Source organism: Natator depressus, chromosome 10, assembly GCF_965152275.1.
Source record: "Natator depressus isolate rNatDep1 chromosome 10, rNatDep2.hap1, whole genome shotgun sequence".
NCBI classification, from domain to species: domain Eukaryota; kingdom Metazoa; phylum Chordata; order Testudines; family Cheloniidae; genus Natator; species Natator depressus.
The window spans coordinates 58,521,397-58,665,575 of record NC_134243.1 but is presented as its reverse complement, the minus strand read 5'-3'; the positions used below and the strand labels follow the sequence as shown (position 1 = coordinate 58,665,575).

The 144,179-nt window shown below is 41.7% G+C and overlaps 1 protein-coding gene across 8 annotated transcripts; it reads right to left on the bottom strand.

Moving 5' to 3' along the window:
- Positions 1 to 59,591: 59,591 nt before the first annotated feature.
- On the bottom strand, positions 59,592 to 141,464 carry ZNF280D (zinc finger protein 280D). Of its 8 annotated transcripts, XR_012641280.1 has the most exons (21): positions 141,305 to 141,464; positions 132,492 to 132,640; positions 108,032 to 108,097; positions 107,559 to 107,929; positions 101,618 to 101,735; positions 96,403 to 96,570; positions 94,640 to 94,749; positions 92,823 to 93,052; positions 88,822 to 88,979; positions 88,151 to 88,251; positions 87,895 to 88,041; positions 87,068 to 87,202; positions 84,733 to 84,980; positions 83,282 to 83,422; positions 81,228 to 81,290; positions 80,457 to 80,575; positions 77,707 to 77,743; positions 72,735 to 72,780; positions 70,851 to 71,847; positions 69,679 to 69,734; positions 61,110 to 61,191 (listed from the first exon to the last, which is right to left on the bottom strand). XR_012641280.1 is itself a non-coding variant. In XM_074966285.1 (20 exons), exons 2-20 carry the CDS (start codon positions 132,631 to 132,633, stop codon positions 60,552 to 60,554), a joined length of 3,096 nt encoding a protein of 1,031 aa, XP_074822386.1. In that variant the 5' UTR covers positions 132,634 to 132,640; positions 141,305 to 141,464; the 3' UTR covers positions 59,592 to 60,551. The 8 variants fall into 8 exon arrangements, 7 of the variants coding, with proteins under 7 accessions (XP_074822386.1, XP_074822387.1, XP_074822388.1 ...); XM_074966285.1 differs by lacking the exon at positions 70,851 to 71,847 and having other exon boundaries at positions 59,592 to 61,191; XM_074966286.1 differs by lacking the exons at positions 70,851 to 71,847; positions 108,032 to 108,097 and having other exon boundaries at positions 59,592 to 61,191.
- Positions 141,465 to 144,179: the final 2,715 nt, after the last annotated feature.

Sequence of the window (144,179 nt, the reverse complement as noted above, 5' to 3'; positions counted from 1 at the left end):
ATTTTGCATCTTCTTTTGCACTATTTTTTTTTTTTTTTTTTTACCTGAGTGGTTCTTATTCTGGCTGTTCCCAAAGTCTTCTGTGGTATTCTCTAGCCTCTGTCCCCTAGGGACAGCAGCAGCCAGCACAGCTCTACGATAGTGGTAAAGGGCTACTGACTGCCCTGACCCACAGATCATCCTAGATGAGGAAGCCATGACCCTGCTTGCTGGCCTGCCTCTAGGTACTGGAGTGAGGAGTGAGCCTGCATAAACCAAAGATATTGGATGGGAACATTAGGCACCTAGTCCTTCCTTTCTGCCAAGTATACAGCACTAGGTGATAAGTGATGCCACCAGGGTAGTTTTTTTTATAGAGTGGTGGCTTGAATAGCTTTTTCTAGATTAGCATTAAAACACTTTCCCCCACCCTTAAGTACTATGAGGGGAAATAAATAAAAATAAGGCAATACCTTGCTCTGCACTAGACTTTAACTTGACCAGCACAGTATATTTTCAAAGCACATGCATAAGGCTGTCACCTGTCTGGGTTTTACCCATACAATACAGTTTTTGGCTTCTGTGTCCGGGTGCCATTGAGGGTTGCCAGGTACCCAGTTTTTGACTGGAAAGGCTGGTCAAAAAGGAGACATGGCAAACCTGAATGGCACTCGAATCAAAAGTCTGATTACCGTGGAGTGGGGGGAGGCAGTGTGTCATTGTGTCCTCTGCTTAGCTGGGGCCACCTTCTACCTGCATCACTGAAACTATCCAGTGAGTGATGGGGGTGAGGGACGCAGTGGAACAAGTGATGGGGCGGAGCCTCAAGGGAAGAGGCCGAGAAGGGGGTGAGGCCTTGAGGGGAAGGGGTGGAGGAGGGGCCAGAGCCTTGGGGAAAGAGGCGGGGTAGGGCTTCAGGACATCGGGTTATCAGCAGTTAGAAAGATGGCAACCCTACACATGTACCTTGCCTAGATTAGACTTTTAGTTAGCATGTGTTAGCTAACCTCACATGTTAAATCCTAGTCTGCACAAGGCCTATGATGGCAGGATCATTTTGCCTGGTTAGGACCTACAGGTAAGCATAAAAAAATTAATAGTTTCCCCCAGTCCCCAGATTTACATGTTATTTTGCGGGGGACAGGGTGATGGTTTATCGGGAGCTCTTCAATGTAGTCTTGTTATAGAGTGGCTGGTTCGCTTTATTCTCTCACGTGTGTTTTGGCTACGTTAATCCATTGGTCTGCCTGATTTTTATTTAATTCCCTTCAAAGTACTAAAAGGCAGGGACAGAATTACTCAAAGGAACAAGATATATTATTATTTTTTGCTCATAACCTACAATTTGGTTTGACAATGGGGCCCTTGTCCAGCCCCTGGTGTGTCCCCAAGGTCAGTTTACAGTAATGGGACTCTTCTTCAAATCTCCAGATTTGTTAGTTATCAGGCAGACAAGTTCACGGAGCTCATGGACAGCAGTGATCGCAGGAGATGCCACTACCCAAGTCCTTTGAAGAAATGGTAACCAAAAAGAGAAGTCATGGCTTGATTCTTCGAATATAAAAAAACAAGTAAGGGAAAAGAAACCTTAAAATGGCTAAGGCCTTCTTCTTTTCCATAAAGGAACATCATACATGGCAGAAGAGACAATATGTTATAAGTTTGCAGTTATAACGAACATAACGTTTTCTTAACCTTTTTAGGAAACTGTTCACAGGATTCACTAGACAATGCCAAGGAATGAGTCCAACTTATCTTTTGATGCAATGTTTTAAATTTTCCACTCATGCTCAAATTCCTGTGGAATAACAGATTGCCACTTTGATTAGAGGTAGGGGTTGGGTGAGCTTCCTCACTATTCAGACATATTTTTCATTCATCTAGAGGCAGGGAATCTGAAGGACAAAGGAGAGGCCTTAAGGGTCTGCACACAAACATAGGCAGTCATGTTTTTTAAAGGAACAGTATTATTATAATGTAACTGTGTTAGATCACTATAAAACCAATGGTTTCATATTGCAGTGCTACATATGCCATTTTTCTAGCCACATATTTAAAGGTGGAATCTAGTGCTCTGCTCTTTTGGGTGTGTGTGTGTGTGTGTGTGTAGGAGAGGATATAAAGTTAAACTAGTGGTGTGGTGAGAAACGTACATTACATTTAAGTGAGCACAGGGAATAACAGAGAAAACAGACGAATCACATTACAGGTGTCTGTGAGGAAAGGAATATGGATGCAAAGCTCCAGTCTGAGAATTTCAACATCTGTCAACATTAAAATACCCAAGTGGGAATTAGAAGACTAAAGCCTTTAACAAATCTTGCAGGTTACTGATGTTCGGCCTGTGATTCCACAGAGAGTTGAAATTAATGGAGCGAGGCTTAAATTCATCTAACATGTTTAGGCTAATTTTGTCTTCTGGCAATTGTCTTCCTAATCTGACAGTTTTTGTTTCTTACTTTTAACAATACCTGTACAAATCTCTCTCTCTTTTCTTAGAGGCAGGGTGAGACATGCTGTTTTAAACTCTCAGAGCTGTTTTTCAAGAATATTCCAAACAGCATATGTGAATGCAAGGATAAAAGTACAGCTTCACACTGTTCAATGTAGCATAAATGGGATTAACATTCAAAGCTTTTTGAATAATTTATATAAATTGGCATTTTCTTTACTTGTCATTAGATAGAGTATCTGAATAGGAGCCAGGTTCATTAATAAAGTACTCAACACTGTGGGGTTTATTTACTTTACAAACATGCCCCCCCACCCAAACGTGAAGAAAAAAACCCTCCCCAAAAGAGTAAATCAGACCACTGACTTATCCACAGAAACCCTCTTTGCTGTTGTGAAGATGGCAGACTTTCCTCTGGACAATGGCAGTTACAGCACAGTCAGCTCAAAGAGTGGCCTTTTTCTGCTTTAACACACCGCAAACCACCACAAGCCACCCTGGCAGCCAGAAAAGTAGAAAGACTGCTCTGGAAGCGATGGGTGGTAGCCATGACTGAGTCTCATGCATGCTGCACAGCAAGCAGGAATTTAGAAGTGTGGAGTAAGATAAAAAGTTAACTACTATAATGACCCTCCTTCAGGATTTTGCCTCCAAACCCCCTGCTTTCGAGTTCCTCTCCAATGGTGACTCTCATAGCTGCAGCAAGTCAGTAAAGTTGAACAACTAAAAATAAATACTAATAATATGGGGATGCTATAAAAACAAGTCACCTGACCTTAATGTGTGTAAGCATCTGCTCTCCTCAGCCTATCCCACTGTATGTTGTTATCTTTCCCTAGGTCTGTCGAAGGGCCTGATCGCATACATTTTTACTCATTTAAGTGGTCTTTACTCATGCAAGTTGTCCCAGGGTCTGGGAGTCTTTAAAGGCCCCAGGTGAGCAGGGACCTCTCTTTTACTTCCCCCCAGAAGAGTCTGACAATAGGAAGCCTAAACCCTACAAAGATCACAGCCTAGCATCACTGCTTGGCTAAAGACCCATGAGCAGTAAAAAAAAAAAAAAAAAAAAAAAAAAAAAAAATCAAATCAATGCCCTCAGCAGTCTGCCTTTAAATTGTTCCAAGCTCATTTGCATCCGCTCCTCTATCCCCTACTACTACTCAGTCCATACGGCCAAGAAGTTCTGCTGCTCCCTCTGTATTCATTGCATCCCCTACAACCTCCACCCTCACCGCAGGACACCATCACACCTCCTCCACAAACCAGTTTGCAGTGGAAAGAGCAAGCCCTGGAAACAGTAACGAACAAATAAACCAAGCAAAACCAGATATTTAATACTAATCCGGTGTACTCCTTCGATACCCACCTGCACAAACCATGATGGGAACACAGCTGCAGACCCAGTCCTCAAAATGATGCTGATCACCGATACATCAGAGGTCAAGAAGCCATTCATTCACTATTAACAACCTCATAAGTGATGAGACATTCCTCCTTTACCTGCATCACATGGACCTAGTTAGATGACACTCTGGGCACTGTGCTGACCCACATGGTCTCCCTCAAGTCAATCAGGGCTGGAAACATCCCTTGGCCTTTCCCTGTCTTCAGCCCATTCACACAACAAAAGCCACTTAAAGCACTACAAGGAATCCAAGCTACCAGATGCCCTTCAAGGTTGGTAAGAGCTGCCTACGATCATCTGCATCTTCTTCTGATGGTGATTATTAATGACATTTTTGAAGAGGGGACCCTTAAAGCATGCACTGAAATAGTTTAGCCATTCCTCACAATGACAAATCAACATCTTTTAGCTCCCCTTCTTGAGAAAGTTACCTTAGAAGAATCAGGCACACTGTATGTAGTAACAAGTAAAGAACAAGGTGCTGATTTATACAAAATAATTCAAATAGCTTTGAATGTAAACTCCATTTGACATATATTGATGTAATTGGAACTACTCATATGACTAAAGCCACTTGCTGAAGAAATGATCTACAGACCCAGGTCCTTTGATTTTATACTTCTTGAGCTAGGGACTGTGGTGTTTGTCCATATAGTTCAATGTACTTACTGTATAAGTAATAAATAAAAATGTTGTCCCAAGATATCTGTAGAGTTGTCTGGCTTTATATTGCTTAGTTACCAATTTTAGCAACAATCTTTTTTAGCTAAGTAACTGCAGAGGTACCATGTATCTCTCAAAGGAGACCAATGCCTTGATTATTGGATGTAAGACCTGAAGAAAACCAATGTAGCCTGTTTAATTTAGTAAACTGGGGCCACAGAACATTAGTTCTTGATCTGCATAAGTGATTACTCTGAAGGGAAAAATACTTAACACCTTTCATACCAGGATTCTTTTCAAGTACAGAGCTATGGCTCATTTTCATTTAAGAGCTGCAAAAGAAACAGTGGGGCATACAAGTGTCATCTATGTGCCTCTCTGTAGGGTGCACTGTGTTGCATTGTACAATTTTGGGGAATAAAAGGATGGCAGGACCTGAACTGCTACATTGAGATCTGAATGTTCAAACTTCTAAAGTTCAGGGGTATTTAGATTAGAAGTCTTGTTCAGTCTGTGGTAGATGAGCCACCTGCAACATTAGAATCCAGATCTGGATTTGAATTTCAATCTCCCACAAAGGTTGCGGATGTTCAGATCTGGGAGTTTGATTCAGGCTCATCTCTAATTATAGGGGTTAAGACAGCATTAAAGGCAACCTTGTCCTGTACAATCACACAAGAGCACTTTACTTTCAGACTTTGCCCTCCCCACACACAGAGATCTATGCAGGGACGTTCTAGTCTATAAAAGAGAATGGATATAGGTCCTCACTGGGAAGAAGTATCTCTTATTTACAATTTTACTGACCTTTGGAGTATTAGCTTTGAAATCTAAAGGAGAATATTTCATATTAATTTGCCCTTAAATGAAAATGGATAGAAATAAAAAAAAATTTGAATGAATACTTTGTTAAGTTCTCTCTTAGAAAGATCGATTAAAATAAGTTCTAATTATTCACCTAAGATACAAGGCTCATTTGTCAACTAGTCACACCATAATGGGATGTTCAAATCCCATATTTGGAAACTACTTAGGTTAATAAAACAGGCACCTAAATACTAACTTGAACACCCAGTTTGGGCATGATCAGAAATCACTTCATAGTGAAATCTCACTTGGTCTTTGGCAGTGAAGAAGCACCACCAAACTCTGAATAGTTGTTGCTTAGCTCTCATTGCATTTTCCAACTCCTCACAAACCAGACCTCCACCAACAGTACATATGCCTAGCATCTAATCAAGGATCCTACTGAAGCCATGAAATACACGCCGACCATGGAGAATCATACACATAACCTCGGTACCCTCTCGGATGAAGCACAGATCACCTGGAGTGGTATACATTAATACTATAACACATGCTACTGCTGGAACAATTGGCTTCAGATGGTTGGGCAAGAAACCTTGGCTTTCTGAAGAGACCTTTGATACATTAGTGAAAAAAGTAGAAGCACATAAGCATGGAAATGTCCAAGAAATGGCTGAAAAGCATTTTGGCTGAACATAAATGGCTGAAAGGCATTTTCCATGCCATAGCAAAATGTGACCATAAGTTCTATGTCAACTCCCTGGCTGACAAAGCAGAAGATGGCCTAAAGGACAGTAATCTGCATCCTGCCTACAGAGTTATCATGTGTCTGGCTGGTAACTATAAACAGACTTCTAACATCCTCATTATGAAACCAAAAGGTTCTCCCTGCTCATTGACGTATGAAGTCTTGGACAGATGGAAAACACATTGTGAAAGTGTACTGAATCATAGACCTGCAGATGAACCATAGAGCCACATGACCTAGCAAACCACACAGCTGCAGATCCAGAGATGAACACTGATCCTCCATCACGCGAGGAAGCACGAAAAGCCATCCCGAAGTTATGGAATGGATGTGCTGATGGTATTGCACCTGTGCTACTCAAAGTGCCTTAGAACCAGTGACTGTTTTTAAAAATGTGGACATCAGGCAAAGTATCAGCAAAAGGGAAAGATGGCATCATAGTGTCACTGTTCAAGGGCAAAGGCTCTCACACCAAATGTGACAACTACAGGCCAATCTCATTGTTACCAGTCCCCAAAAAGGTCTTTGCTCACATTCTGCTTGATAGTATGCAGCTTCTTCTTTACAGACATCATCATCCACAGACCAAGATTACACCAACAGCGCTGCCTTGTTTGTGGAGAAGTCATAATATTTCAGCCCTGCTCTTCTAAGTCTCCAAGATGCTGCCTGCACTATGGGGTTTGTGATATGGCATCTTCCCCACACTGGCAGAGAAGGGGTTAATAGAGCACCAGGGAGGCTGCGTGGGGAGCAGCCAATAGGAGAGGGGCTGCAAGTAGCAGCCAGTCAGGGCACAGCAGCTCCACATAAAAGGGAGCTGCGGGGCAGTGTAGGTCAGTTGCTGATGGGAGCCCAAGGAGTAAAGACTGCATTCCAGGAGGGCTGAAAGAACTGTAAGCACCTTGGAAGAACAGTGGCTGGCTCCTGGGACTGAGCAGCTGAGACCCTGAGATAAGGGTGAAGAAAGTGCTGGGGCTATGGGGAAGTGGCCCAGGGAAGTAGAGCAGCATGACTGAGGTTACAGAGAAGCAGCAGGAGGTTGCTATTTACAGGGTCCCTGGGTTGGGGCCTGGAGTAGTGGGAGGGCCTGGGTCCCACCCCTCACCCTGGGGAAGTGGCAGGACTGTTGGACAGAGATTTCCCAGCTCTGCCCTGGAAGGGGAAAACACAGATAATGACCTAGCCAGAGGGCTGAGTTGAGAAAAGAATTCTGCGGTTCTGGGAGCTGAGAGAGGAGCCATAAGTGGGAACAGAGACAGAGTGCCAGTGTGCAGACCATGAACGTGGCCTTGAACTAATCCCCAGGATGACCAGAAGGAGGCAGCAGCCTGGCAATGAGGGCCGCACCCCATTACAAGGTTGACCATCTCATGGCAGAATACCAAAGCCTAGGACTCAGACACACCAACAATGCTGCCTTGTTGATGGAGAAATCATAGAACCCTTCATAAGCCTCCAAGATGCTGCCTACACTAAGGGGTTGAACATCTCATGGCAGAACAACTCATTCTAGAACTCGGAAATGAGCCACCAGAACTCCCAGTGCAGGTGGGATAGAGTACCGTGGCAAGCACTGAGGAGTTCATCTGTGTAGGCTGCCAGCAGAATTCAAACAGTTGAAGAATTCAAACATTCTTCGATGAATAGGTCTTGTCACCTCCTGCATGAGGTCCATGTCTTGCTTATGTCTTAGTGCAAAAATATTTTTGCATCCAAAGTTCAGGATCTATCAAATCTGTGTACTATCTGTACAGCTACATGGGTCAGAAACCTGAACCCTCTTACAGATAGACTTGGAGAGGCTAGACACTTTCCATATGTACTGTCAGCACCAAATCCTGAACATGAAGTGTTTGGCCTTGCTTTGGTTGCTCATTTTATTCAAAACCAGTGTTGCACGCTCTTCGGCCATGTTGCCAGAATGGACAAAAACACCCCAGCATGCCATGTTCTCAAACTCTCCGACAACCCATGAAAGGGTGTATGCCCTGACCCTACCTGGCACTGCTTGCAGGGCTGGCCAAGAGATTTGTGGATTTGCAGGATTCAGCCAGATCTGGGCACTTCACTGCACAACATTTGGTGTGACCTGTGGTCACCCTGTGTGGTGTAACGACCATTAGTAGACTAGGCATGTTGATGATATAGTATTTCAGTATCCCTATGAAGATATCATGTTTGAAAACTGGTATCCTGGAATCTCATAACCACAAAATTGTATTAAAATATAAATATTTAAAATAAATGCAACTTTCATAAACTAGTGAGTGTTGCAAGTTAACAGTCAACCTGGATGAGGAAAAGAGAAGCTTATTAGCCAAGACAAAAAGAAGGAGGCTGATCAGATTATGAAGATCTAATGTGAATGGAATCTTGTTTTGTATCTTAAGCAGATAGACTGTTTTGTGGGTAGAGCTTGGAAGTGTGCCCATACTCCTCCCGTCACAACTCTGGTCTACAAAGGTTTTCTAAAGTCTGGCTAAATCCTGCAGCCTTAACTAAGGGAAGACTCCCACTAAAGGCTGCAGGAGATTTGCCTATGTCTGCAGACTCTGGTTCATAGTATACATTTTAGAAGGCTGCTGTTGGAATGAGGATACTTGTAATCATACTTAAAAGGGAAAGGACGTGGCTCTAATTAGGAAACGAGTGTGCAGTGGAAGTAATTTAGATACCAAAGTACAAAGCAGATAAACCAAGCAAACATCTAAATTCTTTCCTTAAAACAGCTCTCCTGCTGACCAAGACACCGACTAAACCTCTGTAGAACATGATGCAGTATTCAATCCTTATACTGCAGCATCCCCCAGAGAACCCAACCAGGAATAGGACACCCATTGTGCTTGGTATTGTACCAACATGCACAATGACCCATTCCTTGCCCCAAAGTGTTTACAATATATAAATTATAATCTGTAATTATAGTTAAGAGTGGAATTTTTTTTAACTCTATTACGAGTGGCAAAATTCTGAAAATCAAGATAATTATAGCACTAGCTCATCCTGATTTGTGGGGCTATTTTTAGAAGAGAAGTGCCTGATGTGCTCTGAATTTTTTTATATTTGCATTAAGTCCTCTGTGATTCCTCCACTGAAATGTGTGCATATGCTGAGTCCATGCGCTTGTCATAAGAATTAAATCCCTCTCAAGCTTGTTTACAGCTCAGTGCTTGTCATACTGCTCCCTTGAGCTTCATGGCTGGTTGGGTTCCCCCCCACACCTCTGGCTCTGTGAAAGATTTAATTTCTTTTTTGTTTGTGTGTACTTACACTTGCAGGTGCAGGAAAGAAAAAAATTGCTGTGCCCAGATGTTTTGAAGCTGCAGTAGCATCCATACAGCTCAGATTAAGGAGAAAAATTGCATCAGATAAAACCGACACTTCTAGTACAGTATTCTACAGAGTATTTAATAAACCTATCATGTTTCACTGACAATAAGACTCTTGAATTTAATTTTAGAGAGAGACCTGAATATTTTAAACAGTCACTGGTTTAACTCATTTATTGCTGATTTTGCAGAGAGCTTTATGAAGTCTGAAGATGGCCCAGTTACATCTATCCCATTTTCAATGTTGCAAAATATTTTGCTGGAATAGTTACAGTCTCAGACATCAGTATAGCTACTGCGTACCAAGCTGTCTTAGCTTATTACTGAATTAGTTGGACCTTAGGAAGCCTGATCCAGATTTCATCTAACACTTTGAAAATTACACCGTTTTCATAAAAAACTCTCTTGCTGGTCATATACCTCTATACTAATAATTTGGAATCATTGCCAATACTGCAACTAATTGCACTACTGGTGTCTTGAATCCCATTTTGTTAAAAGTATCTCTTCATCTGATAACTGCAGCAATACATGCTGCAATACATTCACCCCACCACACACTCAAGCAGACCATAAAACGTGCCAGGATTAGCCAATCAAGCTTTCATAGGTGTCTTCTGTATTCATCTTGCTATATAGTAATGGTTTGTCTGTTTCACCTCCACAGCATGCTGTAGAGAAAGGAGTTTATTGCAATCACTAGCAGGGCAGCTCAATACTTCGCTCAAGTTTAGTGTGCGGATTTGGAATGCTGCTTTAAAGAATATTAATAAATATACATATATATTTCTAATTACTAGCCAGGTAAATCTATCAGCACAATTGTGTTCAGAACAATGTTTAGTTTAATCTTTTTTGACTATCTTTACCCTTTGCCTTCTTTCAATGACCTATAAACTAGAGGGTCTCACAACTTTGTTGCCTAGGTGGACTGGGCTGGCAGGAGGGTCAGGAACACACCCTCTATCCCTGAACCTATAGACATTTTACAGAATATTGCCATTAAACCTTTATTTGATTGGTAAGTTGTCTAAGCCACTTCTCTTTTTCTCTTAGTTGTTTTATCAGTTTCATATAAACAAAAATGATGCTGGAGGCAAAGGGGTCTGAGCAGCAGCATTGTAACATCAGAGGTAACTCACTAACCTTAAACCCTAACTCTGCTGCTTGCCTTGATCATCTCTCCCCTTGGCAGTGCCCATTTGGTGCTGCAGGTACAAGAAGATCTCTCCCTACAGCCCCAGTTGGGCTCTGTTTAGAGAACTAACACTGTTTCGACTGGGCGAAGATTAATGAAGAGCTGCTCAGAGCTAATCTGCAGCAATGGGTAAAGGTCATTCTTAAAATATAGTTGGCAAATCCTACTCTGCCCAAATTCAGGACACTCTGCTGTCCCTCATGCCAAATTTATTTTTTATTACTGCCACCCCCAGGTCTGGGAGGGTGAAATGTCTGAATGGGGAGTACACTATAGGCCTCATCCATATTGTCCACTGCTTCTCTGCCTTCCAACTGATTTGTGTGCACAAAGTGAGGATCTGCATCCTTCCCGCAGAGTGTGCAGGCTTTTCAGCGTGGGAACTGTGCCTTCTTTTGTTTGTACAGCACTTAGAGAGTGTTGTAGGTGCTGTAAAGTGTGTGTCTTATATTCTCTCCACCAGCCTACCGAAAGGAGGTCTTGATTTCTCTCATCTTCTGAACAGAAGCTTTTACATTACTGGCATGCCCTCAGTGTAGTAGGTTCTAATTTTGCATGGTAAAGTGAGTGAAGCTGGAAGAGAAAAGTCAGCAGGTTTAAGAAAACACGTCTGTATTTACTTAGGTATAAGTAGCCAGAATAGAACTTGATGTAACTGGCTCAGCAAAATGAGGCCTAAAACTCAGCTCTACAGCATTTCTCTGTCTGCAAAAAAAGGTCCCGTCTTTGCCCTGAAAAACCTACACATGCTATGGTAAGGATGCAAGTTCTTGCTGCAGGCACACCCTCTGCTAACAGATTAACTGAAAGGAAGACACACCAGTGGAGCATAGGGGAGAGGCATACAGTGCACTCCACACCCAGGCATCTCATCCTCCCTGGCCTGCGGGTGGCAGTAATCGCATGAGGGACTGCAGAGTCTCCTCCATCTAGGCAGAATAGGCTTTGCGAACTAGATTTTAAGAGTGATCTTTTCCCGCTGCTATAGATTAGCTCTGAGCAGGTCTTGGCTACACTCTCTCAGGTCAAATATCACCTGCAGCTTTCACTGCTGAAAACAGTCAGGATGCGTAGATATTGTGTAGGACCTAATGCTTTTAGTAGGAAAATTCCAGTCCCAGACAGCAAAAATATACTAAAAAGCAACAGTATTTTCACTGTACTGGTTCTGTATTCCACTCACGGTAAAACCCGTTTGCTGTTGCTGGGTATTGATCTTTTATTGCAATGAGGCAGCTTGACAATCCAATGGCACTTTTACAGTTTTCTTTGTCTCTCTGTACTTTCCCCTGAGGCAGAAGTCCAACCAATCCCAGCACCATCTTAGAGAAATAGTGTTGGATTGTTAGTGTGTGTGATTAGAATGTTTAGTGAATATGCGGTGTCTCTATTTTTTTTTAGCAGTGATAAGCATGAGTTACAATTTTGTTGAAGAGGTTTGTCATAGCTGTTCCATTTTCTAAATTAATTTTTGGAGGGTCATTCAAATGTACAAAAATAAAAAATGAAAGGAAATGTGTGATCAAGAAAATCTCATAAAGGTGTGATTGGACTGCAAGCTCTTTGGAGCAGGGGTCATGCCTTTTATTTGTCTGTAAAGTGTAATGCATGTATGTGATGCTGAATAAATAAAAGTAAAAAATATGCTAAAATATACAATTCTATTATGCTGAAGACAATGTTTATATTCGTATTGAGCTACTATATCATTTTTAATACAAATAGCAATAAAAAAGCCATACCTTACTGAATGCTTCCAGGGTAACATTATTGAATAGTGATTTTCTGCAGCTAAATAACTCATCAGCTTTGGTCACCTGCAGTCAGAAACAAGAGGAGACTCCCATTTTCATATAGCCTATTTTGTTTTCATTATAGCAAAGAATAACCTTTCCCATACAAGGAATTGAGTCTATATACTGTATGGGATCAGCTGTACCATAAAGGCCCAGCTCAGCATCGGGGGAACTGCACTGCCCCAACTGGAGGTTTGTGATGCATTGTGTTTCAGGCAGGTAAAGTGTCTCCCGGGGAGCACAGATTCTTTGCCACAAACACAGGTTGCAGCACATGCTCTCTGAGCCTGCAGGCTATAGAGATGGGGCCCTGCCACCTCCTTGTTCCTCCCTACCCTCTTTGGGGAAGATAGTGCTGCTAGCCAGCAGTGGCCTTTGATTAGCAAAATGCTTGGATATCATGGTGTCACACCCCTCCCGCAAGGGGTCCCCTGGAGAAGGCAGATCAGAATTGTATATTGCTAACACTGTTGCAAGCATTGCAAGGTATTTTGGGAAGGGTCAAAGGTGTGAGTGAGTGTGAAATGGAGGATTCCTTTGCAGATTGCGAGAGGCCAGAGGGGGAAGACAGAAGAGCGCAGAGAACGGGTTAACGCCACGTTCCTGCTAGGCCTGAAGATAAGACTTTGACTCCAGCCAGCTCAAGGCCACAGCACACATCTGACTCTGGGCTGCCTGCCAAGTAAGAGTGGGGCCCGGAATCCACCGACCAGCCGTGAGAAAGGAAGTTTCAACTGAACAACAGACCTGCAGATCCAGCCTGTAACCAGCGAGGCAAGTGAAGGCCAGCACGGAGGAAAACAAAGAGGACAACAGAGTCTAGCTGGTGTGTTTTGGGAAAGTCGAGGAGACCACAGAGAGCCGGTTTTGACTGGTACAAAGAGGTCCCCTGAATGGAACACACCCAGAGGAGCCCAGGACTCAAAACCCTCCTGAGAGCTGGAGCAATCCGGAGATCACAGCGGACCCTGGACAACCTGTACGCACAGGACAGAACTCCCATCCACCCCTCCCCCTCTTCTTCTTACGTTACACCCAGGCCTGGCCAGCCTCGGCTACTGAGTATGTGAATATGAAAGTGGGTTAGGGCTTGGGGCACTAACGCTTTCTTCCTTCCTCTGAGTGACATGGGAAGCACTCATCACTCTCCGCTGTTATTTTATTATTTTATCAATAGAGCTTTCAAACTTAGACACTTGGTGTGTTCAGTCATCTCCTCCCTTAGCGATCCTGTGGCCTCAGCCTGATCACCTGATGCCTCAGGCAGACTTGTAACAAATGTGTCACAATGGTGATTTCTTGGCAACCTTATAAAAATCTAGATATAGAACCTCTACTCTCAGGGGAGCACAAGGATTGCTGCTGAACCTTCCTCTTTTTCCACAGGAGGAAAAGTGGGCAACAGCCTCCTTGCTCTCTACTTTTTTTTTTTTCCAAGCGGGGAGGCAAAGTACCATCTATCATGTTTTACATTTTTATTATATTAACTCACACTATATACAATTAATTATATTAACACACACTATACGACTATACTATAAACAAATGCAAAATAGTGGTCACCCAAAAGCAGCCATTGTGGTTAAGTTTACACTTGGATTCTCAGCTCAATTTTCTAAGATTTTTCAATTCAAGCTCAATTTTCTAAGATTTTTTTCCTTTTCACGTTGAAGTTTTCTTGCTTGCTCACGGTCTTGTGGTGATTCATTCTTACATTCTGTGGCAGATTATTTGTCTGGAAGATTCCGAGCACTGAAAGAATTGGTGAAAAACTTCCTCCTGGCACCAGGCTTTTTATCTTTTTGCATTTGCCCAAATCCTATGCAATAATGTTTGATTTTGCAGAATTAATGTATGAAATGCCTCCTTTGTAACAGCAAATCATTCAGTCCCTACTGTGAACAGTGGCACTTGCATGCTTGCATCACAGGTGCAGTTGCACTGTGGTCTTCACTGTATAATATATATTTATTTTAAACGTGTCTCTTTTTAAATTGAAGAATGTATAGATTCTGTTCAAAGGAGTTTTTTTTGTTTTGTTTTATTCTTTTAACTTTAAGAGAAGCAGCTGATTAAAGTTTGTGTGTGAGATACTATAATATCAGATTCAACCACAGTTGGTGGAAGGGCTCACAAGGAATTAACCCAATATAATTTCATTCTTTGCTGCCCTTGGAAACTGAAAATTCACTGAGCACGCTCCCTTTATACAACCACTTTCCCCACATAAAGGGTGGAACTTCCTACAGATCATTCTGGGAGTTGTAGTTTCTAAACCTTGATGACCAGAAATGTTTGCAAGAAAATTAATAAAAAGAAAAAAGAAAAGGAGTACTTGTGGCACCTTAGAGACTAACCAGTTTATTTGAGCATGAGCTTTCGTGAGCTACAGCTCACCGATGAAGTGAGCTGTAGCTCACGAAAGCTCATGCTCAAATAAACTGGTTAGTCTCTAAGGTGCCACAAGTACTCCTTTTCTTTTTTCTTTTTACGAATACAGACTAACACGGCTGTTACTCTGAAAGAAAATTAATGTTCAACACACTTGTAAAATTAAATTATCCTCACCTGCAAAGTAAGGCTGTGGTACTGAGTGGCTGAGTATGAATTACTACTATCACAGGCAACAAAGAAGCACCACTGGGGCTGGTATTTTCACAGTACTCTCTACTTGCGAACATTTGAACGCTACGAAGTGGAACACTTGGAGAGGAAAAAAAGGGATTCATCATTTAAATCCACTGAAATACATTGGACTGGGAGAGCTTTTTGGACAAAGAATACTGTACATTCCTACTTTTAAGAAAATGCATTTTTCTTGTTTAAGAGCAGATTACACCTACATTGTATTTTACACTACTTTTATTGTTCATACTTGTTTATACTGTAAATGTATATACCAAGGCAACACATCAGTTTACTGGAAAGGCACTGATGATCACTATGGGTCACATCGACCAACCTCATGTTGATTTCAGCGAGGCTATTTGAAGAGTAAGGTACTACTCAGCACAAGTAAAGGTACTAAGTCATTATACCTAAGTGAATATTATTTCTATATCATCCTTGATGATCACCACACTCTAAAAAACCCCCCAACATATAAAAAGGCAGCGACCCTGGGCTGAGGAGCCTATGAACCCAGCTAAATATTGCATGAGAGAAATATAATTATATGGGGATGCAGGGAAAAAGATGGGGAAGTGTAATGAAAGCTGCTTTCTAGGGGCTGGATTTTTTCCTTCTGCAGAAGGAAAATGACACCTAATTAAAGACCATGAGATTGTCAATAATATTCATTTCCCAATATCCTTTCAAAGATGCAAAACCTGCAAACTTCTAGGGACTTTTGCATATGGGGACTCCTGAGAAACACACTCACCTCCCCCCTGGATCACTGCCTAGAGACATGGAACAGATGTCCTTCCATGTGCCCTGTGGCCATCCCCATCCTCATCCTCCTGCCTGCACAATGTCAGGTGAGTTGTCATTGGCTCCTCCTCCTCAGCTGCATGTTCCAATTTTCTCTGCAGGAAGTTAGTGACTTTGAGGGGGAGTCAACAATGGACAGACAGTTTGCGTTGGTATTTTAATTTGTCCACTGGGAACATGCTGCCTATGTTGGCTCCACCCAGGTTCAGTCTCCTGCCCACCCTAACACCTCACCACAATCTCCAGAGTCCCAACTTTTCATCAGTCCCAAGGAGCAGATTCCAAGGGTAGGGAGGGCATGGAAGAACTGCTGCTGACCCCTCCACGTGCACTGCCCAATTCTGGGCTAATTTTTCTCCCTTCAGCCTGTGTCGGTGGAGACCATCTAAGTCAAGCAGACTAAAGGATATTTTGTGTTTAGGCACAGAAGTTACAAATTCAACCATACTACTGCAGTTTAATGGTGCAGGCAGAAATGGAAAATTTGCTGGCAAATTTGCTGGCTGATGACTTCCTTTCTGGGACTGACCTCCCACCCAAACAAACCCACCCTGGATAGATATTTCTAGGATTTCAGTGCTTTGGCTAGTGCAAGGAGCCTGGACAACATCAGGAACCTTGAGATTCACTGAGAGTTTCTAGTAGAATTTTAGTATCTCTGCAGCTTTGGAAGTACTCATCTGAGCAGCAGTAGAAAGGATTAATAAAGCCCTGAAGCCTGAGTCATGGGTCTAGACTGCCTCTGATAACTGCCGGAAGGTTCTGGCCACAGCAGGGGAAAGAAGCCAGGATCCAGAAAAGTTTCACCTTTTGTCATCTTCTAAAAATATAGCCATAGTTGTCAAAAATTGAGACAAAGTAGAGAGAAGCTCACTGGAGGAGACAAAAAATAAAAGCAACATAACAGGACTGCGTTTCTTCTGAACAAGTTTCCCTGTCAGAAGGTAAATACCTTCACCCCTGCCAAACCAAAGTACAAGGAATAAGGCGAACATAAGTTTTGGTCAGTATTCTATGGCTAACACACAGGAGTGGCAGATGTCAGTGTTCTATACCTGGCTTTGACCCAGACTTCCTGTGTACTCTTGACCTAAAATCCTCAGTCTGTGTGTGTCTCAGTTCCCCCTTCTGCAAACTACTAATCTACTTCAGGGACATTGTGAGCCTGAGCTCATTAATGGTTATCAAATGCCTTTGGATCAAAGGTGCTGTAGACATACAAATAATGGTATTATTAATAAGCTCATGTGCACAGCATGCCTGAGTCTAAAAAGTGACCTGTGTACAATTTATCTACTTGTACACTGTTTATAATTCACGTCGATTCTTAAGCATGGTTCTATATTCTTTGTTCTATAAAGCTGACAGAATGGATCAAATTCATTCTTGGTTGAACTCCATTTCAAGTCAATGGAGTTACACCAGACATGCATTTGGTCCACTGTATTCAGCCACAGAGAGAGGCTGTGAATCTGCATCTTTATCTGTTTGAACTAGTGTCACATTAAATATATTAATCCTGAGCAAGAAGGAAGGGACTGAGAGTAACAATTACTGAAGTTGCAAAGCTTTAATCATCTTTTTATTTTTGCTGAATTTATTTGTATTGGGAAATTGAGGCTGTGTGCTATTCTGGTCTTTTTTTAGTCTCAATGCGAGCCACAATAGTGGTGATATTTCAGGCTATTTTATTCAGTGCTGTTATAGCCTTATTGATCTCAGGATATTAGAGAGACAAAGTGGGTGAGATAATATTTCTTATGGACCAAGGTCTGTTGGTGAGAGCCACAAGCTTTTGAGAGCCCAGAGTTGAAGAAGAGCTCTGTGTAAGCTTGAAAGCTTGTCTCTCTCACCAACAGAAGTTGGTCCAACAAAAGATATTACCTCACCCATCTTGTCTCTCAGGCTATTTTATGACATTAGTGAAATTAAAGCACATTAGACGAATGGGGTCTACATTATAGACCCCAAATAATGTAGGTATTACAGGTTGTACCAATATAAAGCATATAGGATTCCAAATCCTGTTTTATAATATCTGGGTACATACACAACAGAGTTGAAAACATGGTGAAAGACAAAAACTTTTAAGGCCAAAGGGATTGTTTCTTTTTTTCTCTTCACAACAGTAAAAATCAACATGAAGGTTACTACCTATGTGGGGGTTGTTTTGTGATTAAGTATATCCTGGCTAGCACCAACTGATCTTGCACCTGTTCTTGGGGGTTTGCATTTTGTTGTTGTTTTTTTACAACAGTGCAGAAGAATAAAAACAAGTCTGCCAGTCCTTCAGAAGTCAGCAGAAGGCTAGAATTTTGCTGCTCTGTGCTATGGGATTCCTTGCAGGTTTCTCCTAACATAACCTATGAGATTCACTGCTGTCTTTACAAATGTTACCACAGTCACAGTCAATGAAGTGCAATTGAAGCGGGTTGGTAAGTGGCTCCCCAGACAACTGTTTAGAGGAGTCAAATGAATAAGGCCTTGTCTACACAAAGACTTTGTATCAGTATCACTATGTCAGCTAGAGGTGTGATTTTTTACCAAAATAGTTATGCACACACAACCCCTAGCATGAGTATAGTTATACCAGTATAAAAATGCTCATACTGGTATAGCTTATACCCATATGGGAAGGGAAATAGACGATGCCACTGTGAACACTTTTATACCCTTTTAACTGCACCCACTAGGAGGATTGTACACATAAGACAAGGGTTTAGTATCAGGAGTTCAGGATTCAATCATACAATGGTTGATCTTAATAGCTGGCTTATCACTGGACAAGCTAGCTTTTGCTGTACAAACCACTCTTGAATAGTTTCCTGTAATATCAAAGAAAGGGAGAACCCACGCTGTATACATAGACTGCAAATGAGAGAGAAACTCCCAACAGATTCTTGATTATATCAGTATCCAAGCAAATTCAATTTTCTGATCGGCTAGTGAAAAGCAGATTTAAAATGTTACTATACTGAGTGCTCTTCTCAGCTTTACACTGTATGACTATCCCCCTAAATCTGGATTTAGGGTGTGACAAACCAACTCCTCCACTTGTGCATTGGTCTCAGCATAATGGTACATTAGAAACTTTCCTACAGCTTTGGCAGCATATCAGATGTACCATGACCTCAGGGGCAAATGATGTGCACACTTCAAATGCTATGCTGTCTAGTGTCAGGACTGAGCACCTTCAGCTGAGCCTGAGGACTAGCCAAGCCAGCCTCCAGGCTGATTAATGAACATAGATGGGTTGTGCCGATAGGACTGTTTGATTACCTGACCTGCCCGATTGCCTGAAGAGAGCCAGTAGGCCTGCCTTTGAGCTCAGCAGCAACAGCCAGATGCCGATTGCTCAACAATTCTGCCTGCAGTTGTGACTGCTCTTGCCCCTGCGTTGTGACTGTCCTGCTCCAGCCCCATGTTCCCTTCTTTATTCCTGGCTCCTGGCTTTAACCCCCGTCTCCAGCTCCTGGCATCGAACCTTGGCTCTGGTTTCTGGCTCCTGACTTTGACTCTGACCTTTGGCCCCCGTTTCTGGAAAGCCCTCTCAGACCAATTCTAACCATTGAGCTGGACTGCAGATGCCCACCCCTGACATCTAGGCCCTGGGAAAAAGGAGTACTAACATGTACATCAAATAGGTCGTCTTATATTTGAGAGAATGAGAAATTTCTGACCTAATAATTTTCTATCACTACTAATGGGTTATACCCTCCCACCTGTGGACTTCAGCGGCAGTTAAAGATTGTTGCTGGAGGCTCCAGGACTAAGACCAGCTTTTCTGCTCAGGGTGCTAGAAGAGTTCTTCCAAATCTAAAAAATACTCCACCAACCAATTATTAGCATTAAGACAACAACTTGATAGACTATATAAGTACCCTTTAAGCAATTGTGCATCCAAGTCTTCCCTGAGAGGAACATTTCAATTTGTTAACAAGTTGCATTCCAGTCATTTACCAGTCTAGGTTAAATGATGAAAGAACCTGCTAACAGAAAGAAAATGATCAGGTAAGAAATTTCTTATTCTGCTGCACAGCTTCTTTCCTCATTCATCACTAATGGGAAACAGCAAGCAGGGAATCATAGACGTAGAGAGGAAAAGCATAAGCAGAGTTTTAAGTATTATTAAAGCAGAATGATAGGCAAAATAGAAGTTCCCCTATATAGCACAAGAGCTTTGTAATTTAAGGAATTATTTGGGAACCAACCCAGCAGCACCATCCTACCAATAGCTGCCTCTCCACAGGAATGGAAACTTCCTTTGCAAATCTTCCTCAGATGAGTCCCATACACTTTCCCCCACAATGCAATTAGGAAGACTGCAGAGGGACCTTTGACTCCTCCTTCATAAATAGTTTTCCAGATGCCTACCATGCCAATCGGTGCAGGATTTTGAAATCTTGCCTGCAGCAACTTTGAGGCCCTTAAGTCCCTGGCCTTTTGGATGGATTGAGAGGAATGGGATACAATTGGTGTTTGTACTCCATAGGCTTGAGACATATCTTTAGAACTCTAGGAATGGCCATTTATGCTGCAACCTTCCAACAGGTTGCTAAAGTGTAATACAAAACAATGAGAGAACCATTTCCTAGAAATTGTGGAAAGAAGAACTTAACCTGAGCAGAAAGGTTTCTGGAGCTATAAGAATAACCTTTTCCTCTCTACCTCTATGATTCCCTGCTTGCTGCTTCCCATTTCTCTCTTTACAACATTTCAAACATTCATTTTTTCTTTTCTGTCCTTACTTCCAACATATTAGTCCATTCACTTATTTTCCCCATCTCAACTTCTGCAACCTCAACCTGAAACTTTAATAGCTTTCTCCATCGTTCCCCTCTTCAGTCCATTCAGAAATGCAGCTACTACGCTCATCTTCCTTCCCTGCTGCTCTGACCTCATCTCCCTTATTCGGTCTCCACACTGGCATCCCCTCTTTTTTCCACACACTAAATGCAAGCTCTCCTTCTTCATCTTCTTGTCTTTGTCTACAATATATCTCTGTATCGAATCAATGGCAATGCCAAGTCTCCTACCTGTACTGCATCACTGGCAGATTTGGAAATAGAGCAATCAATGTGCACATTAAGAAGTCCACAACCTCATGTCATATAACATATCCAAGTTGCTCAGAAAATTAAAATTTTGCCTTAACATGGAAGATATTATGAAAAAGTTATTCAGTGTTCTCAGTTGTTCCTTCCATTAACTGGCCAGATGCTGCTGCCATCCTTGTGAAGCCCAAAGAGAAGGCAAAAGATGCAGAATCTTTCCTCTGTATATTTCATTCCCATACGGGAAAACTGTTACCCAGGCTTTTCAGAACCCAACACAGTGGAACTTAGCTGTTTCACTCCGGGCGGTTATTGGAATAAATCAATGGAAATACAGCACGTCCATCTATAAATGATTGATACAAGCAAGTGTCCTCTTTACTAAAACTACTGTTTATTAGATATTAAACACACACACGAGCAATAGGTTTAGGACATCCCAGATATAGTTACCCACAGTCTGAGATAGTTTAAAGTGATCACCAGCCAGGCTTCCAGGGGCCCCCCTTCCCTTCCAGCTAACGTGGAGTTTAGAGGTCAGCTCCTTGCCCAAAAAAAAGCTCCCTCGGACTGCTCCGAGGTATTTACTTTGACCTAATTTTTTATAGCTAACTCTAACAAAGCACATAACCTATAACCACTCCTAGTGGGGCAGCATAATAACCTCTACTGAATCACCAATTTTTCTAATTTCAACAAACTACTCATTATTTTAAAACATTACTAGTATTTTTAGCCATAACAACAGTACGTCGGGGCACCTAAAACTAAGGTCACTATTCACTCACTTTCTTCCATAATGTTCTGTCCCCGTCCTCCCATTCTGATTAACAAACTGCAAGTATGCAGTTGTCTGACCTTGTCTGACAAAGGCCTAAGATTATTCCTAGCTATGTGATGTTTGGTTTTTAGCTGGCAGTGGCTGAACATACAAAATAGCTGACTGCAGTACTGTCAAGTTCTGGGGTACACACAGGAATGTCTAATTCCGGGGTAACAATCCCCTCCTTGTAGATTGTCCCTACCCAGATAGCTAAATACTCATTGCAAAGCATTTGGGTGCAACTGAACTTTAAGTTACTTGCAACCAATGTTCCCTCTAATTTTTTTATCCATGTGTGGAATTAATTTTGTCATGTGCACCAATATCCAGGTAATGGGTGAATGTGCACCACCAGTAGAAACAAAACCTAGATATATTTTTAAAAAGTTAACATGGGGATAATTAATTACTCCAGACAGGACAGGTTAGGCATTTCAGAACTCACTATTCAAAGAATTAAATTTAAGCATAAGAGAGAAATAAAAATTATGAAATGCATAGATCACACAAAAAACTAAAGTAATAGCACTTTGAAAGAATAATATTACAGAGAATATATGTGCATTGCAGGAAGTATCAAGAAGTAACAACAACACAAGTATGTGTAGGGAGGTGCGTGTGAAAGACAGTGTATGTGAGAGAGAGACAGACATACACAGTGTGTGTGAGGGGCAGAGAAGCGCTATTATGTACCTGTTAAGGGGTTTGCGTTTCTTTTTTCTCACTCCCTCCAACTTTCTTGTGGTCCAGGCAGCAACATCCATGCTCTGCTCCATCCAATAAGGAAGGCAAAAGATTGTCCCTTTTGGGACACAAGGTCTTCTCTTCTGCGGGACTTCAGTTGAGGATCTTGACCTACCAGGCACTGCTTGCTAAGTACGATTTCCTGAATTACTCTAAATTTGCTGAGAAACTACCACAGTAAAAAAGGACCTGTTTTCAGGCAATCATAGACAAAGGTAAACTAGTGGTGAGGACAACGCTTTGATCAGCTGTGGCTGCAGCAGATACTTCCTCACAATCCATGGCTATGGGCATAGTCATGTGGAAGGAATCGTGGCTCCACTCCTGTGGTTTCCCCAGGGAGGTACAAAATACCAACGAAGACCTCCCTTTCAATGAATCCCATGTCTTTAACCAGAAAACAGACAATACCCAAGGAATGCAGAGTGGTTCTGGAATCCTTGAGTATGTGGAGGAAATTTACACACCTGCACCGAAGTGTAGATTCCACCACCCAGTACACAACGTTACAGGACCACCCAGTTCTTCCATCAGAGGCCCTACAAACTGCTGTGGAAGAGACAGAGGACTCACAGATCACACACTCCGGGACTGCCTTCCCAGCTTTCCTCCTTCCAGATGCAACCCCCACAGAAAAGATATTTCTGAAGAACTCTAGGGAGCTGTCGACCACATTGCCTTCTGCCATACGACCACCTCCTTTTGGGGGTCATCTAGCACTCAGAGTGCAATAACAATGGACAAATGGGTTCTAAATGTCATCTACTATAGCTGTATGACCGAATTCAGTACAGTACCTCAGCCACAGACTCGCCTGCGATTCCTCTTCAGGGACCACTCTCATGACAGCATCCTCTCCGAAAAGGTGAGCTCCTTGCTGCAAAGAGCAGCTATACAGTGTTTTCCTTCAGAATATCAAGGGACGGGATTCTATTTAACCTATTTCCTGATAGCCAAGGAGAAGGGCGGGGGAGACTGATTCTGGACCTCCATCTTCTCAAATCAGTTCATACACAATGCCAAGTTTTATATGGTCACACTAGCATCGATCATCCCCTCATTAGAAAAAGGCTTGTAGTTTATGTCTCTTCATTTGCAGGATGCCTATTTTCATCCAGCCCACAAATTTCTGAGGTTTATGGTTGGCTCACACCATTTCGAATATAGAGTTCTTTACCATGGTTTTTGCCATTGTGGCAGCCTACATCATGCATTATCGGCTCCTCATTGTCCCATATCTCGATGGCTGTTTCCTGGCAGCATGATCCAGATGCAAGGCCCAAGTTTCAACCTCCATGTTGCTTGTCCTCCTTTCTTCCCTTGGAGTCAGTATCAATGTCAAAAAATCAACCCTAAACCCCACACAATGCCTGAGATTTTATAAGGGCCACCATCAACTCAGTCACAGCATGAGCCTACCTACTACGGGACAGGTTCCAGACTCTGCAAGAACTCATAACTCACATAGTCAACAATCCATTGGTCCTGGCCAGGACTTGCCTATCCCTCCTGGGCCACATGGCTTCATGGCTTCGCTGCCTCCAGATGTGGTTATAGATGGTTTACGCACCGACTCATCACATCACGGACCTCATGCTGACAGTCCCCACCAAGATAATCTCATCTCTCGTCCCCATGTAAGGTCTGCTCCCCAGAAAAGACTATTATCACCAACACCTCCCTCCTAGGTTGGGCAACACATATGGGCAAACATGGCACAAGAAACATGGATTCTTCAAGAGTCCAGAATGCACATAAACATGCTGGAGCTCTGAGCTGTAAGGAAGACATTTCAGGCCTTTCTCCCACTCATCCACACCCATCATATTCTCATTGTTTCAGACAACACCACGACTGTTTGCTACATCAACAAACAGGGGGGCACAAAGTCAACAGCTCTGTGCTCAGAAGCAGTCACTCTTTAGAACTGGTGCATTGCCCACCAAATCATCTTATCTGCAGCCTATCTCCCAGGGACATTGAACATGATTGCAGACTCACTCAGAACGCAGTTTGTGATTGACCACGAGTGGGAACTCCACAGCACTGTAGTACAGGACATCTTTGACAAATGGGGAATTCCGACCAGAGACCTCTTTGTATCTCCAGTGAACAGAAAATGCATCACATATTGGTCCAGAGGAGGTCTAGGGCACCGGTGTCAGGGGAATGCTCTCCTCCTTCCCTGGTCGGAATAACTCAACTATGCCTTTCCTCCTCTACCGCTACTACCACGAGTACTTCACAAGATCAGATGAAACAAAGCGACAGTCATTCTGATCACCCCCTACTGGCCCAGACAGTTCTGATTTCCCTACCTGCTTTGTATTTCTGCCCATTCCCACTCTCCCTGACCTCCTGACACAGCACAATGGCCATCCAAAACCATAGGTGCATCACCTCAGAGTGTGGTATTTGGATGGGCATCTTCTCTAGAACGGGCATGTTCATCACGTTTTGCACATCTTCTCCATCAGCAGGAAGGAATCCACTATGCATTGTTACCAAGCCAAGTAGAAACGCTTCACCTCCTGGGAAGAGAGCAAGGGACCTTCCCCAGAAGCAGCGGGGGATTCCCCTCCTTCTGGATTACTTCCTGTTCTTGAAGTCATCAGGTTTCGCCCTCAGCTCTCTCAAGGTCCACCTATGGTAATTAGCACCTTTCACTTTGTCTTTACCCATCCACTGAAGGGCCTCATCAGAACCTTCCCACCTGTACAACCCATCGCTCCTCAGTGGGACCTCAATGTGGTTCTATCTGTACTTACAAAGCCACCATTCAAACCACTGGCATCATGTTTTATGTCCCTCCTTTCCATGAAGGTTGCCTTCCTTGCTGCTATCACTTCAATGAGATAGTGAACTTTTGGCCATGATGGTTGACCCTCCTTTCATGACTTTCCATAAAGATAAAGTCTCCCTATGCTTGCATCCCAAATTTTTGCCAAAGGCCATCTCCCATTTTAACATTAATCCATTCACTTACCTGCTTTCTTCCCAAAAGCCACCCGCCTCTGAAGAGGAATGGCGACTCCACTCTCTTGATGTCCATCAGGTGTTGGCCTTCTACCTGCAGAGGACACGACTGATCAGGAGATCTCCTAGATGGTTTGTTGCAATAGCTGAAAGAGTTAAGGGACAGATCATTTCTACATAACGGATCTCCAAGTGGATTTTGGGGTGCATTACACTCTGCTATCAATTATCTGGCCTCTTGCCACCCTCTGGGGTACAGGCCCATTCCACAAGAGCCCAAGCTTCAACCATGGCCTCCCTCCATGGATTTACTGCTTTGAGATATCTGTAAAGCGGCCATGTGGAGTTCAGTATACACCTTTGCTATGTATTACGCCTTGGTGCAAGACTTGGTGGTGGATGCCTCCTTTGGAGTGTCTGTCCTTCCATTTCCATCCTCACTCAACCCTTCTATTTTCATCCTCACACCCTCCCACAACTTAGGTCCTGCTTGTTAATCACCCTCAGTGGAAAACAAAAGGGACCCATCACTCAAAGAAGAAGAGGTTACTTACCTATAACTGGAGGTTCTTTGAGATGTGTGGTCCTTATTTGTATTCCATCTCCCAACTTCCTTCACTGTAAATCCAACAGATCTGTAGCAGAGGGGGAGAAGGAACTGGAGAGGTGGTCATTCCACCCTGCCCTTTTTCACCTTGGACAAAACCATGAGGCAAGTCAGGGTGTATGTGTGGACCAACGGACACTACTTTTGAATTCTCCAGGTCTGGACGCTAAGAAAAAATAGCTCACCTTTAAACTCTGCTGTTGTGCCAAATATTAGCCCACTGACCTTAGTGGATTAAAGACCATTGAAAACTTTTGAACTTTTGAACACCAGTTTAAATAGTATTTAAATGTAGCAGTGTTATTCAAGGAAAATGAATAACAGTAATTCATTATCTCTGAGGTGGGTTGGTAGAGTGCCAAATAACCTGGTAGTTGGCAGTTAAACTTCATCTCACTTTATTATCATAAAAGAGCAAAGACGCAGATATCAAAGAGCTTCTCTTTGATTCCACCACCCAAGACTGCCCAGAAAGACTGGCCTTTATCATCTTGAGAGAGTGCACAGTATGTCTCATCTCAGAAAGGAAACAGAGTGAAAGTCACCTGAATGGAAAGGGAATACTTTCCCTCCAGCATAAGCACCTAGGGATTTTCAGAGGATCCTAGGGCAGTTGGAGCCCTTTAGGCACCAACCTCCCTTCAGCTTCTGATATTCCCAAGCCAGATCTATAAAAATGCAAAAATTGCTCTATTCCAGAGGCTACATTAAGTGCATGAACTAGAAGTACAGGATCACTTTACTGCATACTGTACACCAAATGTTACCAAAACCTTCTCCATTCGCATGATTCCATTGCTTCTGTTACAAAATGTGTTAGAAAGCATGAATTTGCTGTTTGTTTCTCTGTTCACTTTACCACTAGCTCCCAAGCCAACAACTTAAATTGATTATACACCCACAGCCAAGGTATGATGTATGCATTTAAATACATTCTGAGATTATAGGCATATGCAGAGGAGAAAAGCCAGCAGAAGAAAGAACATCTAACAAATATATTTACAAACATATTAAAGGCCCAGGGTGAGATTATGTGCTATGCCTCTCAGAGCTGCAGCATATAACTTGCAGCCCAGGGAAGAGAGGTAAGTTAGACAGCCTTCCTTTGCAACCTTCCAATCTTGGGCTGCTCCAGGGGGTTGACATGCACCCCTGCCTCAATGGAGTGTCTAAATTACAGCAGCCTCTCAGAGTTGCCCATAGTAGAGAATCTCTTCAGTGCTGTATGCGGCAGTTCTATCCCCAATACACCCTTCCTGCCCCCAGCCTCACCTCCTATGCCAGGGCTCCCTGACGGCAGCCTTATGGCTGTCTTCATCAGTTTCTATGCCAGAGGAAAATCCTCCTCCAGCTAGAACTAGGGCTGTTAAAGCCCATTTTACCGCATTTAAAGAGGCCGGAGTATACACAAACTGGGCAAAACTTTATTTTCATACTATACAAGAAGCCTAATTTATATAAATTTCAACTCACATTTGTAGTCACAAAATATTACCTGAGTGTTAGCTGTTTTAGATCCAAATATTAACAAGACTCCGACAGATAAGTTCTGCTGTCAGTTACACCAATGCAAATCCAAAGTAACTCTGATGCTTTAATTTTCGAAGTAACAAGCATTGCAGAACAAGTAGATGATAACAAAAGAAACCTAGATCATAGCAATAATTCAAAAAATATCCTGGAGTAATAGAAAAAGTCCCAATTAAATAGTGATCAATGGATACAATCAATACTTTTATGTGCTGATTTTCCAAAAATAATGTGATTAGAACATTCCTGGATGGATTCCGTCATAATTTCTACTGGTGTAAATCCAAAATAATTATTGCAATTATTGTTAAACTCCATACAAAATAAAATAGAACCAAGATCATTTCTACCTGACCTCCACAATGAATATATACATGTATTCACTAGAAGTTGTAGACTATTGATCAAATACACTCGTGATTCATTCTTAAAAATGTCCAAGAGACCAATTAACTGAACAAAGCCAAATATATTGTCTAAAGCCAAAGCAATACAGTATGAAAAAGGAGACAAACATACCCTCCTTCCGTGAAGCAATTTTTATCTCACAGCATGTTCATCTTACAGAGAAGAAGGTGTGCTTCAAAGATACACATTTCAGTTAGTAATATTTATAGTATGATTTTACAAGTTGCAAAATTCTTTAAACATCACTTGAAGTGTAAGTTTAACCCACTTGTATGCGCCAGGTTGTTCGTGGCACCTCCTTCTGCTTTTCCATATCTCATTTTGAATACTACATTCCAAGTGTTGATGAGATATGAAAGTATTCCCTAACTATACTTGGTACAAAATATTCATGCATCTTTGCTTTGAAAAGTTTCCTATTTTCTAATTCCAAAGCTGACTTCAGCTTTTCAGTGTTATGGGATACTTGACATGGGTGAACAGAATTGTGGGGAGAGCATAAATTCCCAACACACAACATTTATATATATCAAAGTAAAATTTATATTATATTAATACCGGGCACCTATACTACGTCTAACAAATATGTATTGGCTAACACATGGACAGTTTAAAGGAATAGGAACAAGAATCACCTGATCTGCTTTAAGTGATCAGCACCATTCAGAGTCCAGTAGTTTAAAATTGAACATTTTGAAAGAAATATACATTGCTGTAGATAAGAAGTGAATGATGGAAAATAACCCAGAAGTCTGCCTCCATTTTTTGAGACACGGAATTGTACTCCTCTTCATTTCCTGAAGACATTTGTACACCTAATCATAATGAAAAAAGTTACATTGTTACTTAATATCTAAAACACACGAGTTACTGAAAATTTAGACAGATCTCAGGAACAGCAGCCAAATTATTATTTTTTGAGAAAATAATATTTCTAATCCACAGGTTTTTGAAAACTTTCTTTTAATAAATACTTAATTTAATTTTAAAATCTTTGAAGTATGCATGAGAGATTAAATAATATCCACAGATTACACCTTTGCATACCCATTCATTCTGTGTCAAGTATTTCTTCCCCAATTTTAAAGCAAGGATTGCATGAAATTTTTTTGAAGGAATTCAGAATTTTGTAAATTCACTAGTGAAGTCAGCATTCTTTTGCTTCTAGGAGACTTAAGTTTAGGACTTTTTAGAGCTGGAGAATGAAAAAAAAGTGAATTTTCTTTGTCTTGTAAAGCTTCCTGTTTTCCCATAAATAAACACAAAATGCTTGGCAGTGGTGGTAGCACATTTAAGGAGAAAGGATATTAATGTCTACCCATATCTAGACAATTGGCTGTTCAGAGGCAGTTCCCAGCAGGAGACTGCAACAGCCCTAGAGTACATCCTCTCCATGTTCTCCCAACTAGGTCTTCTTGTGAACTATGAGAAATCACCTCTGCCAGGAAGCCACCAGGCTATAGACATATCAACACAGGAGCAGCAGCAATCACTACGAATATCTGCAAGGGACAAAACTGAAGTTTATACTAAAGGAACCTATGACATCAAAACCAGTTCAGACCTGAAACTTAGATACCCCTTTTGTACACCTACACTATCTATAGCAGCTTGCATTAGATGAATTTTGTGAATACTCATAGTGCCGTAGAGTGTCCAAATGGAGCATCTTGCATTGGTAATGCTTGGGCCCACCTTGAAGAATCTTCTATTTAACTCATCCACAATAACAAATGTCAGGGAGCAAGAAATAAACCCCCTTCTAACTCTCCTTCAGTTTTCTCCACTGAACTGCAGGTCAGTATGCTTCCTTGAAGTTCCTACTGAAAACCTAAGACAAACATTTATGTAAATTATAGCCACTCTATCTTACATCTTCAGTTCTGCTAGGGGAAAGCCAGGGTAACTTGAAAAATAAAATTATTATTTAAGTTCTCTATTTTTAAAACTCTTTTTTCTGCTTATTTTGTAACCATAGTAAAACAAGGCAGTAATCTAAGTTGCCGCTTTCCTCCTTCCTGCAACTGAAGGAGGAGAAGAGAATATTAATTCTCCATAACTCTATCTGAGTGGAACTTGTTTGCCAAACTGAAAATAACCATTTTCTAAACCATAATACACAATCAGTGTGAGGTTTCAATGTCACATAGCACTTTCTGATTGCTAGGTGCACTCTGTTTTGATTTGCAGCCTCAGAATGTGCCCATAACGTGTACCACACCTATGTAATTTTGCATCAATAATATAGAAACAACCTTGAAGAAGAGTGTTTCTATAATACCTTTTAAATTAAATGCCCAACCCTATGAAAATTAAGTGAATTAAAAAAAATTAAATTCACTCTCATGGGAAATTAACTTTCCATATGTAACTATCAATACTACTAAAAAGTGCTTAAAAGAATGAAGGGTTGGTTCTTATTTGACAAATCCATGTTGACAAGTTTTGCTCATGGAACTGGTCTGATATTAAGTTGTGTGATATAGCTAGCATCTTTGTAAACTACCCAGTAGTTCTCTAAGTGGATATGGAATTAAACTTGACTAAATTGAAAAGCAAACATATTACTTTGCAAGTATCAGGGGGTTATCCATGTGGCGGTCATTTAAAGCTTCGACCTCTAAAATAACCATTAGAATAGTAAATGCACCTCATCAAAACAGTGCACTATTTTATGTAAGTAGATGCATTTAGCTTTATGGTAGCTTGCAGGCACAAACAATTAGATACAACTCCAGAGGATGAAATGTTTCACAATTAATGGTTTTCCACTGTTGCTTTCATCTGGCATATACAGTAAACATCAATTTAATGTGGCTAGTTTTAGCCAATAAAAACTATGAATAATTTTTTTAAAATTTAGAGTTTCAGAATTGGTGTTGGAATCCAACAGGCAAGAACAATACAACATACAACCTCCTGCAATGCATCCATCAACTTAATTTCCTCCAGAGATGAATAAAAGGGAAAAATTTCAGTCACGGTTTTATCTGAAACTCAAATCAGAACAACATATTGGAACTTACCATAAATTTATAATTTTCATCCACTCGGCCTCTACTTTAAGGCCTGGTCTACACTACAAGGTTAGGTCGAATTTAGCCGCATTAGGTCGGTTTTATAAGCAATGAGGCTACACAACCAACCCCGTTCCGCCGACCTAAAGGGCTCTTAAAATCGACTGCTGTATTCCTCCCCGAGGGGAGTAGTGCTAAAATCAACCTTCCTGGGTTGAATTTGGGGTAGTGCAGATGCAGTGCAATTCAATGGTATTAGCTTCTGGGAGCTATCCCAGAGTGCTCCAATGTGACTGCTCTGGACAGTGGTTTGAACTCCGATGCACTAGTCAGGTACACAGGAAAAGCTCCAGGAACTTTTGGATTTCCATGAAGCTCTCCTGGAGGTACTCTGAAAGCCTTTGCAGAAGATTTCTGGGAGGGTTGCCTTATTTCATCCTCCACAGTAGGACACTTTACCACGCCAAGCCAGTAGCAAGTAGTCTGGAATCACTGCAACACAAAGCATGGCAGCAAATGGTCCTGGGTTTTGGTCACATTCATGCAAAATTCGGTCTTTATCTTTCTGTGTTAGCCTCAGGAGAAAGTGATATCATTCATGGTCACCTGGTTGAAATAGGGGAATTTTTGTAAGGGAATAGCAATCCCTTCTGTCAGGGTTCCCTCCCCACTCTAAACTCTGGGGTACAGATGTGGGGACCCACATGAAAGACCCCCTAAGCTTATTTTTACCAGCTTAGGTTAAAACTTCCCCAAGGCACAAATGCCTTGTCCTTGGACAGATGGTATGCTGCCACCACCAAGTGATTGAGACAAAGATTCAGGGAAAGGATCACTTGGAGTTCCTATTCCCCCAAAATATCCCCCCAAGCCCTTACACCCCCTTTCCTGGGGAGGCTTGAGAATAATATCCTCACCAATTGGTACAGGTGAGCACAGACTAAATCCCTGGGTTTTTAGGACACTAAACCCAATATGATTCTTAAAAAACCCAGAACTTTATTATAAAGAAAAAAAAGTAAAAGAAGCACCTCTGTAAAAATCAGGATGGAGGGTAATTTTACAGGGGAATCAGATTCAGAACACAGAGGATTCCCCTCTAGGCAAAACTTTAAAGTTACAAAAAACAGGGATAAACCTCCCTCTAAGCATAGGGAAAATTCACAAGCTAAAACAAAAGTAGCATTTAACAATCTAACGCATTTCCTTGCTATTACTTACTATTCCTGTAATTTAGATGCATCATTCAGTAGGAGCTGGATTACTTGCTTGGTCTCTCTCTTTGTCTTGGAGAGAACACACACAGAGCACAAAAACAAAGCCTTTCCCCCAGCCACCCCCAATTTGAAAGTATCTTCTTTCCCCATTGGTCCTTCTGGTCAGGTGCCAACTAGGTTAATTTAACTGATTAATCCCTTACAGGTAAGGGGACTTTGTACCTCTGGCCAAGAGGAATTTTATATTACTGCATATATAAAGATTGTTACCCTTCCCTTTATATTTATGATACCCTCTGTTTGGTCATCCCCAGCACATTAGACCCCAGTCATGCTGGGCTGTTTGTGCTTGGGGATCATCCTGGAGAATACCCCAAGGGGAGGGGTGTGCTGCACATCCACCCCAAAACCCACAGCCCCTCCTTTTAATCGGCAACTGCAGGCTCTCCTTTTCAATGGCAAAACCAACCAGCATTGGTTGCTATGGGAAAGGAGGGCACTGCAGTTTGAAACCATTCCCACATGTTATGAAAGCGGAAGAAGCCAACCCCGCATACCTTTTGGCTTACCATGGCTACCTGGAAACCAAATTCTGTTGCCCAGTCGTGTGTGGTGTGTCACCATACCGGCAGGCGCTCAATATAAAAGGCAAAATGCAACCTTGTACCTAAAGCACATGTGCTGTCTGCTGTAAATTGCTTGATTCACGGTGAAAGAGTCTCCCATTTGTTCTCAGAAATTTACCTTCTTAAATTCAACTTTCCCTTCCCCCCCTGCAGCTGCAAATATTTCTGTGCTCCCCGTATCAACTCTGTCCCTGAGGTTATCGCAGATTAGAAGGCGAAAAAAACACACTTGTGATGACAAGTTTTCAGAGCTCATGCAGTCCTCCCACACCGATAGGACACAGCTGAATGCATGGAGGCATTCGGTGGCAGAGGCCAGGAAAGCATACAGTGAGTGTTATCAGAACACGCAGAAGGAGATGCTGAGGCTAATGGGGGAGCAAACAAACAGACATGGTGAGGCATCTGGTGGAACTGCAGGAAAGGCAACTAGAGTACAGACACCCGCTGCATCCACTGTGTAACCACCTGCCCTCCTCGCCAAGTTCCATATCCTCCTCACCAAGATGCCCATGAACGCGGGGTGGTGGTGGTGGTGGAGGAGAAGTTCTGGGCACCCTGCCACTCAACTCCAGAGGATGGCCCAAGCAACAGAAGGCTGTCATTCAAACAGTTTTGATTTGTAGTGTGGCTACAATAAGCAAAGTGGCCTTGTCCTTCCCTCCTCCCCCACCCCACCCGGGCAACCTTTTACTAGTCTGCATTGTCAGTGATCTCAATTTTTTTTTTTAATAAATGAAGAATGAATGGATTCAGAACTATACAGACTTTATTTCCTGTGCCACCTGTGGTTGAAGGGGGGAAGGGATTGGCTTACAGGGAAGTATATTCACCAAAGTGGGAGCTTTGCATCCACGACAAGCACACACAACTGTCACACCATAGCCTGGTCAGTCATGAAACTGTTTTTCAAAGTGTGTCTGATGCGCAGCACTCCTCGCTGTGCTCTTCTAATTGCTCTGGTGTCTGGCTGTTCAAAATTGGCCACCAGGTGATTTGCCTCAATCTCCCATCCCACCATAAACGTCTCCCCCTTACTCTCACAGATATTATGGAGCACACAGCAAGCAGCAACAACAATGGGAATATTGGTTTCGCTGAGGTCTAACCTACTCAGCAAACAGCGCCAGCGCCCTTTTAGATGTCCAAAGGCACATTCTACCACCATTCTGCATTTGCTCAACTTATAGTTGAACTGCTCCTTACTGCTGTCCAGGCTGCCTGCGTACGGCTTCATGAGCCATGGGAGCAAGGGGTAGGCTGGGTCCCCAAGGATAACTGTTGGCATTTCAACATCCCCAATGGTAATTTTCTGGTCTGGGAAGAAAGTCCCTTCTTGCAGCTTTTCGAACAGCCAAGAGTTCCAAAAGATGTGAGTGTCATGCATCTGTCCCAACCATCCCACGTTGATGTCAGTGAAATGGCCCTTGTGATCCACCAGTGCTTGCAACACCATTGAGAACGACCCCTTGCGGTTTATGTATTGTTTGGCAAGGTGGTGCGGTGCCAAGATAGGGATATGTGTTCCGTCTACCGCCCCACCACACTTTGGGAACCCCGTTGCTACTTGGATCACAGCAGCGCCCACGGTACATTTGGCCACTCCAAATTGATTCCCGACTGACCATTGCAAGCTTCCACAGGGCTATCACCAATAGCTTCTCAACTGTCAGGGCAGGTCTCATCTTGGTATTCCTGCGCTTCAGGACGGGGGAAAGCAACTCACAAAGTTTCATGAAAGTGGTCTTATACATGTGAAAGTTTCGCAGCCACTGGGAATCATCCCATACCTGCAACACTATGCAGTCCCACCAGTCTGTGCTTGCTTGCCGGGCTCAGAATCAGCGTTCCACTGTATCAACCTGCCCAAATGCCGCCATGATATCCCAATCACCACATCCTGTGCTTTCAGGAATGTCTGTGTCTATGTCCTCCTCACAATCTTCCTTGTGCTGGCAGCTCCTAGCTAGGCTCTGCACATACTGCAGGATAATGCGTGAGGTGTTTACAATGCTCACAAAAGCAGTGCACAGCTGAGTAGGCTCCATGCTTGCCGTGCTATGGTGCCTGCATGGATAACCCTGGAAAAAAGGCGCAAAATGATTGTTTGCATTTGCTTTCAAGGAGGGAGGGAGGGGAGACACACGACATGTACCCAAAACCACCCTGCGACAATGTTTTTGCCCCATCAGGCATTGGGAGCTTAACCCAGAATTCCAATGGGCAGCGGAGACCATGGGATAGCTACCCACAGTGCACCACTCCGTGAGTCGATGCTAGCCACGGTATTGAGGACGCACTCCACCGACCTAATACACTTAGTGGGGACACGCACAATCGACTGTATAAAATCGCTTACTAAAGATCGACTTCTATAAAATTGACTTAATTTTGTAGTGTAGACATGCCCTAACACTTACAACACACTCTCAGGTTACCCAGTGATCATAAAGTACTGACCTATTTTCTCTGGCAGACTATTGAATATCAAGTGTACATCCTGAAGTTAAATAGTGTGTGATGGATACATGTAGAGAAAATCAGCTCAAAAAACCCAACAGTTAAAGACTGTAGGACAAACCCAACCACAAATGTAACCAGGCTTAAGACTGCCAAAGTAAAATTACTATATCCTTTATACTCAGCAACAGAACTCCACTGTGGCAAATAGCTATCTTACAGTCTGACATCACAAGCTTTGCCTTTGAGAGAAAACTAATAAATTCTGTGGCCTGACAGTGGTACTTGAGAGACAGTTAATTTTTACCAGCCAGCAAATAATCAAACAAAAATATTACTTCTTCATCCTGTAGCACTTACCATCCAAGGATCTTAGAGCTCTTTTATAAGCATGAATGCTATTCAGGTTCTTATACCATACCTTTCACTGGCATCTGAAGATATGTCTATCCTGCAAAAAACAAAAACAAAATAAAAATATCCCACAACAGTGAGTCTCAGAGCCCAGGTCTACAGACTTGGGCTCATGCAACAGTGCTAAAAATGGCAGTGTGGACATTCCTGTTTGGGCTGGAGCTCAGGCTCTGAAACCCAGCAAGGAGGGTGACTCTCAAAGTGGGAACATCAAAGTGGGAACATCTCAAAGGGTGACTTCCCTGAGTGGGAACATCTTCACTATTATTTTTAGCACCACAGAGTGAGTCTGAGTCTGTAGGCCTGAGCTCTGAGAGTCACTGCTGTGGGGTGTTTTTATTTTTATTTTTTTTTGCAGTGTAGACATACTGAGCCTGCAGCTTTGGTTTGGGAAGACGTATACATGGCCAAAGGAAAGCTCAGCTCTGGACTGGAAATTGATAGGACCTTCATACTTTGGGGGTGGGGAACAGGGTATCTGCATTTCCTTTGTTGACTACATCCATGAGGTCATGATAGTTGAATAGTATCTTGACAGCAGCAGATAGGACTGTGGTAGGCACCTTTAACTGCTATGGGCTTCTTCCCTTTGGGTGGAGACTACCCAGGTCGTGGCATGAGCTGCAGAGAGCACCTGTTCTCTTACTGGCTTCTGGACATGATTGCCAGCAATACTGGGAGCAGAAACATAATTGTCTCCTTCTGCCAGCGGATGCAGCAGTCATGTGCAGCAAGCCATCGCACACCAAAGACAACCAGAGTAGTGGGCCTGAATTAACCTGAACCGGAGAATTTCCTGATGACCTTAGAGAGAAGAGACCGCATGGGGCAAGGTCCTGGTGGGTTACCGGGCCAGAGGACAGAAGAGAACAATCAATGGTCTCCACTAGATTCGGAGAGTTCTTGCACAGAGTAGGAATCCCTCGGGTCTTAGCAAAGTCCCAGTCCATAAAATTGCTCAATGTCCCCAAGTCAACTAGAGTTTCCAGGTGGATTTTGGGGCACATAGAAAAATCTGCAGTGGCAGTTGGGAGGGGCATCAGATGCTAGCTCGCAGTTGCAATTGTTCGAACAAAGAGATGGGGGGTCAGATAATTTCAAAAGGAGGAAGGAGTCCTGTCCAACACAGCTTCCTGTATTGATATTGAGGTCTGGCATCTTTCCAACACAATGGCCAGTCCAGTCTTTGCCAGACATAATACTGCAAAGCATCTGGGTCTCCCACAATATAAGCAAAGCCCCAACACTTGTTGTCTGTGCTTCTCTGCATCAGGTAGACGTGGGTGGACCTGGCCCAGTGGCCTGGGTTCCAGGTCCTGGAGTAAACTGCACCATTGAGGAATCACAGCCTGAGATTCGGCAGGTTTTAGGGGGCTGAGCCGAGCCACAGTTATGGTGCTATTTGGCCACACTGTTGTCAAGTCAAATGCATAAATCCATTAGGTCACCCAGACTGGATGGAGGTTCAACCTGTACCAGCTCATCTTTAGTGTCTTTGTTCAATCCTAGTCAGAAATGGTGACACTGTACTGCCTTGTTCCAGTCAGTGTCCACAGATAGGAGGTGGAATTCATCTGTGTATTTGGCCATGGTTTGACACCCCTGCCATAGTGCTTGAAGCATGGGCCCTGGCGGTTCAGGCATGGTGAAGGCCATCAAAGATCCTGGATACTGCTTGAATAAACTTCTCCAACTGACCTAGGAGGGCACTGGACTGTTCCAAGAGTGGAGATGCGCAAGCCAAGTCTTCCCCAGTCAATAAATAACAAGCCCAACCCAGGCATAGTCAGTAGGGAATGAGTTGGGGCCATAATAAGAACAGGAGCTGGCACCAGTTCAGGAATGCCATTGAAGTGGCCATGATCACCAAATTATTTTTTGGCAAAGGGGTCTTCGGTTCCCAGGGGACTGGAACCAGGGCAGCCAGCAATGCCACCTACATCTGTAGGGTGGACATCTGCACCTGCAAATTCTGTATGGCCTCTTCCATCCATGCCACAGAGAAATTGGCCTGGGTGAGATCCCATGCTGGAAAAGTGGACCCCAAGCCTGGTTGTTTTTTTATGGGTTGCTCAAACTGTTAGAGACCGGACCATGGGTGGTCAGGCCTAGTGCGCAAAGGCAAGAATCAGGCCTAGTGGGTCAAGCAAAAGCTGGAAAGCAGATTCAAACCAAGGGCCAGGGCTGGAGTTGGGTACCACTCATAGGCACTGACTCCGTGGGTGCTCCGGGGGTAGAGCACCCATGGGCAGCCAGGTCCCCCTCCCCCGGCACCTCCCGTCCACCAGTGGGCCCGCCAATCAACTCCTCCCCCTCACCGTGATCAGCTGTTCCACAGCATGCAGAAGGCGCTGGGAGGGAGGGAGAGGAGCAGGGACAGGGGGTGGAACTCGGCAGGAAGAGGTGGGGCGGGGGCAGAAAGAGGCGGGGCGGGGTGGGGTTGTGGGCTTGGGAGAAGGGTGGGGTGGGGGCGGGGCCTGGTGCGCAGGAGGGGGCTGAGCACCCTCAGGGCCTGCAGGAAGCCAGTGCCTGTGGTACCAGTAGCCATGCCAGGAGTCAAAGCCAGAACCAGGAACTAATCTCCAAGCTAATGATCAGAGCCAGTAGCTACACCCCGGGTCAGAGACAGGATCAGAAAATGGAGATTATTTACCTGTAACTGGAGGTTCTATGAGATGTACTGTCTCTATCTGTATTCCACATGTAGTGGACACATGCACACCATGTACCTGAGTCTGGAATTTTCTTGCAAGCAGCATGTATTGGTCCACACATGTGCTGTAACTCTTGTGCTCTGAACCAAAGGCATAAAGGGAAGTGCAGACTGAGATGCCTCTCTAGTTCCTATTCTTACTGCAAACCCCAATAATCTGCAGCAGAGGAAATGGAGGGCAGGTAGTGGAATACAGATAGGGACCATGCATCTCTAAGAATCTCCAGTTTAGGTAAGTAACCTCCATTTCTTTTTTGAGGGATGGTCCCTATGTTTATTCCACACATGGGGGATTAACAAGCAGTGGTCAAACAGGAGGTGGGTGTGAGGATGCAGAAGTAATAGCTGACTGTAATACTGCTGTGCCCACAGCTGTATCTGCAACAGAAGATTGGAACAAAGCATAATGTCTTGTGAAAGTGTGCAAGAAGCTCCAGGGTAGCTGCCCTACATCTCTCCACTACAGTTGCATCTCTCAGAGATGCAGCAGAGGTTGCTTGTGCACTAGTGGAATGAGCTCTCACCCCTCCATTCATGATTTGTGGAAAAATGACGGCTGAGATTGTCCACTAGGGAGTTCTGCACACCTGCTAAGTGTGCTGCTGAAAAAGTTATATGATGGCTGAAGCACCAATTCCAGAGTTTGACTGACTCTACACAAAGAGGACTGGATCTTGTTCCCTCCTGCTTGCTTACACAGAAGATACTATCATATTGCTTGACATTATTTGGACAGGTCAGGATCAAATGAGTGGGAAGAAGGCACTGCAGCCTCGATGGACCGTCCTGAGTTCTAGTAAATTGATACAGACTCTGGTCTTCCAAGGGGTTCATATACCTTGTGCTGTACAATTGCCCATATGACCTCCACAATTTAACAGAGAGGCATCGGTAATGATGGTTGCCTCAGGAGTCAGTGTGAGGAAAGGGATCCCCACCCAAACCTTTTGACTTTGTCCACCGGAGGAGAGTCCAAAACTTTGGATGGAATTATCACTTGGTTATTGTTGCTGGCCCTCTCTGGTGAGTAAAACAGACAAAAGCCAATCTTCCAGACAACGATGATGGAGCCTGGCAAGTTGCATTACATGTGCCTGAGGTCATGTGGCCAAGGAGGAAAAGGCAAATTCTGACTCAAGTCTGGTGACCTGGTGTATGAGAACACCCATGTTCTGGAACCTCTTGAGAGGTAAATAAGCTCTTGCTGTGGATGAGTCCAACACTGCCCCATGAAATTTATGGAACTTATGGGGATCAACATGGATTACCTGTGGTTGAAATAAATATCTAGAGAAGGCAATAGACTGAGCAGGAATCACACTGCCCTCTGTACTTCTTCATAGGATCTGTCATCAGATGCCAATTGTCAAGGTATGGGAAGACAGCGAATCCCTTTCTTCTCATCTAAGCTGCCACCACTGAAAAAAACCTTTCTAAAGACCCTGGGTGCTGTGGCTAGTCCAAAGGGGATGACTCTGAATTGGTAATAGTCTTGTCTGAAAAGGAATCTGAGGAACCTCCTATGGGATGGATGAATGTCTATGAAAAATATGCATCTTTCATGTTAAGAACTGCAAACCATGCCCCTCCTCTCAGGAGAGAATTATTGATGCCAAAAAGAGATCACATGGAATTTTACCTTTGAAATGAAAATATGCAGTTGATGTAGGTCGAGAATCAAGCATCATCCCCCTTCTTTTGGGGGTTGAAGTAGTGCAGGGAGTAGAACCCCTTCCCTTGTTGTTAAGATGAAAACATTTCTATGGCTCCGCATAGGAGAAAAGAGTCCACTTCCCAGCAGAGAATCTCTTTATGAGAGTGGTCCCTGCAAAAGGAACCAGAAAGAGGGTTTGTGGGTAAGAGTTGCCAGAAATTCTATCAGTTAGCCACTATGAATAACTTCCAGTACCCATTTTTCAGTGGTTAGGTCCCTTCAGCTGAAGGCAAATTGGATATGGCGGTTTCCAAAAACCTGAGGAAGGGAATGATGTGGCATCAATAAAGGGATGCGAGTCTCAACAGTCCCAGGAAAAGAAACTGTTTGAGTGAGGGTTAGTTAGATGTGGTGGCAAATTTTGCAGGGGTTGAATTCCTGGGGCCTATAAAATCGGATGCTGGGAAGACAGCTGAGCACAAAGCACACCTCTTAAATCCCAGCTTTTTCTTTGGTTCCACCATTACATAGTTTAGTATAGATGATGAGATTTGTTTCTATCTATACTACTTATACTAAAAACTAACCTATTCTTAACTTCCTAACATGTAGGTACAAATGGCACAGGAAAGGATAGGAGGTAGGTCCTGGAGGCAAAATTTAGGCTGCTAGGTAAGAGACTGAAATCCAGGACCTCCATGGTAGCATTCTCTGAAATGTTTCCAGTTCCACACGCAAAGCCAGTTAGATAGGGAGAAATACAGGGTCTCAATGCACGGATGAGATGATGGTGTAGGGAGGAGGAGTTTAGATTTACTATGAACTGGGGAACCTTTTGGGAAAGGTGGAGTCTATACAGGAAGGATGGGCTCCACCTAAATCAAAAACAATGAGGAGTCCTTGTGGCACCTTAGAGACTAAGAAATTTATTTGAGCATAAGCTTTCATGGGCTAAAACCCACTTCATCAGATGCATGGAGTGAAAAATACAGTAAGCAGTAGATATATGAAAATATGGGAGTTGCCTTACCAAGTGGGGGGTCAGTGCTAACGAGGCCAATTCAATTAATTGATAAGGCCATTGCAGAGAAACTCATTCAATGAATTAAACTAAGGGCTGGGGGAAAGTCGGTCAGCTGCGGAGGAGCACGTGGTTTGGACTAGGGGAGGATCCTTAGGGGAGGATCTATTGATGGAGATTCTCTATATCTTAGTACAGAGGAGAGAATGGAAGATGATAAAATATGGGTAGGATCTAATGAGAAACAGTCAAATGAAAAAGAGTCTCATTCCATTACATCACATGATGGCAGACAGCTAAAAAAATTTTAAGTGCTTCAATGCTAAAAGTCTAAATAATAAGATGGGTGAACTAGAGTGCCTTGTATTAAATGAGGATATTGATATAATAGGCATCAAAGAAACTTGGTGAAATGAGGATAATCAATGGGACACAATAATACCAGGTAACAAAATATATTGGAAGGACAGAATAGGTCATACTGGTGTGGCACTATTTGTGAAAGAAAATGTCAGATGAAGTAAAAATCTTAAATGAACCAAATTTTACCAAAGAATATGTATGGCTAGTAATTCCATGATTGAATAACAAGAATATAGCAGTAGGGATATAATACCGATGGTGATAGTGACTGTGAAATACCCAGGGAGATTAGAGAAGCTATAAAAATAAAAAAAACTCAATAATGGGGGATTTCAACTATCCCCATATTGACTGAGTACATGTCACCTCAGGACAGGTGACGAAGTTTCTTAACACCTTAAATGAGAGCTTTTTGGAGCAGGTAGTCGTGGAACTCACAAGAGGAAAGGCAATTCTTGATTTAGTCCTAAATGGAGCACAGGATCTGGTCCAAGAGGTGAATATAGTGAACCTCTCGGCAATAGTGACCGCAACATAATAAAATTTAACATCCCTGGGTGGGGCTCGGATGGGACATACACTACAGCAGCCCACCAGGGTAGCACTTAATTTCAGAAAGGGGAACTACACAAAAAAGAAGATGTTAGTTAAACAGAAATTAAAAGATACGGTGCCAAAAGTGAAATCCCTGCAAGCTGCATGAAAATTTTTTAGACACAATAGAGGCTCAAATTAAATGTATACCCCAAATTAAAAAACACAGTTATTTTAAGAGGACCAAAAAAATGCCATCATTGCTAAACAACAAAGTAAAAGAAGCAGTTAGAGGCAAAAAGGCATCCCTTAAAAAGTGAAAGTGAAATCCTATTGAAGAAAATAGAAAGGAGCATAATCTCTGGCAAGTGAAGTGTAAAAAACAATAAGGAAGACCAAAAAAGAATTTGAAGAAGGAGCTAGCCAAAGACTAAAAGTAACAGCAAAAAATTTTTGGAAGTACATCAGATGCAGGGAGCCTGCTAAACAACCAGTGGGGCCACTGGACAATCAAGATGCTAAAGGAGCACTCAAGGATGATAAGGCCATTGCGGAGAAACTAAATCAATTCTTTGCATTGGTTTTCATGGCTGAGGATGTGAAGGAGATTTCCAAACCTAAGCCATTCTTTTTAGGTGACAAATCTGAGGAACTTTCCAAGATTGAGGTGTCATTAGAAGAGGTTTTGGAACAAACTGATAAATTAAACAGTAGTAAGTCACCAGGACCAGATGGTATTCACCCAAGAGTTCTGAAGGAACTCAATTGTGAAACTGCAGAACTACTAACTGTGGTATGTAACCTATTATTTAAATCAGCTTTTGTACCAGATGACTTCGGAATAGCTACTGTGATGCTGATTTTTTTAAAAGGCTCCAGAGGTGATCCCAGCAATTACATGCTGGTAAGCCTAACTTCAGTACTTGGCAAATTGGTTGAAACTATAGTAAAGAACAGAATGATCAGACACATAGATGCATACAGTTTGTTGGGAAAGAGTCAATATGGTTTTCGTAAACGGAAATCATGCCTCACCAATCTACTAGAATTCTTTGAGGGGGGTCAAAAAGCATCTGGACAAGGGTGATCCAGTGAATTTAGTGTACTTAGATTTTCAGAAATCCTTTGACGATGTCCCTCACCAAAGCCTCTTAAGCAAAGTAAGTTGTCATGGGATAAGAGGGAAGGTCCTCTCATAGATCAGTAACTGGTTAAAAGATAGGAAACAAAAGGTCAGTTTTCAGAATAGAGAGAGGTAAATAGTGGTGTCCCCCAGGGGTTTGTACTGGGACCAGTACTGTTCAACATATTCATAAATGATCTGTAAAATGGGGTAAACAGTGAGGGGGCAAAAAGAGGATACAAAACTACTCATGATAGCTGAATCCAAAGCAGACTGTGAAGAGTTAAAAGAAATTTCACAAAACTGGGTGACTGGGGAACAAAATGGCAGAAGAATCAATGTTCATAAATGCAAAGTAATGAACACTGAAAAACATGATACCAACTATACATATAAAATGATGGGGTCTAAATTAGCTGTTACTACACAAGGAAGATCTTGGAGTCATTGTGGATAGTTGTCTGAAAACATCCACTCAATGGGCAGCAGCAGTCATAAAAGCTAACAATGTTGGAAATCATTAGGAAAGGGATAGATAATACAGAAAATATCATATTGCCTCTTATAAATACATGGTATACCCACATCTTGAATATTGCATGCAGATATAGTCACCCCATCTCAAAAAAGTTATATTGGAATTGGAAAAGGTTCAGAAAAGGGCAACAAAAATTATTAGGGGTATGGAATGGCTGCCGTATGAGAAGAGATTAAGAAACTGGGATTCGAAAGAAGGGGAGACATGATAGAGGCCTATAAAATCATGATTGGTGTGGAGAAAGTAAATAAGGAAGTGTTATTACTCCTCCTAACTCAAGAACTAGGAATCATCAAATTAAATTAATGGGCAGCAGGTTTAAAACAAACACAAGGAAGTGTATCTTCACACAGTGCAGTCAACCTGTGAAACTCTTTGCCAGAGGATGCTGTGAAGGCCAAGACTATAACAGGGTTCAAAAAAGAACTAGATAAGTTCATGGTCCATCAATGGCTATTAGCCAAAGATGGTGTCCCCAGTCTCTGTTTGCCAGAAGCTGGGAATGGACGATTGGGGACGGATCACCTGATGATTACCTGTTCTGTTCATTCCCTCTGAGGTACCCGGCATTAGCCACTGTCGGAAGACAGGATACTGGGCTAGATGGACCTTTGGTCTGCCCCAACATGGCTGTTCCTATGTTCTTAACTCAATAAAGGACAAATAAAGCTAAAATCTGACTCTAAAATGGATAAAACCCCAGACTCAGGATGGACCAGAGTGGTTCACTTCTGTCTGCCCAGTGGTTGGGAAGGAACTGAGGTGGCAGGAGGCGCTATGCCTTTTGTAGCCTCATCCTCATAACAGTCATAAACAGTGAGGGGAGGGATAGCCGGGGACATGCATGCTAACTGCCTGGAGAAGGTTCTACAGTTAGGCACCACCAGGTGGCACAATACCCATAAATGGGTATATACAGAGCTGCTTGTGACACTGTCTAAATGGGAATGGTGACCATATACACTAATAGAGTCACCACTTTTACAAGATTGTGATAATCTTCTACAAAGTGTTGTAATCTGCAGATTATTATTATCTGGTAATAATGTGTATATCAACACTGTGGTTTGCTATATGTTTGTAACTCGAACATGTTGTGAGACTGAGAAATGCCCACAGGTTAGCTCTTCAGGAATAACAGGGAACTGTAAACAAGAGCCTCTCCACGTCATTTCTGAAGACACCTCAAACGGGACGTATGCAGGTGCAAGCAAAAATTTGCAATGCATATGAAGGACTGCTTGACCCCAAGACATAGCAAGGATTTTTCCAGTGAAATGGGTCAAGAAAGAAAGGGAGAACCAAGGCCCTGACGACATCTTTCCTACCACATCTCTGGACTGGTGAATTCTGACAGGGGAAATTTTGAACAAAAGGATTGAGGTCCCAACAAATTATTTGCGTAACCCAGAGAGACTTATAGAAAGCTAGCAGACTTAACATCCCTGCTATCATTTGGACTATAAACTCACTTCCAACTGCAATGTATTTTATCTGCTTTAACCTTTTATTAACTCCTTTATTTTTCTTAGTTAATAAAAATCTTTAGTTAGCTTTTCTAAAGGATTGGCTACAGCATTGCCCTTAGTGTAACGTCCTGAGTATCCACTGATCTGGGCAAGTGACTGGCCACCACACATTAGATTCTTCCAGCCCCAGGAGATTTTTGCTATTAATAAACTGTCATCACAGAAGTCCAGTTTGTCTGGGTGGTAATAAAGGCTGAAGTGTCTCAGGGGACTGTCTGTGGCTCCATGTTAAGCTAGTATAGCAACCTAGGCTTTCACATTTGTTGCTGGTTTGGTTAAATCTAATTAGAGAATATACCACCAGTGTGGGCCTGTCTGCCCAGTTTTTTTGATAGTCTGACCCGAGACTGGCCCTCTCAGCTGTGATCCATACCAGCCTCGGTGACACTGCTGAAAGAAGAACCCATACACGGACACCTGAAAAAACCTACCACAGAAGTAAAAAGTTCTTCCAGATGCATGGTCCCTAGCTGTATTCCACACTGTAAGCATGAGTAAGCATGTGCACCGTTCCCAAGTCCAGAATATCTTCAAAGCAGTGTCCGTTGACCACACTTGTGTTCCTGAGCAAGGGTATAAGAGGCAGTGTAGGTTGACACTTCTCTAGTTCCTCCTCTTAGTGCAAATCCAAGAATATTCAAAACAAAGGGGACTGAGGGCTGGTAGTGGAATACAGCTAGGGACCACACATCTCGAAGAACCTTCAGTTACAGCAAGTCGCGTCCACTTCTTTTCTGAGAGATGGACCCTATGTAAATTCCACATGTGATGACTGGCAAGCAGTGTTCAAACTGGAGGAAGGTGCGAGGAAGCTGCCAGCAGAGATGCTTGTAGTACCACCGTTCCTAACGATGCATCTGCAGTCGATGCTTGAACTAGAGAGTAGTGTGTCATGAAAAGGTGGACAGAACTCCAAGTTGCTACCTTGCAAATGTTCAGTAGCTGGACATCAGTAAGGTATGATGCGGAGGCAGCATGTGCTCGCATGGAGTGAGATGTAATATCCCCCGGGGAGGAATTCTCGCTATTTTGTAGCGATCCAAGAGGCATCCTGAAACACACTCAGAAATCCTCTGGAAGAAAATGGCATGTCCTTGCAATTTTTCTGCTACAGCAATAAAAAGTCTTAGAGATTTTCTAATGGATTTCATTCTTTGCAGGTAGAATGCCAGGGTGCACCTGACATCGAGGGAATGAAGTCTCTTATTTTCAGAAGAAATGTAGGCTTTTGGGAAAAAATACAGGTAAGCGTATTGCTTGATTGATGTGGAACTCAGGAACAATCTTGGGGAGAAATCTGGGATGTAACCAATCGGAAATCTTCTCTGAGCCCAGATTAGGGTGCTTGATTTTCCCTTGGTCCTGGGTTAGGAGATCCAGAAATAGCAAGATCCTGATAAGTGGACGGACACACACTGTTAGAAGTTCTATGAACCAGAATTGTCTGGGCCAGTAGGGTGCTAAGAGAATGATGCTGGTTCAGTTGCGACATACATTCCCTATCACTTGCAAGAATAGGGGAATGAGAAGAAAGACGTTCCTGAGGCCATCTGTCCAGGAAAGCAGGAGAGCATCACCTTGGAGTCATGACCCATGGCTCCCCAGGAAGAATACAGGGTATGCTTCCTATTCGTCTGGGATGCAAAGAGGTCCTTTAGTGGAGTACCCCATTGCATAAATATCTTGGTTAGGACTGTGAAATGAATCTCCCATTTGTGATCTGCAGAGAAACTTCTGGTTAGTTTGTCTGCCAGGAAGTTGTGTAAACCTGGGAGGTACACAGCCTGTATCGTGATGTGGTTCCTGGTATACCAATTCCAAAGTATGACAGTTTCCAGGCAGAAGAAATGAGATCTCGCTCCTCTTTGTTTGTTTATATACATCACTGCGGTGATATAGCCTGAGGTTGTCTGTACACAGAGCCAGCGTATGAGAGGAAGGAAAGCCTTGCACACCAGGTAGACCCCCCTCAGTTCCAGTAAGTTTATGTGGATCGTGGCCTATCCTGGGGTCCATGTACCCTAAGTATTGTAGTAGTCCAGGTGAGCTCCCCACCCCATGAGGCACCTGTCACAATGATGGTCCTGCATGTGGGAGGGCTGACAGAAATCCCCATCATGACTTTGTTTGGGTTTGACCACCAAGCAAGGGAGGTGAGAGCTCTGATGGGAAGAGTCACCTTGGAGTTGATACGGTCCCTGTTTGGTTGGTAAATGAAATGGAGCCAACCTTGCAGACACTGCCAGTGGAGTTTGGCAAACACATCATGTAGATCCATACAGCCATGTGGCCTAACAGAGAGAGATACCTGTGCACCATAGTTTGTAGTCTGCATGTGATATGGGAAATCAGGTTGCTCATTGAATAAAATCTGTCAGTGGGGAAGAATGCTCTTGCAAAGACTGAGTTCAACTGGGCTCCTACAACGTTTATTGTCCTTCTGGGTGATAAAATTGACTTTTCTTCATATATGAAAACACCTAAGGTAACAAGAAGTTGCAGAAGAGATCCTGTTGCTGGCATGGACTTCCTGACAAGATTGGCTTACCAAGAGCCAGTTGTCCAAATACTCAAACACCAGTTGTCCTGGCATCTTATCTGGACTGCTATCACAGAGAAAACTTTCATGAATACCCTGAGCGCTGTAGCAAGCCCAAAGGGGAGTACCCAAACCTGGTAATGTTCCTGGCCAACCATGAAATGCAGGGACTTCCTGTGTGATAGGTGAATGTACACGTAGAAATATGCGTAATTCATGTGACGGCCAAGAACCATATCCCCCCCTGCTGAAGGGAGGGGATTATAGATGCTAATGTAACCATCCTGAATTTCAGTTTTCAAATAAAGATACTGAGTTACTGAAGATTCAGGATGGGTCTCCACCCTCCAACTTTTTGGGGAATTAGGAAATATGGGGGCTAAAACCCTACCCCTTGATATTGAGGCAGGACACACTCTATCCCTCTTTGGTGTCAAAAGCATTCTGCCTCCTGTTGAAGAATCAGTTGGTGAGAATGGTCCCCGAAGGGGGTTTGTGAGGAGGGAAGGAGAGAAACTCTATGGAGTATCCCTGATGGATAATCTCCAGAACCCAAGTGTTCATGGTGATCTTGTTCCAGTTGTGGGCATGCATGGAGGCTGTGGCAGTAGAAAGAGATGAGAAATGGGACCTCTGAATCTTCTGGCATTTGTGCAGAGGCTCAGCTGGACTCTGGTAATAGGAAGCGTGCAGAGGTGGCGGCCTTGGTCCACATGGCTGTCTCTTGTGTTTCCTCCTGGGGGCTGGAACGTAAATCTCCAGGGCCCACAGAGTAGATCTCAAGTCCTTTAGTGAATACAGGGACTCGTCTGTCTTCTAATTAAAAAGGTTGGACTCAAAGGGGAGGTCCTGGATGGTTTTGAACCTCTCTAGGAAACCTTGAAGACTGTAGCCACAAGTTCCTCCGCAGGACAAGTCCTGTGGCCATAGTTCTGGATGCTGTATCTGCAGCATCTACCACAGCCTGGAGAGCCACCTTTGCCACTAACTTCCCTTCATCTAAAAAGAAAGAGTGGAACTGGATTCTGACTTCCATGGGAAACATTTCTTTAAAGTCCGCAAGACTGGAGTGGCTGTTAAAATCATATTTCACTAACAAAGTTCGGTAGTTAGCTATCGAAAATTGCACACCCGCAGAGGAGACAACCTTCTTTCCTAAGAGGTTCAGCCTCTTTAATCCCTTATCTGCTGGGGTGGATTACTGGTAGTGTGACCAAGCTCTTTCCATAGCCGCCTGTACCATCACCAACTTGGGGCCAGGACGGGAAAACAAAACAAAACAAAACAAAGTCAGCTCCTTTGACAGGAATAAAATAACATCTCTCAGCCCTTTTAGGCAGCGAGGAACATGGTGCTGGTGTGCACCATACTGCTTTGGCTGGCTCTAGTATAGCCTTGTTAATTGGAAGGGCCAATTTATTCAGTTCCTGCAGTTGCAAGATGTCCCAGAGCTGGTGTTGAGGATCTTGGACCTCCTTTACTGGGATCTGTAGATCGTTTGTGACCCTCTGTAAAAGCTCCTGGTACTGATGGTGGTCACCCGGTGGCAAGGGCAACAAAGAAGCGGCATCATCATCTGGGGACGAAGAAGAAGCGGAACAGGTTCTGGTTCTTTCTCCTCATACACCAATAGAACCAACTGGTGAGAAGAAGAGGAGAGGTACAACTCCTGAAAAGGGCCTGCCAAAGGGATCCCATGGTCCCCAATAAGGTCAGAAAGAGGGATCCACCGGTTGTGGGGAACCTCAAAGGGAATCAGTACCAGCAGACATGAGGTGGGGGGGGGCATACCTGGAGGGATGCACAGCCCTCTCAGTTGGAGCTCCTGTGCCTCCATGGAGATTCTGGTGCAGCTATCTCCTCTGATTCCTAGGACTTTTCCATCAGTAGTGGCAGTACTATTGGTACCACCATGCTCCTTCCTGATGGCTGGAGATGGAACAGCTCCTGGGACATCAGAATAGATTCTTCCTCCAGAGTAAGGACATCCCTCGGGAGGGCAGGGCCAGAAAGGAGCGGAGACTGTGGATAGGGGAAGAATATATCCTCTGGTGTTATGCAAATTTCTGTATGGCCCTGGATCTGGGAGTTCCAGCAAATATTCCTGAAGGACCCAGTTACCTGGTGTAGCAGAACAGTTTTTAAATGAACAAGGGGGTAACTCCAATCTGGGGATCTTGGCAAATCAGATTCCATAGGGGGCATGCGCAACATCTCACCCAGCCAAAGACAGAAAAAACAGTTACCTTTTCCATAACTGGTGTTCTTCGAGATGTGTTGCTCATGTCTATTCCACAATAGGTGTGCATGATCGCCACATGCACCGGTGCCGGAAGTTTTTCCCCCTAACAGTACCCATGGGGGGGAGCGCCCCCCGCAACCCCTGGCACGGTATAACAGGAGCTGCGTGCTCCCCCCACCCTCAGTTTCTTCTTGCCAGACAACTCCGACAGAGGGAAAGGAGGATGAGATGTGAAATAGACATGAGCAACACATCTTGAAGAACACCAGTCATGGAAAAGGAAACTGTCTTTTCTTCTTCGAGTGATTGCTCATGTGTATTCCACAATAGATGATTCCAAGCTATATCTGTTGGAGGTGAGTACGAGTTCACAAGTTCCCAGGATGGAGAACAGCCCTGCCGAATCTGGCGTCATCCCTGGTTTGGGGGACAATCGCATAGTGCAGGGTGAACGTGTGAACCAAAGACCACGTGGCGGCCCTACAAATGTCCTGGATGGGGACGGGGGCCACGAAGACAGTCGAGTGTGCCCTCACAATGGGTGCCAGGGGGACACCCTCCAGCTCATAACAGGAACAGATGCACAAAGTGATCCAACTGGAAAGCCACCAAGTGGAAATCGGCTGGCCCCTCACGTGCTCAGCCAAGGCGATGAACAGTTGCAAGGACTTTCTGAACAGCTTGGTCAACTCGAGGTAGAAAGCCAGAGCCCGCTGCACATCGAGTGTGTGGAGACGGTGCTCCTCACTGGACGCATAAGGCTTAGGGCAGAGGACCGGTAGAAAAATATCCTGACCCATGTGGTAGGCGGGATCCACCTTCGGGACGAACGTGGGGTGTGGAAGGAGCCGGACCTTGTCCTTATGAAAAACCATGTACGGCAGCTTGGAGGTCAAGGCCCTGAGCTCCAAGACTTGCCTGGCCGACGTGATTGCAACCAGGAAGGCCACCTTCCACGAGGGGTGAGACCAAGAGCACGTGGCCAGTGGCTCAAACGGGGGCCTCGTGAGACAAGCCAACGCCAGGTTTAGGTCCCACTGCGGGACCGGGGGATCTAGAATACAGACAAAGACAGTCCAAACCCTTAAGGAACCGGCCAAACATAGCATGTGTGCCCTTGCACCGGCGGATGGAAGGCCGATATGGCCACCAGGTGCATCTTGACTGACGAGGGCGCCAGGCCCAGGGCCCTCAGGTGGAGGAGGTAATTAAGGATAATCTGAATTGGGGTGGTCACTGGGAAGATACCCTGGTCCCCTGCCCACCTAGAAAACCAGGACCACTTCGCCAAATAAGCGCGGCAAGTGGCGGGCCGTCTACTTTCGAGGATGATGCGCTGGACCTGCTCTGAGCACGTCCTTTCCTCTCCACGTAACCACTGAGTATCCATGCCCTGAGGTGAAGAGCCGCCAGGTTGGGGTGGAGGAGGTGGCCTTGGTCCTGAGAGAGCAGGGCCAGGCGCAGCAGCAATGGCCACGGCGGAGCTACCGCCAGACCTGTGAGGGTCCCGTACCAATGCTGCCTGGGCCACTCCGGGGCAATCAGGAGGACCCAGGCCTTGTCCGTCTTTATCTTCTCCAGGACCCTGATGATTAGCGGGAACAGTGGAAAGGCGTAGAGAAGCCGGTCTGACTAGGACAGGAGAAAGGCATCAGAGACAGCGCCCCTCTCCAGGCCCCCCCGGAGCAGAACTGGGGTCATTGCTGGTTCTGCTGAGTCGCGAATAGGTCCACCTGGGGAGTTCCCCACCTTCGGAAGAGCCAGAGGGCCACTTCCAGGTGGAGGGACCACTCGTGTTTCGAGCAAAAACCCCTGCTCAAGCGATCCGCCCTTCGTTCTGGGCGCCCGGTAGGTGGAAGGCCTTCAGGTAGATGTCATGGGCCATACAAATGGCCCATAGCCTGAGGGCTTCATGGCAGAGGGCAGAGGATCAGGCCCCGCCTTGCCTGTTGATATAGAACATAGAGGCTGTGTTGTCCATGAGGACCCTGACTACCTTGCCCTCCAGGTGCGAGCGGAAGGCCATACACGCCAGCCACACCGCCCTGAGCTCCTTGACGTTTATATGTAAGGTCAGGTCTTGAGCCGACCACAGGCCCTGGGTCTGAAAGTTCCCCACATGGGCACCCTAACCCAGGTCCGATGCATCGGACACCAGCTCCAATGACGGGGCCCTGTCGCTCAACGGGACCCCTTGGAGCAGGTTGTTTGGGGCAGGCCTCCACCGTAGGAAGGTGATCAGAGTCCAGCACGGCGAGGACCTTGTCCATCCTGTCTGTGGCCTGGGAGAACTTCAAGCCCAACCAGAACTGGAGGGGCCTCATCCTGAGTCTGGCATGACGGACCACATAGCTGCACTCTGACATGTGACCCAAAAGCTGCAGGCAAACCCTGATGGTTGTCACTGGGAACCTTGTTACTGAGTCAATGAGACCTTTCAGAGTCTTGAATCTGTCTAGCGTGAGAGAGGCCCTGGCTGACACCGCATCCAGACGCGCCCTGATAAACTCTATGCATGGGACCAGGACTATCGTGGACTTGGTATTGTTTACCAACAGGCCCAAGGCGATGCACGTGGACAGGAGGAGCGCCATGTGATCCCTCACCTGCGACTGGGAGGTGCCCTTGACCAGCCAATCGTCCATATAGGGAAATATCTGGACGCCCCCGCCGTCTGAGGTAGGCTGCTACCACCTACATCCATTTTGTAAATACCCTGGGGGCAGTGGACAGACCAAACGGGAGGACCATGAATTGGTAACGATTCTGTCCCACCATGAAGTGAAGGAAGCGCCTGTTCCCCTTGAATATGTGGATGTGGAAGTACGCATCCTGTAGATCGAGGGCAGTGTACCAGTCCCCGGGATCCAGGGAGGGGAAGATGGAGGCCAGGGAGACCATGCGGAACTTGTGCTTCACCATGTACTGGTTCAGCCCTCAGAGGTCCAGGATAGGCCTGAGCCTCCCTTTGGCCTTCAGGATAAGGAAATAATGGGAGTAATACCCCTTGCCCATGAACTTCTCGGGTACCACCTCTATCACTCCTAGTCCTAGGAGCCACCCCACCTCCTGCTCGAACAGAGCTTCGAGCGAGAGGACCCCCAAGAGGGATGAGGGCGGGGAGCGGTTGGGCGAAGAGGAAGTAAACGGGAGGGTGCAACCCCGGGAGATAGTGTTGAGGCCCCATTGGTCCGAGGTTAACCGCGACGATTACGGGAGGAAAGCACACAACCAGTTGGAGAAGGGAAGCTTTATTGGGGGTGGATCCCTGATGAGGACTGGTGGGGTGCCCCCGAGCGTCCCGTCAAAAATGCCTTTTCCACGCCTGCTTGCCCTTGGAGGACCCAGGCTGGTGGGCAGCCCGAGACGGCCTCTGAGGGCGTCTCCTATAGTCCTGCTGCTTCTTATGGGTGGCCTCATACTTCGGGAGGGTGGTCTGGGTGGGACTCTGCTGCGTCTTGAACTTAGGTTTTGCTGGAGCCGGGACACAGAGGCCCAGAATCTGGAGGGTCTTGAGGGAGTCCTTCATACCATGCAGCCTCGTATCTGTTTCCTCCACAAACAGAGCTTTCTTGTCAAACGGGAGATCCTGCATGGAAGACTGCGCCTTACTGGACAGCCCAGAGAGCAGGAGCCATGACACCCGTCTCATGGACACCACGGAGGCCACTGATCATGCGGTCATGTCCGCAGCATCCGAGGCTACCTACAGGGACGCCCTAGCGGCCGCTGCCCCTTCCTCCACTAGCGCCTTGAACTCCTTCCTATTGCGCTTCTGGAGGGAGTCCTCAAACTAGGGCAGGGAGCCCCACAGACTGAATTCGTACCGGCCCAGGAGAGCCTGATGGTTTGCCACTCGTAACTGGAAGCTTTGAAGATGAATAAATCCTCCTTCCAAAAGAGTCCAGTCTCCAAGAGTCTTTGTTTTCTGGGGTCGGGGCTGGCTAACCCTGCTGTTCCCTGTGGTTGACTGACTCAACCATGAGGGAGTTGTATGCCAGGTGGGTATACAAGTACTCATGTCCTTTAGTGGGTACAAAAGTACTTGCGTTCCACCTTTTTAGAGATGGGGGCCAACGAGGCCGGTGTTTGCTACAGGGCATTTGAAATCTTAGCCACCCCTTCATGGAGAGACAAGGCCAACCTACCTGGTGCTGATGGGGACAACATGTTAAACAGGGAGTCTGAGGGTGCCTCCATCTCCTCTGCCTGGAGATGAAGGCTTGCTGCCTTTTAAGAGTTCTTGGTGGGCCCTGAAGTCCTCCTGCGGGACAGAGGGGGGGTGGGGCCACAATTGCCTCCTCTGGGCGGGGTTAAGAGGCTGGTGCAGTGCTCTGGGTGTCGGCCAGCACCAGAGGGTCCACCACCTGATCGGACTACGGGCATGGTGCCAAGGACATATGTCCCACCGACTCCTTTCTCAGGGGTCTGGAGAGGCAGGCCGGATGGTGCTTCTGAAGCTCCGGCCACGACACTCGGTGCCACTGCACTTGCTGTGGCGCCAGCGGGGCTGGCTGTTTCAATGGGCCAGACCAGCCAACCCAAGGACAGCTATAAATAGAGACCAGGCTGGCATAAGATCTGCTACTGTCTATGGACCGGGAGGAGTGGTGATGCCGGGATCTACGATGACCACAGGACTGCACTCTCAACGTGGAGGACCGGTACCGACGGTAACAGCTGCTCCGCGAACGGCCTCAATGGGCGGACCCGAGACGGCGAGATGCCAGCGATAGATGCTCGGGGCTGCGATGTCTTGGCAGAAACTTGGAGCAGGAGTCTGCACGGGAACGAATTTGATGACTGTGCTGTGACCGACTGCGGTACTCTCTCCGAGATGAGGACTGATGGCGACGTCCGCTGCGGTCCCGGCAATATTCGCTCGAGGACCGGCGGTGCTACGAGTCCCGGCCGGACAGAACCCAGCCAGACAGTCTGGTTGGCATCGAGGACGATCCACTTGGACTCTTCCCCGAGCGATCGCTGGGCAGTGATCGGCATTGGGAATGTTCCCTCGACCGGGACTGAGCCAGAGGCGACTGCAGAGATCCCAGCAGCGGCTTGCTTCTGGAGCACAGAGCCAACATCAGCGGCGCTCCAGGTACCGGCATGGACATAATGTCCCAGGCCGCCTGGAGGGCTTCAGGCATGAACGGCATCTGGACATCCGGAGAGACCTGTTCTGAAGGGGCCAGGCTACTCCACTCAACGTGAGTCGGAGGCCTGGGGCCCGCTGGGGATCGAGGACTGCCCCACATGGGCCTAGCCTCTGTCCCAGACTTCCCTCAATGCCGCTGCGAAGAGGGAGTCTTCCTGGCCCTCTTGGCATGCCCTGTGGACCAGAAGCAGTGCTGACTGGTCGATGGCACCGGAGGGTCGCTGCATACTGACGCCGCTGTGCTGGGTACCAGTTCAGAGTGCAGTGCCGGGGTCGGTACCGACTCCATCAGGATGGCCCGGAGCCTAATGTCCCTTTCTCTTTTGGTCCGAGGCTTAAACGACTTGCAAATCTTGCACCTTTCACTGATATGGGTTTCTCCCAAGCAGCGCAAACAGTCTGCGTGTGGGTCGCTTCTTGGCATAGAACGCCTACAAGAGCCTCACGACTTAAACCCCAGGGTGCAGGACATGCCCCAGCCCTGGCTCACTGACCAACTAAACAGCTAACTAGCTACACGTACTAACGCTGAATGAACGAACAGTTTGGAGGACGAGCTACAGCAAAGCTGGAGCAGAGCAGTTCCGACACACCTTCACTGGCGGCAAGAAGGAACTGAGGGTGGGGGGAGCACGCAGCTCCCCTTATACTGCGCCAGCCAGGGTTCGTGGGGAGCGCTCCCCCCCTACGGGTACTGTTAGGGGAAAAACTTCCTGCACCGGTGCAAGTGGTGAGCACGCACACCTATTGAAGAATACACATGAGCAATCACTTGAAGAACTCCTGTTATAGACACTCCTCGGAGGAGATCTGTCATTACACCCATGAGAATGCTCTGTACTCTCATGGGAAACCCTAGAGTCCTTGGGTTTCGGGGTTAAAGGCTCCGCTTCAAGGCATGTGCTTGGAGGGGTATTGCTTGTCGGTTGAGGCTGATGTACAGGGAGTCTCCCAGTCCCAGATCCTAGCAGGACCTCCTCTAACAGGAACTTTCTCAGTCGAATTCTGGGTGTAAAGGATCAACAAATACTGCACTTTGCAGAGATATGTACCTCACCCAAACAGCATAGACACTACTGATGCTCATCACTGATGGAGAAAGAGTGAGGGCAGGAGACACACTCCTTGAATCCCAGACCTCTGGGCATAGTCCAGGAACCAGGGAGGATTTCCCCTGCTCAGGGAGAGAAAACTATTCTATACTAACCACAAACTACTTAAGCGAAGATATTGCTGGCTGCAATAGTGCCATGCGAACATCTGTTCTCACTTTCAGGTGACGTGAACAAAAAGCAAGCAGCATTATCTCCTGCAAATGTAAACAAACTTATTTGTCTGAGAGACTGGCTGAACAAGAAATAAGACTGAATGGACTTGTAGGCTCTAAAGTTTTACATTGTTTTATTTTTGAATGCAGTTATTTTTTGTACATAATTCTACATTTGTAAGTTCAACTTTCATGATAGACACTGCACTACAGTACTTGTATTAGGTGAACTGAAAAATACTATTCATTTTGTTTTTTTACAGTGTAAATACTTGTAATCATACTAAATATAAATATAAAGTGAGCACTGTATACTTTGTATTCTATGTTGTAACTGAAATCAATATATTTGAAAATGTAGAAAACATCCAAAATATTTAAATAAATGGTATTCCATTGTTAACAGTGCAAATAATCATGATTAATTTTTTTAATCGTTTGACAGCCCTACTACTTACAAACATTTTTAACTTTAGAGTGAAGGAGGATGTGATTCTGACTCAGGCCATGTGGCGGTAAGAAGACACTGGAGAGGCATTGACCCACAGTGCTTCTTATACACTTGGTCAGGAGCACGAGGAGAGCTGCTGTGCGCATGCTGGTTAATGAACATTGCTTTGAAGAAATTCTGGACTTGGGCATGTGGTGCGCATGCGTATCCATGTGTGGAATACACATAGGGACCATCACTTGAAGAAGAACTATTTGTGACTAAATGCCAAACTTTGATTTTTATAAATTTAGCGAAGTAAAGTTTACATTTTTCTTCCTAGGAAATAAGCATCAATCAAATATTTTATTTTTTTCATTTTCTGAAGTGCCCTTCATCATATAACAAATTAACTGCCCCACAGAAAAATTCCAAATACATTATGGAATTTTATCTCCCCAAGTCAGTATTTTTAAGTTATTGAAAAGCCAACACATGCTACTACTGCTGGAGAAAGTTAAACTCTATGTCACTCTTTTCTCCTGATAGAAGTACTATAGTACAGTACTTGCCATTCACATGAAGCTCGCAGGGTATCCCTCAGTTGCCCATTGACAAAAAGTGCTTTGATTGTTTTGCAAGGACAGAGAAATTTCTCTCTCCTCTCTCCCACCCCTCTTGGTTACTGTTCCAATGTTAAATATTTGTTTTTCCTTAGATGAGTATTACCTTCTATACACAAATGGATTCTCCACAGGGATGGAAATACTGTGTAAGCCATATATACAATATTTTCATGTTAATATCTTTGAGTACATATATATTTTTCTCCAAATAACTCAGGTCTTTTCAATATGACAATTTTGTTTCCTCTTCTTTTCATAGACGTCAGTAATTTATTTTTCCAAATTCCTGTAATTTAAATCAAACTTTTGTAGACAAATTTATCTTATCTTAAGTAAGTGCAATAATAAAAAACAAGCATGATAGCTAGCTAATTAAAGATAGTGGTATCACAATATACCAACTAAATGAACTTTTCCAACAGCAAAGTTTATCAGGGTTTCAACTTAAAGTCATAACATTTGCATGAAGCAGACAAAAACAAAAACAATTAAATTCTCTAATTGGATTGTCTGCTCATGGTTTTCTATACTGTGAATAAGCTCAGGCTCCCCTTCAGTAACAAACATATCAAGCCTTTTGGTTGATTGACTTCCCCACTGCTCTGTTTACTTTAGGCTGTTAGTGGAAAAACTACTATCACCATCAAACACTCACCATGGGTCTGTTTTGCACAGTTCCACTGTTTCTTCATAGTCTTTAACAGCAGCAGTTATAACAAGATATAACAAGTCCACAGTGTAGAGAATTGCCTTTCCAGATATTTTATTATTAAAAAATATATATATATTAACACACACACACACACAGAATTACCAAACTCTCACAAAGTTTATTGTAAGAACATAAGAACGGCCCTAATGGGTCCAGCTAGCCCAGCATTCTATCTTCTGACAGTAGCCAATGCCAGATACCCCAGAGGGAATGAACATAACAGATAATCATCAAGTGATCCATACCCTGTAGCCCATTCCCAGCTTCTGGCAAACAAAGGTAGGGACACAATCCCTGACCATCCTGGCTAATAGCCACTGATGGTCCCATCCTCCATGAATATATCTAGTTCTTATTTGAACCCTGTTATGTTCTTGACCTTCACAACATTCTCTGGGAAAGAGTTCCACAGATTGACTGTGTGCTGTGTGAAGAAATACTTCCGTATCGCGAGTCTTGTAATATTTGGTGTTTTTCTTGAAGCTCCAAATATTGGAATCATCCAATTAAGTGAGGCCCTCAGCTTTCATTAAAAACAGTTTCTAATACTTATGGTTGAGGAAAAAAACTTGAAAATGTAGACCCCAAACACTCCAAGAACAGAAAGGCAAGCAAAAACAATGCAACATTTATTATTTGTCAAAATCATGATTAAGTCTTATGTTTTTTGGAGTCTGGTGCACGATTTTGGAATGCTGGAGATTGACAGTACTGTTTATATTTAAGTAGCACCAAGAGAACTCGATAATCTAAGCTAGCATCCTTACTTGTGAGTTGGCTGGTCTTGAGCTTCTTCAGTCACAGCAAGACTATTGTTCCTAACTGAGAGATTAACAAGGCCCAGGCTGCTAAACCAATGTATTATTTAAACCCTTGCCAGTCCCGGCTAATACTACATTGTCGGGCAATGGAATTTCCTCACAGGGACCAGTTTGGGTAGTGTTGACCCAGCAGAGTTCCTCTTCAAACTTCCAAGTAGCAGCATATCCTGTTCCAGGATATTGAAACAGGAATAATGTGTATGTATAGGCACTTGGTCATTAAATTTCAAAACAATTAAAATATTTCTCAACTCACTAATTTTGAGATGAAATCAAACAAGAACAGATGATAGCTTTTGGAATCTGCAACTAAATGTTTAAAGAAACTGAAAGGCTTTGTACAAACAAATTAATTACCTGGAAAGTAAAATTATTCACAAAGACAAATATTGTTGCAAATATTTACTCAAAAAAGTAATATTTACAGCAGTGTTTTAATAGCTATTCAAAACATTTAACAGTCATTAAAAACAAAACTGAAAGAGTCAAATGCACATTGTAAAGGATTCAAATGGAGCATTTTAATGAAGTTTTTTTAATATTTCAAAGCAAGCTACTGTTAATCATATTATGCATTCCTATACCTAGCTGCTAACTACAGAGCAAACCCCCCCCCAAAAAACAAAAAACCCACCCCAAAATCATTTCAGCAGCCATCTTCTTGTATATAAGTTAGACTACAAAAAGTCCTAAAATCATATTATACATCTCTGCTTTATATGCCCTTGAGTCTTTTTTGTAACAGTTAGCAAGCAGCAGCTACAAAATGGCAGAATACATGCCTGTCTGTTTCCAGTTCATTTTTTAAAAACAGTTTCTGCATTAAACCGTACTTTGGTTTCATTTGAAGACCATTCATATGGGTCTATCACTAATAAAAAATTAAAACAACTGTAATGGTCTAACAGCTACAGTACTTTGAGCAGTATTGTCCTACTTTATACAACTAGTACGTCAGGTAAATCTGCACAGCTTGCACACTGAGAAATCTCACACATATGTATTTATATTGTAATTTCCACTTTCACTGAAAGTTTAAGGTAAGCTTACAACCTGGCAAGATTACACCTGTACAGAGGTGCATAGATTCATTTAGTTCTGTTTACATGCTTTGACAGACAGGAATGTGACATCAAATCCAAAGTAGGTTTCTATTTATCCAAACTGTCAGTAGGCGAATGCACCATTGTTGTGAGCATGCTCTATTTCAGCAGTCGATTTACTTAATCCTTGTGATTCTAAGATTTCCACATGGAGACTATCTTCACACACAATAATCTCAATCTTTTCCTCTTGAGTAACAAACTACTTTATTGTAGGCAACATTGTGAAAATGAATTTTTTTCCATTTTCAAGTGCCAGACTAGTAAGACATATCCTCTTCCTATCTCTTGAAGATATATGCCAATGTGCTATTCTTTGTAATATTTTGTTACTAAACTGCTTTCTTCATATACAACATCTACCCTTTTATTTTTCTATCTTAATACTCTGAATCAGCATCAATAAGCATACCCATCACGAATGGTCCATGGTGTTCTTACCATAATTTATACAGCATACTACTTTATACTGAATAAAGTTAGTTTAATTTCAGCTTGCTTCATTCTCATCTGTCTGGTTTACAGTTGTCTCCATTCTGCTAGGACCGCTTCCTTTAGGAATGTCATCTGTTTGTTCAGAAACTAGTTCAGCTTTCTTTGATGAAGGTGCAACATTACCTTTTTGAAGGATCTCAGTAGCTTCATGCTCAAGTACCTCTGATGGAGTCAAAGGCTCCAAATGAATACTGCCTTGCTCGCTAATGTCAGAACTAACAGATTCAGGTTCATCTCTTTTTCTCAAAAACTGCTCAAAACTAACATCTTCACCCAATGTCAGTTTTAAGTCCTTAGTGTTCAAAGCTGCAAACCTAGTTTCATCCAAGCTACCTTCTTTAGTCTGCTCATTCAAGATAGCATTTTCTGAACTTTGGCAAATTTTCAATTCAGTTTCATTACAAATGTGTTTTTTTTGTTTCTCCTCTATGACTTGATCATTATTATCTGAAACACAGCATACTGCTGTTTCACATGACGAGTTTCTTGAATAGTTGTCCTGGAGTACTAGATTGGAGTCATTTTCCATATTTGATGATGTACTTTCCTCACTCTTTTCAACTGATGAGCCACTGTTAGTTGGATTTCCATTGCATTCTTTTTTTGTTTCCTCTGAAGAGTCATTTGCTTGTTTGCTGGAAAAAAAATATCCACTTATTTCTCAGCCATCATAAAAAAATGTTTTAACATATGGGTCTACTCTGCAAAGTGACTAAAAATGTCACTGTAGAATTCCATACTTGTCATCTCTTACTGACCTTCATATCAAGTAGAAAGTGCCCCCACAACTGCTAGCCCTCCAAACCCAGGCTCGCATCTAACAGCTGAGTTCTTTCCTTCCTTCAAATCATCGCCAGTAATAAAGATCTTTCAGGCCAAATTAGGCCCTTAGCTATACCTGTGCAACACAATGTTTTTTTCAAATTATACCCTCAGTGACACCTATCATCACATCATCTAAACTGGACTGATGCAGGTATACCTGATTGGAATTTAGTAAATGATTCTGTAGATGATGCAAAAGAAATAGAATCCAGTTCACTCCATTTTAGTCTGATTGGCTCTGCAGTGTTAATAGGAATACAAAGCAATAAAAGCTTGTTTTTGTCATTAAAGTGAGGTGCTTTGAATTCACACAGGGAGCAGACCTACTGAGCAGGAAAGGTGGCATTTTTACATCACTTTTCACAGTAAAACTTCTTTTAATTCAAAATATAAGGTACTGAATTATCTAAGCCAAGTCACGGAAAACCTTTCCATAGAAGTCTGTTTAGCTATTTATGCTAAAGGGACAATACTGGAACAAGAACAAATGGATATAAACTAATTCAGGATGGAAATTAAAAGACAGTTTTTAACCATCAGACATTCTGGAACAGCCTCCAATAGGAAAGTGGGGGCAAGCAACTAAATTAGTTTTAAGAGAACAGGACAAATTTATGAATGCTATTGTATAATAGGGTTGCTTGTGATCGGGGGGTGGGGGGAGCAGGGCTGAACAGCTGCAGGGTTCACTTCTGGTTTACGCGTTATGTTCCTAAAAGTTCATGCTTCAGGGTTTCAGCCAGCCACTAGCAGGGGCCATGAAGGTATTCCCTCTCAAAGTATTCTGGGAGGTTTTGGGGTTTTTTTCTTATCTCCTTCCTCTGAAGTATCAGGAATGGCTGCTGATGGAAATGGAACATTGGGTGAGGTGGGCCTGGGCCTTTAGGTGGCACCAAGCATTATCTTTGTCTGGTGCTCGGATGGCTGATTTTTGCTCACATGCTCAGGGTCTAACTGATCGCCATACATAGGGTTGGGATGGAATTTTCTGCCCAAGACAGATCAGCAATGATCTTGGGTTTTTTTCACTTTCCTCTGCAGAGTGAGAGTGTGGGTAACTTGCCAGACCTCTTGCCAGGATTATCTGGGTATATCTCATTTAATCATTTCCCTGCCATTGCAGGGGCCTCAACCATTGGTGCACCTTGACTGCTCCTATTCTCTGCTTGGAGCACATAATATTTTAGTCTCTTATGGGTCTCATTTAGTTTGGGCTCATTTCCATTGTTGGGTTTAATGTGTGAGTGCTAGGTGGTGTTGGTGGCGTGTGGTATACAGGAGGATAGAATAGATGACCTAGTGGTCCCTTCTGTCCTTAAAACTCTAGGACTCCATAATAAAATCCAAGCCATAACATAGGAAAGTGTTATTTACAAAGTAGATATTGGCTGCACCTTGTATTATTGTATCTTTTTTTAAAATCACATGCACTGCTCTAAAATATTCCCCAAATAAAAACTGAATTGCATACTTAGAATTCAACACATACATACAAACCCCTCAAATACTCAGAGAAGATAAGTTGTTTTTTGTTTGTTTTGTTTTTTTTTTAAGTCTAATCCCTAAATTTATCTGCTCATATTTTTGGTTCTGATAATGGATGATTCAAGTAGGACACAGTTCTGAACATTGCTTCCCATTTGTTATAGGAACACCAACATCCATCATATACTTGCACAGAGGGAATTCTAGTCTCCATTCAGAGGTTTAGTTTGCTGAAAAAGTTTTATTTAATTCCTAGCACCCCAAAAGAAAACTAAAATCTGAAAAAAGCCCAGACTGCCAGAAACTTTGAATGTGATGGACAGATTAAAAAGGAAGATGAAGGAACTACCGTTAGACTATTTTCAAGCTTAATTTGTATTTAAAAGGCTACCATTACTCCCAATTTAGCTTTTAAAAATCTAAAACTTAAATTGAAAACAATTCCTGAACTCTGATATACAGCCATGAGATGTGCGAGGGAGAGTAAGAGATTCTGATTAAAAGCTGCAGAATTATTCTAGCCCAGATATTACTTATTACAAAACTGAGAAGTTGCTCTGCTTTCAAGTTTTACTTTCACTTAAGAAGCTAAACCAAGAATATTTATTAAAAAAACAAAAGCTAAGTGAACTTTCTTGTGCAGGATATAAAACTGATAAGAATTCAGCAACCAAAAGATATTTATCCAGACACTAGAAGCAGCAGAGCCAATTGTAACATAAGCAACCCGACATTGCCATACCAATGTGTTTCACTCATACTCTGGAGGGATTCATTCAAGGGCTAAGAAGCCACGCATTAAAACCCTTCCTCTACTGAAATTGCCAACTAAGGTTAAATTTATATTTCATTTTATTAAAATGCACCATAACATGTTTAAATCTCTACATAAAACATGTAACATACAATTTTTGTTTCTTGTTTAAGAGTCTTCAAGGAAAGGACCTTCTCCCAAAACAAATTCCTACCCCACCCCAACTCTTCCAGGAAAGATTTGAGAAAAGAGGTTTGCATGAGCTAATGGATGCAACATGTTCCAGAGTTAAGGACTCTGCATTCAGAATACCATATCATTTGTATCTTGATGCTTAAAATCTAGGGTTTCTTAGCATGATTGCTCCAGTTGACCTTGACCACGCTGCTGGAACAAGGAAAGAAACATTGTCTCAGATAATCAAGACTTAAGTCATGTACAGGTTTACAGACTGAAGTTGTCATAAATATAAAGGGAAGGGTAAACCCCTTTAAAATCCCTCCTGGCCAGAGGAAAAATCCTCTCACCTGTAAAGGGTTAAGAAGCTAAAAGGTAACCTCGCTGGCACCTGACCAAAATGACCAATGAGGAGACAAGATACTTTCAAAAGCTGAGAGGAGGGAGAGAAACAAAGAGTCTGTGTCTGTCTATATGCTGCTTTTGCCGGGGATAGAACAGGAATGGAGTCTTAGAACTTTTAGTAAGTAATCTAGCTAGGTATGTGTTAGATTATGATTTCTTTAAATGGCTGAGAAAAGAACTGTGCTGAATAGAATGACTATTTCTGTCTGTGTGTCTTTTTTGTAACTTAAGGTTTTGCCTAGAGAGATTCTCTATGTTTTGAATCTAATTACCCTGTAAGATATCTACCATCCTGATTTTACAGAGGTGATTCCTTTATTTCTATTTACTTCTACTTCTATTAAAAGTCTTCTTGTAAGAAAACTGAATGCTTTTTCATTGTTCTCAGATCCAAGGGTTTGGGTCTGTGGTCATCTATGCAAATTGGTGAGGATTTTTACCAAACCTTTCCCAGGAAGTGGGGTGCAAGGGTTGGGAGGATTTTGGGGGGAAAGACATGTCCAAACTACGTTTCCCAGTAAACCCAGTTAGAGTTTGGTGGTGGCAGTGGATATTCCAAGGATAAAATTAATTTGTACTTGGGGAAGTTTTAACCTAAGCTGGTAAAAGTAAGCTTAGGAGGTTTTCATGCAGGTCCCCACATCTGTACCCTAGAGTTCAGAGTGGGGGAGGAACCTTGACAGAAGTCAATCCTATACTTGTATTCACAAGTTAAATGAAAGCTATGACAGTTCCTGGGGAAATGGTGTAATATATTTGCTATAGCTAATACTGCCTAACAAGCTAGCACCCTCATTCTGGACCAGCTATAGCTACAAAGTGATGAAAAAAGATGCTCCATACTGATCCACCTGGGATTCCAAGAGCACAGAGGAGTATAAGAACATGTCCAAAGTGAGAACCTCTTAAAATGTGAATATACCCTCAATAAATGGGCAAGAACCATCACCCCAAGCCCTTAAAAACTCACATATCCCTCAAGCATCAAATTCTCCACCTTTTCCAAACTGAACCCCTATGAATTTGCTTTCATCCAAGCTCAATTTTGGCCAGGCACTGGAAGGCAGACTATGCATCACTTAATACTGATGAAGAAATAGATACAGCTGTGTGCTATCAGCACACTGACAAATTTATATATCTTACCACTACTTTATTTATACATGTTGAATTGAAAGGTGTAAGATTAAAAATAATATTGCAAATTCACTCAAAAAGACGTCTTGCAGCAAAGGAATTTAGTTACCCAAAACAAATGGTGACCTCTCAGATAACAAGGCATACAATGCCTCTAAACCAAAACCATTTACCCCGATCAAGAACTGCAGATGAGTCAAGAAAACCCAATGATGTGTGACAAATTAAGACATCGAGTCAAAAAAGCTAATGTAATGGAAAAAGCTAATGTACTCAATGCTTTTTTTGCCTCTGTCTTCACGAACAAGGTCAGCTCCCAGACTGCTGCGCTGGGCATCACAGCATGGGGAGTAGATGGCCAGCCCTCAGTGGAGAAAGAGGTGGTTAGGGACTATTTAGAAAAGCTGGACGTGCACAAGTCCATGGGGCCGGACGAGTTGCATCCAAGAGTGCTAAAGGAATTGGTGGCTGTGATTGCAGAGCCATTGGCCATTATCTTTGAAAACTTGTGGCCAACGGGGGAAGTCCCGGATGACTGGAAAAAGGCTAATGTAGTGCCAATCTTTAAAAAAGGGAAGAAGGAGGATCCTGGGAACTACAGGCCAGTCAGCCTCACCTCAGTCCCCGGAAAAATCATGGAGCAGGTTCTCAAAGAATCAATCCTGAAGCACTTAGAGGAGAGGAAAGTGATCAGGAACAGTCAGCATGGATTCACCAAGGGAAGGTCATGCCTGACTAATCTAATTGCCTTCTATGATGAGATTACTGATTCTGTGGATGAAGGGAAAGCAGTGGATGTATTGTTTCTTGACTTTAGCAAAGCTTTTGACACGGTCTCCCACAGTATTCTTGTCAGCAAGTTAAAGAAGTATGGGCTGGATGAATGCACTATAAGGTGGGTAGAAAGTTGGCTAGATTGTCGGGCTCAACGGGTAGTGATCAATGGCTCCATGTCTAGTTGGCAGCCGGTGTCAAGTGGAGTGCCCCAGGGGTCGGTCCTGGGGCCGGTTTTGTTCAATATCTTCATAAATGATCTGGAAGATGGTGTGGATTGCACCCTCAGCAAATTTGCGGATGATACTAAACTAGGAGGAGTGGTAGATACGTTGGAGGGCAGGGATAGGATACAGAAGGACCTAGACAAATTGGAGGATTGGGTCAAAAGAAATCTGATGAGGTTCAATAAGGATAAGTGCAGGGTCCTGCACTTAGGACGGAAGAACCCAATGCACCGCTACAGACTAGGGACCGAATGGCTAGGCAGCAGTTCTGCGGAAAAGGACCTAGGGGTTACAGTGGACGAGAAGCTGGATATGAGTCAGCAGTGTGCCCTTGCTGCCAAGAAGGCCAATGGCATTTTGGGATGTATAAGTAGGGGCATAGCGAGCAGATCGAGGGACGTGATCGTTCCCCTCTATTCGACACTGGTGAGGCCTCATCTGGAGTACTGTGTCCAGTTTTGGGCCCCACACTACAAGAAGGATGTGGATAAATTGGAGAGAGTCCAGCGAAGGGCAACAAAAATGATTAGGGGTCTGGAACACATGACCTATGAGAAGAGGCTGAGGGAACTGGGATTGTTTAGTCTGCAGAAGAGAAGAATGAGGGGGGATTTGATAGCTACTTTCAACTACCTGAGAGGTGGTTCCAGAGAGGATGGTTCTAGACTATTCTCAGTGGTAGAAGAGGACAGGACAAGGAGTAATGGTCTCAAGTTGCAGTGGGGGAGGTTTAGGTTGGATATTAGGAAAAACTTTTTCACTAAGAGGGTGGTGAAACACTGGAATGTGTTACCTAGGGAGGTGGTAGAATCTCCTTCCTTAGAAGTTTTTAAGGTCAGGCTTGACAAAGCCCTGGCTGGGATGATTTAATTGGGGATTGGTCCTGCTTTGAGCAGGGGGTTGGACTAGATGACCTCCTGAGGTCCCTTCCAACCCTGATATTCTATGATTCTATGAAAATACTATTTGGTATTGAGAAATAAATATGCAATTTGTTGGTAAGGCTGTGGCTGAAAAAGAGTAGCTTTCTGTCTGATATTTCAGGGAATGAAACACCAACACACTCCTGTGAAATATTCCTGTAAACTAACTATTTTGACAAATGGGCATGTAAAGAAACAGCTAACTGTAGATGTGAGGAAAAAAGAGGAAAAACTGCAATTTTCCAGAGAGAAGGAAGGTTTTGAGTAAATACAGTTAGCCAGCTGGCTACCGTACAATGAAAATAAGTATTCACTTCCTGGAGTTGTATACTTGCATAACCATTCATGTCAAGATGAGAATACCAAGAACGCACTATGGTAATGAGCAAGTTGACATGTGGCCCTAAAGTAGCCAGTCTTGACAGTAAAGGAATCCAAAATCAGGGGCTGACGTAAGTTAAAGAGACACTGAGAGTATAAGACTAACAGCTTAGAGAAATAGAGTTACAGAACTCTAGAAATTTGAAGTGTTGTTGCTGTTATTGTTTTTAAATCTCTCTTGTAATTTTAAGGATTTGGCTCTAGCTAGGGGAGACTAGGGAATCAACTCTACATATACTTGCTTTTTGAAACATTTATGAGTTCATTTGATCTTCTCTTTGTTTTATTTAGGATATTTGGGGATTTTTCATTTTCTGGGAAGATTCCTATAGTCTGTCCCAAGGAAAGGTAAACAACCCTCTTGTTTGAGAGAAGAGATATAACAAGGGAATGGGTTTTATGCTCATGCTTGAGTTCTCACTCAAAAGCCCGACAATGGAGCCAGGAGGGATTGGCTGGATTGTGAAACACGGGAAAAGACTAGACCACTGATGAGTCTGAGAGAGCAAGGTGACTTGAGCAATGGTATCAAGGGCTGCTGATGAAACTAAAAAGGATCAATATGGAGTCCTGACCACTGCCAATTGCCAGGAGGATACTGTCAACAAACAAAACTAGTCAATGCTATGTTATATATTGGCCTAAAAATCAAACAGATCAACAAAATTTGGAGGATTAAAAAATGATTGATACCAGAGGTGCCTTGTCCCAGTTTTCAATATTTTAAAAATCTACTACCATAGTGGTGGTTTTCATCATGTTGAGATCTGTGCACTAGGAACTAGACTGAAACAATCAACTCATTTCCTCTAGGCCACTGAACTATTTTCAGACTTGAATAGCTGTGTCATTACAAAGCAGAAATTTGCAACAAATACAAATGGGGAGGCAGGGAGAAGCTAGTAAATATGATACACAATTGTCTACTGTACCAAGATTAGAATGATTTACTACTGTCCTGGGTTGGATTTGAACCAGTGATCTAGCAAAGGAGAGACTTTGCAGTCATTGCTAAACCTGAGCCATTCAGTTCCCATTATTAAGCAAGCATTTTAAGTGAAAGTAAAATGTCAGAGTATCAGACATACCTCAGAAGTGGTCTTTGGTATGACCAGAGCAGGGAAAAGCAAGAGAGAACATTTTATGGGTAGAAATGTAACTGTCAGGCTTTTGTATTAAGCTTACAGTACATACAGTCTTTAAAAAACAAGACATTACATATGTGTATGAATGTAGAATAATATAATTAAGGTAGAAATTTGTGGCATACAACTTTTAAGGACTACTTCAGGACCATGGTTTTGTAAATTAATAACTGTAATAGGCCACTTTAGGATGATAATTTTGGTGTAATAATTCACATTTTATACAAATTGAACTTTTCCAACAACCTTTTGCCCAAAACAAAATGTACATTATTTCACAACTCATGCCAAATTTTACTGATTCACGGATTTCTATGTAACCAGTCTGAATTAATGTTAGCAATGTGTGTGTATTGCTGTATGTTACAATTAATTACCCAACAAGTTCACATATATTGCTTTACAAAAACCTCCAAATTTTGAAGAGTATCTTTTCACAAGTGTGAAAATATGTTTTTCAGAAGCCATACCGATGTTTTTAAAAACATTTACTTAATTACAGTGCATGTTCCCCAATTTTACCCCTCCATTTTTCTCCTGAAAATACCTTTACTATTCAGATTCATTAACATAATAAATAATCCTTCTTTTCAGTATTTCGTACGTCTTTTGGTGCAATTATTTTTTGAATGTTGACTGTATGTTTACAAATATTAAGACTTTAAAACTTGTAACAAATACACAAAATTTGGAGCCCAATAGCCCAAGTTCCAGGTCTTGTTGAGTAAATACACACCTGCTATTTAAAAATTACTTTCTACCATGAAAAAATTAACAGTATACAAATACTAGTCAAAATATTTTCTCCCAATTACCTGAGAAATAACACAGCACATGTGTTATTTTACCTACTTGAATTTCAAGAGATGCAGCTGTTCCTTATATTTACCTTTCAAAAGTTGATGTTTCTGTTTTTCCTTCAGGCAAACTAGGTCTTGAATTTTTCTGTAATAATTAATTATATTTTTTTATTTTACATCCATGACCAACTGATTATACTGCAATGCAGCAGAAAGAATTTTACACTGCTATTTCCCCAGATCCGCAAGTTAGTAGGGATCCAGTAGATAGCTTAGTACAGACACTTGCAACCAGTCTTCCAAGTTAAGAAAAAGTAGATCACATTTTAGCACACATTTCTGTGACCCTTATTCATATAAGTAGACCCACTCACATCTCACTTGAGTAGGGTCTGCAGAACTGAGTCCCCACAGTTGTTCATTTGGAGGAAGAATATCAGGACTGAACTACAGATTTGTTGACCATCAGTGGAAACAAAAGTGAAGTTAATGCAATTTAAAGTATTACACAGCACTTCCTGGACAGTATCTATTGGAGATGTATTAGATAAGGAAGACTGACATACAAATTTGTCTCAGAAAAAACTGTCAGGCTCTGGTTGTAAGTGCTTAGTGTGGTAGCTTTATAGGAGAACAAATTGTCCACGATCATATCTTAATAGGATAAGGGATTTTTCAGCACTGGAAGGCACAATAAAAACGAGCTAATTCTTTCATGTATAAAATAACTAATTGTAAAAAAGTAAAAAAAGAGTGCTCCAATGATGGTATTTCGAAATGGCCAAAGGAGTTTAATAAAAGCATCTGCCATAATGCAGAACCGTAAGCCCATGCAAAGCCCCATTGAAGTCAATGAAGGGTCAGGGCCTAAAATGATAAAATTAGGCAATTTAATTCATAATGGTCACTGTTCAAAATTATAAATGGATTTTGAATTTAAAATGAAAAATTGTTAATGTGTAATGTTCAGAAAAGTATCCTAAATTTCTATTATTTGTATTGAGGTTTTTTTTAGTCAAATCGTTTTTTCTTTTTTGTTTTTGTATTGTATACTACTTGTATCTATATTTTGTAGTGTAACATACAGTACATATGACATATGGGGATCTGTTTACTCTGCTACAGTGAGACCAAATTCTACAGCAAACATCTTCAAATTCCATGGCAATGTTAATCTGTTCTAAATAGCCTTCATTCTGATCCCTTCACTCATATAAAAAAACAAAACAAAACCACACAATGATGGCTCATACTCACTGACCTAAAATTATTTCCAACAAAGATTATCTTCAACTATGGATTTTTCACTATGTCCTGTAGGTGACTTGGCTCCACTCTCCATGCCTCGGATCCCATGATGATGTACAGCTGGCCTGCTACAGAACCTCCTTCCCCACCCATGCCTACCTAGGAAGGGGTGAGCTTATAGATAACTTCCGCAACTCATCTCCCTATGATGTTCTCAAGGCAACCTAACTGGCCAGCCTATGCTTTTGGTTCCCCCAGATCCAGGCTGTAAATTGACTCCAGCTCTGGTCTCTGACCCAGTTATCTAATATTATCAAACAGAGCAGAAAGCATGCACTATAACCTAGTTAACGCCTCCTGACAGGGAAAAACTAGAGAGCAAAATACAGCTGCAGTCAGATCCAGGCAGAGCAGGTATATGGAACAAAATGTCGAGCACCTGGCTGCAGCAAAATTTAAAACATTTCATGCCACTGGGGAAAAATAACCAATTCCACAGCTATAGAATCAGAATCCAAGAGGCCCTGACGAAGCTGAAGGGGCAGGTCATATTTCTGAGGGCTGCTTCAGGCTCCCTGCAAACCTCAAAGAAATGGTCTGCACTTTGTTCATTTTTTCAGTGTAATGCATCTTCTGCAATCTTCACCTGGAAGTTGAAGCTAGACAATCAGACTGGAAATGAGGTGCAAATTTTTAACAGTGAAGGTAACCACTGGAACAATTAACCAAGGGTCATGGTGGATTCTCCATCACTGGCACTTTTAAAATCTAGAATGGATGTTTTTCTAAAATATATGCTCTATGAATTAATTTGGGGAAGTTCTATGGCCTGTACTATACAGGAGGTCAGACTAGATGATCACAGAGGTCCATTCTGGCCTTGGAATCTATGAAAAAAATCATAAGGGCTAGAAATTTAATTTTTTTTTTTTAATGAAAGCAGAGGTTCTAGAGCACATTTCTGCAGGGCAATTGGGTGAATTCCACAGCAAATTCCACGCTGCTGAATCCTGGAATACATGAGGCCCCATTATACACATGTAAAATACATTCTTAATACTCTGTATCAACAATATTTAATGAAAACATACAAAGAAAAAACTGGAGAACCTTAAGAGAGGCACATTTCTGTCCCCAAACCCAGTAGATCCACTACGGTTCTGCAGGAAACAAGTGCTAATTACAAACCGGGTCTGTGCCAGATCCTAGGCCTTTCCCTCCACCCACTGGCAGAGTGGGGTTTCCGTAACTGCAGATTCTCTTTTCTGAAGAGTCTCAACAAGATAGACAGGAGAACAATGTCCATTATTCCACCAAGTATGCCCATTACTCTGCAAATCCCAACCCACAGGAGAAAGTTCTGCAGGGCGTTAAGGGAGTGAGAGTGGGTGGTATGAGAATCTATATGCGATAGACTCCAACTACCCTCTTCCACACAGAGCAGGGGAGATATGTGAGCAGATCTGAGAAAAGCAGTCTAGACTAGCAAAGGAATGACTGAAGTTTATTTGTTGTTGTTTTTAAACAACATTTTTAGTTTTAACTATGACAAAGAGTGCAATTTTTTTTTTAAAAGTCACTTTCTCACTTCCATTAAGTCTTTGCAGTATACATAGGGCAACTAACAATGGCTTCATTAGATTGGCATTTCAGTCCAATCAGTATTTGAATGCCAACTGGAAGTTTCTAGATATAGCAAATTTAAAGGACATTGAGTAGAGGGACATTTTAGTTATGTCATTTGAAAACAGATGACAATGCAGGACAAGGCTTGATTCTTCAAAACAAATGCATGTCCTGGACATACTAGTCTTATTATACAGCAGTACGTACATATGTATTTAAGTAGTATCTTCCCAGTCGGTTAACCATTATAGACATTATAATAAAATATTACCTCAGACTTTGAAATCTCCACCAGAGAGAGAGAAGTTGCCTTTAACCTAGTGAATAATGAATTAAGATTCAGAGTTTTCATATTGTACTATTAATATTAAAAATAAAGATGAAAATAGGACAAATATTATACTTACAGTAAGAAAAATACCACAGGAACTTGAAATTTATTTTTATTGTTCAAATGGTCTGAGCTGGCTTAAAATCTATTTCATATTTTAACGTCTCAAAACATTTATTGTATACACGTAGTAAGTTGTACACAAACTTGTTTCGTGTGACCCTTTCCCATTTATTTCATTGATGGAAAAAAGCAAAGTAATAATCTCACAAAACTTCAAGAAATACTGTTCTGCTAATAGTTGCTGTAAGTCTATTTGATGATAGATGATGCATCTTTCCCACAAATCAGACAACCTCTCAAACTATGACGGAATCACTGCTTTAACCAAATAAATTCCTAAGATTTATATATAAAAGTAGCTATATTTTACAAAGTTAAAACATGTTTCTTTCATACAGCTACACAATGAAATTAAACAGAAACATTCCTACAACAAAACTGTTGCATATGTCTTTCTTAAATTGTATAATTTATTGCATCCAATAGCTAAGAATAAAGGGTTTTTTTGGAATGTTGTAAAATGTTGAAATTGACCTTCAACTATCACTTAGAGGATAGTCTTCCCCAAAAATATCTTCACAAGTACAATCCATACATTAGACAGCTATAAATTATTTAAATTTATTGACTTCTAAAACCACATTAATTAAACAGCTTATCACAACATCACCCTGATTGATTTTCTGTGTTTATATGAGAAAATGCTACTGCAGAGATAGCAAGTAGTACGTATGTCCGACAAAACCTTGTTAAGTCATCAGTTTTAATATAAAATCTAACCTTTCAAAGACTTTTTGTTTTAGAAATTGCTTGTGGCTATATCTTCCTTGTTGATGTTGCATTAAAGTCAATTTTAATCAGCTGACATATGGTGCTGTTTCTATCAGACCCGAGTAGTAATGTTATTAATCATGAATTAAATTATTCATGACCTCAGTGAGGCTTAATGACTGCTTCTACAATGTGCAATATAACTTGCATGAGAAACAGTAATTTAAATTTTATGAAAAACAGATAACACCAGAACTAAGCCTAATGTCATCCAGCCTAAGTGCTGTTCTACTATTGACTAATCCAAGAAAAAACAAATGTTAATAAACACCATTTCAATAATCTTTAAACATTCTCTATGGACATATCATAAAACTTATGTTGATTAATACCACCACCTTGGTAGGTATTAATAATGACTTTGCTAGTGTTATGTAGACCCATTTATGATTATTTATTACATCCTGATTTATGATATAGAATGATATATATATTCAAGGGGACCAAAGATCATACTGTTTTTTGTAGCACTTAGCATTATATTAATGTAAAACTAATTAACAATGAGAAAAACAGAGTAAATCAAGTGTTAAGATTGTGTACAATAAATGACGCACTAAAACCACTCTTTTCGGTTAGGGATTTAGAATACTCTGAAGTATTTAATCGTGAGTAGGAACACCAATAAAAAATGAAGTGGCATCCACTTAGGAAGGAACAATCAGTTGCACACATAAAAAATGGGAAGTGACTGCCTAGAAAGGAGTACTGCAGAAAGGGATCTGGAGGTTAAAGTGGATCACAAGCTAAATACCAGTCAACAGTGTAAAGAAAAAGGAACTGTTGCAAAAAAGAAACATCACTCTAGGATGTATTAGCAGGAGTGTTGTAAGCAAGACATGAGAAGTAATTCTTCCGCTCTACTTCACACTGATTAGGTCTCAACTGGAAGATTGTGTCCAGTTCTGCATACCACATTTCAGGAAAGATGTGGACAAATTGGAGAAAGTCCAGAGAAGAGCAACAAAAATGATTAAAGGTCTAGAAAACATAGTTTCCACGATATGCTATGCATCCGATGAAGTGAGCTGTAGCTCACGAAAGCTCAAGCTCAAATAAACTGGTTAGTCTCTAAGGTGCCACAAGTACTCCTTTTCTTTTTACGAATACAGACTAACACGGCTGTTACTCTATAACCTATGAGGGAAGATTGAAAAAGCTGGGTTTGTTTAATCTGGAGAAGAGACGATAGAGGGGACATGATAACAGTTTTCAAGTACATAAAAGGCTGTCACAAGGACGAGGGAGATCAATTGTTCTTGTTAATCTCTGAAGATAGGACAAGAAGCAATGGGCTTAAATTGCAGCAAAAACGCTTTGGGATGGATATTAGGAAAAACTTCCTGTCAAGGTAGTTAAACACTGGAATAAATTGCCTAAGGAGGTTATAGAATCTCCATCATTAGAGATTTTTAAGAGCAGGTTAGACAAACACCTGTCAAGGATGGTCTAGATTAGTGGTTCTCAAAGCCGGTCTGCCGCTTGTTTAGGGAAAGCCCCCGGCGGGCCGGACCAGTTTATTTACCTGCCGCGTCCGCAGGTTCGGCCGATCGCGGCTCCCACTGGCCGCGGTTTGCCGCACCAGGCCAATGGGGGCTGCGGAAAGGGCGGCCAGCACGCCCCTTGCCCATGCCACTTCCCGCAGCCCTCATTGGCCTGGAGTGGCAAACCGCAGCCACTGGGAGCCACGATCGGCCAAACCTGCGGACGCGGCCGGTAAACAAACCGGTCCGGCCTGCCGGGGGCTTTCCCTAAACAAGCGGCAGACCGGCTTTGAGAACCACTGGTCTAGCTAATACTTAGTCCTGCCATGAGTGGAGGGGACTGGACAAGATGAACTCTTGAGGTCCCTTCCAGTCTGATGATTCTATAATATTAAAGATTTCATCCATGAACACTAAACAAGAAACCTAAAGAAAATACTACTATGTGATGTTTCCAATAATTTGAAGAAATGTAGTATCAATCTTAAATCTTTTAGGGCCAAATTCACAAGTATGTTCTGACAGCTTTAAGCCATTCTCCTGAAAAACTCATGAAGAAGTGTTCTCTTCAAAATGGTGACTACCTCACTGTTCCCAACTGAAGAGAAGCCCAGCTCCCCCACTAGGAATATGGCAGTTTCCTGTGCTGTCAAGAGGTAAATAGGAGCACTGCGAGGAGCAACTCAGTGCAGATACAGGCCTATAGCCCGAGTCACACTGAGAACAACAGGAGATGATGGCTAGTTTGAGAGATGACTGTTCTTTGTGGACTTCTCTTAAGATTAACAGTGGTTGAAGAATAAAAAAGAAACTTTCAGTTATACCCAGCAGCAACGAATGGCCACTAATTCTAAAAAGAAAAAATTCTTCAAATGAAGCCTAGTCATAAGATTCTACTGAGTTTTAACTATATGGGAAATTTGAAGAGTCTGTGTTATTTGTTATTAAGATCATCAGGCATTACAAAAACAGTTTTGCCACAGGATGCAAAATTTCTTAAAAGGTCCCATTTTAAAATGAATTTAACTCAAACTAATTAACAGATTTATTTATAAATCCTCAGAACTTTCTTTACTCAAGAAGTGGTATAATTTGGGTGAGGGTGTGCTGTAATTTTCATACATAACAAAAAGAGTAATCCCTTCTTTCAGTGCAAAACTTAACTTAATCTTAACTGTAGTACCTCTATAACATACTACAGATATTGAAATATACTTCTCTCATTGCAAAAAGTACACACACACACACACAGGAAATATATGCTATAACTGAATTTTAGTTTTATTTTGTATTTGAAAACCTATAAAAAAATCTATTTATTGTGATTATTTCTAGAAACAGGGAATGAGCATCATACCCTAGCAGAGCATGGGAATTTAAAAAAAAAAAAAAAAAAAAAAAATGTAGACAGCCTCGTGTATACCAAATTACATTCAAACAAAGCCAGCCACTTTGATCACAAAAGTGTCACGTCTCACACACACTGGTTCTGCAGACTAGTGTCTACACTACTCAGGGTGTCCAGCTATTGGCCAGCTTCCAGAAGGTTGGCGTGCATATTAGTAGTATTATAGGAGCTTTAGTGATGGCGCTGTTAAACAATAATAGAACAACAGAATAATAATAGAACAATAAAAGAATACCATGTAAGTTCATGTAAGTTCAACTTTCATGATAAAGAGATTGCACTACAGTACTTGTATGAGGTGAATTGAAAAATACTATTTCTTTTTGTTTACAGTGCAAATATTTGTAATAAAAAATAATATAAAGTGAGCACTGTACACTTTCTATTCTGGGTTGTAATAGAAATCAATATATTTGAAAATGTAGAAAAACATCCAAAAATATTTAATACATTTCAATTGGTATTCTATTGTTTAACAGTGCGATTAATCATGATTAATTTTTTTTTAATCGAGATTAGTTTTTTGAGTTAATCACGTGCGTTAACTGCAATTAATCGACAGCCCTAAAAAAGGTAAATTTTTTTCTTTGCACATCATCTAAGAAAACTAGTGACAAAAGCACACACCTTTATCATATAAATTACCTCGGATTCATTCTAAATGTCATAACTAAATCCTCATTTGTTTAGTTCAGATAAAACCAAAATCTTCACTGTAACCCAACAAAGAACATTAAAGATTCATTAAACAGTGTTAATATTAGAAATGGGTTGAAGCAGTGTTCAGATTCAGATTAGTTTAGGCTTCAGTTCAGGATGGATCAGTGCCAAAATCTCTCAGATAATCTAACAATTTTTGCAAAATTGGACAAAAATCTTGAAAGTAGTATTCATTAGAGATTTTGTCTAAGGCCAAACCATACCTGGATAATAGGTCCTCTCCAGTTAGGATACAATCCAGAACTAAAACTATGAAGACAAGCAGAGAGCTAAGAATATTTATCCACGCGCCTCAAATACGATGAAATTCGAAGGAGCTCATATTCATAGTGCAACTTTTGACCATATCTAATTAATACAAATTAAGTTAACTACATTTTAGATGTTAACAAATATAAAAACTTACTCAGAAATGTGTTCAGCAGCTGGGCAACCTAGGGAAACTGGAATTAAAAATAAAGGATTAATTCTGTATTAAAAAATACACCTTGAAATATCATCATTAAAGATCATCCATTTCATCCTTACCCATTAGAATTTTACTTTCAACAACACCACTTTGCCAAGCCATGGGTACTAGGGTAGCTCCCCAATATTACAACCTCTTCATGAGCCATCTTGAAGAAGAATTTCTGGACAAATGTACCACAAAACCAGTGATATACAGGACTTGAAATATATCAGTGATATTTCATCCTCTGGACAGATGACCTAAACTCCCTCACTGATTTCCACCACCCATCCATTAAAACTCTAAAACACTTCCACACTAGCATCAACATCCTGGACACCATGATCAGCTTCCACATTGGAACCCTACAGACAATTTATAAAAAAACCCAAACCTGGATCACCCACACCTACTTTCATAGATCCAGTAACCACCTCAAACACACCAAGATATCGGTTATTGACAGCCAGGCACTCAAACACCACAGAATAGGATAGAAAAGAGTCTGGGACATACACCTTAACACACTTAAAAACAGCTTCACCAAACAAGGACACTCCACCAGAGAATGGGCCATCCAAATACCCAAAGAGAACCTGCTTCAATACAGAAATAACCCATCCCCCCCTGCTCGACTGCACACCCCTAGTTGTCACCTACCACCCTCACTGGAGCTCATTATGGGGTATCATCAAACAATTTCAACCCATACTAGATGAGGACGACATTCTGGAAGAAATCTTCCCAAATCCCCTCATCTGACCTTGAAACAATGCCCCCAACCTCTCCAAGCTCATTGTCAGAAGCAAGCTCCCCAGAGACCAGGACATACTAATTCCAAGCAGCACCAGACCCTGCCAGAACACCACCACAAAATTTGTAAACATATCCCCATTGCTAAGATGATCAACACCTCCCACAACACACCTTTCCAGATCAATGGGTCCTACACATGTCGTACCTCATCCAGGGCACAAAATGCCCAACAATAGCTACATGGGTGAAAGCAGACAATCACTACATTCTCAAGTGAACTCACACAGAAAAATGGTAAGACAAAAACACCGTTTCACTTGTGAGTAAACACTTTTCACAAAATAATCTCTCTATAGCTGACCTCAGCCCTAATCCTCAAAGTACTCCTCGGGGAATTCTGCACCACTGCACATGCTCAGAATTTATGTCCCCTGCAGATTTCTTTGCTTCCCCGCAGAAAAATGACTTTCTGACAGGGAAGCAAAGGGAAGCTACAAGAGCAGTCATGCGACTCTCCCCAGCAGTATGTTTTGGGGGCTCAGGGCAGCCAGCAGAGAGGTAAATCACAGCGGGGCAAGAGGCGGGACTGGGGAAGACCTGGCTAGTGGCTCCTACCATGCACCAGGCTCTGCTGCTAGTCCCGGCTGGGCTGGGGAGGACAGGACTTCCTCTTCCCTTGCACAGCATCCATGGCCGGGTCAGACCCATCCCCAGATTTCTCTCCCAGCTGAAGGAAGCTCTGCAAACTCTCCTCTCCATCCCCCATCACTCCTCAGCTGCAGGGGGAGAGATCCCTGAAGAGGGAGCTGCTCCCCCATCTGCCCAACCCCTGTGCATCCAGATCCCCTCATACTCAGACCCTCCCGCCGAGCCTCAACTCCCCCCGCCTGATGAGTCCCACTCCCCCTGCACCTGGACCACCCCACCTAGCCCCAACTGGACCCCTCACACCCAGACCCCGCCCCCTCCACTGAGCCCAACCACCTTCACCTGGACACCCTGCAAAGTCCCATTATCGTTGCATCCAGAACCCCCCAACAAGCCCCTGTGCATCCAGATCCCCCCTGCACCTAGATCCTCCACTGACCCGCCCGCACCCAGATTGCCCCACACAGAACCCTTTCGTTCCACACCTGGATCCTCCCCACACTTGGATCCTGCTTTGCTGAGTCTGCCCGCCCACACCTGGTGCACCTAGCACAGAGGGCAGGGCCACAGGGTGTTTGTGGGGCACGTCTGGTCCTTGCACTGTGTCAGGGTTGGGTGCAGCCTCACTGCTGAGTCTGTGTCCCTTGGGGAGCTGCACTGTGATCTCCCACCTCTGTGCAGCCAGTGGCCTGTGCTCCCCAATACCATGCTTGAGCCTCCACATTTATTTGAAAAATAAAATGTGCAGAATTTTTAAATATTGTGTGCAGAATTTTTATTTTTTTGGCACAGAATGCACTCAGGAGTAACAAAGGAAACCTGCACAACAGGCTTCAAAAGATGAGCCTTGGAGCTTAAATTCATAACTTTGCTAAACATTAAAAATCATGGACTGAAGAAAGGCATTGGCTTTATTGCTTATTACAACAATCTATAACCCACTAACCACACCCCCATTTCCCTCCATTACTGGAAAGGTGTTAATGGACCACTTCACCTTGAACAATACATATTTCAAGGGAGTAACTACTTACGCTAAACAATCTGTTCCACCTTGTATTTAGCTGTGACACTCTGAATACATTTCAAAGACCTGAAGAAGAGTTATGTGTAAGCTTGAATGCTTGTCACTGTCACCAACAGAAGCTGGTCCAATACAAGATATAATTTCACCCAATTTATGAAAGATTAGCATTCATTTTGGGATGTAACTGCACAAGAACCACCAATAATGTGGTAGATTAAAATATTATATTATTAATATTCAATATATAAAGATAAAATATACTACATGTACTTACCATTCTCTATAATAACTTGACAAGTATGAGTATGTCTTTCACTCAAATGTGTGGCCATCTTATCTAAGCCAGAAACATCAGTTAGGAAATCACAATTAAGACACACGACAGTAACACCCCTAAAAAGGAGAAGAAGAAAAAAGGGGGGGGGGGTAAAAAGAGTGAGTAGTACAAGGTTATGAAAGATTTTCTTCTACTTGTGGCATATAAAGTTTGAGACTACGTGCAGATCCCATTAAAATACAATGTACATGTATGTAACGTTTATGTAAATCAACATCATCTTTCTGTGCACTTAAGTATTTATTATTTGCATTAAGGTAGTATGTAGGACCCCTAGTCATATACCAGGACCCCACTGTGCTAAGCACTGTACAAACATAATAAAAAGAAAGTGCCATTATTAGCACTTTTATTGGAGTATTCCAAACATTATAGATAGCAGGTGCGTGAGAGGAAGTTCTTCTCTTGAAAATTTGGCAGGGATGGGGAATAAGGGTGGAAGAGACATGTAGACAGTTGCTTTATTTATCTGCAGCTACATTAAACATTATTAGTTCTCCCACAAGAAGCTTCACTTCCCCTGCATAAACATTTTCACTTCCATGCTACTTCCAACTTGTGGCAACCCACAAGATCAAGAGTTCCAAAGTTTGAACCTCAAATACAGGTCTTATATCTAATATTAACTAAGCGACTAGACAGGTATAAGAGTGTATATTAAAGAGAGAATGAAACAAAGAATAATTTGCAACTGAAAATAAGAGTTACCTTAGTTCTTCTGAATGCTTCTTATAGATCCAAAATCTTTTACTTGGACGAGCACTATGAAAGCTACAGAGAAGAAAATATAATTTTAGCTATTTTTCTATATAGAGGGCAGGTCTTTTTGAGTACAGTATTCCACATAACTACACCATAAATGGTACTGCAAGTTGCCTGTTGTAAGACATGAAAATAAAGGACTTTTATTGTCTGTCCATGTACTGTTCTAAAGTAGTAAATATGGTACATAAAGAGTTCACAGGTTCATGCATCTCACTCGCTGTTCAAAATACTGAAATAATACACCAACATCTTTAAAACATCACTAGTTGTTATATATTTTCAGGATTAGACTACCAGTTAAATAAGTATGTCTTTATCCTTTACAAGGTATCCGTTTAGAAAACTTTTAAGTACTTTCTGAGGAATGTGGTTTTTGGACAAAAACATTTCAGTCATGATTAGCTGAAGTACTCTGAAGTTTAATTTTCAAGATACAATCACTATCATAATATGGCAATAGCATAGCGTTGTCTCTGAATAAGTAGTTTGAATTTTTGTGTTTGCACATAAACAAGTAGTAAGTCATTTGTAAAAATAGATAAAACAGACTAAGAATATATTCTGAACTTCTAAAGGTTTAACTATTATCTTCATGTTTTACAGTAATTAAAATAAGCTATATATTTGTTATCAGTATCAGTATTCCAGTTTGCTCTGGCTCTGCTATGGTTTGGAAACAAGGCATCATTTATGGACTATACTCAATAGGCTTAAACAACAGCTTAATAAATGTGCATATGAGATCTCTCTTAATATATAAGAGAGACTAAAGCCACAAGATAGCTATACAGCTGCTGGCTGCTAGCACAGAAGGTTCTCCTATTAACTAACTAGAAACCAGCGAGTTTGTAATATGATACATCACTTCATCCAGAAACTCAAATGGACACTGACACCACTACATGTCCGTGTGTGTAAATGGGCACAGGCATGTCTACATATATACACGCAAAATGCTGAAACATTAAGATTGCAAAGTCAAGCACTCAGTTAGAAAATGCCAGAATTTAAGGTTGCCAATTCAACCGTAACTCATTCCCAGTGTGCGTATTCATTATATAGTCCTTAATTATATGATCACATTTTTTCCACAGTACCCCTGCCTCATTCAGTGCACAAAATGAGCAGTGCTCATTTAATGAGCAGCTATTCAACATTTTGATTTACCCTCATTGTGTGTGAGGCTCCACACCTTATTTACTGCATCACTATTCAAACACTGCACTAAATACAGAACTATTAATTTTCTCATGGGCTTTTCTATCACGATCATCACTGTAGTATCTGACTGTTTCACAAACATCAATGAATTTAGCTTCACATTACCCCTGTGAGATAAGGCAGTATTATTTTACAGATGCAGAACTGAGGCACAGAGAGAATAGGGTCAAAAAAGTAGCCACTAATTTTGGGTGGCCAATTTTAGACACCAAGGGCCTGATTTTTCAGAGAACATCTCATTATATAGCACTGCATACGTTTAAAGCACAGATCCCATAGACTTCAGTTGTAGCTGTCACTGAACTGCACTTCTTCAATTCAAACACTAAGGTCTCAAGGTGGGTGGCTAGAAAATGAGGAACAAATCATTACTGACCACCTGTGAAAAATTTGGTTTAAGTTACTTGCCCAACCTCACATAAGAATTCTGTGGCAGAGGCAGGGATAGAACCCAGTTCTGCAGGGTGTCATTTCACTGCCTCAGCCACGAGACCATTTTTTCTCTTCCTGCAATACCATGCTTCACTCTATACACAGGGTCCTTATAGTCTGAGTTTTTTTGTTTTTTTTTTAATAGCAAGTACCAGTGCAGTGGATTTAGCCACACATCTGTCATTAACATTGCTTTGAAAATCTAAGCCTATAGTTTTCCTCAGTCCTATGAAACAAATACAAGATACAGCTCACAGGAAGAGTTAACATAATTTTATATAGGTTTAAGAAAAATATTTTAAAATAACCATGACTATAATTATAAAAATTTGAAGAGTTCTCACCTCATCATGTGATTCACATAGGCTTTGCTACAGCTAGTATTGTATCTGCATAAGCTGCAATGGACATATGCTGGAAAGTGACTTGCAAAATCTTTTATTTCTGAGTAACATTCAATGCATTTATGAACTCCCAAACGATACCTAATAGTAATACAAATGAAGCAAATACTGTTAGTGTTAATATATTAAGGGGACGTACTTAATATACTTAAAAGGTCTTATTTTAAAGCCCCAACACCATTGCTTTGACAAGTAAAAAGAGGGTCTTTTTAACAATGTATTGACTAACATGATTTTAAACACCACTTAGTACCTACTGTAGACAGTTTAACACCTTTTAAAAATGTTAGCTGGTCATGGTAGAGCCTATATACTAAGTACTGTTTAAATTCGTATTAGCGCATACTTCTTAAAAAAACACTCAAGAACATTTTCCCCCCTCTAATTACAGTGTGTCATTAATGATCTTAAAACTTACTCAGTGGTTATCTGCAAAGGACTTTTAAATAAAGTTATTTGCCTGCTTTTTGCTTCTCTAAGCTGTGTGGAAAAGGACTGGGGATCTCCTCTCAGATACCTTCCCATCCCATCCACCCTCAAAATACCCCACAAACTTTACAGAAAAATTAAATGAAGAAAGTTAAGTCTGATCCTCCATAATTTTGTTGGAGGCCCAGTTGGATGTCCTGAAGCACATTTATTGTGAGGTTTAGTACCTCAATTGAAGAAGCAGGATTGTTAATCTTTAGCAAAGGCATTCTGTATCCAAAATGTTATTCACTGAAGTTAAATAGCTATTAAAAAAAAGTTTTATACAATCAAACTAAAGATCCTTTCTCTTCTCAATAGCTTAGCTTTCAATCTCTTGACTCTTCTGGAACAATTTCATTACATCTCCAGTCACCAGAGTGCCTTCTAGGACAGACAAGACCTGAATTCCTAATTTTAAAAATAAACAGGAAAAACAAACAAACAAAACCTTAAAAACCCTACAAACAAAATGATTTCTTTTTAACCTCATAAAGAAGCTAAAAGGAACACAAGCACAGCTGTATTTCCCTTTGCAGGTCATCTTTAGCAGACTCTGCCTGGAGACTCAATATTTCAACAAAATATGATTTTGTACAGTGACCCAGTGAAAAGTCTCAATTTTGTAGGAAATTAGTACTTTCCACATCATCTGTCCTGCTCTTCCATTGCCAGGAAGTCTGTTGTTAACAAAACAACAAATCACATGGGGAAGAATAAAGATAAAAATAATATCAAGATATTGGTATGCAAATATCAAGATACTAGCGTCTTTCTTATGAACCTGCTCTCCCTGCCAAACTCAACCACGTCACAAATCCCCTGTGTTCCAAAAAGCTTTATCTTCATGAACTGATCTTTGCCTACTTTTTGTAAGTATGTTCAAAATATACTTTAGAACAGTATTAACTGAAAGATTTTACCTTAGATTATGCAATGCTGTATTGGCAACTTTTTTTTTTTTTTTGCTGCTGCTGCTGCTAGTAAATGTGTTTTGCTTCTTCTGTATAGTTGATGATTTTAATTTTGATTTATTTGTATTAGATTTGTTGTGATTTTTAGTGTTGGTATTTTTAGTTTTGGGAGATAACTGAAATGTGGAGGTGCTTGTGCTAAAAGATGTGGCAGACGTTCCAGATTGAAGAGGTCCAACAGAAGCTCGAATAGTAACCTAGGAACATGAAATAATATGGGCACTTTATTTTTATAACACTGTGAAAATTAATGATACTAATTAGAGTTATATTTAAAAATTTTTGAAACTCCTGTTTCTATAACTCAGGCAAGTCTTTCATTTGCCTTGTATATTTTGGTCATATCCCTGTAGTATAAAACAAAACAAATAGAGCAGTTTACTGTCAGGAAAATTTTGCTTCACATGGAACACAAATATAAAGAACCTATTCAATAAGACACGTTGAAAAATATGACTTACAACTGACACAGAACAGAAGCTATACCCCAAATAGTTTACCGATTTTCAGCAAAAAAAGGGGGCATCCAATAAGTAACAGAGCAGAAAATTCTAAAGTACGCAAGCAGAACATCTACTACTTAGTCTTAAACCCATGAAATCTTTGGATAATTGAGTGTGTTATCACAGAAGACTGAAGTCTGACCTGAGAGTTTACTGGAAAAAAAAAAGTACTTCATAATTTGCAAAGCAGTTGCCACAATTACGAGTTCTCCTACAGGGATTGAAATGACAGTGTGGTCCAGCTGGTCAGCTTCCAACAGACCAGCTACTTCACAGACCTGCCAAGTCCATAGGTTTTCCTCATAGGACTATAGATCTCAAACCCTCTTAGAAGTCTGTAGGAAAAAACCCTAGTTTACAGGGAAATCTTGTGCTGATTGGCTACTTGTCATTCTATTTTTTCCCATGAGGAAGGGCAACCAGGTGACGTGATGATCCACATGCTGATGAACAGCAAGGTTCCCTCAGCACAGATAGCAAGAGCAGCTCTCCTCATCTCCCTTCAAACATGGGTCTGGAAACCTCTTAGGGCATGGCTACACTTGAAGATGTAGAGTGCATTGAGTAAAATCAGCCTTTGTAGAGCACAGTAGGGAAAGCACTGCAGTCTGTCCACACTGCCCGCTTCCAGCGCATTGGCAGGGCCTCATTTGCGGCACTTGCAGCAGCATTCGGCCTGGTGCATTATGGGCAGCTATCCCAGCATGCAAATGACTGCAACAAGCTTTTCAAATGGGGGGGGGGGAGGGGTGGTGTGTGACAGGGAACATGTTGTGTGTATGTGGGGGGAGAGTGAGTGGTTTTGGGGGGGGGGCTGAGAGCATGTCAGCAGCAGACTCTCCTCCCCTCCCCCCCTCTCTCTCACACACACAGCATTCCACACTAATGGTTGCTTTGTCTCGGAGCAGATAAGCATGTTGGCTGTCAGAAACGGAGCTTTCAAAGTGCATATCCGCATTCCTACAGTGATTCAAAAACAATGACAAGAGTGGCCACTTGACTTAAGGAGATTATGGGACGTTTCCGGAGGCTGATCAGAGCACAGTAATGCAACACCTCGTCCACACTGGCGCCGCGGTGCTCCAGTGGGGGCACAGCAAACATTATTCTACTAGCCGAGGTGGAGTATCAGCAGCGCTGTAGCAGCGGAGTCAGAGCGCTCTATGTACCTTGCCAGTGTGGACAGGTAATGAGCTCGTGTGCCTGGGGCTCCTTAATTGCGCTGTAACTCGCAAGCATAGCCAAGCCCTTCTCGATCTCAGTGCTCAGGTGAAAGTGCTAACTAGGGAGCAGCAACTTTTGCCCCCTTGCTGGCTGCTGCTCTTCCCCAGCATGGCCCCGTACGTTGAGAAAGTGTCAGATATTCTCAACCACTGATCACACCCTCTCTATAGCCAATATGCTAAAGCCGTCGCTTTTCTCCAAGAAACTGAGGGGGGAAGAGAAGGGAAAAAACAGGACCTTCAACTCAGGAAAGCAGCAGGACAGCCTTCTTCTAAAAAGTGGGAGTGCAGCTATTATCAACTGTGTGTATTGGGGTGCACAGACATGTACGGGGAAAGTACAGTCTTGTATAAATTATGAAGACGGGAGGCAGAATGAAATAATCTGCTTTGAGGGATGGTATAAAACTGAATGCTTTGAGCAGGGAAGATTCCCTCCTTTCCCAACTCCTCAGTATCTCCCACCTAAAACCCAGTCCTCCTCTCTAAGAAGGCTCTCTCCATTTCTCTGCCCAGGTAACTTTCTTTTTTTCTCTTTTATATGAAGAAAGAACTTACTTTAGTTCCAGGAGGCAATCCCTCTAATTGCTTAGGTTTCCTGAACGTCCGGTGATGCTGAGTCTTGTGATCCATTTTTTCTTTGCATGTCAAAAATTGCAATCTGCACTTAGTACAACGGTATATTCCTTTTTTCTTTTAAAAATGGAAGACAATTTACAATAAGCAGGAATCTTCTGATGAACTGAAACTGCCATTCTAGCATGTCTCAAGCAATAATGACCTAAATCTTATTTTAACAAGTCACTCTTAATAATCCTAAAACCAATAATACTGTATAACAAACAATAAAATGAACATGTGTACAGTGCTTTAAAATGCAAAACAATACATAAGCACAATGTATCAGTAGCATCTAGGTTACCAATTAATGAAATTACAAATAAAAGATAACTATAATCCTGCATCTGGTTTCACAAGAGCGAGTGTTTTGTCACTGATTTCAGGAGGATGTCAGTATGACATATCTAAGCAACGAAATGACACGTGTATTCTTTCATAGAATGTGCAGAGGTTTTTTAATATTATTGCTAACGCAAGTTACACAAAACTCCTAATACATCAATATACTGGGGAGATCTACCAATGGAATCCAATAGTTCACTTAAAAGAATTCAAAAGAAATGGTCCAAAGCTTTATACAATAAATATTTTTCTTTATTAGTATATTTATGTTCAGTATTTTAAAACATAACTCTTCTCAATGGTCACACAACCAATAAGCTATTTTTATGGGGGAAGATATACATTAGCATATTACTAAGTTCAGTTTTGCTTTTTGGTCACATTTCTATATCATGAAGAGGCAAAAATTAACAGCTACTTACCTGATGCCTCATATAATGATGCATGTATGGTGCTCCAATTTTAATAACTTTGAGGCAAAATGGACAAAGCAAATGTTTTGTGTTTTCATGTACAGTTCTAAAATGGGTTTCTACATCTGAAAAAGCTGATGATCTGTAATTGCACACCTAGAAATAAAAGTGTAATTTAACCTCATGAGATCTTATGTTGACTTCTTTGCTGAAATTTTCTTAAGAAAAAAAAATAGGTGTTTTAATACTGAATACTCTGATGTACCTGGCAAACATATGGCATTTCACCTGGTTTATGATTGTCCTTCATATGTTGCAAAAGAACTTGCTCTGTTTCAAAGGATAATTCACAGATTTTACAAATAGCTGAAAAAGAATAGAAAATAGTCAAAAATGTATTAATTGGAGTTTGGGGGGAAAAAATACCGTATTGTGCGTGTGTAAACTTCTATGTGTATGTATATACATACATACATACATATAGATAGATATAGATATATATATATACACACACACACACACAGACACTGAAATTTATACATATAGAAGTATTAAATATAAAGACGAGACAAACTGCAGATTAATTTTGCTTCTGAAACTTGCTTCAAGAGTCTGCAGTCTGGATTTCCTGGTGTGATGCAAGAAATACAAGAAATCTGGCAATGGAGAGCCCAATCCTATTAATTTTTGTTGTTTTTAAACCCAGACTGAAACACTAATCTTTCAAACAACTAATCTGAACAAAAGCTGGTAACTAAACATGGTAACTAAAAGCAGATAAACTGGCTGATCAACTACTCTCTAACCTCAGTACTTATTCTCCCCTTTAAAAACAAAAAAACAATGGTTTCCTGCATCTTTATTTGCAAGTTACAAATCAGCAAATAGCTAAAATTTTAAGAACACAATGATTAAACACAAAGAGAACAAACTTACTAGATGACTCATAAGGGGTGTGTGTACTTTCAATGTGGCACTGCAGCTGGAAAGGTGTGGGAAACTGACGATAACAGTGCTGGCAGGTGGTGTGGCTTTCCCAACTTTCACTGCTCTGCTTCTCGAGCTCTAAGTGGTGTTTCATGTGGTTCATAAACCTATTAAAGATAGTGAACAGGTGCACAAGCTAAGTTTAAACAAAAGACATACCTGACAAATTTGACATGAAGTATGTAAAGTGGAAAACACTGCTGAATAGGAGCACTTTTCAAGTGAATTGTAATGAGACTTATGGTTCTTATGATTTCTAAATTGTCAAAAATTTCATAAATGGAAGATACAAATAAAAAACAACCACCACCTTTCAACAGATTAACCGAAAGACATCCTGAACGTTGAATGAAAAACACACTATTATCTCAAATATACTCTGCAGTATAGGGAATCTATAGTATTGTGTCATATTTGATTATAGTCATGCCAGACTATGTCAGAGGGACAACGTGGGTGAGGTGATATTTTTATTGGACCAACTTCTGTTGGCGAGAGAAACATACTTTCAAGCTTACACAGAACTCTTCTTCAGGTCACCTTCAGGTATGGGGACCTGACAGTGACCTGAAAAAGAGCTCTTTGTCAGCTTGAAAGCATGTGTCTCTCATCAACAGAAGTTGGTGCAATAAAAAAATATTACCTCACCTACCTTGTCTCTCTAATATCTTGGTACCAATACAACAACAACACTGCATATAATGATATGTAGGATGCTTTCCAAATTTCAAGAAAGGACAGTCCCTGATACAAAGATCTTATAATCTAATGAAAGGGAAACAAATAAAACAAAATAAACAATCTTTACACAAGTCAACTCAATTCACTCCAAGCAGCATAGCAGAAGTGGGTTTTAAAGAGTGACTGAAACACGGACAGGGCAGAGGCCCTGCACAGGAAGATTATACCTTATATAAGGGATACCCTCCCCACAAGCATATTGTAGGAGTCATGTCCCTGAGTATGCTGCCATGAAACCTTCTGGAGTAATGGAGGGGCCATGTGCATGCCCCTAAAAGCCCACATTCCACAAACCAAAAAGTAAAAGTCATTCAACAGAACCATCCCATCCCCCTGAATTCCTCTCTACTTTCAGGAGCTTTATTTAGAGATCAGCTTTAAAGTACAGGGAGGAGGGTTGGTATGTTATTGTTTGTACATACAGCAGAATCTCAGAGTTATGAACACCAGAATGACCAGTCAATCACACACCTCATTTGGAACCAGAAGTACACAATCAGGCAACAGCAGAGACACCCCTACCTCCCCTCCCGAAAAAAAGCAAATACAATACAATACTGTATTAAACGTAAACTATTAAAAAAAGGAGGGGAGCAGTATTTTTCTTTTGCATAGTAAAGCTTGAAAGCTGAATTAAGTCAATGTTCAGTTGTAAACTTTTGAAAGAACAATAAAGTTTGTTCAGAGTTAGGAACAGTCAGGTCAGTTCTACAGAGTGATCTAGATCACTTCGTAAAGTGGCCTCACTTGAACAATCTGTCTTTTAATACAGCCAAATGCAAGGTCACATCTATAAACAAAAAAATGTAGGTCACAGTTGCAGATAGGGGGACTGTATTTTGGAAAGCCTGTTTCTGAAAAATCATCATGATGCATAACCAATTGAACATGAACTCCCAGTGTGATGCGGTTAAGACCACTAACAAGATCCCTGGATGTATAAGCAGGGGAATATTGAGTAGAAATAGGCAGGTGATATTACTACTGGATAATACTTGCATGAGCCCATTACTGAAATACTGCATCTAGCTCTGGTCCACACTTGAAAATGGATGTTGACAAGATGGAAAGGACTCAGAAAAGAGCTACAAGAACGATTCAAGGTGTGGAAAACCTGTATTACAGTAAGAGATGAAAGAAGCTCAATCTATGTAGTTTATCCAAGAAAAGGTTAAGAGATGACTTGATTATAGTCTATAACAACATACAAGGGGAGAAGATTTCTGACACTACAGTGCTCTTTAATCTAGCAGATAAAGGCATAACAAGATCCCATGGCTGGAAACGAAAATAGATAAATTCTGATTAGATAGTAAAATGCAAATTTTTACAGTGAGAATTGTTAACCTCTGGAAAAGCTTGCCTATGGATGTGGCAGACCCACACGTTTAATGATGGCACCAGCATGCTCTGAAACAGAGATTCCCTTTGTACCAATGGCTCATCCACAAAGTGGTAAGAGGAAAACAGTTCTCGAGAAAATTTCTCAGGCACCAATCCAACAGATCCTACAGGAGAGTAGCTGGGGCACAACATTAATGTCATCGGATATCATGTCCACCAGAGTCTGCAGAAGGTGAAGGTTTCTGGTGCTTTAGCTATGCAACTTCAGGAAATTAGCTGCATTTTTGACCAACTAGAGAGTCAATGTCAAGGCAGCACTCTTTAGACCTGTACAATAGTAATACAAATAACAAGGCGGCTTGATGGTGGTTCAGGCACCAGGGTCACACAAATCAATTATTAAAACAGAAAATTTAATAAGGAATAACGAAGGGTTACAGGACAGAGTCAACAAGAGAATACTGGCAACTTCTGACTAACATGAATCAAGAGATAATAAGGAGAGTAGCAGTCAGCAACAGAGGTGAGTTGACAGTGACAGGATACTTGCTTGACTGATCGGAATGACGACTAGGAAGAGTCTAGAAAGGCCTGAATACTGGTGATTGGAGGGCACAGCTACCAGTACCTCTGAGGACCAAGTAACTTTGAGAGCTAAGGGAATGTTAGACTGTTTCATGCTAAAAGCCCCAAGAAGAGGAATCCATAAGCTAGTGTATCTTTGTAAGAGACCCAGTATGTTCACTTAAAAGAAAATAATCTACTAAAATATTTTGTCACCCATTAGTATAAATCAACTAAACAAAGTATTAAATATTGTACACTAACAATATCTTTTTAAAATGAAAATATTCTTATATGTAATACTACTACTTATAGACTATTTCCAAGATGAGCTAAAAGAGAGGCTCTTATTTTTATAGCAAAATTATTATGCACAGAAAAAGACAAACAACTTTCTTCAACCCACATCAAATACTGTTTACAGTTTTTAAAGATAAATGAAAGGAAGGAAATGCCATAGCCAACAGCAACTACCAAATCATGAGAGCAAACCCTTTGAAGTTCTGACAGCATACAATATTTTCCAGGGGCTTAAAAGATAAATTACTTGTAGTTGTATTTGTGACTTAGTTTTTAAGTGTGTGTAATAGCAATTTTAATGCCTGCAATTATAAGAACCTTTTGTTTTATTGAATGATATGGGTTTAATGTTATCACAAGCCTGTTCATTTTAAACTTGCAGACTGTGCCCTTTGAAGGCCCAGTCCATTTTTCAGTTTTACATTCTGCTACATCAGCTTCCCTTACAGGCGTCTTATGAAAAAGAACTACGACCTTAACTGCCAAAGCAATTGTGATACAAACTGGCCTACCTACTGAAACAGCTTATGAAAGCTTTTTGTTGCATTTGAAAGTAAAGTTATTCCATCAAAAGAACAGTTTTAAAACTGGTTACACCACTACCAATTACTCATCATGGACCCCTAAAGGGAATTATACTGAAATCTACTGTTAATGTCATCAATCTGGAGGGCAAATTGTAAAAAGGTAATATATGTTGCTCTTTCAACTTCCATACTACCACAACCAGACTCATTAAAGCATACAATACTCTTTATCTTGGAGGTATTAAAATTAGCCATTCTAATTTGTACAAAATTTAAGTTCCAAACATACGCATGTAGTGAAAAATGAATTAAGTTTTACTTTACACTGAAGTAACTGTATAGCATTCATTTTCAAGTCATATACATAAAATGCATCATTACATTCCAGATACAATTGTGACTGCATGACTTTTAATTTTGTTTTTGTTACTAATGTGTAGTATCTAGCAGTTACAGCAGTGAATGTTTAGATACCTTATGTTATTTTTAAGAACTTTCAAACAGCTGAAGCACTTAAAAGTTGTATGAGTCTTCTGTTCCTGTTGTACCCGCTGGACATCACCTTCATGCTTTCCATAATAAAAGTCATTAACTAACATGATCAATTTTCCTTTCTCAGATTCAGCAGTCTTTCTTGGTGTATTTGAACATTCTGTTTTGGACGTTCCCAGAAAGAAGTTATTTACCATATCTGGACAACAATACTGAAAAAGAGACACACGTCTAAGTTACCAAATTGCACTAAAAATGCTAGCCTTGCTATACCTGCATTTCTATTTCCATTACTTTGGGAGATGTTCTCACTTTGCTCTTACCTATGTCTATTCTGGATGGTATCTGCTCTTGTGTTATTGCAAATACAAAAATATATAAGGATAGGATTTAGACAATTAAAACACCGAGTATTTTAACATACTGACAAAGGGTTTTTTCTTTTATGTTAATATGACTACCATAAATCACAAGGCAGAATTATTACCTCGTTTTATATGTTGATTAAAAAATATTCTGAAATGTACAGCACAATTCAAATGTATCCAATCTTCATTTTATTAACTAGGAAACTATTCTCCCTCCTAACATTAAATTTAAGCTGAGTAAAACAGATGCTTTGTTAAACAAAATATTAGTAAGCATGAGTTTGTTGACAACTATGAAGAAAGCTGTATTTACTGTTTTTAAATTTGATTGTCTCCTAAAAATATCTGTATACATAAAACACTAATGTGATGAATTGATTAGAGCAGATAATTGATAATAAAGACATCAGTATTCTTTCCATAGTCTAAATTCATTCATGGAGCTGGGAAAGTCATCTACCATCCATGGCCTCTGCTTCCCTATCTAAAACAGATATAATGTTTACACATCTAACAGTAGTATTGCAAAACAATGTTTAGAAAGAACTTTTGAGTTCCTCAGATAGAAGGCGCTATATTGCTGTCCAACAGTAAACAAAACTGGAATGCTTCAGAGGCCAACTTTTGCTAAACAACATGCCTTGCTGCATAGTACTAACTTCTCTGACCCCAGTTTGTGATAAGCTCATTTACTGCTGCAGGTGAAATGACAGTCCTTGACATATTTATCCCACTAGGTTAACTAAAGATGTATTTTATTCATAAAAATGTGTAGGTTAATAAAACCAAACAAACCCACTTTCCTCAACAGTACCTTTCAGCACTAAACTCTCCAAATGAACTTTACTTTTCTCTAACAAAATGATCACGAATGGATCAAAATTGAAAAGGTGTAATTGAGTATGTATACATTTCTGAGAGGAGGAGCAGAAAAGAGTAATTTTCTCTCCTTTGTAAACAGCATTTTTTTTTTTTTGGCACTGTTTCTGGCCCATGAAGGAGGTCATATTTTGCCTGTACAAACAGTAATTTGTAGGCATTTAGGGTTAAATTCTTCAAGAGCCTGAACTCCTATTGCATGGGAGTTGAGGATCTCAACACTATACATGAGGTGCTAAGACCCTCACGGAACTGGGCTACACATGATGAGGTTTTTATTTTCACATGACTGAGCAAGTGTGCACCTTTCAAAAGGTAGGGGAACAATGAAAAAACAGGTGAAAATTAATCTCATTTTGTTAATTTCTTTTTCATTCTTCTTTGCTCATGGGTGTGAAAAACATGCAGCACCTCACAGAACTGGGCCCATGGTGAAAATATCCAGAGTGCAGAATATCTGTAACTTGTCATAAAAATGTGGTCCTTGTTTTACAACTTTGCTTAATCCCAAAATGTTTATAATTACTTTTCACAAATACAAAAAACTTTTACCTTCATGTGATTTTTTAAAGGATCCATAAGATTGAAGTGAATATTGCATTTTGGACAAGCTCGTGGAAAAGGTGCTCCATTTTTAACATTGTTTGATGTAATATTAGTACCTGTAAAATGTGAAGTGTACATTAGGACTCCAAATCCACAGTCCATCACAACAGTAAATTATGACAAAACCTCTTAGAACCTCTTAGAAGTCCATGGCAATGGTGGCTGTAATTAAAGATTAATTCCAACCACCATTAAAATTACCCTTTCTTTTTGGTGACAACTTGCACACAGTATTACTGTATGTCCAGAAATACTCTAAGAGTGGAAGAGATAACAAGAGATAGATGATCTCCCTATCTAAGGTCCTCATGCAGAGCTACTGCAGTGATTTTAAGAACACAATAGCCCTGAAGTTAATATTTATTTTCTCTCTCCATTAATCTGGGCACAGTGTAGCACTTCAAATTTTTGTTTTCATTTTGCGAGCATCAATTCTTGGAGGAATGTATGTATTTTACACCATGATCTCAGCATCAACAGGACAGGATTTACCACTTCTGGAAAGGAGTTTCATCACTTGGCTATAGTGATGAGAGTACTGTTCGCTCTGCCTGGTAGTTGGAACCTAGGCCTATTCAGCTGCATCATTCGTGCTGACCTAAGATGTCTTTGAGGTTCATGGAGAATAAATGGGTATCTCAGGCACCTAGCCCCCCATTCATGAGAGAATAGTGTTTTCTCTTATTAACATAAAAATTGTTTGCCACCTGCTAATCAGTTTGTATTTAAATGTTGGAATAGCTCATCTTTAGTGACAATTGCTTATATCTGGGCTTAAGCTCTCTTGGAGCTACCAAAATCAGAGCCAGCTGCCTCTGTAGATGAAGTTCTCTCTTTGGCATACAGTCCTATCTAGGTAAGCAGTTTAGACAAAAGGAGGAATAAACACAGGAGAGGGTTTTTTTTTAAAAGAATACATATGAACTATTTGAGGTCAACTGTAATCTGCCAGACTATGACCAAAAGTCACAACGGTCAACACACCGCCTTATAAGAAGAACTGGGTAACATTATTCATTTTGGGAGGTGGAGGGGAGGCAAAAAATGAAGAACTGGGTCAACAAACATTTCATAAACTTACGTAGGTTTTGCCGAATTGTTTCAATGAACATGCTAATTTAAACACACCTAGAATTCATCTCCTTTTGTAGGGAGGGAGAAGCCATTTCAAACTAAATCAACAAAATTGCTATAAAGGATTTTTTCTTGGGGGAGGGGATTTCTGCAGCTGCAGCTCCAAAACAGGAAATTCTGCACTCAGAGAATCTTTGCAATCTTGGTTAATCTTTGAAAAAGGTACTAATTTGCTACTCAGTTCTTTATATATAGATTCTAAGGTAAGGTGATTTAACTCTGGGCCACTGAACTCTAAATATTCATATCTTCACAACTACTGAACCAGTTAACTTTATTCTTGGCTTGCTTTATAGACATCAATGAGACTCAAAACAAGCCAAGTCTGAAGACTAAATATACTGTAACATTTGTAATACTCCAGTGTGTATTATATAGAGTATTAGAAAAAAAACTCCTTATATAAAATGAGAACATCTTTTAAGGCATATGCACAAGGGGCAGGCAGAGCTGTTGAGTTAACTCTGCCTTAACTTTTGAGTGTTGATCGTTCAACTTTAACATTGCATTAGTGCTAGCTTTTTCCATGGAACAGATACATGGATTTAACAGCTAGACCATTTAATCTACCCTACCTTTTGAAGAAACATTTTGTGATGGTGTTACTGTTGGAGATTTAACTGAAGGTGATACAGTTGAATTGCTTCCAGCACCAACCTCATTAGGCTTGGCCTTTTTTGGAGTAACACTGTTGGCTTCAGAAGTAGCTGGACGCTTAGACACAAAACCACTCTCATTCAGACCTATAGCGGTTTAAATTAAAGAACCTCAGTTTTTTCATAGTATATTACCAATCTCTTACTGATAACTACTTTTTAATGGACAAACAAGTCTAAACAAATAATAGTTATTAAAATCTCTCTACCCAATAAGCTGTTTATAAGTTAGAAAAATTATGTTTGGTTGAGTCAGCCATCAATACTTTGAAGTCAATGTGGTGTGAATGAGTAAGAAAATAGACTGAAGCCCCCTCATTTAAGACACCTCATATATTTGTTGCAGCCTACCTAAAGAACCTGCCTGGTCTTTCTGATCCCTCTTCATCTAGCACAGGCCTAATTTGCATGCCTAACCACAGATGGCTATAGTATTAGTCACTGCAATGCATACCATTTGGAAGTGCCTTTTCATTCTTCTCTTCAACAGAATCTCTCTCTCATCCCATGTTTTCCTCCCTTGCCTATAAAAATACTAAATATCAAAAGCAATTTTCAAATACATGTAGATCAATGGCCTGATTAAGTCCATTAGAAAAGCCGTGTGTCTTTTTTCCAGTGCCAAGTTGCCCTAAAGCCAGCATATCTGGCACTGGAAGATTTCCCCTGCATAGGAGAATCATCCAGTATCACCCACTCAACGCAGTGGTGAAACTAGGAAATAGAAGGCATGGTGGGGGAATCCCTACCTGCCAGTAGTGTGTTCCTGGCTGCCAGGACAGTTCCTGAGGACCACTGGGAACTAGAATAAATTAGACACCAGCTTTCAGACTGCTACAGTCTATACTGGGGACTGGACCAACAATAGAAACACTCCTGAAGTGGGCATGCAGGGTGAGAACAGAAAATAGGTCCTGTGCACTCCCTTCTCCACTCTCCAGCTGCATTAGCACTTCTTGGGTAGAACTGAGAATCTGTCCTCTAATCTTTCCTTACAAACAACGAAAGGACAGCCGATCTCATGTAGAATTGTTAAAGCGCTCACTTTTTCACAAAAAATGAAACTAGGACTTCACATGGCGACACCCACCTAAACTGCAATTTTGACTCACATTCATCACCACTTATACAAGAAGAGACCCGCTGCTGTAATAACTAGTTTTGTTAAAGTTATTGTGACTGTTGTGTGGATGCCAGTACAAAAATTGTATGTACTATTGTTGTAGCCATGTCAGCCCCAGGATATTACAGAGACACTGTGGGTCCAATATCTTCTATTGGACCGGCTTCTGTTGGTGAGGGAAAGAAACTATTGAGCTTACTTCAGCTCTTCAGGCCTGAAAAACGGCCTTCTTCACCAACAGAAGTTGGACCAATGAAAGATATTACCTCACCACCTTGTCTCTCCAATACAAAGAGCCTAATGCCTATTGAAACTGCCTTCATTATGCCCCATGTAAATGAGAATGTACTTAACTTTCAACTCAGACTTTTATACTTCACCAGCTTAAAAAGCTGTTTTGCAGTCATACTTTCTAATGATTCAAACCCAGTCACTTACTGAAGTGAACATGTTAAACATGCATTTTCCATTCAGTTTATGCAACTTTTGCCCAAGGTAATTAAAAATTGCTAAATCAGATCTGGGCTACTCACTGGGTATTATCTTTCTTTTAGTGCTTTTGTTTACTTATACATGCACTGCTAAGTGCGTGAGCTGCTTGCTGGGGCTTCCGTGCGTTGACTAGCAATGGCTGTTGTAGAGCTGGTACCAAATTTGTCTTCTTCTGTACCACTGAATTTACTTGTGCAACGGGCCTGTGAACAACAATGGATGTTGTTCTTGTAGATGTGACCATTAGATGTATTTGTATAATTGGCTATGCAGGTTGAACTGACTGAGTGGAACCTCCTATAAAATACCAATTTTTTCAAAGTCACGTGTGTCAGAGGAAAATCAAGTTTTAATATATTTTGTAATATTTCCTACCAATAAGGAATTATAAAAAAACCTTCTGATTTGTTCCAAGAAAAATAGACACCATTAAGAATTCTATATTCTCACATGGTTGCATGCAACTCCAATTATGTTCCTAGGAGTCACACAAACAGTAGGAGAGTACATATGCTCAAATTAGCATGGGATTGTTTTCTGTGGTGCTACATTGTAAGAGTCAAGTTAATTCTATTAAGTTGTCTCTTTTAGAATAGCCACTCTAAGAGTAGGAGAACTTGTTTACAATAATAGATAAGAACAGAATTCAAATGCACATTGAAGAACAGCTGCAGTTATACTGTGAAAAATACTATTTTAAACAAAGAAATTCCAAACACTGTAATAATCAGTAAAACTGGTTGCCAATCTGAAAACTAGGAAATTTGATAGGACAATCACCAATTTACATGGTCTCAACCTTGCAAACACTGACGAACATGCTTAACTTTTATTTCTATGAGACTACTCATAGTAGTAAAGTTAAGCACATTCATAAGAGATTGCAGGATGGGGACATAGGTCTGGCTTTAGGAGACCACTTAAGCACACAAGTCCCACTGAAGTCTGTGCTCAAAATTAAGCATGTGCTCAAGTGCTTTTCTGAATTGGAGAACAAAGTAGTTAGAGGTAATTACTAAGAGGCTTGTGAAATCTGAATCATCAATAGTCACCTGAGCAGGATAGCTACTCACTGTTTGATAATAAATACATATATTGGTGCAACACTTCTCACCCGTAGCCCAATCCTCCTCTCAGACCAATTTACACTGGTAAAATTCGAATGACTACAATGAGTTGCAATTTACACCAGTGTGAAGGAAGACTCAGGCCTACAGTTTTTATTTTGGGCTACAGATTTTTAACTTTAAAAAATAACACTTCAGAAAGAATCACACCACCTGCTTTTAACAGGTATGTATAAAGTATTTACTTTTGGCTATACCAAGATTTTCTATTTTAGCCAAAATATTAATTTTCAGCACTTGCTACCATGAACGATTCTAACTTGAGCTTCCCAGTATTCAATTCTGTAAATAATACAAGCAATACTAAATTTAAAAAAAAAAAATTCAAAGTGCCCTTATTATTAACAAGTGGAAAGTATTTACTCCCTTTCCCCCACACACATAATAGATTAAAACAATCTGTACACAAAATTATTTTAAGCTTGTTCTGGGTCTTGAACAATTTACAATCAGTAAATTGTCTCCCTGTAACTGATTTTTGTTTAATTATCTAAGATTATTTCCGATAAAGGTGAATGTTAATAATTCTTATGAATTAACATGAAAACTCCTGATATTTCCTGATAAGTCCTCGGTGTACTTGATTTTAACTATGTTTTCTAAAAACGTGAGTCAGGATTTCTCCAGAATTCTTGGCAAACAGGCAGGCTTGAATGCTAAAAACTTCCTGCTGCCTTTCCCTCACTTGCATTAAAGGTTTTGGTGTTGTGGAGCTCACATGTGATATGAAACTGAACACCTATTTGTGTTGGCTCTCAGGTCCTTACTACCGCACACACGGTTCTCAATTTAGTCAACCCAGCTCAGTCCTACTTTTGCTTACTAGCTCAATAAGTATTCCTCTCAGCCTATCAATTTCCTTTGCCTGTTGCTTAATTTTCTCCAGCAGGCTTTCCTTGCTACATTTTATTTCACTCTATTACACTCTCCTTCTGTTTCTAAAAGGGGCAAAAAGCAGTTTTGTTCTCAATAATTTAAATAAGCAACGTTAAGTTCTTCTTTTAATTTTTAAATCCAACACAGACCACACACCTACTTACATACCTAGTATGAACTGCATGACACCTCAATTCACAGTCATTTAAGGGCTCAGTCCTTGAAGGTGCAGAGCACTCTGGCTCCAATCCAGCAAAGCACATAGGCATGCGCGTAACTTTTCAGTTTCCCACTGACGTCAATGAAACTGCTCAAGTGCTTAAAGTTAAGCACCTGCTTAAGAGCTTTGCTGGATAAGACTACAATGCTGAACACTTGATAAAGTAGGTAAGTGCCTGATCTTGCCAAGAGCTACTTCAGCCACCTTCACCCCAGCTAGAATAAGTCACAGAAAAAGGGAGGGGTAGGAGTGGAGAAGACTATACCAATAAGCGTGTGTGGATAACTACTGGAAAAATCACACCCTTCACTCATTTGGGAACAGATGGAGGATGAGCGAGAGAGTGCCCCATTTAAAGTTTTATGAAACCACCACCTCCCCGACAAGAATTGGTTAGATTTTCATCTGACTCCTTCTGCTTCACACAGCACTTCTGTTTTAGTCCTCCATCTTGTAGAAGGATCAGAAAAACTGTCAATTATATTTCATTATAGGTTGAATTATAGGCTGACCAACAATTAAGTTTGTCATTCAATTACCACAAAAATGCAATTCTTCATAACTGACACTTGAAGTTTAAATTTCCAGCACACACTTATTTATTCTAAAATGTAATTTAACTTTAGATGTTCTAATCAGTATTTCAAATAAATACAAATTTTCTTCAGCCAAAACAACAGTTTCTGCAGCTAAAAATAATAATATTTTTTTAAAAAATAAAAAATATGTTAGAGGCTCATGACAAGCATTCTTTCCCCTCCCCAGTTTCTCAGAACAGATCCCTTTGATCTGTCTACTCCAATTGCTATATATAGCAATCAGGAAACAAAGAATGACATCTAGGGAATCCACTGAGCAGACTCAGGAAGTTGTTCCATGGGCTCTCACTGGCTGATTGACAGACACTTTTATTGATGTCATCCAGAGAGAACTGCATATACTGCAAATGAGCCTTTGCCTGCCAAAAAAGTCATTTCAGTGAGTCTGGCAGTAATTTTTTTTTTATATAGACAGACAAAAATCACAAGCACATATTGATTGAGGTCATCGTGTAACATGTGTGAGCTCACAAGAGCAAGACTTTATTGGAAAGTATATTTTAAGTGCAATGCTCCAAATCTTGCTTCGTCACATGGACACCAATACTATTATTTTACAAACACTAAAACTATCCTGTGTTCTGAAACCTCTATTAAAATTATAACCCAAACATAAAACACTCTATACTTGTATTTCTTTCTTTCTTTTTTTTTTTTTTTTTAAAAAAAGCTTTTACTAACATACACTCACACTCACCTGTCATAGTCACTGCTGCTCCACTCTGGTAGTGAGGAACTCCTGACTTCTGTCTCAAGCCGAACAGTATGCCCGAAGTATTATTTGGTACAGCTTGTGGAGAACTCGCAATATAACCCTGATAAGCCATTTTGAAAAGGAGGGAGGAGGGGAAAATTGGGACTTAATCTTTATAAAGCATTTTGAAATTTGCATACAAAAAAAACCAATATACAAATGCAAGTTACAGTATCATATGCTTGTTTTTTGTAACTACAATTGGATTCAGGTAATTTAAATGCTCATTATGTAAATACTGAAGTTATAATTACCATCTGCCAAAATAATAATATAAATTCTTTTAAAACAATTAAAACCTGGTTTGGTTCATCTGTGGTTGATTTAGAGAGAGAGAGAGAGAGAGAGAGTGTGCGCGCGCGCGCACCAGAATGGCAAGTTCTGTACGTTTTAGAGGAAGTATGCATACTACTAATTTATTTATCGGAATAAAAACAGAGTTTATTTTACTAGCTGATTTATCCTAAATCTGCTAGTGTTTCTAATTAAGAGGATTTTTTTCTCTAAGCATTTGCCCACTTTCAATTTAAATTCAGAGACTTTACTCATTATTTACGAAGCTAGCTAACTGCATTTTAAAGGATAGAAATCAGAACCCAATGTCAACTCACAGTAAATAGGAACTTCTTAATACAAACAGAGCAAGATCAGTTATTCTGTTTTTTCTAAGTGCCACCTGCTCAAGCATCAATTCAAGCCAAGATTTAACTGAAGGTGATATAGTTGAATTGCTTCCAGCACCAACCTCATTAGCCAAGATTCAGAAGCCATAATCAGTACTTAGGTAAGGCAAATTATTTTGTGATAATAAAAGAAGGATCAATATATCATTAATATTTTTATAGTGAGCTACGCAGTAGTGAAGTCAGTTTAGAGCATTCCAGAAAAGAGCTAATTGTCAATGATTAATGAAAACCATGAAAATTTCCAGGTGAAGACAACTCATGACACACATAATTTTAGGGTCTTCTTGCAGTTTTTATCCCTTTTCCAGAGCTGAAGTTCTCATTTAAAGTATATGCCTTCCTAGTACCAAATATAACCTTCAAAATAGAAACTGTGTTTGTGGCTGCATATTCAACAACATAAAAACCTACACACCTTAATTCTTCCCAGTGCATTATTTCTGAAGCCAACAATAACCACTGAAATTCTAAATGTCTTCTCAGTTATATACCAGAAGCATTCACAAAGTAAACTGGTCTTAAAATGTTCACATGGTACCTGCCATGTCACAAGTGCCAATTCATTCAAATGGCCATTCCACACAAAAACTTTATGTAGCATATATGCAATTTCCAGAAGCAGCATAACAAATTAAGAACAACCAGATGATAGAGCTGGGTTCATTTTTAGTTTTAACTTAACGGCAATGTTAAAAAAAAAAAAAGGCCAAAACCCAAATCCAAGCTTGTCCTCAACTCTTCCCTATCAAGAACTGACTGATTTTATTTCCCTTTCTCAGCATACCAGTTTCATGTAGATACCTAGATGTATTTTTTCCCCTAGCACACAGAGTATTTTTTAAAAAAACAGTTCCTTTAAAAAGAAAAGAAGCCAAAGGCTCAAAGAGCAGAGTCCTAGTTAGCACTGGATTAAAACTGTGGGAGAATACAAGGCAAAATGAGAGCCTGGGTAAGAAGGCTTGCCACAACAAGAAGATCATCTGGAAAAGGCACATGACTTTGGTCCCATCTCTTTCCTCTAGTGACTTGTGCCAGCAGATTTGAAGTATGTTGAAGGTATCCACAAATGGATTCTTAGCAAACTGATTTCTCTCCTCTGATGATTTTTCCTCTACTGTGAAAAAATGTGTCCTCGTCACCCACTCCTCCAGCTTACATGATGAAACTGAAAACTTGACAATGATAACTCCGTTTTCCAAGTGACTTCACTATTCATCAAAATATTTCATAGGGTAGACCAGATTTTGATATAAAGACCTCATGAAACACGTCCCATTCACAGTTGTACCTTTCCATTCACAAGACAACCCTGTAGCAACTATAGCAATTGTTATATTTTTACTACCTATTTATACCACTACATTGATTAAGCCTGCTGAAAAGCAAGTCTACTCTGAAACCTGTAATTAACAATGCTAGAAACAAATATGACTTGTCTAGTTGAGGCCCCATCCAGTGCCAAGACAGATTTCAACAGAATAAGAGCACACATCTGTGGGAATCTTTTTTTGTAAATTCCTTCAATGCAGACCCTGAATGACTCAAAGGAAAAACCCCTCAAGTCTTCCTTTCCTCAAACCAACTCCTCATCCAACCTTACCAAATTGAGACTGATCTTTAACAGCAGCTCTGAAAAAAATGAAAAGTTATTCTTTTGGTTATGTTAAAAATATTACTAATGATTTGGGATTAGTTTTCAGAGTTCTTTGACCTGTTCATTATCAGCCTAAGCTTCAAGGAGGTGTGGAGGACTGTGCATACTGTCTACACTTGAAAGATGATGGGCCAGATCATGAGCTGATACAATAGCTCCATTGAAGTCTTTTATGTCCTAATACAAATCAACCATCTTAGTATGGTTCTATAGCCAACAAGGCTCTATAGCCACACTTCCAAAATGTTACTGCAGTTAGCACCATTATTTTGGAGAGAATTCAAGATGCTTTTGTTGGGATGAATGGTAGCACATGTACATTTCCCAGCACACAATGAAGTTATCTGGCCAGGGAGAATGTAAAAAGAGGTGAGATGGATATTCCTAGAGGCCATGATATCCTCTGAACTGCATGGTAGAATGACAACCTATGAAAACTCCATTTTCAAATGTTCTTTTTGCACAAACTGGTTCAGTCATTTCATATGCAGAATGAATCAATATCTTCCAATGCCTAGGAAGTCACAATCTCTGTTGGGTAGATACCTCAAAGCATGCTTTAAACACCAGTTTTATGACCTCAGCAAAAGGTCAGATGCAAGGTTGATATGAGTTCCTGCATCTGCAAATGCGAAGAACAATCACCAGAGTTTAATACATGTTGATGTTTACACTTATAATCCGTGTTTGTCATCTTGAGAACCTGATTTCAGCTAGGATCCCTGGCCACAACTTCTTAAAGTAAGACAATCTCTAGTCAGTGAAGAAACGGGACACACTGATACAAGTTAGTCAGAATATGCCTCTGCCTCATCACTGAGCCTGTTCTCTGACTTGCCCAAGAACTGAAAGGTCTTACTGGAACCAAACCTCCATCTCAAAACTTGACCATGGAGACAGGAAGACTCCCAAAACTAGTGTGCTATGGTTGGCATGTCTTTGAAGGAGATTATTACCCTCCCAACAATCCTTAGGAGTTTGGTCCAGTATAGCCATAAATCCCTTATCTCTCAAAGAGTTGGGACTACTGTTGTTAAGTAATTAGCTTTAGCCAATCCATTTTATCAGCTGTGCCCAAAAGGGGGTCTCACACCAAAAGCAATCTAATTGACAAATTGCTGAGAACTGAAAATTTTGAATCTGGATTCTTCCATAATGAATCTGCAAGGAATTCAACTACCCAACACAAACAGAACACTTTAATTGGTATCCTTGTCTAAAAGAAGACTTTATCCTAGACGGCTAAAGCGGGGGGGGGGGGGGGGGGAAGGAAACAGTAGATTTAGCAAATAATCTTAAGAAGGATACCAAATTTTCACATTTTAAAACGTTGATGCTAGCTACCTGCACTCAGATACTTTAATGGCGTAAGCAGATTTCCCATTCAACAGGGGAATCAGTCATTTGTTTTTTACACTGAAAGCGTAGTCCTCTCTCTCAGATTTCTAGTCATATAAGTCTAAGAAAGCTGTGACAACCACAGGTATCTGAATTTGTCTGGAATTTGGTTGCAGTGCCCATTACAATTTTCAGAAGTTGGATGAATGTGCTTTGCTACCTTGCATTTCCTCAGTAAAGTCCAAATTTTTAAAAAGTACTACTTTAAGTATCACCCTGCCCAGATGTCCTAACTTCAGTATATTTGAAGGAATGGTGCTCTTAGACTTGGGTACTAACTACAAATTCTTAGCAAACTTATTTCTCTCCTCTGATGATTTTTCCTCTACTGTGAAAAAATGTGACCTCTTTATCTCACTCATTGAGAATTTAACCTTCACCACTCAATCTCAGAAGGGTCTGTAGCAGTTTCATCCCTGTAGTTCTATCAGTTTGGGGTCCTCTGACTCCTCATGGGGAAGATGGTCTTAGTATCACTCAGGCACACTTCCTCCTTTTCAAAGAAGCAGCCACATTACAAGATATATATACTGACACTGCAACACATAGCTGCAGTGCATTACCATCTATATTTTCTTTCTAGGTTTGTTCATTATTAGAGAAAGAAAAATATTGTGGGAAGGGGTGAAAGGCATAAGCAACTATTGCTATGACAGTCCTTTGCAAAGCAACACACAAAAGAGAATTTGCAACAAAAAACTAGAGAAAAATATGCAGAAAGACTTAAGTGATGCTCTACCAGTAGCAAAACAAACAAAAAGTAAGCTATCAGTAGGGACAACCATTCTGTGGATACACAGAAATCCACAAATTCAGGGATTTAGGATCTCCAACAATTTTCTCACAAAAAAACAAACTTTTGTTATTTTGTTTCTCTGAAAACGTGTATGGAACCTTCCCAAGTTTACAATTTCCACTAAATTTTGAGTTTAGTAAATTTATACTAAATTCTCCCTCCCTGCATCTTGAAATAATATCTAGCAACACATTTTAAGATTAATACCAACAAGAGAGGAAAAAAACAAGTTTACCAAACACTACCACATATCTAGGGCCTGGTCTATACTACAGAGTTAGGTCGACGTAAGACAGCTTACATTAACCTAACCTTCTAAAATGTCACTCCCACTGATGTAACTCACCCACTACATTGACTTAATAACTCCACCCCCATGAGAGGCATAGAATCAATATCGATGTAGTTAGGTTGACGCAGTGTCAGTATAGATGCTGCGTTGCTTACATCGACAGCTGCTGCCTTTCAGAAGCCATCCCACAATGCCCCACACTGACAGTTAAATTGGTGCGAGTCCTCCTGGTGAGGACACACACCACCAAAACAAGGAGCGCAGCGTGAACACACAAAAGCAATTTAATTACCGCCATGGCTGTACATTGACATAACTTAGGTCATTTGTAGTGTAGACATACCCTAGGTATCACCTTGTTTGCAACTTTTTAAACTGGATATAAAATAATGGCGCTGCAAACTCTAGCATACATACTGAAGTCTATTGCATACACCCAGGCTACTGGACTACCAATTTGGTCACTCAGGCTATTTTCTCATTTTTCTACTTTTTTGTTCAAAAGCAGTAGTATTAAACATCCACTTCATTAAATTGCAGAATAATGTTAAAATGAAAATTTCAAATTAGCATTCCTGTAAGAATAAATTAAACAATGGAAAACACTGCAAAAGTTTTTAAAAAAATATGAGTAATTAATTATTTTTACAATTACAACGTATAGAGAATCAAAATTTTACTAAAGCCCAGATCCTGCAAACACTTATGCACATGCAGAACTTTGTACACAAATATACACTGTCCTGAAGACAATGTAATTACTCCTGCGTAAAGTTAACCAGCTGCCAGAGTCTCTGAAAAATTGAGGCCTTAAGCTTCAAACAAATTGAACAACATCAAACACAGTGTAGTAAAAAGTCTATTTAATACTAAAGTTCCTGAAAGGGAACCTATGTGTCATAACATGTTTAGTAAATTTCTACAAAAACCACAAAGTTCTTTGAAACCAAAATTTAGTGAAGTGATGTGACTATACAATAAGCAATATCCAGTTCTTGTACTTCATTAATTTAACTGCAATTAAACCTTAAGCTTTATAAGTTACTATAAGAATTTACCTGATTTAATATTATAGGTTGTGCTGTTACTGTAGCCACTGGCCTCGGTACGGGTTGACCCATTACAGGAATTGTAATATTTTTTGATACTGGCTGTGTTGTTACTGGAACGGTTACAGGTCTGCTAACAGGCTGTGATATTCCAGAATTTGACCCGGGTATCTGCTGAGCTGATAAACATCCAGCAACAGGTCTCTGTAGCGTCTGTGAAGTTCCTGAAACAGTCACTGGTCTAGACAACGGTTGAACGGCTACAGAGCTAGTTGCAGGTCTGGATACAGACTGAAAGACTGGTGAAGCAGTGACAGCACCCGGATTGGATGCAGGAGTTGTATAGTGTTGACTGGCAGGCTTGAACGTAGTAACTGTACCTGTTACACAGAATTCCAGAATAATCATTACATAGTATTACAGTTGGATGTTTCATTAAGTTTTTTTTTTTTTTAAATTACCATATTAGGACAATGTAGTACCTCTACTAGGTGCACCATTCTGTATCCCCGTTCGTGATGAGCTGAGGTTGACTCTGTTCAATATATCTGTTAAAAGTTACATTTGTGTCTTAATTCCAGTGACAAGTTACAAAAACTGAAGTGAAGTTAAAATAAAAACAAAAATTAAAAGCAGCATTATATGTGAAGGTAGCAAAAGCCAACAGATTTTTTTCAATTAAAAACTTGAATGCCATTTCTAAAATAAAGCAATCTGCATTATCATCCTATTTGTACAAATAAAGATCTTGAGACTCCTGATTTTTCTTCTTGAGAAAGTTAATTCACCAAATCATGTCAAATTTTAGTTCTCTAGAAATGTAGATAGGAAAGCAAAACTCTGCTACATAGAATCCATAAGTGTTTAGCTGTGTAGGTTACGTAGACCATTACACAAAAATTTAATGAAGACAATGGAAACAAATAAGAAAAGTGAATACATTCATAAATTATTTCTTAGAAAAAGTTTCTTGAATTCTGAAAAAACATTCCAAAAAGAGGAAGGAAACTCCCCGCTCCACAACTAATTACTTTGCATTTGGCAATTCAAGACAGATCGGGAGGAATAATTTGAACTACTTATTCTAAATTAACTATCAATTTACGAGAAAGATCTGATCATCATTGCGGAGAGCTCAATCTCCAACAGAAGTGAAAAATCCAAAGTAGTATATTAGGCCGTACAAGGAACAAGATGGAGAGTACTACCAAAATATATACCATTATACAAATAAACGGCATACTCTCACCCTGTATACAGTTCAGTTATAGTCACTGCAACTCAAAGTTTGGAGCGGAAATAGAGGGGGTACAAAAACATGCACTAAAAATTATGAATATGGAAAAAATATTATGAAGAGATTGGAATGATTGGAATCTTTTACCTTAGAGAGTAGATGAATAAAAGGGGGAAATGATAGGAGTATAAAAATAATAAATGGTATAGAGAAGCTAGATCAGGAACTTCTATTCAATCTCACTTGTAACATAAAGCGACACTGAAAGGTGGCAAATTCAAAATAAAAAAAGAACACTTACACAAAATGCACAAGTAGTGTAAGTTAGTTTCACCATCAAGATATTGAGGCAAAGAATTTAGCAGGATTTATAAAAGATTAGATGTTTATATAACTAACAAGAATATACAGAAGTTAAAACAAAAAAATATTAACTATTAACTTCAGGGCATAAGCCAACCTCTAACTATTGGTAGTTAAAAGAAGCTTTTCCTGGGTGAAAATTATTCCTCAGCTGCCTACTGCAGAGTTTCTTCCTCTGAAACAACTGGTACTGCTTACTATTCGAGATAGGTTACTAGACTAGATGGACCTCTGGTCTGTTTCAGTATAGTAATTCATAAATTTATCATACCAGTACTCCTCTGGATGACATTACCTAAGACAGGCAGGCAGGCAGGCAGGCAGGCAGAAAGAAACCACTTGCTAAAAGAGGATATATAGGCTTCCCCTGCCCACAAAACTAGTACAGCTCACTATATAAGCACCATTTGGGAAAAGGTTAAGGAGGGAGAAAAAATGGTAATTTACTTACAATGTAACTGTTCTTTGAGACATGGTTCATAGGCGTATTCCATTCAGGAAACTATGAGCTTCTCCTCATTTTACTGGGCAATCCCCCGTAAGAAGCATCTGCCACATCGAGTGCCAACTGCACTGAGGTCTTGGCCACCAAGCGGCTTCTGCCAAGAAAGCCCATAACTCCTCCCTTACATTTCCAGGCAGCTTGTCAGTGAACTTAGACATTGCATCCCAGTTTACAAAATCATGTTCTGCTAACAATTCCTGCTGGTTTCCTATGCATATTTGGAGAAAGGAAGCAGCAGATTCATTTGGCTATGATGTAGCCATGGTGGCATGTAAAATAGACTTCGATCTTGAATGGTCCCTTGCATGTCTTCTTTCTTCAGCAAGTGTCCATATGGAAAGGTTTAGCCTTCTTAAATCCCTCAAAATTGCATCTTCCAACCACATTCTTGGTGCTCTACTTTCTTCAACCACAGCTCTATAAAAATTCTGTAAAAGCGTACCTGCTTCTGTACTTTGGACATTACCTCATCCCACTGCAGCCATCTTGTTCTCAAAAGGTGCAAAACTACAACTTGCCAGGATCATCTAAATACTTCCTCATTTGTGACAAAAGTCAAACCAACAGATCTTGATACATCGTAACTTTTGACACTGAAAACTGTTATTTCCTCTCCTCCAGTATTTTTAACAGCCATGTTTCTGCTCCACATAACAGAGTTGTCATTACTGGTGTGCTGAACACTTGTATCTTGGGTTGTTACACAGACATCCTGCCGGCCAAAGAGGTTTTTGAAGATGTTGAAATGACGCAGACACAAGACTGATCCTATGTGTAACTCCTTCAGCTATAGAACCTCCTGCTATCAGCCAACTACCAAGATACATAAAACGGTTTACCAATTCAGCATCATTACATGCAGCGTCAGTAGGCCATTCATGTCTGTTTTATCAGAGGTACACACAGCTTTGGTTTTATCATCATTGATCTTAAGTCCCATAGATTCTGCAGTTTTTTGCAGCTCTTCTAGCATTAGCTGTAGTTTGTCAATGGTCTCTCAGGGGGCATGGATCAGCATTCATCTCACACTCCTTGTCAGTACCCGGCCCAAGCCAGGGACACTAATGATCCAACCAGCATACCAAATTCAGTGATGAATCCTGGTGACGTGCCACCTGAGGCAAGTTCCACATACACTAAGAAGAATGGTCTCTGCAAGTAAGACAGTATCATCCACATACTTAAGATCCTCTAAAGATTAATCTTTAAATTTCACTTCACCTACTTTGGGCTCAATCAGCTTTGTCATCAGATAGTCTATTAGAACTATAAACAGATGGTACATGTACCCTGTGGGGTACACAGTGGACTTCCAGGGGATACATCAACACATCTAGTTAATTGCCTTGTTTTATAACAGGCTATTAAAAAGCACTAGCAAAATCAGAACTAATATTTCATACAGCCAAAATGAAAAAGTAAGTAATTTTTCCAAAATAGTGTCCGGTAACACTTTTGTATTTTTATGTCTGATTTTGTAAGCAAGTAGTTTTTAAGTGAGGTGAAACTTCGGGTACACAAGACAAATCAGATCCCTGAAAAGGATACAGTAGTCTGGAAAGAGACTTGAGAACTGCTGCTATAAACTACATAGGTGAGAGAATGCGTACCGGGCATATTCTAGAGTCTAATGAAAACCAGTTTATAATACAAATACTGACCCTCACAGAGGTAAATGTATTGCAATACAGTTCTTCCACCAGGCATACTAAGTCCTCAGGCACTCCAAACTCATAGCAGTACCCACAGTGCTGATTCGTGCACCGAATCAAAAGTAAATGCAAAGTCTATAAATGTGGTATTAACCTTCCTTTTGTTTCTGTAATCATGTTTTCATTAACATTCTGCACAGTGTATATATAAGACAGATTTTAGATCAGCCTGTACAGAATCCACACTGGCTGTCTCTCATTTTTGGGCTGAGACAGTATTTCAGTTGGTTCAGTAGTATAATCAAACATTTTCTCTGGGACTAAGAGCAGTGTTATTCCCTTACAGTTTGAGCAAACTGATCCCTCTCCTTTTTGCGGGATGATGCAGCCTCTCTTCTAATCTTCTGGAATATGACTGGTTTCCCAAACTTTTAAGACAGTTTTATGAAACTAGTAACCTAAACCCAGGCCACCACTTTTTAGGAGTTCTGATGAAATATTGTCAAGACCAGTTGGTTCACCATTTGGTAAATGTTTGACCATATGCATCACTTCCGCAAGTGTCAATTTCCTGTTTTCTGATGGGTTCTCTTTTGGATTAAGCTGAGTTTACATCTTTGTGGGGATCTGTTCATTAAAATCACAAAAGTGCTAACACCAATGCTTAAGTTATGCATCAATATCTTGGAAGTATTCTCTGGAGAGAGGAGGAATAATTTTTTCTCCTAAGTCAAGTCTCTTGGATTTTCTCTTTGGGAATTGATTTGAATCTCCCTTGATGAAACCTCTCATTGACAGTACTGACCATGAAGGAGTTTGAGGCAGGGTGGGAACAAAAGTACCCGAAGCCTTGCATCGGAACATGATATAATGTGTCTGTATGCTTGGCTGTTGGCGCCAAGGAGGCTGGTATGTGCCATAAGGTATTTTCTGGTTCCAAAAGAGCCCCATTCAGAAGGAGGGCTACCCTCCCAGGGGCTGCCACCTGAAAAACGGCCAAAACCTATCCTGAAGGACGACCCATCACTCTCACAGATCTTGGGAGACAGGCCAGTCCTTGCTTACAGACAGCCCCCCCTACCTGAAGCAAATACTCACCAGCAACCACACAACAGAACCACTAACCCAGGAACCTATCCTTGCAACAAAGCCCGTTGCCAACTGTTTCCACATATCTATTCACGGGACACCATCATAGGGCCTAGTCACATCAGCCACACTATCAGAGGCTCGTTCATCTGCGCATCTACCAATGTGATATATGTCATCATGTTCCAGCAATGCCCCTCTGCCATGTACATTGGTTAAACTGGACAGTCTCTATGCAAAAGAATCAATGGACACAAATCAGACATCAAGAATTATAACATTCAAAAACCAGTTGGAGAACACTTCAATCTCTTTGGTCACTCGCTTATAGACCTAAAAGTGGCAATTCTTCAACAAAAAAAACTTCAAAAACACACTCCAACGAGAGACTGCTGAATTGGAATTAATTTGCAAACTGGATACAATTAACTTACGCTTGAATAAAGACTGGGAGTGGATGGGTCATTACACAAAATAAAACTATTTCCCCATGTTTATTTCACACACACCCCCCTCCACTGTTCCTCAGACGTTCTTGTCAACTGCTGGAAATGGCCCACCTTGATTATCACTACAAAAGGTTCCCCCCCGCCCCGCTCTCCTGCTGGTAATAGCTTACTTTACCTGATCACTCTTGTTACAGTGTGTATGGTAACACCCATTGTTTCATGTTCTCTGTGTATATAAAATCTCCCCACTGTATTTTACACTGCATGCATCTGATGAAGTGAGCTGTGGCTCACGAAAGCTTATGCTCAAATGGTTAGTCTCTAAGGTGCCACAAATACTCCTTTTCTTTTTGCGCATACGGACTAACACAGCTGCTACTCTGAAACTTCTCTTGGACAAGCTCAGCTTGTATGCTCAACATTGCAGCCATCCTCTTCGATAGGTCCTGATAAGATTGAAAATCCTCTGGAACAGGGGAGGAGGAATCTGAAGTCACTGAGTCCTCTGGAAAGGACAACAAGTTAACCAAGGCCAGTGGGTCCTCTTGCGGTACAACTGGTTCCTCAGTATCTGCACATGCTGCCAAAGTAAGTGGCTCCCCATGGTGTTTAGCAAAACAATCTGGTGAGCTTCCTCTCCAGCATGCAGATAACTGAAACCTGGAAAACCGTTATAGTGGCTCTTTAGGAATCCTTAGGGTGAGAAGAAGGGTGTAAGTCACAGGTGTGGTTGTATTAACTTCAATGGAACAAAAGGGGCCCAAAGAGTCAAAGGTGTTAACATGACTCGAACTGTGCAAAATTAAACACTGTTCAATAAGGTTCAGGGTTTGGTATAGAGACCTAAGCAGCGCTTAGTACCATGGCAAACACACCATTAAAAACACTTTTAACATTTTATTAAAGGCACAGAAAAGGACAATATTTAAAGCATTTGAAATGTACAGTAATAAATACGGCTTTCATTTTAACAACAGTCGTTGTTTCCCTTAAGTGGAGAGTCTTTTAGAAGGGAAAAAAAACAAAAAAAACCCCTTATTCTACAATCTCTTGGATGGTATTAAAGATGGTAATAACTGTCCTTTTTGAGGAAAAGTGAAGAAATTAGCCGAGATGGGCTGGAGCTGTTGTTGTTAAAGTCAAATACCTTTTCCTAGAAGACAAAACAAGACAAAATACAAAAAGGGGAGAGAAAGTACAGCAAAGATAGAAAAAACAGCTTCTGTCTCTGATGTTGGCTTTTAATTTGCAACCTCACTGCTGGAAAAAAACAGTGAGTACATGGTCTTATTAGCCACTCTGAGACCTGGCAAACTTGTGACAGCATCGGGCAGTTTAGGGCACTGCATTTCTAGTCACAGACTTACAGCAATGTTGCAAAATATACAACCTTGGCTGGCTAAGCCAGACTCCTTTTAGACAGAAGGAAAGAGGAGACAGAGAAGTGAAGAAATAAGGTGAGGAAGGAAAAGGACACATCAGGTGAAGAGAGGAGAGAAAGTGTCACATTCCAGATGGTGGTTGGGATTCAGTCGGAGCTGGTAGCAGAGGAGATGTCATCTGCATCCCTTTTCTCTAGCCTGGTCAGGACATCTCCCAGAATCAGGATGAAGAAGGTCCTTGGGTCCCAGGAGATGGTGAGGGTAGCAGCCATGATCGTGAAGCTCGGTCCTGTAGCCAAATTTTCTCCCAAAGTCTCTTAAGGACCCCAAGGAGTAGTAGAAAGTGGAATAGCCCATCCCCTCCTTATTTTGTCCACCAGTTAGGCCTAATATCTGACATACCAATTTTGGTTCATTGATTTCTGGTTCCACACTTCGTTTAATAAGCATGATCTTAACACAATTCTTGAGTTATGTCAAAAGACCTTTTGTTTGGACTAATTCAGTCTCTCTCTCTCACACACACACACACACACACACACACACCCCTTTTCTTACCAAAGATTTGTGGTTACAGCTTATTGTGACATTTTATTAACTTACAATCACTTTTTACAGATGAACCCACAATTAAGGCAAATTTGTAGGCCCAGTTACAACCAGGCCCAATTATTTACAGCAGCCAATAGGAAGTAGGCCAAGATGAGCTATCTTTGCAGTATGAACAGTCCCATTCTTGATACAATGCTCTCCTTCGGTAGGTGGTCTAGAAGGCTTGCTAGACTGACCAAACCTCAGAGGGAACAGTGACATGGAAGAAGACTCCAAACCCAACTGCAAGGAGCTATCTGAATAGTCAGCAGAAACTGGGGGTGCCAATCCTAAAGAGGCCACTAGGCACCTTTATTTATCTGTGGCCCATTGGAAAGAAGTCAATATCAGTGCTGATGCCAGCATAGTAGTCAATACGGCAAACATGCCCCAAGATGTGAAGAGAATCACATGGAGTCTTCGTATGAGGAAAGACCTTGCTGCTGCTGCTGAAGTGCAAGTTGTGGTTGATGCCCAGTCTGAGGGCTACCCCAGTACTAAACCCAGGTGAGAAGATAGACGCTTGTGCAGAGGCTGAAAAACATACCAGTACTGACATGGTGTGCGTCAATGCCTATCACATCTTCGCTGTTTCTCTTAGTATCAACACTGGCACCACTAACAGCCTCTGTTCTGAAGCCATGGACCCAGACAGACCACCACGAGCAGGAGGCACATCCACTTCCAAGGACTCCTGGCACCACAGGAGAGTTTGGGATGGAGAGCCAAAGCAAATCCTTTACTACCTCATAAGCTTGCACGTCCGTTGGTACCAACGGGGCCAGAACAGTATCCGTTGGTACCAGATTCAACAGCTGTCCCACAGGACAGTACCAGAATCAATGGTACAGTACCTATACGTTCCCGTCATGGTACCAGGGAGACAAGGGTCGACAACTTGGCTCTATCCTGAGTTCCTGAGAAGCAGGGGTGATTTTCCAAATCCTCCTCCGAAGAAGAAGAAGAGTAATCCTTCAATCTGGAGTGGCTCTGGTCTGTTTTATGGATCCTCTTTCAGAGTGGCCCCGGAGAGGAAGACTAATCCCTCTCTCTCTCTCTGACAAGAAGAGTCTGAGTACAGCAGTTTGTCAACGACCACTGCAGCCTCTGTAGCACCCCAAGAGGCAGGGTGATCCATCGACGGCCAGAAGGCTGAGGCAGATCCTGTGCCATGAGGTGTTGCTTGAGGCGCAGAGCTCTAGAAATCTGCATTCTTTACCTGAAAGGAAGGCAGATTCTGCACATCTTTTTAATGTGTCCCGCACCAAGGCCAAAAAGTAGCACATGTGGGGGTCACTATTCAGAACAGACACCTCACATGACAGGCAGTACTTGCATCAAAAACTAACCACTGACTAAAAACAATCAAAACAGTAAAGAAAACTAGCTATTGGCAGGAACTAACACCTAATATTTAACAAGATTACCCAGACCAAAAAAAAAAAGTGAGGTAAACTGCATGGGGAACTCATACTCAGGCACAGGCAGTGAGAAGGCACTGGAGAGATCAGGGTGGTGTCAATCTTATATAATTTCAGAAGGAGCCAGGGTGCAGAGCACAAGCTCCTCCCCGACAGATACTGCTACAGAAAATTCTCTGACTCCAGCACACCAGGTACACAAACATCTTAGTAGAATACACACATACAACTGCTTGAAGAAGAACAGTTTCTATGTTTAGATTCTTCTTTACTTATTTGTTAACCATGCTGAGATTAAGTAGCAGTATGATAGGGCATGTTATCCTACAGTGCCTTAGGAGTAAAGGAAAGCCAAGAATTACATGGCTCAGCCACAAAATCATTCAATACAAACCCAGCCAGAAAAAATAATTTGCATAAAAAGGTATTTATACCTCTAGGTTACTGATATGAAAGTTAATATTTCTAAGTGTTCAAATACTGTAAGTTGGAAACTGACATACAACATGTTTCCGAATGTATTTGCTCCCAACTTTTAAAGAAAGAAATCACTGAACTGGTAGAAATCACTGGTTAAGCACCTGCAACCAGAATCTGTTGAAGTGCTAAACCAGCTTTTGATACGATTAGCCTCTTTACCAGGTGCAAAGGAATATTTTCTTCATTTCAGTTTATTCTACTAGTTCAGATCAACGTTCAAAATTCATTCAAAGTTAAGAAACCAATTAAAAGCTCAACACACAGGAAAGCTTGTTTTTCTCTTCAATCTATGAATAAAAACTAGATGTGGAAGCCTGAGACCTACTAGTTCTAAAATGTTGAAGGACACAGCGACTAGAAATAATCAGTTCAATTCACTAACTACAGGTACTTCCTTTGTTTAGTAAATCAGTTAGTTTTAAAGGCAAAACAAGTTTTGATAAACCTTTTCTCTTATGTTTCCAGCACATTTAAAATAGTTTTATTTAATTTAAAAAATGTTTTTGTGTATTTTAATTGAATCAGAATTTCCATCCAGAGAGCCTGACACATATCACAAGTAAAAAAATTAAATCATAAATAAGAAATGCATCACCATTTTCTAAAATAAATGTAAAAATTAAGAAATAATGAATAAATATCGAGCTATATAATTACTTAAATAAACGTGTACAGACACAGCGTATCCTCCTGGTTACCAAAAAGAAGCACCAAATTTAGTGTAAATGTTATATCTAGCTGCAAGTCAAAATGTGTTAATGGTTACCAACCAATGAGAATAAACCTTTCTTTAGCAAAGTAACTAAAAAGTATAAATACAAACACAATTAAAATTGATTTAAACCAAGCTTTCCTGTTTGCTTACTTAAATCATTATTTTTTTTAAAAAAAAAATCAGTGATCTAAATTGCTTTGATTTAAATCGGTTTACCCTGGCGGTGAAACTGTAAACTATCTAATAAGAAATCACGTAAGATAATTAATGTATTATAATATACAAGCATACAAAACTGAGTTAAGATTGCATATGCCAGGTTAACTTTAGCATTTCTTACACATTTCCTAAACAATACTAATATGTTATATTTAAATAGTTAATTTTCATATGCTGATGAAAGCACCTGCCAAACATGAACAAATGTTAGCCGCAACCCATCTTACAAAAAAAATATCTGAAGTACAGAGAAGTTATGTTCCAAAGCAAAATCTCAGATCCAGAAACTGAAACCAGATTTTTTGGTTCACAGTCTCACAGGCCAAGGTCTAACCAGCAGCTACCTAAGTACCTAGCAGGTTATTCATGCAAACTCTTTCAATTTGCCTCTGCTGTAAGAGGGACCAGAGGAGACGCCATACCTGATCAGAGCAGTAGATCATATATTCCAGTATCTTGTCTCAGATTATGGCCAGTACCAGATGGTTCAGAAGAAGGTACAAGAAACCCCATAGTGAGTAAGTATGACTCAACATACTCCTAGATGTTTTTTTCTTAACTTTAGCCAATTAAAGCCCGGTTTATTCCCTAAATTATAAGAGTTTATAGCACTTACAAAAAGAACACACTTATTTAACTACAGTAACTGTATAATATTCTCATTTTCAATATAAGTGCATTATACTTTAGAAAGAAAAATAAACCCTACTATCATAGCACTTCACTTTGGTGTCCTGGCCAACAAGTTCCACAGGTTAATTGTACATTACTACATAATTCAGTGTTTACTTTCATCAGTTTCTCATTTGTCATGTTTCAATTTCACTGAAAGCGTCCATGTACTTATGAGTAATCAGGAGGGCCCAATTTCCCTTCTATATATTGTCCCCTTTTAGCTGGCCATGCTCTAAACCAGAGTGAGGAAGCTTTTTTCTATCAGGGGCCGCTGATAAAAATCAGTCGTAGGCCAGTCGTGGGGGGAGGGGTGTGTGTGTAGAGGCTCATGGCTCCCCCCCCCGCCCCCCCACAGTGGGGCAAGCCAGCACTCATGGCTCCAGCCCGGGGGGGTGGGGGGGCCACAGGGGTGGAGGCTCGGGGCTTCCCGTAAGCTCCAGGGTGGGGCCAGAAATGAGGGGTTCAGGATGGGAGAAGTGGCTCCAGGCTGGGGTGCGGAAGGGGTTGAGGATTCCAGCTGGGGGTGAGGCCTCGGAGTGGGGCTGGGTATGAGGGGTTTGGGGTGCAGGAAGGGACTCTGGGCTAGAGCTAAGGGAATTGGAGCGTGGGATGGGGTTCCGATCTGGGGCAGGGGGTTCAGGGTGGGGGGCTCCGGCCAGGCGGCGCTTACCTCAGGCGGCTCCCTGTCAGCAGTGCAGCAGGGCTAAGGCAGGCTCGCTGCCTGCCCTGGCTCCGCACTGCTCCCAGAAGCAGTCGCCATGTCCGGTCCCTAGGCGGAAGGGCCAGATGGCTCTGTGCGGCGCCGCCCCTGCAGGTCCCATTGTCTGGGAATCACGGCCAATGGGAGTAGCAGAGCCGGCACCGGCGCACAGAGCTTCCCTGATCACCCCTCCGCCTAGACGCCACAGGCTCATGCCGGTCGCTTCCAGGAGCTGCGCGGAGCCAACTGGACTTTTAACGGCCTAACAACCCCCGCCTTCCCCCGCAGCGAGGTGAGCCAGCACTCGCGGCTCCAGCCCCACAGGGGGCGCCGAGACTTAGGGCTTCTAACCCATGGCACGGAGACTAGCCACTGGCTGGATTAAATGGGCTGGATCTGGCCCGCAGGCTGTAGGTTCCCCACCCCAGGTCCTTCTTCAGAAGGAAGCATTTCAGTGTATTTAGTTGCTTTTTTCCCTGGACCTCTTCTATTTCTGCTAGATTTTTTTAAATAGAGTTAACAGAACTCAATACAGTACTCCAAGTGAGCATATACAAATGATTCATGCAATGGCTTTATAAAATATTTTCAGTATTACAGTCTATCCCATTCCTTATGCCTCCTAACATTTTGTTTGCTTTTATGGCCCCTTGTGCACAATTAGCAGGGGTTTTCATTTACCAGTCCTCAATGATTCCAAGTCGTCATTTGTTTTTCAAAGCATATTTAGAATTAACCAAGTAAAAGTAATTCAAATCATCTCCTCCAATGTGCAGTACTTTGGGTTTGTCAAGAATTAATGTAATCAGCCCTACTAGGCCCATTCACGTAGCTTAGTCAGGTCTTTCTGAAGTTCCTGAGCCTTCCCTAGAATTGACAAAACATAATAATTTAGTTTAAAGGAAAAAAATCCTCATTTGCATGCTCTTTACCTGCTTGGTGCTGTACTCGGAAGCTATTGGACTGGAGCACTAGATACCCGCACATAATCCAGGGATTTGAGTCCTTCCAAAAGTTTAGCCACCACAAGGGCAAGTCATCTGTGACCAGGGGTAAGGGACTATTCAGCAGATAATACCTGAGGAAATCTACTGCCCACTTGATAGCCAGAGCTTCCTTTTGATATATAATTGAATATGTTCTTTCCCTGGGGAACAACTTCCTGCTTAAAATATAGGATTGGGTGCTATTCTCCCTCAAAGTCCTGGACAGCACCACTGAAAGACTGATGTCAGATGCATCTGTATAGAGAATAAACTGCCGGGTGAAGTTGGTGAGTACAGGCATCAAGCCCAGCCATGCCATCAGGGTATTATAAAAGCATCATCACACTGGTCATCTCAAAGGACACTGTTGGTACCTGTCTTTCAGCACATCCATTCGGGGAGCTGTGATCAATGCAAAGTTGAGGATGAACTGGCATAATGTCCCACCGGGCCTAGGAAGCAACATATGTGTCTCCTAGTCCAAGGCATGGGGCATGAGTTCAGCTTGTGGATATTAACAGGTTTCACAAAGCTTATTCCTACTCCCTATCCCATAAGTCACTTCTGCCATGGCCAACTTACACTTTGCAGGGTTAGCTGTGACACCAAGCCTCCTGCAGGGATGTCAGTAGTGCCCGTAGGTGCCATATGTGGTCTGCCCCCATATAGCTATATATGACAATGTCGCCAAACTAAGCCTCAGCATATTGCTGGTGGGATCTGAGGATTCCATTCAAAGGCACTGGACAGTCGCTGTCACTCCTTGCAGAGCGAACAACATAGTTTTAAAATGGAAATAGCCAAATGGGAACAGAAGGGGTGTGGTCTTCTCCTGAGAGGATGGAGATTGGAAATCAGTCAGCAGCCCCTTTGTAAGGTCAATCATAGTGAGATACTGCACTGGGCCCAACCACTCAGAGTTCATCCACCCTTGGCACTGGAGAGGCATCAAACTTTGTGATGGACTTGAGCTTGTGAACATCCCTACAAAATAGGACCATGCCATCTACTTTCGGGTTCAGGACTATAGGGCTTCTCCAGACGCTCTTAGACTCCTCATTGACCCCCATCCTCAGCACCGCTTCACGTATTGTGTCCCACACATCCTTTTTGGTAAAGGTCAGAGAATTCTTCCTAACGAGTTGCCATTGTGCTCTTTCCAGATGATGTTGTATCATGTGTGTGCTTCACAAACTTGTGAAGAATATCTGAGCAAAGTCTCTGATTACTTGCATCAGACAGGATCTTCTGATTTGGCAAAGCCACTACCAGCAGTACGCTTAATTGTTGTACCACCACCCAAGGATGTTCCCCCTTGGAGTACATCTCAGCTCTAAAGCACTGCCGATGCATCTCTTTGCTGATGCCAAGGTAATCTAAAATAGCGGTCTTCACATGATTAAAGGTCACTGAGAGGCCAGCACCTCCTTCTCAAAATGGTGAGGAGCGCTTCCAGATCATCATGTGGGCCCATCTTAGTTAACTTCACCAACATGGGTGGCAGAGGTCCCTCTGGTGAACTGGTCTCTATGAGGCCTCCCTCGGATGTTCTTGCTGCTGGGAAATAATCTCTTTCAACAGCTGCTGCTGCTGCACTGCTTGGGCCTGTTTCTGGATTGTCCACTACTACAACATTTACTGCTGGAATTGCTGCTGCTGGTTGGCCTGCTGTTGTTGCCACTCCTACCATCCACTTACACCAGCGTTCAGGGTTCATCTTGTCTGAAGTACATATCAGCTGAGGCCACCTCGCGAGGGGCTGGTGAGGAACCTGTTTCTGCTTCATTGCCTTTTAACAGGCATAGAGCTTCATAGCTGTATCCTCCACCAATTGTGCTCAACTGGCTCTCAACTGGGCTTGGTGTTAGTGTCTGAATCTTTTGCCCCGGGTCCCTTATGGTAGCCCCCGCTACTGGGCAATCTTACAGTTCTTGGCAGGAGTTCAGGTCACTTTCAGGTCTTTTCAGAGCCCAATTTAAAATTGCAAAAAGGCTACTATTCTGGGGTGTATTAATAGGAATGTCGTATGTAAGACACAAGTGGTAACTGTCCCACTCTACTTGGCACTGGTGAGTGCCAACTGAGCGCCACACTTTAGGAAAGATGCGGAGAAACTTCAGAGTCCAGATGAGAACAACAAAAATGATCAAAAGTTTAGAAAGCCTCATCTCTGAGGAAAAGTTAAAAAAACTGGGCTTGAGAAAAGAAGACTGAGGGGAACCTGGTCTTTATATATGTTAATGGCTCCTATGAAGAGGACAGTGATTAATTGTTTTCCATGTCCACTGAACGTCAGACAAGTAATGGGCTTAATCTGCACCAAAGGACATTTTGGATAGATACTTGGAAAAACTTTCGAACTGTAAGGGAGGTTGTGGAATACCCAATATTGGAGAATTTTAAAAACAGGCTGGACAACCAATTCTCAGGGATGGTCTAGGTTTACTTGGTCCTGCCTCATTGCAGGGGGCTGAATTTGATGACCTCTGAAGGTCCTTTCCAGACCTACATTTCTACAATTCTATGATCTTTAACAAGACCTTATGTTTTCCTAAAGCATCCAGAAAATGCTCTTGATTAATAACTACAGCTGTTTACATCAAATGGGACTACTCACATGAATAAAGACTGCTTTTAGGAGTAAGAGTTGCAGGATCAGGCCTTATGTTTGCAAATAAATGCTCGTGCAGACCTGTTGGCAAATCTTGTTATCTAAACATCAACATGAATTCCACTCTGGAATTCAAACTAAGGACTTGTGAAATGCTAAAAGAATCCATTCTGGCAGTTGCAGTTCACAAAGCATATTTTCACCTTCAGGCATTTTGGTATAAACATTTGGTTCGTATTCTGTATGTCTGAAACATTTAATGGCTTGCACATAAGACATATCACTAAAAAGAATATAGATTCAGAATGAATAGTTTAAAAAAGGAAAACAAATTCCATGGAGGCCTATGACTGAATCCACCTCATCAATCTACAGCTTGTAATTTCAACGTGGACTTTTAATTTGTATTTTACTTCAACTAATCACTATCAAAACTTTATTTTTACAGTGTTGTAGCAAGCAAGTTTAATAAACTACATTTTATCTAAGAAATGTAAGTAGAATATTGTTTTTAGCTAACAGCAGCAGCCTACAATTATATCATATAAGACTGCTATTGTGTCACATATCAAACTAAGCAGCACGGGGGCTGGTCAGTAATAGGATGAGCTGTAGGAAACTATACAGGTAACTCAATAAATGGTACTCTTCCTTTCCAGACAAAGCTGAACTAATGCTGTTGTATAGCAAAAGGGAGGAATTTACTGTGGGAGATGCTATTTCAGGAAGTAAAGTCAAGCTCCTCTTCTACTCTCTCAGACTTCCCATGCCACTTTGTACATTAGATGCATTAACCACTGTATTCTGGACAAACCCAATGTTTAAAGTGTGGATATGTACTCCAAAAATACAAGTCCATACAAAAGTGATTAGAAATGGCTTCCTGAAGTTTCCCTAGTTGCCTCTCAATGATTCTACATCAAATTTGCTCAGTTTACAAGTAAAGAGGGTAAACACAATTGTGTTCATTCTGATGTGCTTATCACCAACAGTAATCACGATTCTGAACATTGAAACCTTCTTATTGTGCTGATAATGAACAAGCCACAGAATGGTCCCTTGAAATGTGCGTTAACTACTTATGCTAAGCAATCTGTTCCACCTTGTATTTAGCTGTGACACTCCGAGTATGTTTACCAGACTTGAAGATCTCTGTGTAAGCTCAAAAGCTTGTCCCTCTCATCAACAGAAGCTGATTCAATGAGAGATATTACCTCACCCATCTTGTCTCTCTAATATGCCAGAGAAGAATCTCATTCACTCTCCCATAGCTATGTTCACTGTATTTGGCAGAGTAATTGTATATTACCGACGCAGCCAGTCCATGGAGCAACAAGGGGGACAGAGTGTGGGAAGAACTGGATAACGGCAGACACTATACGTCCATGCCTTGGATCCCAGTTCCTGGAGCTGAGTCTGGTTACATCAGAATTTCAGATTTCATTTAAAAGAAAGTAAATGCTTCATGAGATCAAAGCAAATCTTGAAGACACAACCCAAGTACAAGCAATGCAAAGAATTCTGCCTTACTCTGCAGACAGCCTGAAATAATAGTTTTGTGGTGTGAAATACCCAGTGCATCTCAATGAGTTGTAATTCCAAAATCCACTGCTGTTGGAGGTTCCACCAATGTATCAACCCAACAGAGGACCCTGTGCATGGCAGAAGGAGAAGAGTACAGTGATCCCAGTCCATCCACCCAAGCAGATATACCATGGATATAGAGGGCCCTCTCTGCTGCCAATACTGCCTCTTTGCAAGGAGATGGGAAACCTGCTCCTAAATCTCCTGCTCCCAGTGTGAGTTTCCCTGCTGTTGCTCCAAGGAAACAGAAAAGGGCCCCATGCCACTGCCTCTCTGGAAGAGGAGACAGACTTCCCACTGCTATCATTCCAAGTGTGGGGCACGAGCTCAGGATTTGAGCCACAGCAACCGTCACAGAGAACACCATGTCATGGTGTGCTTAGGGTCACAGATTGACTTAATCCAGGCCCAAGTACAGAGCCAGAAACTTCTCAATTATAATCTGATTCTTCCAGTGATTTGCTGTATCACCTTGGGTAAGTCACTTAACGAATTCACTCTCTCTCTTTCCCTCTCTGTGAACTGGGAATTAACGTTGACCTACTTCACAGAGGTGACAGAGGATTGTTTAGTGTTTATACCGCACATACATCATGTACATTTCTTAATATTTTTATCTTTAAAAGAGAAATGGAAAGACAACAGTGAAATTGTCAATGAAAATTATTTTTTCCAAAGTTATAAATAAGAACTTTTCACTTAAAGAAAGCCCACACACTTATTAAGGAATGCCACTTCCTCACACTTATAGATAAGTTATGTCCTAATATTCATTTTGTTTCCCTAGACTCGTATGATCATTTTTTCAACATTATCAGATAGGAATATAGTCATTTGGCCTTGATCCAAAGTTCGGTGAAAAGAATGGGAAAGTGAAGTGAATGTTTCCATTGACTTCGGGGGGATGGGAGGGGTCAGGCCCCTCATTCAGTTACATCTGGAAACAGTGCGCCTACAAAATAAGCAGTATTCCATGTTTTCAGTTTTTACCGATTTTCATTGATAAATTACCTGTTCTTTTATTAAAGTTCAGTTTTTACTGATTTACACCCCTTTAACAATCCACTCAGTATTTTTTCAGGTACTTATTTTTGTTAACCACTAAAGCTTTACGTGACTGTTGTATTCTGCAGCTCTGAGATTAAAGCAATTCCACAGTGTAAAACACAGAACACACACACACGATGGAGGTCAGAAAATCAAACAATGTTAATATTGTGCTATGACTGGCTCACAAGGAGACACTGCCCGCCTATTTCTTTGTGTCTGTTTAGTGTGGCACTGAATTTAAACAATCAATCCTCCACAGATAAAGATAGTTAATGCCCCTTATCCACCCGGTTACCTCCTGTAGTGCTAATCTCCTTACGGATTTGGATGGACCAGCCTGGGTTCTTCTGGATCCCCACACAGCCATTCCCCCCTTTCTGTGGCTGGCTCCAGACTACCTCCAAAATGGCTTTTCCTCCTTCCTAGGCTCCCAGGGGAGGGCATCTCACTCCAGGAGCTTTCACCAGTGCTTTAATGAAAGAGAGGACACAGCATGATTGTGTCAATGAATTTGTGCATGCTCTTTGTTTTACCAGACCACCACTGTTAATAGCAGAGGGGCCTATTAGTGACTTTGTGAGACATTGCTACAGCAGAAAAACCTTTCCTAATGCAGATAAACTAACTTGTAAATATCTGAAAGAAAATGACAACATGTTTGAGATGATGACATGTTTGAGATATACCAACTATCTTGGCAAAATGTAACCACAACTAACACAGATTATTCTGCTTCCTAGATGGCTAAATTTGCACAGGAGATTAAACTCAATCAAACTGAAACTGCTACGTATTACCTGTCTTGCTCATCTGATTAACATTGCACTGTCAGAAGAAATGAAAGACATGAAATCTTGTATCACTGGATTCAGGGCTGTTTTCAAGCATGCAAACAAGTTCACAGAATCATAGAACCATAGAATATCAGGGTTGGAAGGGACCTCAGGAGGTCATCTAGTCCAACCCCCTGCTCAAACCAGGACCAATCCCCAACTAAATCATCCCAGCTGGGGCTTTTTGTCAAGCCTGACCTTAAAAACCTCTAAGGAAGGAGATTCCACCACCTCCCTAGGTAACCACATTCCAGTGTTTCACCACCCTCCTAGTGAAAAAGTTTTTCCTGATATCCAACCTAAACCTCCCCCACTGCAACTTGAGACCATTACTCCTTGTTCTGTCAACCGCTACAACTGAGAACAGTCTAGATCCATCCTCTTTGGAACCCCCTTTCAGGTAGTTGAAAGCAGCTATCAAATCCCCCCTCATTCTTCTCTTCCACAGACTAAACAATCCCAGTTCCCTCAACCTCTCCTCATAAGTCATGCGTTCCAGTCCCCTAATCATTTTTGTTGCCCTCCGCTGGGCTCTTTCCAATTTTTCCACATCCTTCTTGTAGTGTGGGGCCCAAAATTGGACACACTACTCCAGATGAGGCCTCACCAATGTTGAATAGAGGGGAACGATCACGTCCCTCGATCTGCTGGCAATGCCCCTACATATACATCCCAAAATGCCATTGGCCTTCTTGGCAACAAGGGCACACTGTTGACTCATATCCAGCTTCTCATCCACTGTAACCCCTAGGTCCTTTTCTGCAGAACTGCTGCCGAGCCATTCGGTCCCTAGTCTGTAGCGGTGCATTGGGTTCTTCCGTCCTAAGTGCAGGACTCTGCACTTATCCTTATTGAACCTCATCAGATTTCTTTTGGCCCAATCCTCTAATTTGTCTAGGGCCCTCTGTATCCTATCCCTACCCTCCAGCGTATCTACCTCTCCTCCCAGTTTAGTGTCATCTGCAAACTTGCTGAGGGTGCAATCCACACCATCCTCCAGATCATTTATGAAGATATTGAACAAAACTGGCCCCAGGACTGACCCTTGAGGCACTCCGTTTGATACCGGCTGCCAACTAGACATGGAGCCATTGATCACTATCCATTGAGCCCGACAATCTAGCCAACTTTCTACCCACCTTATAGTCCATTCATCCAGCCCATACTACTTTAACTTGCTGGCAAGAATACTGTGGGAGACAGTGTCAAAAGCTTTGCTAAAGTCAAGGAACAACACGTCCACCGCTTTCCCCTCATCCACAGAGCCAGTTATCTCGTCATAGAAGGCAATTGGATTAGACAGGCATGACTTGCCCTTGCTGTATCCATGCTAACTGTTCCTGATTACTTTCCTCTCCTCTAAGTGCTTCAGAATTGATTCCTTGAGGACCTGCTCTGTGATTTTTCCAGGGACTGAGGTGAGGCTGACTGGCCTGTAGTTCCCAGGATCCTCCTTCTTCTCTTTTTTAAAGATGGGCACTACATTAGCCTTTTTCCAGTTGTCCGGGACTTCCCCCCGATCGCCATGAGTTTTCAAAGATAATGGCCAATGGCTCTGCAATCACATCCGCCAACTCCTTTAGCACTCTCGGATGCAGCGCATCCGGCCCCATGGACTTGTGCTCGTCCAGCTTTTCTAAATAGTCCCGAACCCCTTCTTTCTCCACAGAGGGCTGGTCACCTCCTCCCCATGCTGTGCTGCCCAGTGCAGTCATCTGGAAGCTGACCTTGTTCGTGAAGACAGAGGCAAAAAAAGCATTGAGTACATTAGCTTTTTCCACATCCTCTGTCACTAGGTTGCCTCCCTCATTCAGTAAGGGGCCCACTCTTTCCTTGACTTTCTTCTTGTTGCTAACATACCTGAAGAAACCCTTCTTGTTACTCTTAACATCTCTTGATAGCTGCAACTCCAGGTGTGATTTGGCCTTCCCGATTTCACTCCTGCATGCCCGAGCAATATTTTTATACTCTTCCCTGGTCATTTGTCCAATCTTCCACTTCTTGTAAGCTTCTTTTTTGTGTTTAAGATCAGCAAGGATTTCACTGTTAAGCCAAGCTGGTCACCTGCCATATTTACTGTTCTTTCTACACATCGGAATGGTTTGTCCCTGTAACCTCAATAAGGATTCTTTAAAATACAGCCAGCTCTCCTGGACTCCTTTCCCCCTCATGTTATTCTCCCAAGGGATCCTGCCCATCAGTTCCCTGAGGGAGTCAGTCTGCTTTTCTGAAGTCCAGGGTCCATATTCTGCTGCTCTCCTTTCTTCCTTGTGTCAGGATCCTGAACTAGACCATCTCATGGTCACTGCCTCCCAGGTTCCTATCCACTTTTGCTTCCCCTACTAATTCTTCCCGGTTTGTGAGCAGCAGGTTAAGAAGAGTTCTTCCCCAAGTTGGTTCCTCCAGCACTTGCACCAGGAAATTGTCCCCTACCCTTTCCAAAAACTTCCTGGATTGTCTGTGCACCACTGTATTGCTCTCCCAGCAGATATCATGGTGATTGAAGTCTCCCATGAAAACCAGGGCATGCGATCTAGTAACGTTCGTGAGCTGCCAGAAGAAAGCCTCATCCACCTCATCCCCCTGGTCCGGTGGTCTATAGCAGACTCCCACCACGACATCACCCTTGTTGCTCACACTTCTAAACTTAATCCAGAGATTCTCAGGTTTTTCTGCAGTTTCATACTTGAGCTCTGAGCAGTCATACTGCTCCCTTACATACAGTACAACTCCCCCACCTTTTCTGCCCTGCCTGTCCTTCCTGAACAGTTTATATCCATCCATGACAGTACTCCAGTCATGTGAGTTATCCCACCAAGTCTCTGTTATTCCAATCACATCATAATTCCTTGACTGTGCCAGGACTTCCAGTTCTCCCTGCTTGTTTCCCAGGCTTCTTGCATTTGTGTATAGGCACTTGAGATAACTCGCCGATCGTCCCTCTTTCTCAGTATGAGGCAGGAGCTCTGCCCTCTCGCGCGCTCCCTCCTGGTATCCCACTTCCCCACTTACCTCAGGGCTTTGGTCTCCTTCCCTCGGTGAACCTAGTTTAAAGCCCTCCTCACTAGGTTAGCCGCCTGCTTGCGAAGATGCTCTTCCCTCTCTTCATTAGGTGGAGCCCATCTCTGCCTAGCACTCCTCCTTCTTGGAACACCATCCCATGGACAAGGAATCCAAAGCCTTCTCTCCGACACCACCTTCGCAGCCATTCGTTGACTTCCACAATTCGATGGCCTCTACCCAGGCCTTTTCCTTCCACGGGGAGGATGGACGAGAAGACCACTTGCGCCTCAAACTCCTTTATTCTTCTTCCCAGAGCCACGTAGTCTGCAGTGATCCGCTCATGGTCATTCTTGGCAGTATCATTGGTGCCCACGTGGAGAAGCAGGAAGGGGTAGCAATCCGAGGGCCTGATGAGTCTCGGCAGTCTCTCCGTCACATCATGAATCCTAGCTCTTTGAAATTGAAGGCTTTGTTTTACACAGTGCGAGATGCGTGCAGAGCTAACTACTGATAACCTACCCGTTGTGCCACATCAGTGGATGAACTTGTATTTTGCTGCCTCTCGTGTAGATAACAGGTTGACTGTGCTAATGCATCTCCTAGATCATCCTCAGTTTGTTGGTTCTAAAAGGAGAAACTCTGAAGAGACTGGCAAATAACTAAAATGACCGCCAGATTCTACGCACCATTGCTGAAAACTTAGAATCACTGCGTGACACACAGAAAACACTGGAGTTCTCTCCAACTACTGCCAACACGTTTGCCAATACAGATGTTTACTGGATCCTGATAACCAAAATATCAGCTGAACTGAGCATAAAAGTTGCAGGAGAAATATATGGCAAAAAAACCCCAAGAACAGTTGTTTCTGGAAATCCTTCCCACCCCGGAACACGAGAGAACCAAAAAAAGAGTTCAAAACCTTCTACACAACTCTCAGTGAGAAACAGGAGACAACCATGTCCCATAATCTGAATCCAGAAGTATTTGGTGCCAAAGATTCTTTTTGGAAAGTCATCCAGATGTTGCATCCCTTCCTCAAGGTGAATTTTGCAGCAGACTATGACTGTTATGCCAGAGTGTTTCAACCATTTGCCACTAAAGATCAAATTTCAAATCTGAACGGGGAATTTAATAATTATATGAACTTGCCTAACCCAGACAATGTAAAACTGGATATGCTGGCTTTTTGAAACAGTCATCAAGACACCCTTCCCAACTCCAGCCAAGTGGCACAGCAAGCTCTGAGTGTACCCCCCGGATCTTTTGATTCAGCGCACATACTTTCAAAGTCAGACTACCTCCAAGACAGCAAGAGGCTCAACATGAGTGAGGATATTTTGAAGAAAATTATGCGAGCATACGCAAACCAGGATTTCTGGGAAAAACTGCTAGCTCTGAGAGAGACAAAACAGATCTTTGCACATTAAAAAAAGGTTTCAATTATACTGTAGTAAAATACGTACATTACAAAAGTTTGTTTTTCTTTTTTTCCTCTGATTTTTCCCCAATTTCTAACTTTTAACCCAATTTCAATGTCTGGAAAACAAACATTGAACAATTCCCAGATTTTTTTTAAAATAAAAACTGAAAATGTGAAACACTAAAAATAAGTTAGCTCGCTGAATTATTTTTTCCAGTCCTATACACTACTGCCATTTTATGCCAGATGTGTATATTCCATATTAACACCATCTACACGTAAAATACACAAAAAGAAAAGGAGTACTTGTGGCACCTTAGAGACTAACCAATTTATTTGAGCATAAGCTTTCGTGAGCTACAGCTCACTTCATCGGATGCTGTAGCTCACGAAAGCTGATGCTCAAATAAATTGGTTAGTCTCTAAGGTGCCACAAGTACTCCTTTTCTTTTTGCAAATACAGACGAACATGGCTGCTACTCTGAAACCTGTAAAATACACAGTATTCCTACTGAAATGTTGTCCCACATTGACAGATTTGCACAACAACCAGGAAGTCTACATTGCAATGTACAAGGACTAATCAACTCTTCAAAAAAAATACATAGCATCGTATAGAATATTTTTTTAAAAAAATACATCAGCATAATCCAGCATGCCATGTAACTATTTATCTAAAAGCGGTCTTTTGAAAGTTGTACTTTAATCCATGTCTTAAAATTATTATAAACACAAATTTAGTCAACTTTTCATTTTTAAAATATTGTTTGGAAGACACAGTATGTGGAACATTACCCAAATTACATTTTTTGCCAGCATCTTCTAAAAATATCCTTTCCAGTTCAAGCCATCTTTGACACCCTCCAAAGTTATCTCTGCAGATAACTTGATATCCCAGATTCCCAACCAATATAATTTCAAACTTCCAGGAGGATAAACCCTTTAAAAGTATGTATTTTAAATTAGACTACTATCTTAACATCAACTGTAATATACTACCAATGCTTCTTTAATATTTAAAAAGTGAACAGTAGGGATTTTTAAAATACCAAAAGTAGCATTTAAAATACTACTTACGACCCCAAATAAGTAACAGAAAGTGATATAGATACATAGATGTCAGTACACAGAGATTTTAGAAGATTACAAATACTTAGATTTTAAAACATAAAATGTAACAAAAATCATTTTCTCTTTTACTTACCTGCCAAGGCCCAAGTACAGGACAAACATGGAATTCTGACACAGCTGATGGCATCATAATCACCTAACTCATTCCCTGCACTAGGAGAAAACTACAGAACTTGATGAACATGAACTCTTACTTCAACTGAATTAATATCAGTTAATATTAATATTATTAATAGCAACATCTTTATTTGACACAGGTGCCTTGAAGTGATTCTTTCTCGGTTAACACTCTCCCCTTCCCTGATTAGGTTTTTGGAGACAGGGAAACTGCCTTTCTCTTATCAGAAAAGAGTCCAGCCATTTAGATAGGCTTACACTAGTAGAAAGACTTTTTTTCAATTAGTTCTTTTTGAAAGGATGGATTACATTGATGTATATTATGTCTGTCTAGGCAGGCGCCAATCTTCACTACAAAGACAACCAGGTTGGAGACTTCCGTTACAATATTACTTCATTCTGTCATGTAAATGGTATCTTAACCGAGCTCCTGAAGTATACTAAAGCCTTCAAATGTCCTTTCTTTAACCTGAGGGACAAAGGGCAGGCAACTGTGTTGTACTTGGGTCCCAGGAGACAGTTGTATTTTTAGTGTATGGTAGATGATCAGGAATGAAATGAATTTAAAACACTGAAGTAATTTACTAGCTCTTTATCTTTACTGACAGTACAAAATCTAGTCTTTTCAAAAGAAAGTAATTTTTTAAATTACTACATCCATTCTTCATCATACCAAGAATATATATTTAAAAGGTTTGTTTTATAATGTAGAAAATGCTATCTTACATGTACTGGCCGGTTTGGAGCTCGAAATCTCCCCAATGAAGATTGGCTCATCATCATCATCATCATCCTCCTCAACTTCTTTCACTCTCTTTTGCCATGGTTCTAGCTCCTCTTCCTCACATTCCATAAACAGTTCTGCCATTTTGGTACTAGATAATAAAAAATAATCACACAAGTGTGTCATGGAAAGTGGGCGGGTGGGGGGAGGAGGGAAGTGGCCAAATAACCCACACCTTTCAATAATAAAATTATTGTGTTTGATGCAAACATGACCACAGAACACTCTTATGAGTTGTAGCCTTCATACAGAATTAGTCCCCAAATAAGCTCAGTTCAAATTCTTACTTACTGTTAACATTTCTGCAAATTATGAGGAGTTTGATCTTGCTTCTATTGATATCAGTGGAGTCTGTAGTATTGGGCGCCAGGTACTTAAATACTTTAGGGAAGACCTATTAAAACCCACCTCTGCTCATTCTCCTTGTTTTATCATTCCCTCTGCATCCTCCTCCACTCTTGCAATCATTTTATTCTTTTTATTCCCACACACTTTGCAACATCCAGAACTGAATCCCTCTTTCTATTGTGCCAGAAGTCCAAAAGCTCCTTCAAATTCCTCCTTCAAACCAACTTCTGTTTTGTTTCCTACTACTGACACCCAGTTACAGGGTCAAATCTACACTAGAGCTCTCACTATTGCTTGAAAAGGTGCCCTTTGCATTATCATCCCCTTCCTTTAGACTTGCTCTAAGAAAGGCACCATTGTTTTCACCACAGCATCTTGCCATATCTATTTGTGGAGATTTCCCAATGGCAGTGCACCAATTGGAAATTAAGCAAAAGCTCAGTGCAGACCCAGCCATGTTGTCCATTCCTCACTTCTCACCCTAGTATAGCCTCTACTAGAATATGAGAATTCATATGATTTCTCTGTGTATTTTGTCTTGCACTATTTTTGTTTGTTTTAACCCTTTTTTGTCATTTTCTTATCCACTTCTTTTCTCTAGCCTCATGATCTATCTAAATTAGAGACTGTCAACTCTTTAGGGAAGGGACCATTGTGTTAATTTCTGTAATGTGCCACCTGAGGCAAACAGACTTACAATTTGTTCAGCCCTGACCTAAACTTTATACTTAAAAGAATTATGAAATATTTTAAGACAGGAATACAGTCTTTAATGCATGAAAACATCATTGAGAAACAGATCAAATAACCGCTCAACTGAACAAGTTAAAACAAGTTTGTTTTTTTTACCACCAAACTTTAAATCTGAATTGTGCCTGTATCTTATTCTTTCTCCACCACAGCTCCATCTCTTTAGTGCCATGCTAGTACAGGTCTAAATTTACTGACACAGAGAAAGAACTTCCTTATTTTAAAGGCTCCTGATTCTTATTGAAGTTTAAATAAGTTCTGCGTAAAGAATTCAAAACTATCCTAGAAACAAGTGTTTCACATGCTGCGTCAGCTATCTGGCAGCACCAACCAGAGCAGGGGGAAAAAAAAAACCCCAAACACATTTGATGTGTTAAACGCAATCCGTAGCTGCCCAAATCACTACATGCAGCAATAAGAGGTAGCCACAATATAGGTGCTTATGGCACTCTGACCTTGAGGCCCATTATATGCTAGCTATGGCTTAGCCTGCACTAAGCTACAACAGCTGGTAATGTTTCCCAAAGGGGCCTTTATGCCAGCATGGGATTGCCAGAGCACAGAAGTACCATCCCCAGCCAAGCTCCCTTTGGATGGTGAAGTAATTTATACCTCAGAGTTGAATTATTCCCCCACAACAGGAATCCTCAGCACAGCAGTTATGTCAATTTTGCTCTCCCCCCACTTGTGCTGCAGAATGCACAAAAGGGCCAAAGATCATGCACTCAGCATTAAGCTTAGTATATTATAGTAACTTAAATTGGGACAGGGAAGTGATGTTAATAAATGGGAATTTGACCAATACAAAGTATACTGAATGCTACTGTGATTAAATGTATGCATTTTATTTGAAAAGCACAATGTAACTTCCTCCAAGCTTTCATCATATAATCGGGAGTAAAGCTTGAATCTTCTGAGGAGTTTCAAGAATACTGGTTAATTAAAAACTGGCTAAAGAAAGGGTTCACTTTAATTTTTGGGCCCTTCTATTCTGAAAATTACATCCTGCAGAAAGTAAAACCACGAGTTAATGGAGAGAATTTGGGAGCTCCTAGGCAGTTATAATTTTTTTTTTAATTATCAAAACAAATTATCAGTCATCATAACTGATTTTTGTACATTATAGAAGCCAATGGAGAAATTTTTTTACATTGGCTATTTTCAGCAATATAGCATGTGTGTAAGACTTCCTAAATAGTATAAGAAAAAGATGTTCTTCAGCCAAAAACATTCCTGCAATCTGCTGGGGTCTAATATGGTGGATTGGGAATGGATTTGGCTAGGCAAATAGTCTTTGCATTGTGCCAGAAAAGATCTTCAACACAGTAACAGTGACTTTGCCAGACTGGGACCTCTGTGAAACTGTTCAGTTGGTTCAGAAGCATCCACAATCAGGATCATTGAAATAGTAAGTTGTTGCTTTATCTGAAACCACAACCTGTGTCAAATTTGTCAGCCAGTTTAAGAAAACTAACTGAACAGCTTCACCACCAGATCACCTCATATAGCCAGTACAGGGTTCCTTGAATTGTATAAGCAGCTTATTTAAGTACAGCATCTTCAGCAAAGTATTCCACTGCTTTGACGAAGACCCTGCTTTGTGTGAAAGGAACCGTTGCTGTGAAGATTCTTTGCTTACTTAAATTATTCAGCTAGCTCAAAAGCTTCACCCCTGAACTAGCTGAATAGAGCAGGTTGAAAAGTTTTGTCATACAACTTTTCAGAAAAAAAGTTTCTAAAAACCCTATTTAAAAAATGTTCATAAACAGCCCATAATTTATTTGAAAATTTTCAACCAGCTCCACTGTTTCATTTTATACATTCACTTGTGAATGTCCGTTAATGGGAGTGATATCAGAATAAAGCTGATGTACAGGCTGCCCTACTGCACTGAAAAATGTCTACAAGTTTATTGTTTTTTCCTGATGCAGTACTGGGTTGACTTCAGTATCCATATTTGCTCCAGAAGCACTTCTGGATTAGTTTATGATCTCATGACCTCTGAGACTATCTCCACGCATTCAGCTGGTCAGATTTTGGTGACTGAAAATACACTTCTATCATGGTTGCACCATTGCCTCCTATAGTTCATGACACAGATCAATCACATGTGAAGGTATTTTGGTGGTCTCCTCATGATGTTTAATGGACTTAATTTTAATACCAAGTTCTCTATAAGGAGTATTTTAAACCAGAGCCCCAATATCAATGGCTTGATAGGACAGGATGATTCCTTATTCTTCAATATAGAAACTGTGGTATGTAAGCACAAGTGATCAAGTGTCTAGATACATTCTCTTTATGTTGGCTATACTACATCTAATCCCCCTGTTGTCAAAAAATTCCATTTAGGACGTTTTATACATATTTAGAGTCTTAATTTCCTTTACCCTTTGGACATAGTACAGCAATAGACCTGGTTTCATTAGCTGATACTCGCCTAGAAATGAACAATGACCAGGCACTGAAGCCACTTTAAAAAAAAAAAATCAGCCTTTATTAAAGTCAATCACGTGTTTGTGCACACAAACTGTGAAAAGAGCATGAGTTATTCTGACCGATTCCTGAATAACAGATCCCAGAGGATGGTTTTGAGTACTCATTTTAGCTACTGCAAGACTATTCTTGTCAACCCTTTGTTCAGCAAGTGAAAGAGAAGGGAAAAGACACACATGGGCTGGAGTGCCACTGCTATGCAAATGACATAGCCATTTTACCCAGATTATCTGCCATATTTCGATCAGACACATTGCTTTTCCAGCGTTTGGCCGAGATTAAAACTTGAATGAGAGAGCTGCTTGAACCTTAATCTGAGTAAGGAGGTAGCGATATTAGAAATTTTGAAGGGGTGGGTAGGAGAAGTATCTGGAGAATACATCTGGGACTGCTTCTATTTCTATTAATGAGGGAGTAAATCCACCCTTTATTAGAAAGGTTTGCTGTTTCATGTGCTTGTGAATCTCAGGCTACATATACAATTTTAGCTGGTATTGTTGGCCAAAAGCACTTTGAAACAAATGTACACACATGCCTAGCCATATGCAAATGTCAGACTCCGACTTCACCTCAGCTATCCTTGACTTTAGTCTGGCAGCCACAATTTACTGCAGTGCACTTTACTCTTGAAGACCATCTAGAAGCTTCAGGTAGTGCAGTTAACATTTGTTCAGCAAAGCTAACTGATGAAAAGATATTAGCCACACAGCATATTACATCACATTTAAGAATTTTTTTATTTTTATTTTTTTTTAATAAATCACTTCTGGTCGCAATCCAAGTTGTTGACTTTGATGAGACTCTATATATTGGATGAAAAGTTACATTAACAGAAAGTTTAGGTTGCGGTCACACTCAAAATTTAGAAAATGACAGTTTTAATATTGCCCAGACAGCCTTAATTCTGCCCCCTTAATGTGTCTATACCATGACTTAATTAAGCACGGATCTTGTAGGAATAAAAATTGTATGCGATCATGTAATTCAAGACTGTACCATGATGCATATGCACTAAGTACAATTTTGATTTTGCGATGAGCAACTATAAATGTACCAGTTCCTAACTCTGAGTGCTTGTTTTTGCACCCAGAAAAGTGCTCTTCTGACAGCTTTTTTTAAGGCAAGTTCCCAAGGTAGGGTTTTTGGGGGGGGAAAGCTACTGGTGGTATTTGTTGGTATTTTTAAATAAAAGGTTAAAAAAAATTTAAAAGACAAGGCATCTGCAAGATTGGTTTGCTTTCTTCTCTGTTAAGTTTCCCTTCTTCTTCAGTAAGAGGACCTCTTCAGAAATTCACTTCCTTTAATGGTGAGGGGCAGAATTCACGAGCCTTTAAGGCAATGTGCACCACATCTCTTTTCTTAGGCTTCTATGAGGGCTAATATGGATATTCACTGAGTGGATATTGACTGCATTTTCGAGAATAACTATTATTTGACTTTTGTTTATAAAGCACTTTGTTGAATTTAAACTACACACATTTGCACCAGGAATGTGATTGAGAAATAAATATAGGCACAGTAACTCATTCTACAATAGGAGTACTTGTGGCACCTTAGAGACTAACAAATTTATTAGAGCATAAGCTTTCGTGAGCTATACCTCAGTTAATCGGATGCATCCGATGAAGTGAGCGGTAGCTCGCGAAAGCTTATGCGCTAATAAATTTGTTAGTCTCTAAGGTGCCACAAGTACTCCTTTTCTTTTTGTGGATACAGACTAACACGGCTGCTACTCTGAAACCTATCATTCTACAATATAACTGTAGTAGAAACATATATGATAACAGAGAGTTATTTCCTAGTTATCAAAGATAAGCAGAGGGCCTGTATCATCCAGTTAAACACATGACCTCACTTATAAATTAACACCTCATGTGCAACACTCCCTAACTACCTCTTTCAAGCAGTTTCTTCCACCTTTTCTAGGAATATCCTTAAAATAGAGGACTGATAAGTAAGGCTGTATGAAAGTTGATTTTTTTTGGTTCAAAAGTTCAACTACCATAAAAAATGTTCTAAAAAAATTTGGTAGCAGTGTGATGCCGGACGCCAGGTCACAAAGTTATTGAAACTTGCAGAAACGATACAAAATTGTAGCGTGTGTTAGAAGTTTACGTTTCCGCAGCAGAATTGCAATCTGAAATTTTCTTACAGCTTGACTAACAAGTAAGTCATCAACACAGCAGTCCAGGGTATTGTTATCTTTCAATGGCAAATGAATCAGATATCTTGTTGCATATGTGCCAAACATTTATTTTATCATAGTACTGCTAGCTCATTCAGAACACAAATAGTCTTGTAAAGTTTATGCTTTTTAAATAGGCTAAAGCAGATAACACATTGTATGAGCCTAGTGCAGAGGTAGGCAAACTACGGACCAGGAGCCACATCCGGCCCGCGGGACCATGCTGCCCAGCCCTTGAGCTCCCGGCCAGGGAGGCTAGCCCCCTCCTCCGCAGCCTCAGCTCACCGTTGCGCCAGTGCTCTGAGCTGCAGGGTTGCAAGCTCCTGCCAGGCAGTGCAGCTGGCTCTGTCCAGGCTGTGCGGCTGCCAGTCCTGATGCTCTGAGCAGCATGGTAAGGGGGCGGGGAGGTTGGATAAGGGGCAGGGAGTCCCGGGGGGCAGTCAGGGGATGGGCAGCAGTTGGGGTGGGGGAGCAGGGGGCGGTTGGATGGGGTGGAGGTTCGGGGGGTGGGGAGAAGAACAGTCAGGGGATGGAGAACAGGGGGGCGGTCTGAGGTATGGATAGGGGACGGGGCAGTCAGGGGACAAGGAGCGGGATGGGGGGTCCCGGGAGGGGATGGTCAGGGGACAAGAAGCAGGGGGGGTTGGATGGGTCGGGGATTCTGAGGGGGGCAGTCAGGGGATGAGAAGCGGGAGGGGGCGCATAGGGGGTGGGGGGCACGCTTTTTCGGGAGGCATAGCCTTCCCTACCCGGCCCTCCATACAGTTTCAGAACCCCGATGTAGCCCTCAGGCCAAAAAGTTTGCCCCTGCCTAGTGGTTTCTCTCAATGTTAACAGAACTATTACCCTTGATCCTAGAAAGAGAGACTATATTTAAGCTAAGCCGTGTAGCTAATAGGTTTTCAATCTGTGGGTTATGATAATGTGTGAGGGAGTCATGAGCATGCTATACTTTCCACACTACCAAATGGGAAGTGGGATCCTGACAAAGCAAATGTTGAAAACTAAAAGCATCACCTATAGTTAAATCCTATACATAACAGATTAGAATTGTGGAGTAAACTTCATTTTCTTAGAAACATGAAAGCGTTCAAAGTTTTAACTTTTAAAACAAGTTTCAAGTTTTCTTCATGGAATGACAAAACTTCTCAAAAGAAGAGGATTGCTGCAAAAAATTAAAAATAAGTATGAGCAGCTAGAAAAAAAAAAGCTTCTCCTTTCCTTTAAAGAAGATTCTGGCCAATACTGCTACATTTCTGAACAACAAAAACTAACACTAGTCATGAATGTTCATTACAGCAGCCACAACTGCATCAACTTTTAGGGTATTACTCAACTGTAATCATCAGAACTGCTTGAGCCTGATGCAAGTCAAAAAATCAACTTCGTATCTTATTGAGCAAAATAAAGTGAAAACTAAGTTCATGATGGAATACGAGTTTTTGCTTCTCTGCATAGCTGTCATATCTCCACCTTAATACCATAGATGTACACTCAGCACAGATGTAATAGGCTTACTAAATATACATGTCCCCATCCTTATTGTGGAGTGTTATAATAATTTTGAGTGTTTACATACTTAAAAGAAACTAAAAAAATGAAAACTGGTGTTTAAGAAATAAGAAGTGGGCAAGAATACCACGGGAGAAGAGGGAAGAACTTTTGCAAAACAGCATGTGTAAACTAAGGCTATAAAATGTCATCTTTGTTTTTGACATGACAAGCTACAAAAACGTAATAAGTTACTGAAATCCCTCAGCAATTTATAGTTGATATGTTACCACCCTCAGTGTGCTGCGGAAATTCCAACATGGATAGTTTCCATGGGCCTATAAATCTTAGTATTATTCTCTGATTCAGTTGTACAAAATCAGGAAGTAACTATCCTTGCAGAGAAGAGAATGGAGGCATCTATTTCATGATAGTAAAGCTTTTCAGATTGGCCTTGCTTGTTGGTCAATTTGTCAGCACAATAGTTAAATTATCTGTGTGATGTAATGAAACTGACTGTTAAACTTTAACAGTTGCCCTTTAAGAGTTCCTAAGAAGCAAAACTAGATTTTACATCACAAGCCCAAAGCTCAACCTAAATCATCCACCTGGCCACCACCACCTTACATCTGGTCCACACGACTTCAGTTAGCATGATTTAATGTTATATGGGCAATCTATTAGAGCAATGTCATGGTTTGCATGGTCTTGGTTTGTTTCAGAGGCTGTCAAACATTGGGTTAGTGATGAACATACTTAAAAGAAACTAAATGATGAAATTTAAGTTTGATGCAAATTAAAAAACAAAAATTAAGCACCCAGCCCAGTGGTAAAACTTCCCTTTAAAAAGCACCTTCCCGCCTCACTGTCATGAGGTGGTAAGTGCCTCCTAAAGAAGGGCAACGTTACCTCTGTAAACAAATTAGACGTTCTCACCCCGAGCTCAAATGGGTGTGAGGTGAGGCCAGGGCAGGGCGCAGAGATCCTGGGGAAGCAGCGTAGCTCCCTCTGGAACCGTTCGCTTTAACGTGGCCTCAACATTTCCCTCTTACACTCCGTGACCCCAGGTGTCTGAGACGAGGGCTGGGTTTGGCGTCGGGCAGGAGAGGCTGTATGGGGACCAGAAGCCTGCTTGCACAGCTGGAACGGGGAGGGAGGATCAGTAACACCCATTCGCAACTATCCGGGAGCCACCAACAAAGCGCGGACACGGCAGGCTGAGCCCGGCAAGCTCCCGTCCCCCGCTGTACGCGGAGACGAACAGGCTCGCTAGGAAGCCTGCGAGTCCCAGAGCTCGCCGGTCCAGGGAAGGGGGGGGGAGAGGCGCTACAAGGCCACGCTCCGAGCCAAGATGGCGCCGGTCTCATAGGCGACAATCCCCCCGGTGGCCCACCCGCCGCTAAGGAGCAGCAACGCCCTCCGCACGGGAAGGCCCTGAGCAGGCCGTCCCTGCGCGGAGGGGACAGAAGGAGCGTGCCGGCTTACCGTGCTGCGCGTGTGAAGAGGCCGCGGCAGGCTCGCACACTCCCTCCCTGACTGACTGGGGGATGGGAGGGGGCGGCTCCGGCAGAGGATCCTCACATTGCCTAGCCGCGGCGCCCAACCTCAGCCTCCTGCTACTGCAGCCGCCGCTCCTGGGAAAGGAAGGGGGGGGGGGGTGTTTGCTGAACCCGGCGCGCTGGCTGATGGGTAAAGTGCAGGTCAGCCCCACAGAAGCGCCTTCTTTCCGGCAGCCATCGGGGAGGGGGCGGAGCAGCGCGGGGGAGGCCCGCACAACGCGCGCAGCGCCATGTGCCTGGCCTCACACCCTGCGGCGGCACAGGGCAGGCCTTGCCTGTAGGCCGCACCCTCGGCGCTTCCTCGGCCGGGGGCTCCGCTGCAACACAGTACTCCTCCCCTCTCCCCAGCACCGGGCAGGAGCAAGCCCTCCCTCCATACTGTACTCATCCCAGCAACCCTAGAGACGAAGCCCGTGAGGGGGCTGGGCCACTTGCGCCACACCACCACCCATGGGCCACAGGCCCTCAGGGCCGGCCTTAGGCACATGCAGACTAATGTCATGGGTGCCCTATGCAGCTCTGTGCGTCGTATGCTGCAGCGCCGGCAGCCAGCCCTATCCCCCCGCTGGCCCCCATGTGCAGTGCGCCCCCTGCAAGGGGCAGGGATGTTCCGAGGGGGTGCGGGACCCAGGACAACTCCCTCCGCCTCTGCCCTGCCTCTTCCTGTCCTCATTTTCCACCCCTTCTCCCAAGCCCTCTCCCTCAGCAACGGAAGTGGCCCAGGGGATTAACAGGGGCAGCCTAGCGCTAGAAGCAGGAGTCAGGCCTAGCCCCACACTCACCAGCGGTGGGAGGAAGCAGAGCAACCCAGCCTCAGCCCACTGGCTCCCCCCTGTGTCACTCCGCTTCCTGCCACCGGTGAGTGTGCAAGGGGGGCACAGAGCCCTCCCCCCAGGCTCCCTCCCCTGAACGACATGGCTGGGGCCGGGTCATTCCACTTCCTTCTGCCAGCGCCAAGCCCCCTGCTAATCCCCTGGGCTGCTCTAGGCCTGTGGGGCCCACTAAAGCAGCCCCCCACACAGCTCCTGCCTCCACAGGCCTTTAGCGCAGCCCAGATCCTCAGTATGGGGAGCAGGTGCTCGGGCTGTGGAGGGCACAATAATTGGTAGGAATAGGGCTGAATGCCATGATGTAAGCTGCCCTCCCATTATCAAGGGCCTCAGGCATGAACCAAACCCACAGGAAGCCCAAACCACAGAAATAGACCGAGTCCCTGCACCAGGAAGCATAGACTGCACTGTGTACCAGGACTATAGATGAAGGATGTATACCACAAAGTAAGCCAAGTTCACAGCACAGCCAATGGCATCTGTAGCACCAGGCACAGACAGATCCCTGAAAAACCCAGACTGGGACATTGCCTTCAGCACACAATACAACCAACCACGATCACCAATAATTCCCTGCGTCATATACCTATGATCAGAATATTACTCCACTTCAGGGAAAGTCATACCTACAGTAAATACAAAGTGCAACAATCTGCCAAGTATAGTGAACTAATGGAACGCAAAATATGAAACTTTAATACATGTACATTGTATAATAGCTATATGCACGTTTTCATTAACAGATATAAAATGAGAAAAATATTTAAATCTGACAATATTCATATCTAAATATTTGCATATATATATTTGTTATTGTTCATGTAATTTGTTTAGCTCTAGTGTGCTCGGCTCTATACAAAACCCCAGAAGTAATCTAGGAATTTACAGTCTAAGAGCCTGATCCTGCAGTCCAATGTGCACAATGGAGCCTTTTAGCCACGTAGAATCCCACTATAGTTGACAGGACTCCACCTGGACATAAGGGTTTGCCCACATGTATCAAACATCAGGATGTGAGGGTCCAGTCTTGCAAACCTCTACTCAACTAGGTACAACAACCTTATTTATTTTAATGGTACTACTCGTGGCCTGAAGGATCAGGCCTTGCACAGCGAGGGAAAAAACCTCCACAGGGACTAGTGGCAGTTTCTATTTTAGACCATTTCCCCCATCTCATTTTAATATGATGGAAAAAACAGCATTTTTACTAAGTTCAGTTAATACTTTTATGTAAAATTTTCTGAGTCAGAATGAAAAGGACCAACTTTAAGACATTCAACCTTTCACATGCCTTTCCTGTTGTCTATTGCTATTCCTCCCCCAGAGGACAAGGCTGCTCCACCCCAAATATTATGGAGGTGATTAGAGTTCTATGATTAAGCTTTAATCTAGACTTCCACTCTAAGCCCTATTTTCTACACTAGAACAACATTGCATACAACTATTTTCTACCCTGTAATTTTAGAGGAAAGTAACAGATTGGTTTCCAATTTGTTATTCCTATTACAGGGTATAAAAATACTCCCCCCCCCCGAGAATTTTAAATATACGGGACTGAAAGACATTTATATGCTGCTTACTTCAAAATTACTTATGTGCTAGATTATTGCCCAGTGTCTTATATTTTTTTTCAGCCCACACATTCTGAAAACCTACTGCTGCTGACAACTTCCATAGTTGCACTCAAATGCCACTCACAGCACAGGTTTCTTCTCACATATGGGCATTTTCCAAAAGAGAAGAATTATTGACTTAAGACATAGAGAGGAGGAAGAGATCAGACTAAACAAAACAGTTTAAACTGGGAAGTGTCCTGTTTGTCTCATACTGTTCTGTATGATTTTGAAAGACTAGAAGTTTTTCGGAAGAAGAAAACAGTTCAATAATACTTTATTTTATAAGTTGTACAGCCTCTGACTTCAGCATTCAACTGCTTTAACCATGAGCCCATCCTATCCATTCCTGCAATCC

What these genes read in the sequence shown, in the direction of transcription:
- ZNF280D (XM_074966285.1), bottom strand. Translation starts at nt 132,633, where the DNA reads ATGGCAGAACTGTTTATGGAATGTGAGGAAGAGGAGCTAGAACCATGG. An exon ending in ACAGCATTGCATAATCTAAG is followed by an intron (nt 83,423 to 84,732) that starts GTAAAATCTTTC and finishes TATTACTATTAG; the next exon opens with GTATCGTTTGGGAGTTCATA. An exon ending in GCTGCTGAACACATTTCTGA is followed by an intron (nt 72,781 to 77,706) that starts GTAAGTTTTTAT and finishes ATTATTCACTAG; the next exon opens with GTTAAAGGCAACTTCTCTCT.